This window comes from Arvicanthis niloticus, chromosome 13 (genome assembly GCF_011762505.2).
Source record: "Arvicanthis niloticus isolate mArvNil1 chromosome 13, mArvNil1.pat.X, whole genome shotgun sequence".
NCBI classification, from domain to species: Eukaryota; Metazoa; Chordata; class Mammalia; order Rodentia; family Muridae; genus Arvicanthis; species Arvicanthis niloticus.
The window spans coordinates 70445482-70560962 of NC_047670.1; the positions used below are offsets into that span (position 1 = coordinate 70445482).

At 42.3% G+C, this 115481-nt stretch overlaps 2 long non-coding RNA genes and 2 pseudogenes across 6 annotated transcripts; 3 read left to right on the forward strand and 1 right to left on the reverse strand.

Moving 5' to 3' along the window:
• Window positions 1–2624: 2624 nt before the first annotated feature.
• LOC143434150 (uncharacterized) lies at window positions 2625–66345 on the reverse strand. 5 transcript variants are annotated; one of them, XR_013103439.1, is made up of 6 exons: window positions 66204–66345; window positions 17706–17850; window positions 8554–8652; window positions 7414–7646; window positions 6034–6162; window positions 2625–3988 (listed from the first exon to the last, which is right to left on the reverse strand). It is a non-coding gene; the product is annotated as an uncharacterized LOC143434150 (long non-coding RNA). The 5 variants fall into 5 exon arrangements; XR_013103437.1 differs by lacking the exon at window positions 17706–17850 and adding an exon at window positions 37040–37165; XR_013103440.1 differs by lacking the exon at window positions 17706–17850 and adding an exon at window positions 37040–37165 and having other exon boundaries at window positions 6030–6162.
• LOC143434240 (uncharacterized) lies at window positions 57350–58170 on the forward strand. Its single transcript, XR_013103584.1, has 2 exons — window positions 57350–57433; window positions 57881–58170. It is a non-coding gene; the product is annotated as an uncharacterized LOC143434240 (long non-coding RNA).
• Window positions 66346–70740: 4395 nt separating the features above from the next.
• LOC117719299 (eukaryotic translation initiation factor 3 subunit I pseudogene) lies at window positions 70741–71951 on the forward strand (annotated as a pseudogene).
• Window positions 71952–73728: 1777 nt separating this feature from the next.
• On the forward strand, window positions 73729–92963 carry LOC143434252 (small acidic protein pseudogene; annotated as a pseudogene).
• The last annotated feature ends 22518 nt before the right edge of the window (window positions 92964–115481 follow it).

Below are 115481 nucleotides of genomic sequence, written 5' to 3' on the forward strand. Positions count from 1 at the left end.
TTACCACGTGCACCATACAGCTGAGGTCACTAAACAGCAAAACAAGCTATGTGGGATAAACAATATACTTATCAGAGTGTGCTTCAGCTGTTATAGGCTTTTGACAACCAAGTCTTTCATCAGGGTATATGATTCCAGATGGCTGCAAAGTTGATCTAGCCGCTTTCTACTAAAGTCAGCTCCCAACAGGTCCCCCTTTTTAAATTTTTTCAAAAGGGAAGGTTGGGAAAACTTACGGAAACCATGCCTGTCCTAGGTTGGAACAAAGGACCCCAGCCTCACTTTCCCGTCCTTGGATACTCAACAGCTTAGCACAGTACCATGTGCTTGCCTTTACCCCACCCCTACCCTCTCCCCACCCACACACACACACACACACACACACACACACACACACACACACACACAGAGGCAGTTCTGCAGTCCTTAGACACCTCCTCTAGGAATGCCAAGAATTTAAAGAGGGAAATGCAGCCTTCACTATTGTTTCTCCAGTTATGGGCCCAAAAGAACAGGAAAGTCAGCACGCACGTAAGATGGCTGTGTGTGTTCTGAGCTTCCCATTGTGCGGGCTTTAAATGAGGATGGAAAATGAGGGTGGTTGGGTTTGGGTTTGTTTGGGGTTTTTTTTTCCCCTACCAGTTGGAAATTAAAACGTTTATGTTGCCTTTTTCTCTCCAGCTCTAACATTCTTGGGTTCCCATAACTTTGCCAGACCAGCTACCCGGTCCTGGTGAAGAGAGCTTTTGGGGCCGCTGGGCAGGAATCTGACATTGGCCAAGGACAAGGAAATGGGCTTCAGGCAGGAATCTGACATTGGGCCATGAAAAGGAAGTAAGTTCAGGCAGGAATCTAATTTTAGGCTAAAACAGGGAAGTAATTTCAGTCAGGAATCTAAATCTTAGGCTAGAACAAAGAAGTAGGCCTGAGGCATGAATATGATTGTGGGCTAGGACAGGGAAGTAGGCTCAGATATTTTTGTCATCCTGATAAGCCCTTAGAAACAGTGAACATGAGACTTTGCTTATTGCTTGACTTATTGCCTTGCTTGTTCCTTGACTATTTGCATTTATTGTATTGCTGGTTCCTCAACCTAGAACTGACCTAAATACTTGCATGTAATTAAAATGGTATAAAAGCAGATTGGGAAAAAATAAACCTGCCTCAGCCTCAGAACTGGCTGGGCTCATGCTACAATGTTGTCTAATTGTCTTTTTTTCTTTTTAATCCTCACTCCTGCTGCTAGAGAACCTGTTGACTGACTGGGTGGCCTGGTCATCCTGGCTTCTTGTAAACAGAAGCCCAGATTGCTAAGGAAGTTTCCTATCAGACGCCCCAGAGACTGATGACTGGTTGGGAATATTGTTGTGAGTAGAGAACAAGAGATGAAAAAAAGACATAGTTAAAATAAAAATTCCCCCGGATGATTCCGACGTACATACCTCTCTCTTCCCCTCCCACCATCTTACCCTTGAACCCAGAAGCAGAAGCAAGCTGGATGTGCAAATGGTAAAAACAGGGGGGGGGGGGGGGGAATGAAAAAACAAACAAACAATAACAATTAAAAAATAAAACCAAAAGCCACTTGGAACAATCCTAAACTGCTATGTGAGTATTTAAAGGCATGACCTTTAATTAGAGAATTTTTAGGCAAGAAACCCTAAACTTAGATTTTATTTTGATTAATGCAAAATAAATATGGTGTTCTATTCATATACATGTACACATACACATATACATACATACGCTGTGCCCTGGTAAATGACTGGAAAACAGGCAGGTACCATAGGAAACACTGAGGGTGGCCTCTGAATGAAGAGGAAGAGAGAGAGAGAGAGGGAGAGAGAACAGAAAGATAGTGATGATGGAGGAGGTTTATTGTACATAAAAGTGGATATGACCAGCCGGGCAGTGGTGGCACACGCCTTTAATCCCAGCACTTGGGAGGCAGAGGCAGGCGGATTTCTGAGTTCAAGGCCAGCCTGGTCTACAGAGTGAGTTCCAGGACAGCCAGGGCTACACAGAGAAACACTGTCTCGAAAAACCAAAAAAAAAAAAAAAAAAAAAAAAAAAAGTGGATATGACCCTGAGTTGTCGATTCTGGGGATGGAGGAAGGGAGATGGGAGGGGGGAGGGGGAGAGCAGAAAACCAGGTCCAGCAGCCAAGAGGCCCAACAGTACAAAGAGAGCAGATATCCAAAACAGTTGGATTATATAGGGAACAAAGGTCCAGGCCCCTGGGCTGGAGAGTTCAAGCTAGGAGGCAGGGTATGCCAGCCAGGAGGGCCCTGTAACAGGTAGGGATTGAGGGATTGGGGAGAACCTGGTGGCAGGTCCACTTCAATATGTTAACTAGTGACCTCAACCATTTGTCCCAGGTTTGAAACCTAACAGTCTCCTAAATCTCCCAAAGCCACACAGCTTTGTACAGACACTGAAGGAACGAGAAACTCAAGAAAGGTTTTCAGCCACGAAGGGACAGGCTGGTGCTCTGAACCAGCTCAGTGGAAACCTTTATTTCCAACTCTCTGCCTCACCTAAGTTAATTGAAGGCTTTGCAGTCCCAAGGGAAGGCAAAGGGGTGGGGAGTGGGAGGGTGATGGACAGACAGACAGACAGCTGCCTTTTCTGGTTCAGAGTAGACCTCCTTTAATGACAAGATCAGCCTGCCCAGGCCTCTACAACAACCATCTGTTACAAACAGGCACCCAGGCCTTCCCACCCCTAAGAGAACACCAGCCCCAGATCAGCGGCCAGGACAGCCTTACTGAGGTAGAAGCTGACAGAGGGAGTACAAAACACAAAACCACCCTAACAATTCAGGTCTCCTCTGCATCACATGGTAAAGCTGCACAGGTTTACACTGAGACTGTTGAGAACGAATAGATGGCGCATTTATGTCATTTCTTAAGCCTTATCATGGCACAGAGGCGAGCTTGCCCGTATGATATAAAATTAACACACTTGGATGCTTTATGCTTCATCTTGTTTCACTGTGAAAACCTTCCAGGGTGTCTGGAATCGTACCTCTCCAGAGTGTGTTTAGGACTTTTTATTTTCTGTCTCATCAGGGAAGATGTTCAATATGCCACCTTCTATGGACAGACAAGGAACCTGCCTCGGAAGACGGGGGACTCGAAAGCAGGCTATCAACATTATGGACAACGCTGAGCGCTCACGGGTGGAGACCATGCTCTTCAGCACTTGAGTCAGAACTCCACGCAAAGCTGAGCAGAGCTGGGGAGAGTGTAGATCTGAACTCGGGCTCTTCTGCATTCTAGTTTATTGATCTTCCCAAGTCTTGCATTCTTCAACTGTAAAAATACGGTGAGCATGGTTGTGCCGTACGAACACTGTCTACTCAGACAGTGCGCGCTGCTCCCTTCCACACAATCCTGACGTTCTTCACAGCAGCCTTTAAAATCCCAGGAGTGACAACACCAAATAGGACTCGTGCTATTGGGACCCAATTCCCTTGAAGGATCCTTTCTTTTTTCTGATTATAGTACAGTGTCTCCGGTGCCTACGTACAGCAATTCTGGGTTTAGCTCCAAGCTTGCAGAAACACAGGCAGAAAGAGGAAGGCTAAGGGTGTGGCATCAACACTGTCTCAGGGCAGGACGGCCCTGAGAACCACAGCTTTAATCTGGCAGGAATAATTTAAGGATGGATGTCTTACTTCAGGGAAAAGGCTTGGCACATGGCCAAGAAGTTGTGATACCCCATCCAAGCACAAAGAGCAGGGGCAGCATCAGCAACTCTTTTCAAGGGCAGAAGAGGACCCATGTGATAATGGGGAACCAAGTGTAGATATAGGGACGGCTTGGTCCCTCACTGGGACTCTGGATCTTAAATAGAATCCTAGTGTTGTAACCTTTCCGGCACTCTGAATCGTTGCGTTAACTTGACCTACACATTCTTGTTTCAGAAGAGACACTGGATGCGGTCCCAAAATGGCATCATGGCTTGTGTGTATTTCCTTTTGCTGCTGTAATGAATTATTATAAACTTAGTGGGTTAGGGGCCAGGGAGGTGGCTTAGTGGTTAAGATCACTGACTGCGCTTGCAGAGGACCCAGGTAGTAATTCACAATAGTCCCTAACTCCACTTCTAGGGGATATAATGCTCTCTTCTGGCCTCTGGTAGCAGGCACACATACGTTACACATATATGCATGTAGACAAAAAGAAAGAGAAGAAAAAAACCCTCAAGAGCATAAAATTAAAAAGTAAATATTCAAAAAGAAAGGAATGTAGCAGTCAAAGCAACACAAATGAGTCCGCGGAGATGACCCACCGTGTGAAGTCGGTGTTGCACAGTCATGAGAATCTGAGTTTGGATTGGCAGAACCCACATAAGGCCAGATGAGGTGGGGCACATCTGTGATCCCAGTCGGCTATGGCAAAACTGGAAGCTCGAGTGCCAGCTAGCCTGGCTTACACCTTGGTGAAAAATGACTCTGTGTAAAATGAGGTATTCTGTGAGGATGATACCCAAGGTTCTCTTATGACCTCCATGTGCAGTGGCATATGTGTATACCCTTATATGTGTACACATACACACACACACACACACACACACACACACACACCACATGGAGGTAATAAAAACCCATAAACCTTACATAGGGCTAAGGGTCAAAAGTCCAAAATGGTCCTCACCAGGCTAAAAGGAAGGTGTCAGCCTGCTCGCAGTTTTAGCGTCCACAGGCACCCACGATCCTTGGCTTCTGGCCATATTCTCCATCTTCATAGCCAACAATACTGGATTACATCCTTTTCATGCTGCTGTATCTCTCTGGTTTCCTCTTTGCTTTTCACCTTCCACTTATAAAGACCTGTGTTTATTATTCTGAGGGAGGAGGGGCTTGTTTGGTTATAGTTTAGAGTATGTAATCCTATCGTGAAAAAGGTCCAACAGCTAGAGTAGGCCAGCCTGTGGTAGTTCGATCCTCATTAGTGGCTTCTCACAAGGCACCAATAAGTAATCAGAGATCTGCCGGGCAGTGGTACTGCACACCTTTAATCCCAGCATTTGGGAGGCAGAGGCAGGCAGATTTCTGAGTTCAAGGCCAGCCTGGTCTACAGAGTGAGTTCCAGGACAGCCTGGGCTACACAGAAAAACCCTATCTCGAAAAACAAACAAACAAACAAACAAACAAACAAACAAAAAAGTTAGCAGAGACCCTGACTAGAATAAGATATCCATCCAGGCTGACCCTTGGTGGCCTGTGTAAGCCAGTGTGTCACCATGTCTCCATAGATCTGAAGGGGTCAGCTCAGGAACAGAGAGGCTAATTAACATTCCTGGTCAGCTCAGGAACTTTGGAACACTTATCCCTCCGGAAGAGAGAGGCTAATTAACATTCCTCAGACCACTGACCTGAGGGTAGGGGAGGCCCTGAGCACATGGACACATTCCAGAGGAAGGACCGTTGGCCATCTGCAGACAAGGTAAGTCCCTACCACCTCATTCCCTAAAGACCAATCAGTTTAAAAGTCACACTGTTCTGCCAATCATATTGTGCCTAGGTGCCGTTTCTCTATGCTACCCCTGGAGACTGTATAAAGGTCCACAGAAAGAGCTGCCCGGAGGTTCATCGCCTCTCCTTTTGGATGCAGGATGACCCCAGCACACAGTAAAATTCCTCTTGCTTTTACATCAATCCCTGGCTCCATGTTGTTCACTCAGGGGGTCCCCAATAAGCTAAGGTTTGTCAGAGTCTTACAGATCCACACCTTCCAAAACAGCATGACCGGCTGGAGGTCAAGTGTTAGTCATAACCCATCTATTAAAAGAGGGGTATGGTACATCCAAATATTACAGGATCTTTGGGATTGTACTGGCAGCAGCATAAAAACCCAGCTAGCAACACCAGTTCCACAGGAGACATCTTCTCTTTGCTGTGAGACTTAGCATGGTCACAAGCTCTGGGGACTGAGACAGGAGCTTCTCAGACAGGCCATTATTCTTCTTAGCACACTTTATTTACTTATTTCTAACAAATTCAAAAATTTAAAATATTGTACCTACAAAGCTCATTATATCAGGCCGGGGTGAGATGACTCAGCAGGTCAAGAGTTCTGTCCCTGGGAGCCAGGTGGTAGAAGGAGAGCATTGACTCCACAAGTTTTCTTCTGACTTTTACGAGCACGACATATGCTAAATAAATAAATAAATAAATAAAGTAAAAAGTTCATTACATCTGATTTCTCTGAAGTTGATAAACAAAGACACAGTAATTTTTAAAAAAATCTTCAAAAGCACCCATTCTTTTTGTTGTTGTTATTGTTTTTTTAAAATTTGGAAAACTTAAAAAGAACACTAAGAAAAATATTTTTTTAAAAAAAGAAAAAATGTCTATAACCCAAGCATGCACAACTGTTACATATTGATACATTACCTTCAAGCTTTTTTCTTTGTATATTTTCCACATAATTGATACAAATGTTTATGCTGTTGAATCAGTTATTATATATCAGTATTTCCAGTTTATAAACTTGTTGATTTAAGTTGTAATGGCCGCAGACGACTAAACTGCAGCAGGTAGTAGTAATTCATTTGGCCATTACTGTCAGACATTGAACTTATTAAACACTATAAAGGACAATGGATTATAAACATCTTCTTATCATTCACAACTCTATACATCTCTAGCTATTTCTTTGGTTGAGGTGCTTGGACCGTGGACCAAAGGCAATGAGTAAATGCAAAGCCGTTGACCCACACTGTCTAATCAGGCTTCAGACAGCAGGCTGCTCCCAGCCTTCCAGCTCCACACCAGGGCTTCTTTCAACACCCGCCCCCCGCCCCCCAGCCTGTGCTAGGCATCCTCTTTCTTCTTGAAGTTAATTTCAGTTGAAACAAGCATCTCATTGTTCACATGAACATCTCTTTTGGAGCTTGTGTGCGTCTGAACATTTTTTCACGTGTCTGCTTGGCAGCTGCCTTTCTCCATGTGTGTGCTGTCCCTGCATGAAGGTCATGCCCTTTCCTCAAACCCAGCTATGGGTATACAGCTAAATACAACAGCCCATAAATTTCAACAGGTCCTTGGAAATTCTTTCCCTCTTCTTACCCAGCTTATCAGGGTCCTGACCCAGTCCTTATCAGGGTCGCCCAGGGCTACACTTGCCCAATGTTCTCTCAGAACAGGCTTTCTCTACCTGTCCCTACCTGCTCTGTGGGTTTCAAATTGTTTCTTCAGGTCAGCTCAGTTGCAGGGGCTCGACTAGCCACCCTTCCTACAAACCTCTCCAGCCTGCTGCCTCCCCCACCCCAACCCCCACCTTGCCTTCTCCCCTCCCATTCCTCCCCACCCCTCCCCCACCCTCTCACCCTCTCCCCACCCTCTCACTCCTCACCCTCCTCACCACCCTTCCCCCTCTCATCCCTCCCCCACCCCTCCCTCACCCTCCACAGATAATTTTCTTCCAGTGCTTCCCTGCTATCTTCAGTAGATCAGTTTCTTGAGAGAGAAGACTGAATCAGCCAGCTGCACCAGGTGGATAAAGGAACCCGGTGGTTTCTTCTGAGATAAACATTCCATCAGACCTAGTTCAGGCCTGTGCTTCACCTCCTCCCTGGTATCTCTGGCTTGCCCTGGCTCTGTGGTGGAAACTGGCCACTTCTTTTGACGATGTCCTCTAGGAAAAGAAAGTAAACTTTGTTGACCCTTTTATGGTAACGTTGTTGCAATTCTCTCTTTTCATCCAGTGACATTTTATGTGATATGGCTCGTTTTGTACTTAATGGGGTGCAGAGGTGACACATTCAAAATGGTATTTCTTCCTTCCTCTTCATCCTCTTGAGAGAGAAGAGACCCACACTCTTTCTGGTCTTCACTCCTTCCTTCCTTCCTTTCCCCTCCCTCCTTTCTTTCTTTCTTTCTTTCTTTCTTTCTTTCTTTCTTTCTTTCTTTCTTTCTTTTCTTCCCTCCAAAGCATCCTTTCTCTCTTATCAGTATCCAAAACAACCAGCTTGTTCTAAAACAAGCTACAAAAGAAGAGAAGCAATCTATCTTCAAGTAGCTGCCAGCCTGCATCCTGGCCCTTCCCACACCTACTGACCTGGCAATAATCCCTGGTAGGAAAATGCAGGGAGCCAGGCTGTTCGGGGCAAACAGGGATAAAGAAAATACTGAGAGAGAAATAATTGTAAGTTAATATTAAAATGTGCAGGCAGAGCATGCACATTAAAAAAAAAAAATCCCTTTATCTGAGATGCTTGAGATAGAATTGGTTTGGATTTAGCTTTTTTAAATTTAGATTTGAGGTTATTAGCATAATGTCTGATGATATATTTTAGGGATGAGACTCAAATGCATACTCAAAAGTTATTTCTTTTATGTATATCATGATCCATATTGTCTGGAGATAATTCTACACAAACATTGATTGTATTTATCATATGAAATTGTGAGTACTATAGGATTTTCAGAGAAAAAGGGTGGAGAAGGGAGAAAGGAGAGAGAGGGGGAGAGAGAGAGAGAAAGAGAGAGAGAGAGAGAGGAGATGATCTTCTACGATCATCTACACAGAGCACATTGCTGACCTGGAATGCTAGGTATCTAAGGCTTCCCCGAGGTCTCCCTGAATTTCTCTCACATCCCAGAGAATGTTCAGTTTCCTATCCCAGGACAGGATCTGGTATCTTCAAATAAAAACAAAACAAAACAGAAACAAAGAAACAACCCTCTCAGTTACAATCAAAGACAGTCTGTTCAGATCATAGTCAAGAAACATTAGACACCAACTTCTGTTTCACCTTGAGAAGCACCCTGTCTCCACCCCTGTCCTGGTTTCTAGTGTAAACTATGATAGCTTTTTTTCCAGATTATTTATCTTAATTTGTTTTTAAGTTGTTAGTAGATTCAGGGGAAGGAGCAAGGGAGGGACGATCCTCTTGGCCCTTCAGATGACGTCATGGGTGGGTGTTCACACCGGTGTGCACGTTCTCAGGGCAATATCAACATCAAACCAAAAACTTCGACCTTTTCAGAGGCTCAAAGGCCTGGGACTCTGCCCACCCTTGAGAGGTCATGACCTCAACAGAGTTCTCGTTCTAAGTAAGCATAAGCTGCTCTGTGAGATGCTGAGTGTGCCTGAGAATGTACCTGGTTACTTCCGGAATCTTCTAAAGAGTCACTTTAAAGAACAACAGAAATTTGGAGTTAAAGCATATAAGTCAGCTTTCAAAAAATAACAAACCTATTAATCCTAGAATGAAGCAAATAGCTGCAAGTGAAAAATGAACAAAAACCCAAATTGTATGTTACTATGGGAGACAGATCCAACAGGGAAAGGAATTTCTCAGACACCATCTGTGTGTTACAGAATCACAAGAGGGGACATAGTAGGACATGTTATCACTTCCAACATTAGTCCCAGGCACACACTACAAATCAGATTCCCCCTCCCCCCCCTTTTTTTTCTTGTAACTTGATGCTTTCTTGCTCTATTTAATTCTTTCCTACCTGGTGAACTTTCTGAACTTGAGACTGAGTTTGAGGAGGAGAATAAATGGTGTTATTGCTATTCCCGGACAATATGAGAAACTTTATTTTATTGTTACAAATTCTAAACAAAACATCCTAAATGCTTTTAAATTTTTAATTTCTTAAATAATTGAATTTTAAAAAGAAAAACAGGTTTATTTATTTTATTTATATGAATACACTGTAGCTGACTTCAGACACACCAGAAGAGGGCATCAGATCCCATTACAGATGGTTGTGAGTCACCATGTGGTTGCTGGGAATTGAACTCAGGACCTCTGGAAGAGCAGTCAGTGCTCTTAACCTCTGAGCCACCTCTCCAGCACAATAATTAAATTCTTTAAAATATTTTTAAATTTAAATTCTTAAATATTTCTTAAGTATTTTTATGTTTATGGTTGTTTTGCCTGCAGGTATGTCTGTGCTCCACATATGTGAAGTGTCCATAGAAGCCAGAAGAGGGGGCATCAGATTCTCTAGAACTGGAGTTACAGGTTGTATGGGTGCTGGGAACAGAACCTGCACCCTCTGAGAGAGCAAGGAGTGCTCTTAACCACGGAGCCATCTCTCCAGCCTCCAAACAAAACTTTTAAGTCTGGATGTTAACCCTGTTTGGAACTGCTTACTTCTAAGGCGTGTGACTATATTTTTAGATGCCTTTCACAACCCTGCTTACAAGTGGGAAAAAACACATCTCACTCGTATCTGACTGTTTCACATAGCTCCGTTTTCTGACATCAGACGCCCCATAAAACCTCCAGGTTTATGAGACTCCAAGCCTCTTTTAGAATAGAATTTATGTTTAAAAACAATTACTGTTTCCAGGTCCTGTTTATTTATAAGACTGATAAGAGGCTTTAACAGAAAATAAACATACTTCTACTTTATATTTGAGGCTTCCTCTCTGTGTGACTCAGAACAAAAGAAACCTAGAAGCTACTCCAAAGACAGAACGAAAAGGGCTCTTCAGAAATCCACAACGGCAGTGATACCCAAAAAGAGGAGACAAAAAGATGCACCGAGATGTTCTCTCTAAGGCAAGCCAGACAGGCTCTGGAACAAACAGATTAGCCGCCCTACCTACTGAACAAGCCAGAGCCTGCACAAGGCTCAACTCCAGATATAGGTTTGGGTGAGACAGTGATATTTTTTCAGAAGACAGTTCAGCAATGGGAAAGAGAATAGTCCAGAGGACTCAAGAGGTCTCAGAAGACAGCAGCCAGCCAGCATGTTGAGAGGGAACTTATTATTTAAAAAAAAAAAACAAAAAAAAACTTTCTGGCTTCCAGAGAACAAAGAATAACACAAGTAAACAAGCCAGAACTTAACAAACCACAGCTATAAGGAGAGAGCTGTCCTAGGAGGAAGCTGTGGGGAGCCGGAGGACCACAGGCTGACCATTCAAAGGGTGGAGGCAGCTGGAGACTCAGCTCAGGCAGGGGAAGATGGTCCTATGTTCAGTGGCTGGGGTATCTCATCAATTGAAAATAATCGGGATAGCCCTGGGTCTGAGGTCAGTGTGTGGACCAACCTCTGTGGCAGCCTACCTGCAGCTCACCCCTGTAGAGCGCATGCTGTTAGAAGTGTCCTTGACATCCACTGCCTCATCCCTCCAGCAGGGAGATTAATACTTCTCACATCTTGACAGTACAACCATAGCTCCTCTGCCTGCAACAGAGCTACGTGTGGTGATTTCCATTAGATATTCTCCAGTGCATGCACACTGGAAAGGACCCAGCTAGACCACCCACTCTGTGTGGAACAATCCTGGGAGGAAGAGAGGAGCTGCCCAGCCCACAGACTGCAAAGAGGAGGAACTTGTTACCCAAATACAGGAAGATCCCAAAGAGAGGACAGCTCAGAGTGACAACAGATGCTTGTCCAATACACTCGACACCAGGGTAAATCATAGAAGAGGCAGGAGTCAGACAGGTCACCTGACCCCCACCGTCCTCAGTGCATATGGCTGTCAGTCTCCAGTATTACAAGACCCGGAAAAATCTGTCCCAACAATAATCTTTATTTCTCCTTTTTGGCCCTGTGTGCTTCTTCATCTTCTCTCTCTACTGTATTTTACAAACGTGCTTAGTTTATCATATTTTTAAAATTATAAGTTTTTATCTCTTAGTACATTTATCTGATTAGTTTGTTTTTCATGATAGGGCAATCTGCACTTCCTTTTATTTCTTCTTCTACTTATTTTATTCCTTTTTGACTACCATTTCTTTTCCCATTTTTATTTTACTATACTTTTAGTAGGATTTTGGTGGCCTTATTTTTTTTATTAAACTCTTTTCAATCTTTTTGATCACTTTCTGTCCCCCAGCTCCTCCAAGATCCTCCCCAAATTCCTCCCCACCTAACTTTATGTTCTTTCTATCACTTTCAAAAAATAAAAATAAAGAAACACACCAAAAAATTCACAAAGACACAAAAATGAAAATCAAAACAAACAAGCAAAAAACTATAAGACAAAAAAAATTGCAAAGCACAGAGAAATGAAACTAAACGTCTGCTGGGCGGTGGTGGTGCACGCCTTTAATCCCAGCACTTGGGAGGCAGAGGCAGGCGGATTTCTGAGTTCGAGGCCAGCCTGGTCTACAGAGTGGGTTCCAGGACAGCCAAGGCTAACAGAGAAACCCTGTCTCGAAAACAAACAAACAAACAAAAACAACAACAAAAAAAAAAAAGAAAAAAAAGAAAAAAAGAAAAGAAAGAAAGAAAGAAAAGAAAAAAGAAAAGAAAGAAAGAAAGAAACTAAAAGTCCCCAGAAATATCCTTGCATTCTATTGTGATGGCCAACGACTCTGAGGTATGGGGAGGTCTGTCCTGGAGTGTGATTGATATGCCCAGGGAGATTCTATTGGAGAAAGATGATACATTAATCAGGGTTCTCCAGAGAACAGAACTGGTAATATATTGGTGTGTGTGTGTGTGTGTGTGTGTGTGTGTGTGTGTGTGTGTGTGTGTGTAGAGACTGATTCGAGTGTTACAGTCTGTGGATCAGGTAGTCCAACTACTGTAGTCTACCAATAGAAAATCTAAAATCCGGTAGTTGTTTGGTCCGCAGGCTGGCTGTCTCGCTGGTCTTCAGCATACTGACTTCAGAATGCTGAAGAACTAGAGTCTAGAGCCAGTGAAGAAATGAACCTGTCAGCCACAGCAAAGGGAAACAAGCAAGGAATAGGAGCCTTCTTCCTCCATGTTCTTTACAGAGGCTGCCGGCTCAAGGTGTGGCCCAGATTTAAGGTGGATCTTCCCGCCTCAAAAGACCAGAATTTAAGGTGGCTTTTCCCACTTCAAATGATTTAATTAAGAAAAATCCCCGTCAGGTGGACCCAGCTGCTTGTGGTTTTGATTAATTCCAGATGTAGTCAAGTTGACAAGCAAGAATAACCACCACAACTGATTTTCCCTTTGCCAGAGGTTATTGTTGTGCCTGTTTTTTTTTTTGTGCGCCCCCGAAAGACGATCAAGGAGCCGACTCTGATGTAGTCGATTCTGATGTAGTTGCACTAGGGTCTTTAAACTCTAGCTTGGGCCACTCTGCCATCTGTGATGTAGCAGAGCAGGAGGGTGAAGCCCTGAGCTCTCTGCGGTACAAGGTTTTATAGGAAATGGTAAGCAAACGGGGAGGTGTCTAGACTGGCACATATCTGATGGGGGGAAGGCTTACAGAATTTTGTTGCCCTTTAACATAATTGGCTGGCACTGGGAGCCAAACCATAAACTTCTGCTTTCCTCCTGATTGGTGGTTATTAGGAAGCAAAGTGTCAGGGGCAGGCTTGTAACCTGGAGGCGCAGGTTTGTTGGTGGTGCTAGGTGCTGGCTTGTTAATATCTTAGGTCAGGTTCGAATTCAACCCTATGTCAGGTTCTCTAAGATGGAGTCTGAACCCAAGATCTGATCTCTCAGATATCAGTTGCTAATAACTTCTTGGTTGGGGTAGGACTCCACGTCAACGTTCCCTGCTCACTGCTGGAACCAAGTACATGTTGAACCTGAGAAGGTTTTGTGCATGTTGCCGAAGTCTCTATGAGTTCATGGGTGCATCAGTCCTGCTAGAAGCCACCATTTCCTTGGAATCATCCGTGACCTCTGCCCTTGCAATCTCTCAATCTCCTCTTCTACAAACCCTGAGCATTGAAGGAAGGGTTTGATTAAGCTGCCCATTTTAGTTTTAGGACTGAGTGTTCCAAAGTCCCCCACTCTCTGCACATCATTCAATTGTGGGTTTGTCTTAGTCTATTGTCCTATTGTTATGAAGAGAAACCATGAGCAAAGAAACTCTTATGAAGGAAATACTTGATTTGGGGCTTTCTTACAGTTTTAGAGGTTTAAGCCATTGTCATCATGGATGGAAGCCTAGCAACAGGTAGCCGTGCTGCTGGAGAAGCATTGGAGAGTTCTAAATCCAGCTCCAGGAAGGGGGAGCCTCTGGGCTTGCAATGGGCTTTTTGAAACCTCAAAGCCCCTTCCTCTCCAGTGGCACACTTCCTCCAACATGGCTACACTCCTTAATCCTTTCCAGTAGTGCCCCTCCCTGGTAACCAAACATTCAAATTTATGAGCCTATGGCGACCATTCTCATACACCACAGGGTCTCTGGATTGATTCCTGTCTGCTGCAGAAAGAAGCTTCTCTGATATGAATATTGATGTATATTGTTAGGAGTCATTTAATTATTTAATTGCTTTAGCAGAAAAATAATGTTCTGTTTTCTCCAAAGGTCAAGACCTATCTAGTCTCAGGTTCTTGGATACTTTTTTGTTTTGTTTTGTTTTTTTGAGGCAGGGTTTCTCTGTATAGCCCTGGCTGTCCTGGAACTTACTCTGTAGACCAGGCTGGCCTCGAACTCAGAAATCTGCCTGCCTCTGCCTCCCAAGTGCTGGGATTAAAGCGTGTACCACCACCGCCCGGCAGTTCTTGGATACTTTAGCAGTGTCAAGTATAAGTTCCATCTCCTGGAGTGGGCCTTGAGTCCAATCAGAAAGTGGGTGGTCACTTCCATAATGTTTGACACTACTGCACCAGTATTCCTTGCAGGGAGATCATTGTGGTAGGTTTCAGGGTTTGTAGCTGGGTGATACTGATGATTACCTTTCTTCTCTGGTAGCACACAATGCATTCTAGCACCATAAAATCTAGTCAGCATGGGTGAGCTTTCTAGTTATTGATCACCTTATTAAAAAAAAAATCTTGTAGGCATCATGTTTTTGTGCACTGTGTAAATTTTGTGGATTATTCAAATGCTGGTTTCTCTGCCCTCGAATCTTGTTTCAATGTGGACACAGCATTGCAATGCTTATGTCAAGAATCTCCTATCTCAAGTTTGTGTAAACATTTATTCCCTGCCTCGTCAATAAAAGCCGATCAGCCAATGGCTGGGCAGAAGAGAGAATAAAGTTGAAATTCCACCAGCCAGGGGAGGGGGAGAGAGAGAGAAAAGGAAGAAAGATAGAGCCATGGGGAGGGTGTCTGAGAAGACATGAGTGTTCAGCTGGAGTATGGAAGGCCCTAAATGGAGCCTTCCTATTATGGGGATTTTGACTGGGAGCTAGCAATATTAGAGATTTAAAAGAGATCAATACTGTCCAGGTATCGTGGTAAAGCCTGAAATAAATTTGGTCTCTCTGTGTTGTTGGAGAACTAACCAGAATAAAGAAAAACAGCCACTCTATTAACTTACTACATACATCTATATTAAAGTTGACATTGACAAAACATCTTATTTTTGTATTATGTACTTTCTTAAATTTATCTGATAGTTTTGTTTTGAAGCTTCTTTTTGAGATTTAATTATTTAGTTTCTTTTTTTTTTCTTTTTTTCTTTTTTCTTTTTTTTTTTTGGTACTCTATAGTCCTGGCTGGCCTGGAACTTGTTTTTGTAGCCTAGGCTGGCCTGGATCTCACAGAGCTCTTCCTGCCTCTGCTCTTCAAGTACTAGGATCAAGCTGTACAGCGCCACAGTTGACTGTCTTGCTCTTCCATCTCCTCCTCTGTCACATCCCTTCTTCTTCTCATTTATTTAGCCTAGCTCCCCTGGAACACATTTTATTTATCTCTTCCACTTCTTCCCACATCTACCATAAATAAATCTTAACCTTTTAAAAATTCTTACTTTACTTTGCATTACAGGTATTGGGGAAGGGGCATACTTGGGGGATATTGGGGGAAGGGCATATGCACATGAGTGTGGGTGCCCAGTGAGGCCAGAGGCATCAGATTCCCTTGGAGCTGAAGTTACAGGTGATTTTTGAGCCATCCAATATGGCACTTGGGGACTGAACTCAGGTCCTTTGCAAAAGAAATACATGCTCTTAACTGCTGAGCTGTCTCCAGCCTAATAAATTTTAATTTTATAGGACACCCTATACTACTTTTGTAGATTTTATTTTATGCTGATTGCTTGTGTATTAGTGGGCCTTAATTGATTCAAGTGTATTCCTATGCCTTTCACAGCTTGAGGTTTTTCTGACTACAGTAGCTTGTTTGATCTCTCCGAGTAGTACCAGGGAACTGTGCTCTCAAAAGATGGCTGCTCTTCAAGGCCAGCCTGGTCTACAGAGTGAGCTCCAGGACAGCCAGGGCTACACAGAGAAACCCTGTCTCAAAAAACCAAAAAAAAAAAAAAAAAAAAAAAAAAAAAAAAAAAAAAAAAAAAAAAAAAAAAGGCTGCTCATAGGAAAATGCCCGAGTAAAGTCAGAAGGACATCCGCAGCAGCAGACACTCAAACCACAACATACAAACATAGGAAACAAGAAAGGCAAGGCAACAGAGCTGCTCCAGGTCATCGAGATACTGACTCCAAGATGCCAAAAGAGATAAACTGTTAAATGAAGACTTCAAAAGTCGTGGTAAAAACTGTCTGTGACCTCCGGGAGGACACAAGCAAGCAGATGAATCCAACTCTTTGAAGGACACAGAGGAAAAAATTTCAAGACCTGTAGGCAAAGACTTCCCAACTGAGATGGCTGTGTGCAGCAACGTTACCTTCTAAATTGAGGGAGAAAATCAGGACATCTCAGGGCAAACACAAACCAAGGCATCTCATGGCCACCAGGCCAATGTGGCAGAAAAATCTAAAACCAATACTCCAATACTATTCCCAGAGCGCCGTGAAAGACACTCTTAGTCACCAGGAAAATAGAGAAGAGTAAGCTTCATGAGGGAAAGAGATGAACAAAGGAGAGAGAGAAGAAAATCTATTATGACTGATACCACAAACCAGAAAACTTCTAATATTAATAGACAGGAAAGTAAAGAAGGCAAATATTCTGACCAGCTAGAAATTCAAAATAACAGGAATTAGTAAATGTATCTCAAAAATACCCTAAAATGTAAACGGCCTCAACTGACAACAAACAAACAAACAAACAAAAATCCAGACTGGCCGACTAGATTAAAAACCTAGATCCACTCACCTGTTCTCTCCAAGAAGAAAGTCTCACTGGCTAAGATGCCAGTAAAATGAGAGTCGAAGAATATAAAATAACTTATAAATGAACAGGAGCTCAAAACAAGTTGATGGAGCTTTTCTAACCTCCGACAAAGTAGATTAAACAAAATAGTCAGAAGAAATAAAGAAGGTGACCACGGATGAATAACGGAACAATTAGTCAGAAGATACGATTATAAACCTATACACACCAGATGCTGCGAGTCCCAATTTCATATAATAAACATTTAATGAATATAAAGAGCCAGATAAATCCTGATTTAATAATTGTAGTTTCAATACCTTCCTCTTATCTTATCTTAAGTAGATCATCCAACTAAAACTTAACAACACCAACAACAAAAAGCTTCAAATTAAACTACACCATAGATCAACCGCGCTTAACAAATACGTAAAGAATAAGCCAGCCAAAAGCAACAAAATGCACATTCTTCCAAGCAGTCCATAGAACCGTCCATAAAATATATCGTACTCTACGCCGGAAAGTGAGTCTTAACAAATACAAAAAAAAAAAAAAAAAAAAAAAAACTCAAATAATTTACTCTGTCTTATCAGATTGTACCAAAATGAGACTGTAAGTAAACACCGAGAGAAATCACACAACCATGACTGCTGGCTGTGGAAGCAGAGAGGACGTTTAAACTTCCCAAATGAAATAAAATGAAAGCACAACTTACCAGCATTTTTGGGATAGAGCTTAGGCAAGTCTAAGAGGAAAATGTACAGCAACAGTTCTTAGTGTTACCAACCAGTCTCAGAAGGCTTCAGGCAAGTTTAGGTGGGCAAGGTATTCACTGCATGCTTCATAGGATGCATCTGCTGGACAGTGACGGCAGAGGCCTGGTAGCTTCATCTCAAGGACCACCACATACCTGCATTCCCAGAGGACTGCACCTACACCCAGAGTGGACAATAGAGGCTCGGTTCATTTGCTGTCCTACTGAGAATGAGCCTGGTTTGACCCAGTGATTTTTCGGCTTTAAGAAGCTGGAAAGCTGGTAGCCCAATGAAAACTCCATAAAAAAAAAATTCATTTATGCATGCATTCTTCACTTTTAAGATACAGGTTGAAGAACTAACCCTCAGTGAATTTTTGAAAACAGGCAAAGAAAGAACCAAGAAAAATTTTTGAAGGAAACCAAAAGCAAGCAGAGACTTTGAAGAAACTGAGAAGAAAGTCTGTTACAACACAGAGCGACTAGCTGCCTTGGGGTAACCCCTTGACAGGGTGACCTGGTCCTGAATGACATGTCACATCCACATCATATTTCCCTCTTTTCCCAGCATTCTGTGGGGCCTCTAACAATATCTTAGTTCTCTGAGGAGACTCTGATATTTCTAAACATTATTTTTGCTTTTGCTTATAAATGGTCTCAGCCTGTGTGGCTGGTACTGCTGGTCACGTGACTACTTCCCTCTATTATGGCTTTGCTCTATTCAGTCTTGGACTTAAGCAGGAAGAGGAGGGGGTGAGTAGGACAGTGTCCTGTGACAGGACCTGAGGAGAGATATGGCCATGTGAGGAGCTTGTGGTGCTTGTGTTCCAATACCCAACAGCTGAGGTACCTTGTGTCTGTAGGTGTGTTTTATGTGCTGGTACCGGTGCTTCATCTGTATTCTTATGTGAGTCTTTCTAACATAGTTAATGGAAGTAAATCACAAAAAAAAAGAAAGAAAGGAAGGAAGACAAAACGGGAATAAGAAAGTCAGAGTGTTGTCAAACAAATAACCTAATGGTACACCTAAAAATCTCAGACAAACAAGAACAAACCAACCCCAAAGCAGAGGGGGAAAAAAGTAAAACAGAATATTATAACAACCAGGGCAGTTATTAATGAAATGGAGATTAAAGCATCAATACATATAATCAAGCAAAGAGTTGGTTCTTTGAAAAAAAAATTAATCAAAATTGTGAGGCTCCTATCCAGATTAACCCAAAGAATCAAAAAGAAATTCTAATTAACAATGGACTGTACCCTCAAAACTATATGTGAACTCACATTATTCTAAAGAACCATAATCAGAAAAATAGTGTAGTGCTGGCACAAAACCAGTCATGTATACCAATAGAACAGAATAGAAGTCCCAGGAACAAATCCACAGCTAAAGCTGCCTGTTCCAAGGTGTCAGAATGACATGGGAGAAAAGACAGTATCTTCAACCCATGGTGCTGAGGAGACTGAATTTTCACATGCGACAGAATGAAGATAAATACATATTTCTCACCTTCTATAAAAATAATTTCTATTTGTAAATGCCTGTTCTTACATACCTGCCCAAAACATGAATGAAGGTCAGGAAGCCTTCGATGACTTAAGGCAATCAAGAAGATAGGACATTCTGATGATTCTGATTTAGTGATAATAAAGATCTGACAGCCAATAGCTGAGGCAGGAAATAATGTCAAATATGTCCAAAGACCTAAATGTGGGTCCTGAAGCTTTGAAACTTCTAGAGGAAAAGAGGTAAAAACACTTCTAGATATAGGCAGAGAAATAGACTTTCTGAAAAGACTCCAATAGCTCAGGAAATAATTCCAAGGATTGACAGAATAAATAAAATGTGGAAAGCTTCTGCACAGCAAAAGGAATAATAACCAGAGTAAAGAGAACCCTTCAGAATGGGGGGGGGTGGTTTGAATAAAAATGGCCCCCATAGGCTCATAGCAAATGAGACTATTAGGGGGTGTGTCCTTGTTGGAGTAGGTGTGGCCTAGGTGGAGTAGGTGTGGCCTAGGTGGAGTAGGTGTGGCCTTGTTGTAGTAGTTTTGGTCTAGGTGGAGTAGGTGTGGCCTTGTTGGAGTAAGTGTGTCCTTGTTGGAGTGGATTTGGCCTAGGAGGAGGAAGTATGTGACTTGGGGCTGACTTTGACATCTCAGATACTCATTCCAGGCCCGGTGTCTCCTTTTCTTCCTGCTGTCTGCAGATTCAGATGTAGAACTCACAGCTACCTCTCAGCACCATGTCTTCTTGCATGCTGCAATGTTTCCTTCCATGATGATAATAGACAAAACCTCTGAACTGTAAGCCAGCCCCAATAAAATGCTATCCTTTATAAGAATTGCCATGGTCGTGGTGTCTCTTCACAGCAATAGAAACCTCAACTTAGACAATGGGGAAAGGATTTTTGCCAACTACACACCAGACAAGGGATGGATATCTAGAATATTAATGGCAAAGTGTCTAGAATTTAATATCTAGGATAAAGAGCTGCAGAATATCAAATATCAAGAGCCACCAATCAATATGTTGTTGAACAAACTTAATAGGCCTCAAGAAGAAATATAGATAAAGCAGAGAATATTTGAAAAACAGTTCAGCATCCTTAGCTATCAGGGAAATGCAAATTAAAATCCTATTGAGATTCTATCTCTCCCCAGTCAGAATGGCTGTCATCATGAAAATAAACTGCTGGAGAATGAGGGAATTGTGGGTAAAGAGGAAACTGTATTCACTGCTGACAGAAATATAAACTTATGGTATAGCCACTATGAAAATCAATATGAAGTTTTCTCAAAAAAAAAAAAAACCAACAAAATACACAAAGTATACACTGAAGTGTACAATTTCTGGGCTACCCCTGAAAGACTCTAATTCAGATACTTGTGTAACCTTGTTTGTTAATGCTTAATTCACAATAACTAGGATACCAGCCTAGGAACCAGGAAGTAGGTACCAGCCTAGATATCTATGGACAGATGACTAGATAACACTTTGTGGCACATATATACACATATATACAATGGAATTTCGTTCAGCTGCATAGAAAATGAAATTGTAGCATTGTCAGGGAGATAAATGGGTCAGGGAATAATTATGTTGAAAGAGATAAGCCAGCAGCAGAGAGACAAACACTGAATGTTTTCTCTTATTTTTAATTTCTCTCTGCATTTGAATTCACGCATATAGGAAAGTTAGACTGGGGTCCATGAGAAAGGAGAACAAGCTACTAAGAGGGGGCAGAGAGAAGGCAATAGCACGCATGTGCCGTGAAATCAGAGGGGGCACTATGTAGGGGGAGGAAGAGGACCAACAGCAGGGAACAGGACAGAAATGAGCAAGAGGGCAGCGGAGATTTTAGAACAATGTATAATGATGTGTATGAATGAGATGCCACCGTGAAGCCCATCCCTTTGCATTGTAATGTAAAAGTTAATATTCAAATAAAGTAAGTTTTGTCATAAAGGGAAAAAGAAAATAAAAATGAATAGTGCTGTTCCTAGACACTCTAAAAATGGATAAAAACTATAAACTGAGGCTGATGACGAATCCCTTCAGCTGTGTACAAATTGCTTTTCTTTTAATGGAGCAATGTGAAACATTGCCTCTAAAGTCCTTTCATGTCTCGAGGTCAAGAGCTGTATCTGTGATCTCACAATCAATGACTAAGTAGAGCTGGCACGTGCACGCACACGTATTTTATACCCATCAGAATTACCTGATGGCTCACTTTAAATGTTAGACATCCTAACTGATCCTGTCTCTGGAAAGCAGTGTGATTGGTCACAGGCAGGCCATAGAGCTGAGTTTACAAGCGGCCCTTCATCATGACATAACATCTTGAGTAAAAGGCACTAGCTCCATTATTAATGGCGATTGTTAAAGTGCCCTCTGAGAGAAGCAAGCTGCTGGCCAGGTCCACAGAAGTAGGAACACTTGCTCTCCAACTTGTCAATCACCGAATATGGTGCCTACTGCCCTGCAAAATGCATAATGAGGAGAACAAAGAGATTTCATTGTCAGGTTTACAGGAATAAGCCAAGGCAGATGAGCTCATGATGTGCCAAGGCATGCCTCTCTTCAGAACCACACCTGTGCTCCCCAATCTCCTGGCAGGAATAATTCCCTAAGCATGAAAATGATAGATTGATTAATTACACACATCCCTACACACACACACACACACACACACACACACACACACACACACACACACACCGGAGGCCTCTAAATAATGAGGGAAATTCTTCTTTGAGGTCAGGAGGGGAAAGATCATTCTGCTGCCCCCAACTCCAGTGAATTTCAGGTGCTGGCAGAGTGACAACGGCTAGAATCATCTTCCACTTTGATACTTAATTCACTAAACCACTACACAAATATTTATCAAGAGTGATGACATTTGTGATTCTGATAGTCTGTGCAATGTTTCTCCCTTATAACATAAAACTATATACCTTCTGCAAATACATCTCCCATGAAGACAAGGAACACATTTTCTTAGTCTTGCCTAAGGACATGAGGTCTATTGTCCTTCTTTCTACCTCCCCTTCTTTTGTTTGGTTGGGGATAACCACGTAACTTGATTATGGCTTCATTACTTTCAACTAAAATTCTTAGGTCTTTCTTTCTTCATATAAAGTTACATTCAACTGACTCTCCACTGTAATGTACAGTTGAATGTAATTTAATGTGCATCCATGTTTTGCCTGCATGTATGGCTGTACCGTGTGTGCACTGTGTCCACAGGGGCCATGAGAGCATCAGATCCCTGGGGGAGGAGTTGCAGGTGGTTGTTAGCTACTCTGTGTAGGCTGAGAATTGAACCTAGGTCCTCTGTAAGAGTAGCTACTGCTCTAAAGCATGGAGTCAACTCTCTAGCTGCTACAGCTGATTTTTAAGTATGAGTAATGTTTACTTTGCATTTACTTGAACTTGTTCAATGTTTTTTTTTTCAATCCACTGTCACAAGTAATCATGATCGTTCGAAATCTCATCTTACCACACAATACATTGATGTCTGTGATAGCATCTGAAAAACAAAATGAGCAGAAGTGTGTGTGTGTGTGTGTATGTGTATGTGTGTATGAGTGTGTGAGAGTATGTGTATGTATGTGAGTATATGAATGTATGTGTTTGAATGTGTGTGTGTGTATGTGTATGAGTGTGTGTGTGTGTATGAGTGTGTGTGTGTGTATGAGTGTGTGTGTGTATGTGTATGAGTGTGTGTTGATATGTGTGTGTATATGTGTGAGTGTGCATGTATGGGTGTATATGTGAGTATGTGTGATTGTGTGTGAGTGTGTTTGAGTGTGTGTATGTGTGTGTGTGATTGTGTGTGAGGGTGTGTGAGTGTATGTGTGTGTTGGTGTGTGTGTGAGTGTGTTTGAGTGTGTGTATGTGTGTGTGAGTGTGTGATTGTGTGTGAGTGTGTATGTATGTGTGTGAGTGTATGTGTGTGTTGGTGTGTGTGTGAGATGAAGAGTGTGTGTGTGTGTGTGTGTGTGTGTGTGAACGTGGAAGATAGAGGACATTTTACAGAGTTGTCTCTCTCCTTTCTATCTTACGTAGTTTCTGGAAACTGAACTCAGGTTGGCGTGCTTGAGCCACAAGCCCTTCACCGGCTAAGTCATCTCACCCACCTGGAGCTGTCAGTGGCAGCAGCTAAATGTACCCAAGCTTTCCACTGCTAATAATCAGTAATGAGCAGATCCTGAGAGTCTGACCATTATTCCACTGTGAACCCATCAATGATTTTTATCTTCTAGGCCTTCTTAAAACCTTGTCTTTAATAATACTCAGAACCCTTGTCAGATGCTTTGCTACGGTCATGTTGCTTCCCCCAAGCTGCCAGTTCAGTAAGTTATAACTAAACAGGATATATATCGTAAGCTAGACATAGTAAGCCTCTGCTGGGTGCCAGTGTTCACACCTTAGACTAACAAGGAACTGATTTTTAAATTCACTATGGCTTCTTGCAAAAGAGCAGTATAAACTAGGGTTTCGTTCTTAGAACCCATGTTCTTGGCTATTTTCAGCTATATATTCTTTATAAATATTAGGACAACATTTTTTTAAACTTCTCTTTCAAAGTTCCTGAAGTTGGGGGTGGAGTATTATTGGCAGACAGGGGAGTGAAGTGCAGCTTTCACCCTTGACTTCCCTGAAAGCAGGGGTCATTTGGTTTACTTGTGCATTTATTTATTTTGACATGGGTCTCATTATGTAGCCCAGACTGGCCCCGACCTTCCTCAGGAACCCCCACTACTCCTTTTTCTCCCAGTGTTGGAATTGCTCCCTCATCTTTGAACAACCAGGAACCTGACTCTGCCAATTCCTACTAGAAAAAAAGAAAAAGTTACGTTCCTTTTAATAAGAGCAAAGAAGCTCACCTACAAGACTCAAAGAAGATAATAAAACCCAACTTCAAAACCACAAAAGAAGTGGAGAGTTGTAAGTAGCAGCCACCGCTGGACCACTAATTAGGATTTTCACCTTTGCAAATATGTGGGAAGGATCCATGATTTACAAATGCCTTACATTTGATTCTTGTCCTCTCTCTCTTCTGTCCCTGGGTCCAGTTCTTCTCGGAATCTGTTGCCTGGCTTATGTTAATGATTTTGTAAACTCACCAGCCATTTTGTCTTCAAATATTATTTTTGGGCCATAGTTCTAGCTAGAGTTTTGTCAAGCTGGCACAAGACAGAGTCACTGGAAGAAAGGGGGACTCAACTGAGAAATGTCCCCACCAGATTGGCCTGTGGTGCGTTTTCTCAGTTAATTATTAATATAGGAGGGCCCAGACCATTGTGGGTGGGCTGTCCCTGGGTTGGTAGGTGTCCTGGCTGGTTTAAGAAAGCTGAACAACTTATGAGGATCAAGACATTAAACAACATCCTTCCATGGCCTCTGCATCAGCTCCTGCTTCCAGATTCCTGCCTTGAGTCCCTACCCTGATTTTCTTAGGTGATGGACCACAAGTTGTAAGATAAAATAAATCCTATAACCCCTTTCTTCCCTAAGGGGTTTTGTTTGTTTGTTTGTTTTTGTTTTGTTTGGGGGGTGGTTGGTCATGGTGTCTCATCACAGCAACAGAACCCTCGCTAAGACGTGATCTCTACTAGCTCACTACAAATGATACATATACGTCATGTACATATACGTCATGTACATATACGTCATGTACATATACGTCATGTACATATACATCATGTACATATACGTCATGTACATATACGTCATGTACATATACGTCATGTACATATACGTCATGTACATATACGTCATGTACATATACGTCATGTACATATACGTCATGTACATATACGTCATGTACATATACGTCATGTACATATACATCATGTACATATACGTCATGTACATATACGTCATGTACATATACATCATGTACATATACATCATATACATATACATCATGTACATATACATCATGTACATATACGTCATGTACATATACATCATGTACATATACGTCATGTACATATACATCATGTACATATACGTCATGTACATATACATCATGTACATATACGTCATGTACATATACGTCATGTACATATACGTCATGTACATATACATCATGTACATATACATATACGCTTTTCTAACTATAGTCGATGTGTATTAGCTCTTATTTTTCTCAAAGATAATTCTAGATGTTCTCTTCAGACCCATCTTTCAATCCTGTCTTTATCTGTATCTACACTGTAATACACTTATTGAAAACTTAGTTTTTAATTTTTTTTTATTGTACCGTATCATATAGTTCTTAATAGCCTGCATAAATTCTCCACCTTGTTATCCTGACACAGCATAAGCGTGTGGAGTTTAAAGTCTGTAGCTGGTAACTCCAGTGTCTGGATCCACTGTGGATCTTTTTTCTGTCATGTTTAATAAAGGGTTTTTGTTTAAGGGTTTAACCCTTTTGTGTACTGGTTACTTTTTATTTTGTGCTACACACTGTGTTCACTAATACTTGGAGAACTACTTTGTGTCAAGGACATTCCATTTCCAACTAATAGGATTAATTGGGGAGCTGGAGGCACTGGTGAATTGATACTCTTTAATCTAGCATCAGGAACTGAGTTGATTTCTCTTAAACTGAATTCTCTTAACAGTTTCTGTGTACTTGGAGTTTACTGTTAAATTTTAAATATGTACTTTCAAAAGGTAACCTAGATTCAGGCAGCTTTATCAGAAATGTGTCACAAATTTGGGGGGAGGGATGGGAGTAAATGTCCATTTGCCCCAGAAAGAGCACCAACAACAGACTAAAGGACCAATTCCTCCCAAATCTAGTTTGGTGAACCACTGCATGTCTTATTTCCAGGAGCATGGATGTTGGGTCACTTACAGGAGCATGGGTAACTAAAACACAGCTGCATCATGGGAAAGGCCACCCCATCAAGGAAGCTCCACCCACCTTTTGTTCATTTGTATACACTAGCAACTTCTAAGACCAGGCATAGCAGAGAGGTAGAGGAAGTGGTACACAGACTTCTAGATGAATCCTCAGAATCTCTCTCCTCCCAACCTTCTTTTCACTGGGAAGTGGTACCACCCATTGTCACTGCACTCTTCCTTTTATAAGAGGAAGCTTCTCTGATGATGGTTGAACTGATTTATGAGTTTAGCAGAATGTCATTAAAAGTCATTTTATTGCTATATTTTTTATAACTGTTTTATTTGGTTTTACCCTAGGTCTCTGTCTTAGTTAAGGTTTTACTGCTGTCAACAGACACCATGACCAAGGCATCTCTTATAAGGACAACATTTAATTGGGGTTGGTTTACAGGTTCAGAGGTTCAGTCCATCATCATCAAGGTGGGAGCATGGCAGCATCCAGGCAGGCATGGTGCAGAGGAAGCTGAGAGTTCTACATCTTCATCTGACGGCTGCTAGGAGAAGCCTGGTTCCCCATGGTTAGGAGGAGAGTCTTAAAAGCCCATGCCCAGAGTGACACATTTCCTCCAAGGCCATACCTACACCAACAAGGCTACACCTACTCCAACAAGGTCACACCCACTCCAACAAGGTCACACCCACTCCAACAAAGCCACACCCACCCCAACAAGGCCACACCTCCATATAGTGCCACTCTCTAAACCAAGCCTATTCAAACCACCATAATCTCTGAGCTATCTACTCTCAGGTGCTTGGTCACTGAAGCAGTGTCAGTATAGGTTCCATCTAGTGTAGTGGACCTTAAGTCAAATCAGAGGTTGGTTGGTTACTCCCACAAAATTTGTGCCACCACTGTCCTAGCATATCTTGCAGGCAGAACACCTTTTTATGGATCAAAGGTATGTGTGGATTGGTGTTACTGTTTCTCCTTTGACAGCATGCAGAATACCTCCCTGTCCCAACGGTGCTAGGATGTAGGGGTGGACTCTACATAGGTACCAGCTCAACTTCTCTGTCTTCAATGTGTTGTGTAGGTGTTGTCTTCAGCAATGGGTCTGTCACAGTTAGAGTTTCTTTTGCTGTGAAGAGACAGCAATAGAAACCGTGACCATGGCAACTCTTACAAAAAAAAGCATTTCATTGAATTGGTTTACAGTTCAGAGGTTTAGTCCATTGTCATCATGCCGGGAAGCATGGCATCATGTAGGTAGACATGTTACTGGGGAGGTTGCTGAGAGCTGTACATCCAGATGGTCAGACAGAATGAAGACTGAGCCACTGAGCGATCTGAGACCTCAGAGCCCAGTGACACACTTACTCTAAAAAGGCCACACCTACTAATAGTGCCACTCCCTATGGGCCTACAGGAGATATTTTTATTCAAACCACCACAGGGGCCTTGCTGCCAGTTTGTGAAGAGCAACCTATAGTCTTGGCAACAGCCTGGTAAAAATCAAGCGTTGATCTGAGCTGGCTTAATCCTAAGTTTAGTGTGGAGTGTTCACCTCACGAGTACCTTAAGCCACAAGGTTTAGGGAACACTAGTGGAAGGCCTCACAATCAGTTTCTTAAGGCCGTAATCCCAGATATCAATTCAAGTGAATTAATGAATAATAACGAATTAATTAATTAATTTGGAAATGGTAAAGGTCTTCATTTTGAGACTTTCTCGCATTTCAGGAGATTTCATCATTCATTATGCTGACTGGAATTTTATCACTGTTCTAAGTGGCTCTCTGTATGAGATCACTCTGTCCCTCTGGATTCCACATCAGGGTAATGACTGTGTTGTTTTCAGTTTCCAGTTGTTCGTAGGTAGTCATTTTCTAAATGTTTCTGAAGAACTTGGCTCTCTAATGGAAATGTAAACAACCTGGCTTCATTTTGATACTGCACTAGTATCGAGTATAAATGATACCTGACAAACGTGAATTACCATCACTCAGAAAAACAATATTATGTTAGAAATTCCAGATAATCTTCTCAGGGCAGCTATCGACTCCAAACATTATACAAACTCATCTTTAAGAAGGTTCTGATAATAATTAGCTTCCTAGCAACATGGGACTTTTTAGAGCAAGCATCTGTTATAAAGGCTGAAATAAAGGAGAAATTGTCACGAAAGTCTCTCATTAAGATGTGTCATTCACTTGGTAAGACGCTTTAAGACAGCAATACCCTCTCACATACAGTTATGAATATTTATTGTCATTTCATTTTGAGATTGGTTCCAATCTATTGACTTCTTCCTGTGGAGTCTTGCAATCAATGTAATTAGCTTCCAGTAGATTTCAAACGTAAATGTGGCTTAGTGGCCATGTGGAAGGTAGTAACAGCACAGAATCCTAAGTTGACTGCCTTGGCCCAAACCGTTGCTATGTTATTCAATGTAAATAAACTCTCTTTAAACTCAATTTTATCATCTGTAAAATGGGGGGAAATAGTTGTAGCTATCTTGTATAATATTAAAAGGATTAAAGTAGATCAGCCATATAAACAAACTTGCTTGGGCTGTCCTCCTTAAATGATACCTGCATGCAGTATATCTGAAAGTATAAATTAGATACATAACTCATGGACAGAGCAGTGAAATAACAGCAAATAATGACAGGTAAATATTCAGCCATCACTCTTCCAAAATGATCCAACGTTATGGACCATCTAGCGAGTCCATTTTCTCATCTCTGCAACCTCAGTCAAGGAGGAAGCTCGGGAGGAAGAGATGTTCATAGACAGATCCAACAGGAAACAAGACAGGTATAAAAGAACTGTCAGGTTCTATAGCAAATTTGATGTGTGGAGATAGACCAGCCTCACAGAATCAACAAAAAATATGATCTTTAGAAATGTTCACACAGCCTACATCAACAGCTAACGGAGACACTCCTGCTAAAACATGGCGCACTGAAACAAGGGAGGGCAGGAAGATGGCTAGTTGTAGTCCTGTAGCAGCTGTTTGGCAAGACCTTACTTCAAATGACAACAACAAAAAGGAAGAAAAGAAGAGGAGAGAAAAAAAAGAAGACAGACATAAGAAAGAAAGAAAGAAAGAAAGAAAGAAAGAAAGGAAGGAAGAAAGAAAAAAGAAAGAAAGAAGGAAAGAAAGAAAGGAAGGAAGGAAGAAAGAAAGAAAAAAGAAAGAAGGAAGGAAAGAAAGAAAGAAAGAAAGAAAGAAAGAAAGAAAGGAAGGAAGAAAGAAAGAAAGAGGAAAGGGGAAGAAAAGGAAAGGAAAGGAAAGGAAAGGAAAGGAAAGAATAATTCTCTCAAAGGTCACCATTGCTTTTGCACTGAAACTTCTGAGCAACAGAGGAAGAAGTGAATGAAGCAAACAATCAGCCAAAGAGTGAATCTGCTTACACACCACAGAGCACACTGTTAGACGACATTAGAGCACACTGGAAGACCCAGCAAGAACAAGTGTTGGTGAGATCGTGGATACACTACCATCTAAACATCAGGCCTCCACATCTTCCTCTCCTAATGAGCTATTATTTACTTACTAATCAGTTAGCCTCTCCTATCTAGTGGCTCGTATCTTCACTTCTCCAATCATCCACACAATTTATGATCACCGAATAAGGCTCTTTATAACTTATAATACCAAAATACCAATAAGAAACCATCGGGGGCAACAGCAGCAAGGACGATAAGCTATTCTCTTCTTGAGAGTTAGAACCCACTTTGTTCTGAACACTGGAAGAAAATTTGAGCTGTAGTATGTATTTATTAAACTGATTACTTCTGAGTGTCCATGGTGACACAGTTGATGCTAGGATTAATCAAAATGACTTGATGGCTCCTGCCCACATAGATAGAGTTTGCTATCTGGTGGGGAAAAAGAAAAATATAAGGAAAGTCATATGAGGATTTGTGAAGTGTTAAGTTGTAATAAGGTTTGTGAAGGGGTAATGTAGGTATCATGTTTTTGTGCCTTGTGTAAATTTAATCCTTGGATTATGAAAATGCTGGTTTCTCTGCCCTCATATCTTATTTCAATCTGGGCACAGCATTGTAATGCTTATGTCAAGAATCCCCTGTCTCAAGTGTGTGTAAACAATGCTTACTGTTTATTATTTGCCTTGTCAATAAGGGCTGATCATCCAATGGCTGGGCAGAGGAGAGAACAGAGCTAAACTCCCACCAGCCAGGGGAGAAGAGAGAGAAGAGTAAGGCAGATTCAACCATGAGGGTGAGGAGGCATCATGGGAAAACACATCTAAAGCCCAGAGAGCCAGACCAATACTAAAATGCAAGTCTCTCAGGGATTTTGGCTGGGAGATAGACAGAGTTGTTTAGAGGGTTAGAATAGAATTATAATGCCTAGTTATTGTACTTTAAGTTGAAAATAAATCTCGGACTCTCTGTGTCATTATTGAGTAACAAGATAGGATAAAGGAAACAGCTGGTGTACTCTTTTACTACATACATTTATATTAAAATCACCACTACAGGGTAACATAAAACCAGAAATCTGCTGGGGTGAAGAGCTGAGGAAGAGAGAACATGGAATTTGGAGAATGAATGTTGCTTCAGACCTGAGGGGCTAAGAGGAAGGTGCTCAAACACAGGGGCGGGCAGCAGCATCCCAGGACACAGCAACAAGCTGGAAACTAAAGGCCCCTGAGCTGGGAGAAGACGGTGAGGGAAGAGGCATAACAGTCCACAGAACAGATCCTCAAATGCTGCTGTTGATAATAGCGGGCTAAATACAAGAAAAAGCTTAAATTGTCTAACCCAGTGTCTTAGTTGAGGTTTCTATTGCTGTGAAGAGACACCGTGACCACAGCAACTTTTACAAAGAAAAACACTTAATCGGGGCTGACTTACAGTTCAGAGGTTTAATCTGTTATCATCATCATCCAGAAAGCATAGTGGTACACAGGCAGACACGGTGCTGGCGGAGTAGCTGAAAGTTCTACATCTGGATCTGTTAACCAAGTGTTCAAACGCCTGAGCCTATGGGTGTGTGTGTGTGTGTGTGTGTGTGCATTTCTCATTCAAACCATCATACCATTCATCAAAACACTGCTTCTCCACCAACCCCTTTCAAAGTACAGCTGTATCATTGTAGGGGATGGTTCCGATGCTAAGGTCCTGTTCCCCAGTTGGTTCTTGATTCATCAATAAAGATACTAGCAACCAATGACTGAGGACAGGCGGGGCACTTAGAGTTGCAAGGGAGGATGCAAAGAATCAGGAGATCTGGGGAAGAAGAAGGAGGTAGTAGCTGCAGGAGATAAAGCCAACGAGCTATGTGAGTTTTCGGTTCACTCTATCCAATTATGCCTCAGGTAGCAGGGGAGGGTTACCAGTGCCCAGTCATTGAGTTAGCAAAGGCGTTTTAAGATTAACTGGGGGGTGCGTGCATGCGTGTGTGTGTGTGTGTGTGTGTGTGTGTGTGTGTGTGTGTGTGTGTGTGTTTGTGTGCGTGCGTGTCTTCCATCTGTAGATCCTAGGGAACCTGGACAGGGGCTGTTGGTACAGTCCTCTGGAAGCTTAAAGCAGGGAAACATTATGTATCATATCAACTCACAAATATAAACATTATGTATCATATCTACTCACAAACTTGCAGGTTTTTTTTTTTTGTTTTTTTTGTTTTTTTTGTTTTTTTTTTTTTTTTTTAAGCATTGAGGTGGTCTATTCTGAAATCAATAGGCTTACCGCCTTTAACTTTCCCACCTGGTCCTCCATATTGTTTCCCATCTCCATTCTATAACCCCCACTCTCTAAGTCAGATTTAACATCGTACAAAGAAAGAGTCAAAGACAGAAGCAGAGGGCACAGAGTGGCCTCCCTCCAAGTTTCTCTCTCTAAATTGTGAAAGTCAGGTACTGCTGGAGCACAGAACCATTACGGCCTTGGGTGTAGGTTTAAAGCAAATTCCACCCTTTATTAGAAGTGAGGCTCAGGCAAGTTACAGAAGCTCATTAAACCTTAATTTCCTCATTAGCAAAATGAAAATAATATTATCATAGATGAGGAAATGAATGAGAAGCGCTTACATAGCATCTTTTATACAGGGAGCATCTAATGTTATTGTTATTACCAGCGTCATGTGAACACATTGTCTACGACAAAACTGACAGAAACAGTCAGTTTCGACTGCATGTGTCATATGGTAACCACTCCTAAAGAGTCCTCCTCCACACTGCTGGCAAGCTAGGGAAATGCATTTATTCATATATTCAACAGATACCTATTGAACAAATACCAAGTTTTTATTTGTATTTGACAGGAGTGTAGTTGACAAACATCTGTATAAACACACTATAGAATACCTTGTTAGAGCTAAAAAGCACTAGATGTGTATTTATATAAAAGACATTCCAGATATGGGGAACTTGGTGGCAGAAAAAGTTTCTGAACACTTTATCCAGAGTGGGTCATTCCTATGGAACTATAAATACACCCATGGGAGTATAATACCCTTAGTCTAGATTAGTGGTTCTCAACCCTCCTAATGCTGCAACCCTTTAATACAGTTCCTCATGTTGTGGATCCTCAACCATAGTTACTTTTGATGCTACTACATGCCTCTACTGTTGCTCCTGTTATGAATCATAATGTAAATATCGGATGCATCCCACAGGATAGGAACCAGTGGTATAGATTCACACATGTTTTATTATCTATTACTTTGTAGAGGAAGCTTTCCTGGGCTGAACAGGAAAGGAAATAAGGACAAAGAAGTAGGGAGATTTTTAAAGGACTATAATACTTACTTACTATTTCAAATGTTGACCTGGAAAAGGAACTCATAAATAGTCACATACTTACAAACTTAAGCTACAGGGGCTGAGGTGTAGCTCAGTGACTGTGTGCTGAGTTCTCCTGTAGATGAGCTGGGTTTGGTTTCTAGTACCTGCATCAGGCAGCTCATAACTTCCTGTAACTCTAGTTCCAGGGATCCAACACCCTCTCGCCTCTGCAGGCACTTCCATGCAGGTGGTACACATAAATTCACACATACACATATATATATTAATTAATTAATTAAAATTGTAGACAATTAGTACTCTGCTTCCTGCCAGGTTTTCTGGGAATCCAATTGTAAGGTATTTCTTACTTCAGGGAGAGACTCGATTATCAACTTTTTTGTTATTGTTTTTTTTGTTTTTCTTATTTATCTATTTATTTACATTTCAAATGTTATCTCCTTTCCCACTTTCCCCTCTGCAAACCCCCAATCCCATCCCTCCTCCCCCTTGCTTCTATGAGGGTGCTCCTGTCAAGCCTTCACAGGACCAAGGGCCTCTCCACCCATTGATGCCCTACAAGGCCATCCTCTGTTTCATATGAATCTGAAGCCATAAGTCCCTCCATGTGTACTCTTTGGTTGGTAGTTTAGTCTCTGGGAGCTCTGTGGGTTCTGGTTGGTTGATATTGTTGTTCTTCCTATGGGATTGCAAACCCCTTCAGATCCTTCAGTCCTTCCCCTAGATTATCAACTTAAAAAAAAAAAAAGTCTAAAACATATGCAGATTGACCTAGACACCAACCTTGTTTTTCTCTTCTTCAGTGTCATGGAAAGGAAGACAGAGACCCATCTGCATAATTCTCACTGGCCGTTCTTAGAACTGTGTGCATACAGAGAGCCTGCCTCAGCCTGGCACTGTGGTCAGGTGTTCTGCAGTTCACCTGTGTCTCTCTCCCCTTCTCTTTGAGACATATTTTCCCTCCTTTAACTACCTTGAATCACAATCATACCAGATCAGACTGGAGGAAGTAACAGAAGTGACTGGTGTGACAGTTTTCTCTTCCATCTTCCATCAGGGGAATGCTGAAGATCTGAGGTCTGATTAATGCTCTTCCTCAAACTGCTTTGAGCTTCTGGCTAATAGGCTATCTGTGAGGTATGGGTGAAGCAGATGCGAGAGAGAAAAGCACAACCGCTCTCTGGACAAGAGAAACTTTCAAACTGCTGCATCCTTGTGCAGAGCATGTACCCTAGTGAGCAGTACATGCAAGATGTATGTGCAACATGTGACTATATTTATAAGACTATTTTATACTAAATTATGCCACACGGCATAGTGTGATCAGTACATACCTACACTGTTTACATATGTGCACACTTTTAAAATGGTTTTACACAAAATATACATTTTAAACATCTATTGAATATACACATGCATATACTTATGACCACACTGTGGTGGTTTGAATGAGAATGGCTCCATAGGCTCATAGATTTGAACGTTTGGTTCTCAGTTCGTGGAACTGTTTGGGAAGGATTGGGAGGTGTGGCCTTGTTTGGGAAGGTGTGTCACTGTGGGTGGACTTTGAGGTTTCAAAAGCCCATGCCAAGCCGAGTTTCCTGCTCCCCTGCCTTCTCTCTCCTGCTTGTGGATCAGATGAGAGCTCCAAGCTACTCCAAACCATTCCTGCCTGCTGCCATGCTCTCTGTCAAGACGGACATGGGTTAGTCCTCTGAACTATAAGCAAGCCCTCAGTCAAATGCTTTCTTTATAAATTGTCTTATAGTCATGCTATCTCTTCACAGCAACAGAACAGTAACTAAGACAAGTACATTTTAAAAATGTATCTCTTAGCCGGACAGTGGTGGCGCACACCTTTAATCCCAGCACTTGGGAGGCAGAGGCAGGCGGATTTCTGAATTCGAGGCCAGCCTGGTCTACAGAGTGAGTTCCAGGACAGCCAGGGCTACGCAGAGAAACCCTCTCAAATAAATAAATAAATAAATAAATAAATAAATAAATAAATAAATAAATAAAAATTTATCTCTTGTTCATACTTCAAATACATATTATAAAGAGAATCTATTTCTAACTAGTCCCTAATGACTGTCAGCAGAGCCTACAGGTATAGACTATATAACGTGTAATTATACAGCAATGAGATTTTTTGTGTGGACTTACTAATATTGGCAATATTAAAATCAAGGCCAGGTATGGGGAGATGCAAATGAAAGGTTCTGGTTGTAAATCTGAGAAGGCCTCTTTCTCAGGGGGAGGGGGGACCTCAATGTACCACTTGTCTCTCCCAACTTGCAGCCTGATTAAAAATGTGATTTTCTTCTCATCCTCATCACCACTGCCAGGAGTTACTCAGTACAAAATGCCAGGGATGTTTCACATGCTTTCCCTATATTAGCCCATCTAACAAAGTGTCCTAACTCCAAAAACAAAATCATTAGTTGTATGATAAGTGCAAGATGTTGTTCATAAGCAGGTAAAACTGAGTCTAAAGGCCATAACTAAAGTGTTTTTCAGAGTGTAAACTAAAAGCCCCCATGTGGCACGGCCTCTGTGGAACTCTCTGTAGTAAGATGATTGTCCCATGGCTGGCTACTCTACCATCATCGTTCTGTGTCCATTGTCTTCTCCTGTGGAGACCACTGGCAGGCAGCACCTTCAAATCCATCGCTGAAATCCAATATGGCTGGCAGCTTTCAAAAGGACAGGAAGGGCACGTGCTTTCCTCTCCTATCTGACTGTCCTTATTTTGAAATTTGAAGTGGATAATGGAGCTGATGGTAATCTAAACTGAACTTCAACAAGGTAATACACTTAACATTTAAACTCATACAGAGGCCGGGAAGGGGGTTTACACAAGGCATTAGTATCTGACGGCAGGTGATTTACTACTGGGCACTGAAATGTGTTGGGAGCAGAAGATGGATAGTAATATTATATCGTGGTGTATATCCTGTTCACATCAGGCCTTCATAATCAAAGCCAAACAGCAATCTACAGAACCTGTCTTAAATCTGCCACCTCAGATCCTGATTGTAAAATAAAACGACCCAAGTGCACGCTGTCTCTATTTGGCCTTCCCCTGAGAGAGTGCTGCGCAAAGAACTTCCCACTTTTTATTTATTTACATTCAGTCAGCAGAAACATAAATTAAATTTAAAAACCTCAGTGTTCTGTGGACAGAATAAAGCATACCTGATATGCTGCTAAGTAGATATTTTTTTAAAAAAAAAAACATTACAGGCTACAGGCTGTGCTGTACCTACCCCGTGTGCCTCCACTACCTGTAACAAAATAGGCTGATGAAAACAATACTCTAAGATAAATTCTGCAAACCAGCAATTTTACATGCTTCCGTCCTGCTGAGAATAAATAGTTTTTAGTGGGTCTTTTTATTTGACACATCCCTGCCAACTGCTTTCATTTTAAATAATTTCTTCAGAACATCATCGAAACAGTCGACAGAGACATGTTAATACTGCCTACAAAAGTCACTGATCAATTCTAAGCAAACCTTTCTGTCATTGCTGGCAGGCTATTAAGAGCATTAAAGGCCAAACTTCCCCACAAAAGAGATGCCTTTGTGTATTACAGAATGCAGAGGGCAAGGAGAGTTTGAGGTTTAGGGGGCATCTTCCTTTCCTCTAAAAGCCTATGTGTATGCAGACTCTGGCACAGTGAAGGTCAGGGGATCCTTGGAGAGGAAAAGAGAGCTCAACACTTTATTTGTATGTTGATTCTGCCTTGGGTGTTTTGTTTTGTTTTGTTTTGTTTTGTTTTTCGAGACAGGTTTTCTCTGTGTAGCCCTGGCTGTCCTGGAACTCATTCTGTAGACCGAGCTAGCCTCGAATTCAGAAATCCACCTGCCTCTGCCTCCCAAGTCCTGGGATTAAAGTTGTGTGCCACCACTGCCCGGCAAAGAATTATTTATTTATTTTATGTATATGAACACACTGTAGCTGTCTTTAGACCCACCAGAAGAGGGCATCAGACTCCATTATGGATGGTTGTTGAGCCACCATGTGGTTGCTGGGAATTGAACTCAGGACCTCTGGAAGAGCAGTCAGTGCTCCTAACCACTGAGCCATCTCTCCAGTCCCCTGGCCTGGGTTTTGAGGCTCTTTTTTTGTACTTTGTTGACTCCTGACACAACTACCTCCTACAGGACTCATCTCAATGAACTATGATTATTTGTTTCATACACCTATATATAGTTATGGTTACCATATAATCTGTCTGCTTGTCTTTCTAGCAGGGCTGTAAACTCCTTCAGAAGACAACTTGTCTTATTCTTCTTGCTTCCCAGAAGTGAGACCGGCTCTTAGGACCAAGGAACAGCTCTGCAAATACCTGGTGGATCAATGTGATATTGTAAACAATAACGTATCACCTATAAGGATACGGGAGGCATGGGGGGTGGGAGGGGACAATTCAGTCATGTATGATTGATGCTGGAGAGATGAGCATTGGTATAGGCAGATTCAACAGAGGGAGATTTGTAGCATCAGATGGGGAGTGGCCTCCTACTCTCTCAGAGCCTTTATTTCCCCCTGTAAACTCATTCATTGACTTGTTTAGCAATATCTATTGCTAAACTTGTTTAGCAAATACCTATTGAGGGCCAATTGTATACTAGGTAGTCATTACCTATTCCATAGGTAATGAATATGTATCACCTAATGATGGCAGGAAACACAGGATCACTGTAATTTGCAATGATTTCATTACATATGCCAACATGGAGTCAGAGCTGAGCTGTAAATTTAACCTCAAGCTAAGCCATGGGATCCGTAAAGCTTTCTGTTTTCATTAATCTCACCATTAACAAAGTGTACTCAATTTCCTCTAGGCTCAAGAATTTCCTTTAGGATCCACTTGATAACTCAACCATCTCAGCTTACTAGTGTAACCTTGCCAGTAATGTGCTAAGTTCTGAATCGACTGAAACCTCTGGGCAAGGCTCTTTCTCTGGACTTGATTCTGTCCTGAAGGTCTTGTTGTCCTTCAATAAAAAGTACTTACTTCACATGTGGTAAGGGGGCAATGGGAACACAACCAGGTTACTTTTACACATTCGGTCTAAAAATATCATAGTGAAATGCTTATTTACATAGACCATGGAACCAACACTGTGTCTGTTCAACCGGGGACAGAGAACATCCCAGTGAATATTTCTAAAAATATAAAACTATCCTGACCACTAAAACGAAGGTAAGTAGGCAGGTGTCCCTTAAAATAATGTAATGTAAGTCCCTTAAGTCCTTCCTCTAGCCCCTCCCACTCGTTATGTAATTCACTCAGGAGATAACACATTAGTTTGTTCTATGCATACCACCAGTGGAACAACATCATTCTTTCAGTGAAGTTTCTGAGCGTAATGTCACAACTGAGGGTCCTTCAACACCTACCCTAAAAGGTGATGTGTAATTGAGTAGTTGTCAACCGAAGTAGTTAGTGATCTTAAGACTTGTTCAGTAAGAGCTGCTTTAAAATAAATCAATCCTGACTTCCTTTATGCAAATAAAATCTACCCTATTTAAAACCTGTTTTTTAACATCCCTACCCTCCAACCTGGAATGTAAGTATTGCCGTCATTTCCGGAATATATCATGATATTTTCTGCCATCGCTTAACCCAGATGATACACTCCATAAATCTTCATAAATCAATTCCTCCTTCCATTAATCATTCCCATTATTTTCCCCTGGATTCCTTCCAAGACTGTCAGCATCACTTGTTTATTTGGGTGCTGAAACTGGAATACAGTTGTCTCCGGGTGATTTCAGACACACTCATATATGAGGGACCACAACCCCCTTCCCCTAGACGCTTATGCTCCTCCATGATCAATGCCAACCTCATTTTTTTGCACATTCACATTCATCCAAAACTCCCTACCATCTACACACACACACACACACACACACACACACACACACCTCTCTTTTCTAGAGATCATATGTGGTGTAATTTTGCCAGATATTTGTTTGTGTCTTCCAGAGAGCAATTTCGTGTTTTTCCATCCCAGATTTCTGATTTGTTTTTGGTCTTTGTGAACCACACTGCTGTTCATATCCTGGCCATTTATCAAAGCTTGTAACACCTCCGGATTCGGTCTTCCCCGCAACTGTCATGAGCATTTGCTCATTCTCTCTTTCAGAAGATTAATAAATTCATAAAGCGTGAACCACAGAGCCTGCTACGAGGCAGGCTGTCAGAACAGCACAGAGTGTCGCCTGCTATGAAGCAGGCTGTCAGAGCAGCACACTGTGTCCCTTGCTTACCTCTTGCAGGCACGGTTTAGCTTCCTTCAGTGTGGGGGGCTGTGGTATTACCAAGGCTACTTGGAAATGATGCATTTGGCATTACACCGAATGCCAAATGAAATGTTTTGCTCAAGACTTAATGGAATGCAAATGTCCTACCATTGCTGTTATAGGTTCCTCTCTACTTCATAGATAAGCCTCAGCAGAATGTGACCCTGCTTCATGGGGCATTGTGGGTTGTAAGTTTCATTTTATATTTTATGTTAGTGGAGAGTTTAGCATCCCTTCCTCAGAAGACATTATCCTTGATGTGATACATTTGAAGATGTGAAACAAGTCACAAGATAAGGTATATAATGTAATTATGCATAAATAGTCCAAACTCATTCTGCAGTAGACACAGCAACACAATCTAGAAGTACCTTGGAGACAAGCCTCTGGAAATGTTTATGAAGCATCTGGATTAGGTTAATCGGAGGTGGGAAGACCCACCTTAATTTTGGGCAGCACCATTTGATGGGCTGGGGTCCTGGACTGAATAGAAAGGAGAATTTATGTTGTGTCCCAGCATTCGTTGCTCTCTGCCTTCTGATTGCAAGTACAATGTGACCTGCTGCCCCAAGCTCCCCCACCAGGGTGAACTGTGCTCTTAAACAGTAATAGAAAATAACTCTCCTTTAAGTTTCCTCTTGTTGCAGCAAGAAGAGAAGTAACAGAGTGTCAACTGTCTTGAGTGAGAATGTCCTCCAACTGGCACATCTCCAAAGCTGCCTGATGGGTAACTTTGTAGCTATCCTTGCTCCAGTCCTTCTGATTCGACTCCCAGAGGTTATTGATGGCCGTTCCCCCATTTGTTTGATGTAAGCAATTCAGTAAAGAAAGAAAGCTTTGAAACAGACCATCAGCCATCATCCCCTCACCCATCAGACCAAGTCCCCATCACGTAGAGACCCTATGCACACTGCATCACCTCACTTGTGGTGCCTCATCCCAGGCATCCTGGGAGGATGCACCTGGATCAAGTGTTGTTAAGTTTATAGCTAGTTAAAATAATGAAGAACAGGTGGCAGAATTGGTACATATGTAAAAATATTAGTATAATGTTTTAAAAATAGAACATAGCCTTTTCTCTTCAATCTTAAGAAGAAATGTGTGCTTATATGAACAAAATTTTATCTTTCCTTAAACAAGAATAATGAAAACAACAAAATTCATAATATTTAAACACTCTGTATCTATTTTGTTATTTTTTTTTAAATATATATTGAGTGTGCATTGCCTGAGCATGTGTGTGTGCGTGCATATGTGCATGGGTGTGTGAATGTTGGTACATAATATGCGTGTGGAGGTCAGAGAACAACTTTGAGGCGTGTGTTGTCCTTTCCCCCTTTGCTGAGGTAAGGTCTCTGTTGCTTCCATTTCTACACTCTATGCTCCAGATTGGACAGCCCATGAGATTAGGGATAATTCTCCAAGTCTCAGCTTGTCTTCTGTGGGGCACTGCAGATGTTGGCCACCATATCCAGCCATTAATATAGGCTCTGAGATCCTCGGGCTTCTGAGGCTAGCCTTTTATCATAGTCACAACCCCATAGCTGCTGGTCTATGTTCTCCTAAGCCTTCTCGTGTTTGTGCTTTTTGCTTCCTGTCTGCCACTGAAGTGTTCTTAACTTCTTGACAGGTTTGCACATTATTTTAGTTATTCCTAGGATGTATGCCAACATGGTAATACAGGGTGATCATACCCGTTAGGAACACAGGGAAGGACCAAGACTAATGAAAAGGACAGATCTGAGCTGGTGAAGCAGATATTGTTAGAAAGTCTCTCCGTGTACATGTACATGCACCTATGGGGCTAAACTCAGAGGGAAGCCCAGACTCAGAGCCCTGCACTGCTTTGCAAACTGTTTCCAACCTGCTTTTGGCTGATCTGAAAGCCCAACGTATTCAAGTGAAACAAAGAGGTGCTTGACCCAGGTGAGAATTCTGACAGGTGTCAACAAGGACTCCAGAAAATAGAAAACTTCTAGAAACTGTAAGATGACATCACTGATCTCACACTCATGGCCCTGTGCATCAGAGGATTCTGCAGTGCTCCTGTTACAGCACTGAAGCATTACAGCACTGTCTTGTTGGGGCTTATGCTCGCTCCATAATGATAACCTCTCCACTGTGTCTCTGACGTTTCCTGGTCAAATGGGAAGCATCTAAAAGTATGCCTATAATAGCTAAATTAATTTTCAATTAATTATAATTTTACAATTGCTTTGGCAAAAGCCAAGCAATCATATCTGTGAATGATAACTACTTCTTATGTTCTCTCTGGTATAAATACTCACTGTCCATTCACTGCTGGGGATGAAGTCAACATGCTAGGCGAGCCACACCCCATCAGGCTACCGTTCTCTGTCTCTGTCTCTCTCTATCTCTCTGTGTCTTTATCTCTCTGTCTCTCTGTCTCTGTCTCTCTCTGCGTCTATCTGATTGCCCCCCACCTCTGAGATAGGATTTCCTTAAGTTACCCAGGCTAGCATTGAACTCCCTTTGTAACCTAGGTAAGCTTTAAATTTATAGCTTTCTTGTCTCAAGCCCCTGGGTCAAGGTGCACCATCAGATCCAACCAACGCTGACTCCCCTGAGCAAATAAATTTCTTCGTAAAAGAGAGAAATTTTGATCAACTTGCTTTGGTTATAGCTTGGTTACCTGAGTATATAAAGCAAGAGTTTATATTCCTGGATTCTTAGAGTAAAAGGAACCTCAGAGATCATAGTCGTTTAACCCATTCATTCTTTAAAGTGTTGGCTATATGCTGTAACACTGTCTCAAAGGTTAGATCGCATTTCCCCCACAAACTGAAGAAAAGCATACGCTACAGAAGTAAAGCTTCCAAAATAGGGACCTGGTGCCCAGTATTCTCTCATCAGATAGACTCTGTCACTGCTTCTTTTCCTAAAGACATCCTGTAAACACCCATACACATGAGTTTTCTAAAATATTAGCAACAGGAAGGTCGCTTGGTAGCAACACCTTTTATACTTACAAAAATATATCTCAAGGCAATAAATCTGCAAGCAGTGAAAGTTTTAATATGTAGTTAACACTAGAATTCAGCTCTCTCCTAATAAAACTAAAGGCTACTACCAATGAATCATTTATAAATCAATATATATCAGGAGATTCACCTTAGGCTACACACAGGCTTTTTTCAATTTGAGGAATGAAGCAACCTCCAGAAAAGTGTGTCAAAAAAGCATTTCCTATAAGGCTATCCTGAATGCATAATCCTTCTATACTTTTAAGGTGACATGTGAGAAGCCTCACATTGTCCCAGGGCTCAGAAGATGGAGGCAGAAGGACAACCGTCAGCCTGGGACAAGTAAAAGAGGAAGCATGGGAGGAAGAGACCATCACATTTGTACCCTCAGTATTCTAATTATTAAAAGCTATCATCTATTAAAGATTATTAAAGAACCAAGGATGGGATACACTGAATATGGAGTGTTTAAAAAAAAAAAAAACCTGCAGGTCTCAAGTGAAAAATGGCTTCAAGATCAATTTAATCAATTACAGTACATTTTTAAAAAATGAATTAAAACAGAAAATGTCAGAATGCATTCCATTTAGTAAAGGCAAAAAATAGTTTCATAAATTTCAATGCGTGTATGCATGCGTGTATTCGTGGGGTTGCGCAATGCACCTCTTGGATCGTGGACACCGAATTAAAAGTTACTCATCTAATCTAGCCTTTGTTTTCTAATGAGGTAGAACCCTGAGTAAGTGTTCTCAAAATGGGAGAGATGCTACCGTAAGAACACATTTCTCCCAAAGATTTGTCTTCACTTCGGCTCATTACGGGAAGTGCGATGTCACATTCTCTTTTTGTCTCGATTACGGGAAGATAGGTTGAACTCCAAACTTACTCTTTTTTTTTTTCAACATGGCTTTGCCTTGCTACTGACTGAAACCCGGTAGAAATCCATCTTAGTCATTAGGCATCCTTATTATTTCAATTATAAGAGCGCAGCCACAGCAGGGAAGCTTGGCAGCAGCTGGAAATAGCTCCTGCTTCCAGCTCTTTCCTTTCCACCTCAGAATGAGTGAAGTGGGAGCCTGCTGACCCAGCCCCCATCCCTAAGGCAAGTCCAGAGAACCGGTGTTGTACCCCACCATTTAAAGAGGACTGTGTCTCTCTTTGCCGCGGCTCTCCCTCTATCTGTGAATCTGGGCACAGAAATAAAAGTTCGGGGAGGAAAGGCACAGGAGAACGCCCAGGGAATAAATGCAGGGGAGCGGGGTGAGGGGCGGGCTGCAGGAAGTCAGAATTAAACCTAGTGAGTCCTCCAAGGACTCCCACTCTTTGGGACTCCGTTTCTTAATTGAGGAACTGTCCTGGCAATTTAGCGTTAGGTGTGAACTGCTACACTTGATGGCACTTACTGTCCCTCAGCCGATGAGCATGTGAGGTGAGCAGCCGATTTTGTCCTTAAAACAACACTAACAAGAGAACATGTTTCCTTATTTTACAGACGACTATTCAGACATGGTCAAAGAAAGGTTAAATTCGGCCCAGTGTCTTACAGGTAGAAAGTTGTCCTTAATATCATTCAATACTGCTTGGTTAGGGAAAAAAAAAATTGTTGGATCTTTTATCTGGTAAAGTCACCTGCTGCCAAGCCTTGACCAGTGGGGCAGAAGAGAGAGCTGACTACTAACGTGGTCTTCTGACCTTTTTACACCATAAGCAAAATAGAAATTTAAAAAGTCTAATCATTTATCCCATTCCCATTCCATCTTACCAAAGATATTTCCTACTAACTAGATCATATACACTAAGTAACAGCGCATTGAATAGTCACTCAGAGTCTGTGATAAGCAAACGTGAGCTATATCCACACTGATACAACCTATCCCCAAAGTGGCACTTAATGTTAGCATAGCCTACGGATGATATTAAGTGTCATTTCTGTTAGGCATCTCATAGTTACTCCTAATAGACTCGGTGACTGGAGAGCATCATCAGGCTTCTCAAACAGATGCGAAAGTGGTTAGAGGTAAGTAGCCATGCGCCACCATTATAGGATGCTCACAAGCTGCAGCGTCAAAGACACCACGGACACCTTTACAAGTCAGGCAACACCCACTGGCCTACAGAGGTTCCAGGAGTATTTCTGATCTTTCAGTTGTTCTCAGGAAGACAGGAATCCTCGGAGAGAAATGGGAGGGTGGCAGAGCGAACCTTTGACCTGTGTCAAAGAGGCGCTTGACTCAAATTCATTGGCTTTCTCGAAAATATGCACAGAAAAAAAGATGCAATACCACGTCACAATAACAAGTGGCTAAAATTTAAAAGATTGACAATAACATACACAGCTAAAGGTGTAGAAAGATTGTGTGGTGCCCAACATTAACCTGTAAGCCCCGTCAGCCCAAGGACCAGGTAACTTCCTAGAATGCTGGGAGTTGTAGTTCTTGCAAAATAACAAAGCCTCATGGGAAAGTACGGTGACCTATAGGTTTATCATTATAAATCCCTGCCACGCATGCCTCAGGGCCATTCCAGCTGGGAAATTCCAGGGAATGGTTCTGACCAAAGTTCATGTTTTGGTCAGTATCTAATATTTGTTAAAGCTTGCTTTAAATTTGGCGCAAAATGGTGGAACTTGTCTTTCTCCGGGGAATCTCAGGACTAACAACTGGATTCTGGGTACATTTTTGCAGGAGAGGAAAACTAAAGCAGACCCTCTGAAAAACAGCTAGCAGTCACTCAAAGAGCTAAACCCCTTTTACTCCTAGATGCATATAAAGAAAGCTAACAAGCATATCCATGCAAATACGTAAATAAATGTTTGTTTACAGCAACATCAGTCATGGCCTCAAACTAGAGATAACCCAAGTACCCTTTGATAGTTAATAAGCAGACAGAGGTACCCATCAGCCATAAAATGCTGCAACAATGATACGTACTGTGAGATGGCCTGAAAACAGGAGAAAAACCCTGATTTAGATGTCAAAAGAGGACAAATCTGTAGAGGTAGAAGCAGTGAAGAGTTTTTAGGGATGTTGGTGAAAGGAAGAGGGAAAAGAAACCTGGTAACATTCTGAAATCAGCGGAAATAATTCGCACAACTCTGATTTCCACTAAAAGCCACTGACCTGTACATTTCAAATGTGTAAATTTTACCAACCATGGTGACAGAAATCTGTCCCTTAGGGTTAGGTGTTAGTTCTTTTAAGAAGTCCGACCGCAGCTCAGAACAGACCAATCCAGACCACACGATTCCAAGGGGGAGGAGGTTTATTCAGGAGATAGGGACAAAGGTGGGAGAAGAAGGTGGAAGGATAAGAGAGAAGAGAAGTAGAGGCCAGCCATGACCACGTGAAAAGAGAAGAAGGGGGGAGGGGACAGAGAGGCAAGAGGGTAAGAGAGAGAGTAAGAGATGAAGAGATTAAGAGTAAGAAAGTAAGAGTAAGAGAGTGAGGAGGGGGCAAGCAGCCCCTTTTATAGTGGATCAGGCCTACCTGGCGGTTGCCAGGTAACTGTGGGGAGGAGCATACCTGGCTGTTGCCAGGTAACTGTGGAGGTGGAGTTTAGACAGAATACTGACATTAGGGTTCTAGCACTTGAAGCCTAAGGTGGGAAGATCTGGAGTTGGAGACTGTCCTGAGCTAACAAAAGAGACCTTGTCTCAAAAAAGAAGAAGAAGAAGAAGAAGAAGAAGAAGAAGAAGAAGAAGAAGAAGAAGAAGAAGAAGAAGAAGAAGAAGAAGAGAGAAGAGAGAAGAGAGAAGAGAGAAGAGAGAAGAAAGAAGAGGGAGAGGGGGAGGGGAGGGGGAGGGGGAGGGGGGGAGGGGGAGGGGGGGAGGGGGAGGGGAGGGGGGGAGGGGAGGGGAGGGGGAGGGGGAGGGGGAGGGGGAGAGGGGAGGGGGAGGGGGAGGGGGGAGGGGGAGGGTGGGGGGAGGGAGAAAGAAGAAGAAGAAGAAGAAGAAGAAGAAGAAGAAGAAGAAGAAGAAGAAGAGAGAAGAGAGAAGAGAGAAGAGAGAAGAGAGAAGAGAGAAGAAGAAGAAGGAAGAAGGAAGAAGGAAGAAGGAAGAAGAAGAAGAAGAAGAAGAAGAAGAAGAAGAAGAAGAAGAAGAAGAAGAAGAAGAAGAAGAAGAAGAAAGAAAGATAGATAGGAAAGAAAGAAAGAGAGAAAGAAAGAAAGAAAAAACCAACAAGTAAAACAAACAAAAAAAAAAACCCACAAAAACAAAAAACAAAACAACAACAACAAAACTGTGGAGGAGGGGCACAGACTATCCAGTATATGAATTAAGTCCCACTAAAGCACTGTCTTCCCAGTTTCCCTGGCACTCTTCTTCCCATTAACCTTTCTTTGATTCTTTGAGTTAACAAAGTACTTAATAAATAATCCACTGAGGATAATATTAGCTGGCTTTGGGGAGATGTATAAAAAAAAAACAACGAAAATCATTTAAACAATAATAAAACCTTCTTTCTAGTTTAACAAGATGTCCGACTTACAGACATAAGACTTTAACTCCATTTCTTAAATTCATTTGGTCCTACCCTCATTAGCATTTTCTAGCTGAAGCAGTTGCTGGGACAGAAATGTTGGGGCTATCAAATGGGGGTGATATTGGGGGTAGTGGAGTGTCTCTGGTACATCAAACAATTGAAAGCCAAGTCATAACTTTCAACCACGGAATAGAAATCTATCTGGGGCCAACAAGATGGCTCAGGCAGTAAAGATGCCTGCCCCTCAACTAGATAACCTAAATTCAGTCCTCAGAATCCACGTGATGGAAAGAGAGACTCCTGGAAGTTGTCCTTTGGCCTCCACATGGTGTACCATAGCATGCACCTACCTCCTTAAAAGTAAATAAGTGTGTTTTAAAATATAATTAATAAGAAAAATCTAAAAGATCTGTTCCACTTTCAAGACCTCTTCTGATCAAGTATCCATAGCTGGCACTGTTAAACCACACAATGGCAGGCTGTGGTCAAGCTCCTGGATCAGACCCTCTCAACAACTCTAGAGGCAGGGGTGGACATCCCCTGAGGTACATGAGATGCCTGGAAAAGAAAGGGCTTATTCTAATTGACTATAGGCTACATTGTATAAACTATAGTCATACAGACTGTTTAGTCTGGGTACTGTTACATTTCTACACAGTAGAGATAATTTATTTATTTGAGAGGGGACTATTTGTCAGTTTAACATAACTGAAAGGAACTCCCCTAAGAAGCAATGTGTACTGTCTCCTGTTGCTGGTATTTCAAGATTGGTTGTATTTGAATGAGTTGACATTTGAGAGTAAGGAACTGATGTCCTTACTGATGCCCTAGCACATCCTCTAAGCAGCTCCCACACACACACACACACATTGTACCATACTAACAGCCAGCCCTGCATGCTGCAAATGTCCCACAAGATCCATGTGACTAAGGTGTCCTTTCTAGGAGGAAGATTTCACTTCTGCCCCCCGCCCATGAAATGTGAAAAAAACAAAACAAGTGCTGCAATTTTTGATAGAAAATTCTATACTATAGTACCAGAAAGACTGAATCTGTCACTGCTCTAAGGCCATTGATGTTTGGAGAGTTACACAGGGACACCTCAGAATACGTTAGTGTTGGGAGCCGACTCCCAGCAGAAAGTGGTTATCATCTTTGCAGCCATCTTGAGCCATATACCCTGACAAGAGACTTGTTTTCAACAGCCTACAACAGCTGAGCACACTCTGATAAACATCTTGTTTTGCTCACATATCTTGTTTTGTTGTTTAGTGCCCCCAGCTGCAAGGCGCATGTGATATCCATGCCTGTAAGGTGCCTGCGGTATCCATACCTACAAGGCACGTGGCAAAGAGTATAAGTACCCCGATTTCCTTTTAATAAAGGGGAGGAGAGTTGAGACTTGATCAGAACCTCTGTCTTGTCTCCATTCTTCGAGTCTCTTCCCTTCCATCCCCACTCTCTCTCTTGCTAGACCCTGACCCATGGACCAGAGCAGCAGCTTGGGCCAGGACACCTTAGAAACCAGAACTGCTTGGAAGTATCTGCCTTCAGATAGTTTAGAAACTGGAAAGTTTGGGAATAGATGTCACTATGGAAAACACACACACACACACACACATACACACACACACACCGCACACTTTTCAAGCCAAGTATGAAGCAACTGGCATTTCTTCTTAATTCCTGCATGAAGGGAAATTTAAGAGATTTATTTTCAAAGCACAGCGCTGATCCACTGTGTGCAGCACACAGGTAAGCAATATTTTCTCCATTTACCAAAAATGTGCTGATGGGTGGAGTCAACAATCAGTGTGAGCCTTAACCCTAAACTCTTGATATGTAGTCAAATTCATGTCTGTACCATTGTAGGCATGCAAGGTAAAGAGGCACTGGGCCACGATTGTACCAGTGTGTCTTGCAAGCAGTCTCCAAGCTCACTCTGGTAGATGAAAGCATTTGTAGCTGTATTTGTATTTACCTTTCTCCCTTGGTAGCATGCAGAAAACCTCCCAGTACCAGAAATACTAGCCTGTATAGGCGGAGGCTCCAGGTAGGCCCCAGCTCAACTTCTCCATGTGCAATGAGTTATGTAGGTGTTGTCTTCAGCAATAAGCCCTTACCACAAGTTTTTGGAGCGTCTCAGATAGCATCGCCTATAGCCTAGGGTGTTTGGGTTTTTTTTCAGGGGTCCCCTTTAGCCAACAAATCAATTAGATGTAACCCAGTCCCACTACTGGAAGCTTCATTTGATGGTGAGAGATGTCCAGCTGGGCCTCTGTCTCCCTCATCTTTGTCAATTTCATTTAGATTGCTTGCACATATGTATATAATATAGGAAACTTCTACTGTATTAGGTTTCTATATGACCCCTCAAATGGCCCTTGACAGCTGTCCCTCCCCATTGTCCCTCTCTTATCTTCCTCTTCCCTCCCTATTCAACCATTACGTTCCAGTCCCCTCCCCCATCTATCCATAACTACAATGACCCTCTTAGATATCACCCTCTTAAGAGGTGATTTCTATTTTCAGATCAAAACATTGATAGAAGGTTTGAGGTTACCTCACTTGTCCCAAACTCGATGGGATGCTCTCTGGGCTGCACACGGCTCTCTCTCCCCTTTTTTTTTTTTTTTTTTTTTTTTTTTGGTACAACATTTATATGTTCATGTGCCCAGGACAAAGAATGAGCTCAAAACATATGGCTACATGGCTGGGTTGGGAGAAGGGCTGGAACAGAGAAACACTTGAGTAGAATCTCGCCGGTAACTGAACTTCTTTACCCTGGCTTTGGGGATGGGGCGAGCTAGCTAATGTAAACTGCTTTAGAGCGCTTATGAGAGTCTGAGGGTGGAGGGAAGGGTTTGCTGACTGACCTAGAGCTTACGTTTTCCAACCGTGTATTAGAAACCTCAATTGCTGTTGCGACCTGGTAAGATTTCTACTGCTATTCTTTTTGCGAAGTTTCATTTGCTGTGTGCAGGACGCATTATAGATTGTGTGTGCCTTGTGCTGCTCCTCCTGATCCCCATCAATGGCAAAGACTGACAGCATTTCTCAGATAAAGCTTCAGCGGCCTCAGAGGGTGGACTATCTCCTCTAGGCTCACAAAGGCTCTCGTCATTGAGAGGGGAAAGTATGTAATTCAATGTCTTTGTGTTGAGAACCGAACTAGCCCCACATTCGGGTGCCGAAAAATGTTGAGAGCTGCACTAGCCCCACGTTCGAGCAGCCAAAAATGTTGAGGTCCGCACTAGTCCCACGTTTGGCGGCCACTGTATCCCGGTCCAAGCTGCTGCTCTGGTCCGCAGGTCGGGGTTCAGCAAGAGAGAGAGAGTGAGGGCGGTTCGCGAGGAATGGAGACCAGACAGAGTGTGTTTCAATCCCGTTTATTCTTCAGTCTCTCTTCCTCTAAGTGTCTTAAGTCCTAAGTTCCTAGTCCCTAGTTCCTAGTCCCTAGTGCCTCCAAGTTCCAAGTTACTTCTTCCAAGTTCTCTTCCAAGTGCCTGCTACCTAATGCCTAATTCCTACTCCAAGTTGTACTCCAAGTTGTACTCTCTGAAGTGTCTGATTCTCTGTTCTGTTCTGTCTCTGCCTTTTACATGTCTCACTTCTAAGCCATGCCTCTAAGTCACACCTATAATCATGCCCTTAGGTCTTGTCTCTGAATCTGATCTCTACACTTCTAAGTCACTCTCTTAAGTTACACACCTTTAATCTCACACACCTTTAATCTCACACACCCAAGGTATCTAAACTAAGATTATCAGAGTATGCTCAGCTGTTATAGGCTATTGTAATCCAAGTCTCATGTCAGGGTATATGGCTCAAGATGGCTGCAAAGCTGATAGCCACTTTCTGCTAAAAGTCGGCCCCCAACATCTTTGTGCTAGGCCGCTCCATTTTTTGGGGACATGTGCTCCTAATAAATCTCCCTTCGGGGGCAGGTACAAACAGAGTTCTTGGTAGAAATAACATACTTAGAAATGCTGAAATGTATTTATTAAAACTCGGACCTCAGGATTGACTTAACAGATGGGGCAGACTGGTGACTTCAAATTCACGGCACTCACATAAAACCCAGCAGTGGTCACACGGACAAAGGTCACACAGGCAGGTCTCAAGAGCTCACTGGCCAGCCAGCCCTAGCTGATAACCAAGAGCTTACAATTTAGTAAGAGATCCAGTCTCAAGTCTTAGGTAAAGATGGATATAGGAAGGTATCACGTGTCCTCCTTCAGCCTCTGCAAGGGTACACATGCTCCAGCCCCAAGTGCAAACAGCATATACACAATGCAGAGAAAAATAAAGAGAAAGGTTGGTGGTGGGGCAGCAGGGAGGAAGGAGGGACTCAAATCTCAATTGTAATGAATGAGTGCAGGGTCTCCTCTGTACTCTTACGGTTATTATGGGAAGTATTCGAGGTATCACACTTTCAACTATGTGCTCTCAGAATACCCAGTGTTGCAAACATTTTATCATAAAAATACATTTGACTTCATTTGTAACCATGCTTTGCCTGACCTGAAATTGAAAGACAGTCTAAGAGACACCTAGTATTAGCATTTTTTAAAATAGCAGTGAATCTTAGTAAAAGCCAGTGTTTGTATCATCAGCAGACCCCTTAAAATGACAGGATGGGTGTTATGTTATGGTTATCATCACTGTTCCATGAAACTATTCCAGATCCATCCAAGACTGAGCATAGCCAAATTCCAGGTGCTACCTGGAGTGGTGTCCAACTTTGCCTACAGTCACTGAGATCAAATGCCAATAGACGATGAAAGAGCCCGACCATATGTTCTGTAGATCATTAGCCAGGGCCCAGAGGATAGGGTAGCATCCAGAAGACAAATAAGACCCTGGCAAAACTCTGAAACCAGTGTTCCTTGAGAGGCAAATGCTGCCTACCAGCTTGCCTGGTGAGAGAGTCCTTAGCAGATGGCTGGTTTACCAGGCCTCTTATTTCATTCTTGCACCTAGCCTACAACAGAGAGAATTCTCAATTTCTAAACCAGATGTGTGTACATGGAGAACACACAAAGAAATAGCTAGCAGCTTCCTCATTAGTGGGGGCTGTTATAGGGGTAAGGACAGGAGCGTCTCTTTGCAGCCAGTGTAATTTTTATCCCATGTGAGAGCACCGAAACTTTCTAACTTCTCTAAGGGGGAAAAACAAAACAAAACAAAAAAAAAAAAAAAAAAACAAAAAAAAAAACTTCATTTTCTTTCTGTAAAAAATTCTACCTGTACGTTTTCTTCCCTAGTCACAACAAGCAAGGACGGAGAGCTATGACAGTCCCCGCAGCGTGGGGCTTTCTCCTTATGGAAGTGATCTGCCCCAGGGAACATTCGTGTGCCTTTCTTCGAAGGAGGAAGGCAAATAATAGAGTTAATTAGCTCAGCGCTTTTCTTGAAACGCTTCTGAAAGCACATGACAGATCTCCATATTCAAACTACCGCCCACACTTGGCTTCTACACTGTTTTCTCAAAAGGGGAAATGTACTGATTTATAAACAGAGCTGCGTATAAATACAGGCAGTTATTTTTACTTTGTTTTCTATGCTAGATACGGCTTTTGCCTATATATAAATGAGGGAGGAAACAGCCTTTACAAGGAAAAATTTGTAATTCATTGCTGACAAATCCTGCTAATCATATGGAATAAATGAGTGTACTGTCAACAGTGACGAGGGCTTCCGCTGCCCCATGCATGCATAATTGCCTTCTTTTAATGGATCTTAACACAGACTGCTTGAATGGCTAATTCTTCATACTGTAGCCTTCCTTGTAAGAATGTCTTAAGGTTGGTTCGAATCTAGCCTCTTATCCCTTCAGTCGTAATGCTGTATATAGCCTTTCAGACACAAGGTATCATTTGTGCTTTCTGGTGTCTGTTTGCACTCTAAAACCCTAATTACTTAAAACCTTAAAAAAATTATGTGTATGATAAGAATTATGAAGACTGTAGTCTTCATAGTGCACACTCTTTTTCTGTATTTGGCATATAAAATGTCAACTTGAAGCTGTAAAGGCTTCTCAAAGAGAGGCAAGCCTCTAGTGACAACCACTGGGCTCACAGCTGAGAAGTTCTGGGTGCTTCAACCTTCCTGCAGCACAGAGCCCTTGTCTGTTAGTCATAGTAAAGACACCTATGGGAATTGCTGTAGTATAAAATGATTTAATATACATCTATCACTTAGAATAATATATAATGCTCAATAAATACCACCTATTACAATCATCAAAACACTGACAAGCCAGTGTTTGAATTAAGTTCAAGCTTTAAAATAAAAAAAAAAAAAATCAAAAAATTCAAGTTTCTTTTCAGCCATTAATGTATTCTATAAGCAGCCACTCCAGCACTGGCAAGAAACAGAAAAGGAAAGGAGGAGGAAAGAGGGAGCACTCACAAGAGCAGGAAGGGGGTACCGTCACACTGGCTCAGTCAGGGAGGACCACCCACAGAAGCACCAGCCACTCCTCCCAGGCAAAGGAGTTAAGCAAATGACTGTCTTTATGGTAATGAGCAAAGCAAATCATTTCCTTCCTCTACCCATGCAGAAGAGTTGCTAAAATTCTTTCCTGGGGAACGTTAGCAATGTCTACCCCTTCTCCTTACGTACCAGTGGCAAACTGAGGCATGATTCTGCCAAAGTTCTCTCTGGGGAGCCCATGAGTTTTCTGAGCTTCCTTAGAAAGCATAGGTGAGGGACCTGAAAACCGAGCCAATTAAAATCTTTTAAAAACAATGAAATGTCTAAGCAAATTTCTTCACAGTTAAAGGCTGTAATGAATAAATGTGTCCTTTCTTCTGCTTATTTACTTAAAAAAAAAAAAAAAGCCATGTTTGCAGCTACATACATTTTTAAAAGGAAAAAAAAAAAGATACAAAAATTCTTTTTAAAGAATCCTAGTTTTAAGCCGGGCGGTGGTGGCGCACACCTTTAATCCCAGCACTTGGGAGGCAGAGGCAGGCGGATTTCTGAGTTCGAGGCCAGCCTGGTCTACAGAGTGAGTTCCAGGACAGCCAAGTCTACACAGAGAAACCCTGTCTCGAAAAACAAACAAACAAACAAACAAACAACCCAAAAAGAATCCTAGTTTTAAAAGAGTGACCTGTGGGATCTGGGATCCGAAGATGACCTGTGATGAAGCCCAGCTATGCCTGCTGCCCTCTGATGCGATTTAAGAAACCACAGAGCTATCTTGTGCTCAGGGGCTGGGAGCTTCAACAGCTTCCACTCGCTCCGAAGACCCCTCAGAAAAGGCAGTGTACTTGCTGGTGCCTCTCCCCTCCCCATCTTCTGCCCCAATCACCAAATGGTGTGGAGAGGCGTGCTTATAAGCATCTCCTGTCAATAAAAAAGCCAATGGCCAATGAGCTGAGGCAGGAAGTAGGAGGTGGGACAATGGTAGGAAGATAGAGGATTCTGGGTAATAGTGAGCGATTAAAAGGGAGACTCCTCTGGGGAATTCAGAGGGAGATGGAGGTAAACCTGGAAGTAGTTGAACGCAGGATAGAATAAGGGGGGGGGGGGGGTGAGGGGAGGGAGGGCAGCTGAGAGAGAGGGGGGGAGAGAGAGAGATGCGAAGGAAGAAGGTCCGGACTGAGGAGAAGTAACTAACCAAGTAGTAGACATAAAATAAAAGTGGTTAAATAAATTATAAGCCTGTCAGGGAATGAGCCAAAGCTTATGGCCTGGGCATTTATTAATAAATATTAGTCTCAGAGTCTTCATTCTGGGAGCAGGACTGGGAAGGAAAAAAATGGATTTATTTTATTACAAAGTGCTTCCTGCAAAGGTGTCGGGGAAACAACCCAGGCAGCTGGCAGGCATAAAATACCGCTGTCCTCCAAGGGTTGGTGTCATTGAGAAGGTCCTTCAAATGCTAACACAGGAGTGAGGACTAAGCTGCAGGAAGAGGTGAGCCTAGCCGACTGAGTGATGAGCTCGGGCTGAGGTGAGTGCATGGAGGGATCATGCTAGAAAAGCCTAGAATTAAACAGATGGCACTGTCTGTCTATTCGGAGAGTGTTGGGTGCCAGTGAGAGATGTCCTCTGCGGGCTCATGTTTCCACACTTGATTCCCAGTTGGTGGCAATGTTTGGGGAAGTTATGTAATTCTTAAGAGGTGGAGCCTTGCTGAGGAAAGTATATCGCTAAGGGCAGGCTTTGGGGTTATATAGTCTGGCCACATTTCCTCTTCTGTCTCATCTTTGTCTCCCTCCCTCCCTCCCTCCCTCCTTGTCCCTCTGTTTCCTCCTCCCCCTCTGTCTCTTTACCTCCTGACTGCCAGCTGGCCTCTCATTCCTGTTGCCATGCCTTTTCTGCCAGGATGGACCACATCTGATCTGAACTATAAGCCAAAATAAACGTTTTCTCCCTGTATTGGCTAATTTTGGTTGTCAATTCCATGTGTAATTAACTAAAGCCCAATATATACATACATACACACATATATACATATATGTATATATATATGATTATATAATCTCAAATATATATATATAGTTATAGTTATCTATTTACACACCAGAAGGGCATTAGATTCTATTATAGACAGTTGTGAGCCACCATGTGGTTGCTGAGAATTGAACTCAGGACCTCTGGAAGAGCAGTCAGTGCTCTTAAGCACTGAGCCATCTCTCTAGCCCATGAGGGATTTTCTTAATCAGATTATTTGAAGCAGGAAGGCCCACCCTGAATCTGGGCCACATTTCTGGTGGCAGCCCACATAAAGGACACAGGAGAAGGAATCTTTGCTCTTTGCCTGCTTGCCCTCGCTCTCCCGGGCAAGCTCATCTACCTTGTTGCTGCTGGTATTAAATCCAGCTTCTTTAGGTTCTCAACACAGACTGAAGACCAGCAGCTCTCCAGACCCTCCAGGACTCCAGTACCAGACCAGAACTGCAGAGACCTCCAGCCTCCTGGAATAAAGGGCTACCAGGTTATCAGCTCTTCCATCAAGAGAGTCATTGTTGGCCTTCCATGACAGCAGCCTGGAAGCCAGTCTAATAAATCCCATATCCCATACACACAGACACACACACACACTTGTAGCACGTAAGGAGAGCACCGGAGCAGTGGGAAAGTAGTGTCACAAACAAAGCAAGGGCAGGTTTTATTTGTGAGCTCCTGTGTGTTTCTGTTCATGTAGGAGCAGACACTGAACATGGGACATCAGCATCATAGTTCAATAAGGAAATATCACCGATACATTCCTGGGGAGGGTATGCTTAACTCAAGGTCGCGGAACACGTGTTCTAAGGGTTAGAACGATGGACAGAGACACTTCTGTATATATTCATCGTGTTTCCCCAAAGACATGTTAGCTGAAACCAAATGAAAAGCACTTGAGAGCATGCTCGTATGGCATGGGATCCTCCAGAGGAGGAGAAGCAACAGATATATACTAAATACAGATGGCTTACATAATCCAGTCCTAAAGAGTGGTTCTCAGCCTTTCTAATGCTGAGACTCTTTATGCAGCTCCTCATGCTGTGCTGACTCCCAACCATAAGATTATTTTTGGTGCTACTTTATAATTTTGCTCCAGTTACGCATTGTAATATAAATACCCGTGTTTCCGATGGCCTTAGTTGACCCCTGTGAAAGGGTCATTGTGTGAGAACCACTGGTCTAAGCCATCCAATAATCTCTAGATAATCTAGAGAGGCCGAGAACCCAGTAGGTAGAAGGGAAAAGGAAGGAAGACAAATATCCATTAATTAGTGGGTTTGGAGGCTGAGGTGCAAAGATTGGGAAGTCTTGTCTGTTGAGCCTCCGGTGGGAGTCCCTGTGGCTGTGTCATACATCAAGCTGCAGATTGCATCATGACAGGAGAACATAGAGAGATCACACGGGAGGAAAGCCAGAGGCTGGGGGAGGGGCTCACTCTGACGTATTAGCTCAGTCTTGTGCGAGCCCGTAGGGGTACCACAAGAACTGCACTGTTCTCTTCGTGTCCACGAGTAACCCCTTAATGACCACACTACCTGCAACTAGATCCCAGTTCAGTTTTTTGTTTGTTTTGTTGTTGTTTGCCTTGTTGTTTGTCAGGGAAGGGGTTGTGAGTAGCGCCTTACCAGTAAGCTAATGTATAGCTCTATAGAGCCCAGGCTTGCCCGCTAATCTTTCTGCCTCTTCCTTCTGAATTACAAGTGTGCACAGCCAACCACAGCGATAGTAGGGACCAAACATCCATCAAAGAACCCTTGGAGGACTTAGCAGTCCCATCCACATCATAACTGGAGTGTGTTAGAATGTGTTGCATAGTACAGGAGCCCAGGAAAAAAAACAGTGTTTTACTGATTGATGTTGGTTTGTTCAGGTTAATAGACTATGAGACTTAAAAGCTAAGAGGCTAAGAAAGGACTAGAAAGAAAACAGCTTTTACAGTGGAAACAAACTGAAGTTTAGAAAGCAGAGAATTATGTGAGTGGAAGACTTCCTCTCCCCCCCCCCCACCCGACTTTATCTGCCTCATCCAGCAGCTGGGGACAGTGCTGGACAGTCTCTTCTGGCCCGATTGCATCTGATGCAGACTCTGCTCTCCCTGGGCTTCCTGGTTTGGCAGCTTCCAGTCAGCCCCGTGGGTTTAATTAGCACTTGGATGCACACAATTCCCAAAGTGGCATCTCCAGAGGTGACCTCTCTCTCCAGTCACATTCCTCATACCTAATTCCCTGTTAGCACCCTGCCCTGCTACATCAAAAATAGAACCCATAAGCTTCTCCTCAGTCCCATCTCTGTTCCCGTTCATGGTAACAGCACCACTCCCAAGCTGTGTAATTCTGGGTCAGATCTCCCTTGTCTCTTTTCATTGAGTAGGTTAGTCAAACCTGATTCTGCCTTAAGTGTGTCTTTCTTCTCTTCAGCCCCGCCCCCTCCCCATTCTATCTAGGCTACAACAGTAGCCTTTTAGTTTTTCACTTGAATCATGTTATGGTTTGTCCGTTCGACGTCCCCCTTTGGTCCGGGTGTTTGAACACCTGGTCCCCAGCTGGCAGCTGGTTTGGAAGGTTTTGGAACCTTTAGAAGGCGGAGCCTCACGGGAGGAAGTGGTCCCTGGGGTGGCAGACCTTCAGGGCTGTAGTCTGGCCCTGGTTCCAGCCAGTGTTTTTCTCTCTGCTTCCTAACTGCTGGGATCGTGTAAGCAGTAGCCAGTGTACTGTCTCACACAGTGAACAACAACAACAAACCCTTCATTCTCTACGTTGTTTCTGTCATGTGTTCTGGGAGAGATGAGAAAAATGACTGATACTGCTTCCTTTCCAGGAAAAACCAGAACTCACTCTACACCGTCAGAAATGTCCTGGAAGCAAATTCACGCATTCACTCAACAGTGATCTGGGGCACTGTGACCTGGGGCACATGAATCAGGAATGAATGAGACAAGACCCTTACTCTGCAGTGAGTACTGACAGACAGTGAGAACTCACCCAAGTATACAGCCCTGAGAGCTGCTGAAGCAGGAAGATGATAGTTTGTGAGACCAGCCTAGGCTGTGTAGCAAGATCCCGTCTCAGAAATAAAATATATAAATAAATGCATATCTTGAAAGAAAAGTCAACTTTGGTGATTGCTTTGACAGGGTGGTACTTTCAACTTTGGATTCAGTAGTAAAAAGGACTTTTTTTTTTTTTTTTAAAGAAATGATAATAAGCTGAGAGTTGAGTAAGCTAAGACTTGCTTCTTATAGTTAAAAAAAAATGAGAAGAGTTCAGAAAGTGGGAGAGAAAAATAGGCAGGAGAGGCAGCCTTGAAGGAGTCTGGAGAGATCAGTCTGAGTCCTAGGCAAGTGGCTAACTGGGCAGTGTTTACTTGGAGCCTGAGGACCAGAGTTCAGATCCCACCCATTAGCGGCATAGAAGCCTGGTGTAACCACACTCATCTATAACCCTGGGACTTGGGGAGTAGACACAGGTGGATCCCATAGGCTTTCTGGCCAACCAGTGGAGGTAAACAGTAAGTTGCCGGTTTAATGAGCGATCCTACTCTCAAAAGGGAATGCTGTGTTGTCGAAATGGCGCAGGAGATAAAATGCGTGCTGCACACGAATATGAGTACTAGAATTTGAGTCTCAAAGAAGCTATGTAAAGCCAGATGAAGTAGTGTACAGCTAGAATCTTAGCACTCCTGGGGGGGAGATGGGAAGTGGACACAAGTGAGCCCTTGGAAGCTCACAGGCCAGCTAGCATGACATATGTTGTAGTGCACGAGAGACACTGTCTCAAGGGGGAAAGTGAAGACTGACGCCTGCATTTGTGGCATGACCCTCTACATGTGTGTCCTAGCATGTCCATTCTGCATTCACACGTATATTCTCACACACAAGAACATGTATATGCACATACATCATACATACCAACACATCTTAAGAGAGTAATACACCTAACACTACTGACTACCAAAGGTACATGTACAGGCAAGTGCACACACACACACACACACACACACACACATAAAAAGAAGTGATCAGATGGGATCCAGTTTTGTTTCTTAAAAGATTTATATGTAAACAATAAGGAGAAAGGCTTATAAGAGGCTGAGATTATAAATTGAATCTCAGGAGCCCCTGAAGTTGTTCAAGCAAGAGATGATGGTGGTATAGACTAGAGAGACACCAGTAAAAATGTAGAGAAGTGATTTGGAATCTACAAATGAGAGGTTTGCTATGAGGGAGGACGGAGATTATGGATGCAACCATGTAATGAATGCCTATTAACCAAGGTGGTAAGTACTAAGTAAGGTTGTGAGCTTGCCTGGCAATGTGGGAAGCATGTCAAGTTTGAAGTGCCTACTAGAATTTTATGGTTGGATGACATCTTGAACAGGTTTGGTTGTTTTTTTTTTTTTTTTTTTTTTTAAACTTTTAAATTTCCAAATTCTTTCTTTGAAAGTTCCCAAATGTACCCAAAAGAAGAACTGTAATAGGATCCTACATGCTCACCACCGAGCTTCAGTAATTCTTAGTATTTGGCAATCATGTTTTGTAGGGGGAGGTTCTGATGCAAAGGTCCTTTTCCCCAATTGGCTCTTGATCTGTCAGTAAAGAAAGCCATGGGCCAATTGCTGGGCGGAAGGGACAGGCATCCCTGGAGGCAGAAGGATGCAAGAAAGGAGGACAGAGTTCTCCAGGCTTTGGAGAAAGGAGAACTGGGAAACCATGTGAGATTTCAAAATGGAGTGGCCACACAGGCTGCTCCTATAGGCCGTCAGGGGAGTTTCCGTACTGAAGTTTAGGGCAGGTGGGAGAGACTGAGATAAGAAACTGCTAAGGGCACCATTTTCCAGGCAGGAGATAGGAGCACCAGCAATTGTGCCTTGAAGGCACGTCAAAAAGGAGCAACTGTGTGAGTATGTGTCTTTAATCCTGGGATCCAAGGGAAGCTGGGAGGGGCCTGGTAGTTCAGTCACTTCCAGAAGCAAAGGTGGTATCATAAAACTACAGGCAACAATGTTTTCTCTCTGTTCTCACATATACAGCTGTACCAACCTGCCACTTCATCCCACCCTGCTGGCAACTTCTTAATATTGTAACATTTTATTTATAAGTTGTTAGAGATTCGTTCTAATGTTTTATCTTAATTAGGTTCCCAAAATCATATGGAAATCTGCATGTCCAGATGCTGAGGGTCCTTGTAGAGGGTCACGCCACAAATGCAAATGTCAGTCTTCACTTTTCCCCTTGTTTGAGAAGGTTTCTTTTGCACTACTACATATGTCATGTTAGCTGGACAGTGAGCTTCCAAGGGTTCACTTGTGTCCACTCCCCATCTCCCCACAGGAGTGCTAAGATTCTAGCTGTATGCTACCTGCAATTGGTTTTTGATTGACCAATAAAGAGCCAGTAGCCAATGACTGGGCAGGGAGAAAGAGGCAGAACTTTTAGGATTCCCCGGGCAAGAAATGCAGGGCAGAAGAGGGATTCTGCCATGAGAGGGGTGCAGGACAGATAATGCCATGACGGTCCAGCAGAGAGATCAGAATTAAGAGCCCTCTGACAGGTAAGAACTCGGGAAAGTGGGCCCAAGGGCCACTCCCCTGATTAGATCTGGGGTAGCAGAGATGAAATACAGATTTTAAAAGGTGTTAACTAAGGAATACCAGAGGGGAGCATGTGCTAGCCTTGGGGAGGTTTGGAAATGCCTAACCATTGAACTAGTCAAGGCATATCAAAATTAAACTGACATGTGTGTCTTTCATTCTCAAATCCAGACAACTATAGAATTGTGATCACCCGCTGGGAGGGAGCTCAAGGCAGATAAACTATTCACCACTGCAATAAGTATCTTGTATCTAATAAAGTTTCCCTTGTGTTATATAGTCATAAAAACATTATTAAACATGGTAAGAATACCAGTTTCTCCACAGCATTCACTAGTCCTGATTTTGACCTTTCCAACTGTTAAAATAGCGTAAATAAACCCTTTTGTGCACTGCAAAAATGATTTTGATAAGGGTGCCAAGACTACTCAATAGAGAAAAGACCATCTTCCACTCCTGCTACCAGCAGACTGTGAGCCCTAGGGCATCCCAGGTAGTAACTCCTACCCATGCTGTAAATCTACTCCTATTGCCTGTTGCCTGAGGACCGCATGTTCTGAGCACCTCCCACAGAAAGCACCATCCATCTAACTGCAGCCTGCCATTAACAATGGTTAATATACAGATCCACAAATGGCCAGTAAGAGACTTTAGAGTGTTCAGCCCTGACAGGATGTTCCTATTACACCTCTCCCCTCAAGGCTCAAAGGCCTTTGAAGAAGAGAGGCATGGAAAATTTTGAGAGCCGGAGGTGATGGATGACTTTAAGAAAACAGTATGTTCTTGACACCGCAGCAGTACAGTTGCAATTAGATCTATTGTAATGGCGTGCACAAGACCAAGGCCAACAAAACCCCAGCACCAGGGCATGCGAGGTAGAAATGTAGTCCCTCCCTTAGTTTAGGAGCTATTGGCCTTTAATTGCTCTGGGAAAGGCAGAGGCAGTTTCCTTAATGGTGTGAACTCTATTACACTGACCACACTCCATAATAGATTCTACAGCCAGAGTAGCTGGCCAACACACACTGACTTGACAGGTTTAAGAAATAGGAAACATGAAGTTGGGTGAGTGGGGAGATGGAGCTCAATCCAGGAGTAGTTGGAGGAGGGCAATGCACATGATCAGAACACATTGTGATAGTCTCAAATAGCAAAATATTTTTAAAAAATTGGTACTGTTTCTAGTGTGCTCGCTAGTTTTTATGTCAACATAACACAGCCTGGAGTTATTTAAGTAAAGAAACTCAATCAAGATATTGCCCCTACCGCATTGGCTGGTAGGCAAGCCTATGGGGCATATTTTTAATTGACTGATGTATGTGGTCCAAACCCTATTATAGACGATGCCATCCGTGAGCCCAAGGATCCCGATGGTATGAGAAAGCAGACTGAGCAAGCCATGGAGGGCAATCCATAGGCAGCACTCCTCCATGGCCCGAGTCTCAGTTCCTGTCTCCAAGCTCCTTCCCTGCACGACTTTCTACCCTGACTTGGTTCAGTTCTGTACTGTTACCTGGAAGTGTAACATGAAATAAACCCTTTCTCCTGGTGTTGCTTTTGGTCGTGCTCTTTTATCACAGCAATAAAAACCCTCACTAGGACACAAACTAAGGGAGTGAAAAACTTGTATAAGGAAAACTTTAAGATACTGGGGGAAAAAAAGAAAAAAAGGAAACAGAAGATAATTCCTGAAGATGAAAACCCCTTCCATATCCACTCATATGTCGGCAAGATTAATATTGTGAAAACGCCCACCCAACCAAAGGCAATTTCAGTGACAGCACGGCCCTCATCAAATTTCCAATGCATTTCCTTATATGAATTTGAATAATAATCTTAAATTTTATATGGGAACACAAAAGGCCCAGGATAGGTAAAACAATCTTGAATAATAAAAACATTGCCAAAGGTATCACCATAGCAGATTTCAAGTTATTCTACAGATCTATAGTAATAAAAACAGCAGGATATTGTCATAAATCTATAAACATTTATCAATAGAAATAGAATTGAGTGTGTAAATAGAAACCCACACCCCAGGCCGGGCGGTGGTGGTGCACGCCTTTAATCCCAGCACTTGGGAGGCAGAGGCAGGCGGATTTCTGAGTTTGAGGCCAGCCTGGTCTACAAAGTGAGTTCCAGGACAGCCAGGACTACACAGAAAAACCCTGTCTCGAAAAAACCAAAAAAAAAAAAAAAAAAAAAACCACACCCCTGCCATCTGATTTATGACAGGGACTAAAACTATTCCATTGGAGAAAAGATAGACTCATCAGCAACTGGTGTTGGTCAAACTGGAAGCTGCTTTCCCGAGGTGTTGGTCAGTGGGTATAAAATAGATGCCCCCCAAACACCATACCCCCTCCTTCCAAGGCTCAGGATCATCACATAAGGGGAGATTGGAAAAGTTGTAAGAGCCAGTGGCAGCTGATGGCTATAGCAAAACAGGGTGTTCTAGACACAGCAGGGCAGTTGTACATGTGAACCTATAGCAGTTGTGATGGCAATAGTAAGACCTACACATGATCAAGCCAGACAAAATCCAAACATAGAGAAGGAAAGTGGCCATGAGGTTGTACCGCTAGCTGAGGAAGTATTGGTGACTGATAGCTGCTGGGAGAGGGAGTTGACTTTCTTCAACGATCTAGGCTCTGACAGGCTCCCATGATCCGGTAGATGGACTTCCATTCAGGCATATACTAATGTTGCTAAGTGGGTTCAGAGGGAATCGTGGGGAATGGAGGGGTGAAGAAGTACTGGACGGTGGGAATGAGGTGGACTATATGAAAATGTATGGATGCATGAAATTCTTAAGTGGTTCTTTTAAATGGTGCAAGAAAACTAGATATCCACAGGTTAAAAAATTTGAAGTTGGGATCTCTTTTTAATATAATTTTATTTTTGATGAAAAAGTTATTTCTATACAATATATTCTGATCACAATCTCTCCTCCCTCTATCTCCTCTTCGATCACTCCCACCTCCCACCCTTCCAACTCACACTTCCTCTCTCTCTCTCTCTCTTTCTTTCTCTCTCTCTCTCTCTAGAAAAGAAAGAGTCAAACACTAAAGACAAAACTAATAGGCAAAAACAAAATAACTGAGAAAGAGAATAAACACACGAGTGGAACACACACAGACACGCGCACACACAGAGTGAGAGAGTGAGAAAGAGAGAGAGAGAGACCATAAAAATTAAAAAGCAGAAACTATGATATGGAAAAAAAAAAAAAAAAAAAACCCAGTTAGGTATTTAAAAACAACAACAGCAACAAAGAAATAAGAGACAAAAGATCTCCTTTTATGTTGACCATCTAGTGCTGGCCATGGGGCCTGTTCTTAAGTGTGGCTTGTATACTCAGTGGGACTCCCTTGGAGAAACTAATTTTTCCTCTGTGAGCAACTGTTAACTAGAAATAACTTCTTAGTTGGGGCTGGGAGTCTGCTTCCCCATCTCAGCACTGGGAGCCCGTGTGGTTGGACCTGTGCATGCTGCAAACTGGAAGACACAGTTTCCTTCATATCATCCATCTCCTCTGCCTCTTACCATCTTTCCAACTCTTCTTCTACATTGTTCCCTGAACCCTGAGGGGAGGGGTTTGATGAAGATACCCCATTGAGGACTGAGTCTTCCAAGGTCTCTCACTCTCTGCACACTGTCCAGTTGTGAGTCTCTGTATCAGTTCCCATCTCTTGATGATGGCTGAGTAAGACACTGAACTTACGTATTGAGAATGTTATTAGCAGTCATCTTCATTTAGCAGAACAATAGTATTTGGTTGTCCCCTAGGTCCATGGCCTAATTAGTCTCAGGTTCCTGGCCACCTGAGCTGTGTCAGGCATGGGTTTTATCTCCTGGAATGAACCTGAGATCCAATCAGAGAGTGGTTGGTTACTCTCGAAAAGTTTGTGCCACTATTGCACCAGCATAGCATGGAGGCAGATCACCACTGTAGATAGCATGGAGGCAGATCACCACTGTGGATAGCGGGGCTCGTAGCTGGGTTGCTGCTTACCTTTCTCCTCTGGTAGCATGTTGAGTACCATCCAGTACCACAAACACTAGTCACCAGGGGTAACGGCCCTAGTTAGACACCAGCTTAACTTCTTCATGGCCAATGAGATACATAAGATTTGACTTCAGTAATAGAGCCTTGCCATCAGCTTGTGGGCAGTAACCAATAACCTCAGCAAAAGCCTGGATTGTTTGGAGGTTTCCAGGGGACCCATTTGGCCAACAATTCAATTAGTTGCAACCAACCCATTCTTGACACTGGAGGTTTTACTTAGTGGCAGAGATTTCTAGTAGGGGCTTGTCTCTCCTGTTATTCTGTGACTCCATTTAGATTTCTTTCATATGTATTTTAATGTGGCTGATATGTGGTTATTCATATAGATACATACCCATCAAGGCTTAAAAGCTAACTTCCATGTATAAAAGAATACATATCGTATTTATCTTTTTGGGTCTGCATTACTTCACTCAGGATGATTTTTTTTTTCTAGTTCCACCCACTTCCCTGAGTTAGGTCAGGTGTGGCCACTGGGGAATCTCAGGAAGAGAGTCTGAAGTTGAAGTCTTGTCTATCACCATTACCTAAAACTATTAAAATATATCAAGTATTAAACTTAATAACTATATGTAGGGATAATGCTTATATGCACTGTATGAAGATGTGTCTCTGTCCTTCCTTCCTACCTAAGGCACCTTCTGATTGGTCAAAGTAACAAGTCTATGGCCTTCTGGAGAGGGTAGAATAGAAAGTGGGACATCTGGCAGAGAGAGAAACTCTGGGAAGGGGTCAGGCAAGAGAGGATTTGCCACCTAGATGTGAAGGAAGTCAGACATAGGAAACTGAGGAGAGGTAGCCAGCCAAGTGGCAGAAATTAGATTAGTATAAATGGGATAGCTGAGTTACAAGCTAGTGGGAACAAGCCTAGCATATGGCCTAGGCATTCGTAAAGAAATATAACAAGACTCCAAGTCACTGTTCTGGAACTGGGGTGTGCATAGAAAGACCAAACGGTTACAGCTACACTGTAAAATGTTAGAGTGACAACCTAAAATAGACCAATTGGACTTCAGAATAATTTTTAATTTTATGGATAAAATTATTAACAGAGTTGCCAATTACATATTTGATAAGGGCTTAATGTCCATACCATATAACAAACTTCTAAACCCAACAAATGAAAGCAAACTTGATTTTGAAATGGGAAAAGGACTTGAATAGACATTTTCCAAAAGAAAATATGCAAAAGACTAATAAGCGAATTAACATGTGATCAATATCACTAATCAAAACTACAATAAGATACCACTCCCATTAGGGTAACAGTTATCAAAGCAGAAGAGGGAAAATTGATGAGATTAAGGAGAAATGGAAATATTTGCACATGGCTAAAAAAAACTTCAATCAGGATTGACACTGGAAATCAGGATGACAAATTCTTCAAAAGTCAAACGCAGAACTGCTCTGTGACGAAGCACCCTCTCCTCCCCGGATGTGTCCAAATGAATCGAAAACAGAGTTGGATGGGTATCTGCTTACCTGTATTTACGGAAGTGAAAATGGAGAAGTCACGTGCCCATGAACAAATTGATGAGTAACTCAAATGCAGTATAGTGCTACAACAGGACATCATACAAGCTTTAATAACAAAGGAAAGTGGCCCTAGATGATGTGCGTGAACACAGAAAGTGCTATGCAACGGGAAGCCAGCCAATTGTAAGAGAGAAGGAAGTGTGGGCGTGTGGGAAGATCTCAGGAAGAAAAGCAGTGCTTCTCAGGGGCTGGCGACTTGCCGTCCAGAGGGTACAGAACCTCAATCTGAGAAGCGTTACTACTAATTTAAAAACGGCAATTTTTTTCTCTAACCCGCTAGCTCCCAAGTAATTGAGAGAGAGACTATTAGATTTATTTCACATTCTTTAAGACATAATAACTGAGAAGATATTAATCTATTCCAATCCTCTAGGCTAATCTGACGACTTCCCAGCCAACACTCTGAGTGAGATACTTGCATTTTAGTATTATCTGGCTCTCTCTGTTCTATGTGTTCTCATGGTGTCTCCTGGACCCTCACCTTGTGGTCATGACTGAATCTTCTCTTCGCTCTCGCTATCTATCCCCCTCCCCCTCCCCCTCCCCCTCCCCCTCCCCTCCCCCTCCCCCTCCCCCTCCCCCTCCCCCCCCTCCTCCTTCCCCTCCTCCTTCTCTTCCTCCTCCCATCCTCCTTCTCCTCCTCCTCCCCCCCCTCCTCCCCAACTCCCGGCTGTGATCAGAAATCCAGCTCTATTCTATCCTCTGCTCAGTCATTGGCTGATCAGCCTTTTATTGACCAATCAGAGGATAGTTGGGGAGCAATGTTTACACAACACTGAGACAGGGGATCTTAGAATGAGCATTCCATGCCATGTCTGGACTACAACCAGATGTGGGGGACAGAGATCAGCCTTTGACTAATACACGGATAAACTTTACACAGTGCACAATAACATTATACCAGCAGGCAAGATAAAAGAATCGTTCTGAGCTGGATCATTGTGATGGTTGCACAACAATGTATTTGATACCACTGAAGTGACCATACCACTAAGAGTGAATAGAACGGTAATTCTAATGGGATATTTTATACTACACCTCTGTATATGTTAATGATGAAAATCTGCTTGCATCATAAATGTCATTATAATTGGTTTGCTAGAGTGGGGATCCAAACAAACCCTACACATTGTACTTCACTAATTGGTCTCTTAAGTCTACTAATTGATAATTCCCATTACCCAAGGTTTTTTTTTTTTTTTTTCTCCAGCCTTTAATCATTAAAGAAACGAAGTTGCTGGTTAATTCACCTCATTTAGATTGGCCAGTTGCCTTCTGGAAGTGTCTTTCAGTGTGTTCTATTTTTTTGTGTTCTGGCAGCTATAGATGTAAAGTTTCTTTGTGTGTGTGTGTGTGTGTGTGTGTGTGTGTGTGTGTGTGTATGTGTGTGTGTATGTGTGTGTGTATGTGTGTCTGTGTGTGTGTATGTGTGTGTATGTGTGTCTGTGTGTGTCTGTGTGTCTGTGTGTGTGTGTTGGGGTTTGGTTTCCACAAATCCCAGGGTATCCCCAGGTAGCCCTGGATAGTCTGTAACTCAAGGAGCTCTGCCTGCCTCTGCCTCCCAGCTCTAAGATTAAAGACTTGCAAATAGTTTTATTTGGATGCTTGGGGGTGGGGGGGGGGCAGTATTTGGAAATGATTCTGGGCACTTGCTATCACATCACTTCAGAAAGCATTAACATCTGGTTGCCACCCCTTCTAGTTAAGATTACTGGGTGTGGCTGCCTGCGCCTTCTTGGAATGGTCTCCATCCACCTTCACCCAGGGACTCCAGCAGCTACTAGAGAGCCACAACTCCATTATGGCTGCAGCTTTGGTTTGTTTTTGTTTGTTTCTAATTCTAGTGTTCTTAGCACCCTCAGCTAAAAATTCTGTACAGATCAACCTTTCCACCAAACGCAGCGTGGCAAGTTGCCTCATGAAATCAGGGACAATAGTCTTTGTCCTTTTTCTCATTAGCTTTCAAACACTGAAATGGTAACTAACAGTTTCCAAGGGTTGCCAATGAATTTTTGTTTCTCTATGAGAATTAGCTTTTAATATATTTTATCTTTTTAGAATTCTGTGCTCGTGGAGCAATGGCTGAGCAGTTAAAAGCACTGGCTGGCTACTCTTGCAGAAGACCTGGGTTCAATCCACAGCACCCACATGGTGGTTTATAACCATCCATACCTCCAGTTCCAGAGGATCCTTCACCTCTTCTGACCTTCACGGGTACCAGACACACAGGTAGTGCAGATGCACACATTCGCATAGAATAAAAATAAATAAATCTTCTTTAGAATCTTGTATGTGTGTGTGACGTGTATGTGTATGACACATGTATTATACATGTTCTTCTGTGTATGTATCACGGGGAGAATGAAGGATAACCTCAGATACTGGTTTTTACCTTCTACCTTATTTCAAGCAGGGTCTCTTGTGTTTCTACTATGTACACCAGGATAGCTGTCCCAAAAGCGTCTACGGATTCTTCTGTCTCTGCCTCCCATGTCCCATGTTGGAATTACAGGTGTGTAACTGTTCATGCCTGGCTTTACATGGGTTCTGAGAGTTTCCACTCAAATCTGCACAACTGCACAGCAAGTGATTTCCCCAGAGAGCCATCTTCTCTGCCCTGCATTTGATTTTTTTAATTCATTATAGTCATTACCCTTTTGAATGTTCAAATAGTCTCATCATGGCCAGTGGGAAACCCCTCAAGTTGGCTTCTAAACCATCTTCAGAAACACCCGCTGTTTTAGCAGTCCTCTGTGCTCTCCAAGGGATCTTAGAGGCTGAGAACTAACTGAAGATATTAATTGCTGCTATGACATAATATTGTCTAAGCCCTTTCAATGCCCAGAGTTAGAAAGTGAGTTTCGCTGGCTTTCCGCTATTGTTTTGTTCTTAGGAACAAAACTATCATGAGTTCATATACTTCCAGACTACAAGATTTTTATTTTACTGTACTAATTTTCTACATGTATCTCTTTATCCTGAAAAAAAAAAAATCTTGGTGCTAAATGACAGCACAGAATCCCTCATTCCATTCATCAGTTACCATGGCTCTGAAGTAGCGATACCCTTATAAACATTACCAACACCCCTACTAAATACAACATGATTTCCAGGGGCTTTTTTGTCCTTAGGGTATATTGTACCATGAATATCTGAACTTGCATGTGCCTTAAAGTCACATGAAGCATTCCTCTGTGTGACTGAGACACAATTCCACAAACTGGAAATATGAGTTGTTCTTAAAAAAAAAAAAATGCTTATTTTCACTTCTTAAAAACCTCTTTGCAGCCAGGCAGTGGTGGTTAATGCCTTTAATCCCAGCACTTGGGAGGCAGAGGCAGGCGGATTTCTGAGTTCGAGGCCAGCCTGGTCTACAGAGTGAGTTCCAGGACAGCCAGGGCTACACAGAGAAACCCTGTCTCAACCCTCCCCCCCCCCCCAAAAAAAAAAAACCTCTTCGCTTCTTGTTTCCTTCATACTTACCCGATTTTACTTTAGTGTCAGGTTAAAGTGTTTACCGCATGGATCCAAAATTCCACTACGTACAGAAATACAGCGAAGCCCAGGTAAAGAAGCGCAGACACCATTTCCATCCCTGTAGCCCTGTTACCCTCCTCTCTACCCTGCCCCCCACACACAGCCATCCATTGCTTATGAATATAAACAAATGAACCACGTATCTGTGTTCTCAGGTAAAGAATGGCGTATGATAGGCGTTCTCTGCTCTTGAACTTTTCTCCGTTGTGTGACTATGTAAGAGTTTGTTTTAAGCCAGCCCTTGGCATTGGGCGTGGGCTGTTTACTAGTCTGCTGTCGCACACAAATTGAATTGTCTTGTTTATGTGCCGTTCCGAATTTCCCACCGGTTACTCTATAAGAAAGACGTCTTGCCATGAAATTAAGGGGTCAAAATGTAAATGCTTGTGGAACTCTGATAATGGACGAGTCCCCTCCTCTGGGCTTTTACCTCATCAACAATACATGAGTATGCCAATTTCCCTCCAGCCTTGCCAGTCCCATTGTTGAGCCCCTGGAGTTCTGCCAGGCTGCCAGGGCAGAGATGGTGTTTTAATGTAGTTTCAGTTTCCCCTCTTGTGAGGAGCTGATTGGAGCATCTTATCACATCTGGAAGGTCCATTTGCATTTCTTTTCTGGTGAACCGTGTGTGGATTTCCTGCTTAGTTTTACAAGATGTTCTTTGCCTTCTGAATGTATAGAAATCCATTAGCTGTTAGATAACCTTTGGTTGATATGAGGGGTTACAGCTATTTCCCCAGACAGCACTAGTTAGTGCCTTGCTTAGATTTTTAGGTTATTGCTTAATGGATTACTTTTCTCACAGAACTTTAGAAACATAGCTAAAATAATTAAGTATCCCTAAGTTTGGGGAAATTTCACAAGCTTTTATGAAAGGAAAGTCACCCTGTTTCCCTCTAGCATTTGGACTAGCCAAGTGGTGCGGCGTGTACAGGATGATGTCATTTCTATCTTTTCCATATGGATGTCCATTTTCCCAATATCGTCCATGAAAAGTCTGTATTTCTCCACAGGTTTCAGAAGCAGCCTTCCTGGAGTCTAAAGACCCATGTGCAAATAGCTTAGGGTTATTTCTGGATTTTCTATTTGGTTCCACTGGTTGTCAGCTTATTCACTTGCCAATACAATTGTCTTCTAATTATAGAGACTTTGTAAATGCTTTAACATCTGGCTCTGCGTCACTGCCAGGATGAATCCCATACGGCTGCAGGCCCGTGAGTGGTCCATCGTGCAAATCAAGCACAAGCGCCAAGTAGATCTCCTCTTCTCCCTGACCTCAGCCCCTAGTGTCAGTGTGTGGTACTCTGTGAATGGCAAGAGGCTAGGCACCTACATGGACCATACTGGAGCTGTGTGGTGTGTGGTGTGTGGATGTTGACTGGGACACTACACATGTCCTTACTGGCTCAGTTGACAATAGCTGTTGTCTCTGGGATTGTGAAACAGGATAGCAGCTGGTTCTACTCAACACCAACTCAGCTGTCCAGACCTGTGGCACTGACTTACAGGGCAACAGCATCATGTTCTCCACAGACACACAGATGGGATACCAGTGTTTTGTGAGCTTCTTTGATCTATGGGCTCCAAGCCAGATCAACAGCAATGAGTCCTACATGAAGATAGCCAGCAAGGATTCCAAGACCACGTGCTGTTTGGGGACCCCTGGGGATGCACGTCATTGTAGGCTGTGAGATTGAAAAGAGCTCAGCCAGCATAGTGGCAAGTCTGGAGAGGTCTTAGTTAATCTTAAGGAACACCACAGCAGGTCAGTGTCATCCAGTCGTCTAGAGACATGACCATGTTTGTCACCACATCCAAGGACAGTACAGCCAAGCAATTTGACTCCACGAGTCTTGAATATCAGAAGACTTTCCAAACACAATGTCCCATCAACTCAGTTACACTCTCTCCCAACTATGACCATGTGGTGCCGCCAGGGGGTCAAGAAGCCAGAGATATAACCACAGCCTCCACCAGGATTGACAAGTTGAGGCCAGGCTCTCCCCTTTGGCATTTGAAGAAGAGTTATCCACATTGTTGCCTTGCATTCTGATGGCAAGAGCTACAGGCACCGTGGCGAAGCCAGTGACATATGCATCCACTACTCCAAGATGCATCTACACACACACCAGGGAGGCTGCTCACAGAAGGTTTTAGACTCTGAAAAATAAATTAGTTTGCTTTTTTTTTTTTTTTTTTTTTAAAGTGCTTTAACATCTGGCTTAAACCGGAGTTTGTACTCATTAGTTTTTTTTTTAAGTTTTTTTTTAAAGCCATTTATATTTAGTTGTTCAAAATGAAAGACATAATCAATTTTTTAAACTTCAAAGAAGAAAACCAATGTGTATATTTTTATGGTAATAAATTTTTCTTATTCAAATTCAGTCTGTCTTTCTATCTCCATTACTATTTCGACATACTTGAGGGACACTGTACCCATAGATTTTAATCAGTAATTATTAGATGTCTGCTCAGGTATTCTGTGTCAATTTAAAAACAAATTTGTATAGTTTCTTGGTTATTTTTTACATATGAAATTTATTGCTTTCCATATGCTAATTTAATAAGTATATCCACTTTATTTATTTTTTAGTGTGTGGTGTGTGTGGGGTACACATATGTAGAGCACATGTGGAGCTCAGAGGACAACTTTTAGAAACTGGTTCTTTCACTGTGGGTTCTAGAGGGTGAACACGTGTCAACAGAGTTTTGTGACATGCATTTTTTCCCTACTGAACCCTCTCATCAGCTTCCCCTCTACACTAATTTTAAACTCTGCTACTTTAACAACTTAAGTGTCTAAGCAGTGTTTTCAGAGATTTGAAAACATTACTCAGGCTCACTATCACGTGACCTATAAATCCAGGTGACTTTTCCCTTTGCTTTGTATGTTGTGTAGGCATATAGACGGGCACCTGTGCTCATGGATGGATGTCAGAGGACACCAGCAGGTCCCATGCTCTTATTTCTTTCCATCTTAGTTTTTGGAGAAGATCTCTCTCGGCACCTGGAACCCATTGCATCAATTAGGCTGACTGGCCAGAAAGCCCCTGGGATCCACTTGCTTCTTTCCCATGTCCTGGTGCTGGGATTACACATGTACCACCATGCCTCACTTACGTGGGTACAGAGAATCTGAACTCAGGTTCTCATGCTTATTCAGAAGTACGTGCTGCGGAGGATGACTCCAATGCTGCCGCTTCTCAGACTCATGCTCCTTCCTCTAGTGATACTGGATGACAGACAGTTTTAAACAGGTTTTAGACAATAGGAGTGATTCTGGCCACCCTTGTCTTATGACTGTCTTAGGAATGAATTTCATCACTAAGTAAGATGCTGGCTTTGGGGCTGAAGTGTGTGTGTGTGTGTGTGTGTATTTAAAAAGGATCAAGAAATTATATATGTATACACACACACACACACACACACACACACACACGATTTCTTGATCCTTTTAAAATTTCCCATAAATGTGTCAATGTCTCTTCACTGAGATGTCAAGTATAAGTCATCCAGAATGGCTACTTTTCAAGTTCCAGTACACACAAGGATCACAAGAGGTAATCATTAAATATAAATGCTGATTCAGCAGATACAGGACAGGACCCAAGATTCTGTATTGTTACAAATCCCCTCGGGGTAAGCTGGATACTAAAAGTGAACCACACTCTACACAGCAATGATCTAAAGGAAATCATTTTCTAGCATTGATTTTCAAAAATAAATTTTAACTCAAAACAGAAGACGTGGTCATGACAATTCCTAGTTTGTAATTTTAAGAGCCACATACGTTTGCTTAACTCTCTAAAAAAAAAAAAACCTCAGTCCTGCAGACTGAAGCAGAGGTGTTCACATAAGCCACTAGGAGTGAGATACAGAAAGGTATCTGTCACATTTGAAAGCCCTTTAGATGGCCGGGGGTGGGTCTGAGAAGATGGGGTTGAAACATGCAGTCCTGCAGCCCGTTAGGAAATCTGTTGTGGCAGGAGCTGCAGATCCCAGGTGGTACAAGGAAGACTCCAAAACAGGAAATGCCTGCAAGAGAAGGAGCAGTCAACTAGTCATAGCAACCGCCTCTCAGGCGCAAAGGTCCTGCACAACGGAAGCCCTCAGCAGGGATTCACCAAGTTCAAAGCCTAGGTACAGTATAGATACTACTTACCTGGCACCAGAGAACAAGCCACTGTTGGCTTTGCATTCAGGACTTCTTAAGGGAAAACCTGTTAAGCCTTAATAACAGCTAGCCACAAGCCAATAGAAAACCAGACTCAGGGAGTAGACAAAGTAGATTAGAAAAATCCATACATAAATCCAGAAAACTATAAACACCTAATCTTTCATTAATATTCAAACAAATACCAGAGGAAAGACATCATCTTCAACAAATAGTGCTGGGGAAAGCTGAATATTCATAGGTAAAATAACGAAAATAGATACGTATCTCTCACCAGGCACAAAAAGATAGTTCAAAATAGGCCCAAGTCCTTTACATGGGACATGAAGCTTTGACGCTTTTAGAAGAACATACTGGAAGAGATAAGCCTAGGTAGGAACATTCTGTAAAAATTCCAACAACACAAGGAATACTCCCATGAACTGAAAAATGGGAATACATGAATTTTTAAACGTTCTACAGGCCACTCTGCCCAGGGAAGCAGGTAGGTTAACTTCTCCAATTCCAACCCCCAGTCTCATTTTCAACTCTGCAGAAAACCCCCCTGCAGCCTCCCTTCCTCCACTGCCCTCTCCAGAGGACCACAGAGATCTTGGACTGTTGCGGCCTGAGCTACCCCACATTTGGGGGCCAAAATGTTGCGGACCAGCTCTGTCAATGTTGGAACCTGCACTGCCAAAAGTCTTGGGGACTAACTTGTTAGCCCGCACTACCCCAAGCTGCTCCAGTCTGAGGGTTGGGGTTCAGCAAGAGAGAGAGTAAGGATGGATGTGAAGAATGGAGAGCAGACAGAATGTGATTCAATCCCATTTATTCTTCGGTCTCTCTTCCTAGTCCAAGTCCTAACTCCTGAGTTCCTAGTCCCTAGTTCCTAGTCCCTAGTGCCTCCAAGTTCCAAGTTACTTCTTCCAAGTGCTAAGTGCCTAATGTCTAATTCCAAGTTCTTCCTCCAAGTGCCAAGTGCCTAATACCTAATAAGTCTTCTTCCTCAATGCCTAATTCCTACTCCAAGCTGTACTCTAAGTTGTACTCTCTAACCTAATTCCTAGTTCCAAGTTGTACTCCAAGTTGTACTCCCCAGTGCCTAATAATCTGTTGCTTTCTTCTGTCTGCCTCTCGCCTTTTATATGTCTCACTTCTAAGCCATGCCTCTAAGTCACGCCTTTAAGTCATGCCCTTAGTCATGCCTTGTCTCTAAATCTGATCTCTAAGTCACATCCTTAAGCCTCAGCCGGGAGGTGGTGGCGCACGCCTTTAATCCCAGCACTTGGGAGGCAGAGGCAGGCAGATTTCTGAGTTCGAGGCCAGCCTGGTCTACAGAGTGAGTTCCAGGACAGCCAGGGCTACACAGAGAAACCCTGTCTCAAAAAGCAAAAAAAAAAAAAAAGAAAAGAAAAGAAAAAAAAAAAGCCTCAGCTCTAAATCACACTTTTAAGTCTCACACACCCAAGGGAAGATCCTGGGTATCTAAAGCAAGATGTTATCAGAGTGTGCTCAGCTGTTGTAGGCTATTGTAAACAAGTCTCTTATCAGGGTAGATGGCCCAAGATGGCTGCAGGGATGATATCCGCCTACTGTCAGCTCCCCACATTGGACCACACAGATCTTTCTCTTCTAACCTTTCTCCCAGACTCAGTGCTTTATCTCAGCCCCAAGCTCTAGCAGGCAGTCTCTGGGAACCCACAGGCCACTCTGACCAGGAAGTAGACTAACTGCAGATCTTCACCTATTCTTCTATTTTTCCCAGTCCAATGCCCCAGTCTCATCCCCAGCTCTGTAGCAGAGCCCTGCTATGGCTTCTTCTTACTGTCTGCCCCCATTCACAGGGGACAAAGCAAATCCTAATGAAATACCCTACTTTCCTCTCTCCTATGAACCCTGCAACCCCTCCACCCATCCCCACTCTTGAGTGTCGGATGACAGAAACACAATGTACCTGGAACCCCAAAGGGTCACACTTCTTAGGACCCCAGAATGATTTACCACTAGGCAACACAGAGCCACCCATCTCTCAAAAAAAAAACAGAAATGGAATAGAAGCCAAGGAACAAAACATGTACCCAACAAAGACAAGACCAGATATAACTTAGGGTAAAATGTTAGAAAAAGATATTCCAAGCAAAGGGGCCCAAAAGCAAGCTGATGTAGCCATTTTAATGTCTAACAAAATAGACTTCAAACCAAAACTGATAAGGAGAGATAAAGAAGGACAGTACATACTCACCAAAAATTCACCAAGAAGACATTTTAATTCTTGTCATCTATACTCAAACACAAGGGCACCAAAGTCTGTGAAAGAAACACTATTATAGCTTAAATCACAGACTGACCCTCAGACACCAATAGTGGGAGACTTTAATACCTGACTCTTGTCGATAGACAGGACATCCAGACAAAAACTAAACAGCGGTGCTGGAGCTAACTGATCCTATAGATCAGGTAATCTAACATATTTACAGAACACTTCTCCTAAATACCTTCTTCTTAGCACCTCATGGTACTTTCTCCAAAACTGACTACATACTTGGACACAAGGCAAGTCCCAACAGATACAAGATCTATTGAAATAGTCCCCGCACCTATCAGACCACCAGAAATGGGAGCTGGATATCAACAACCACAGAAACAACAGAAAGCTTACAAACTCAGGGAAACTGAACAACTCTCTACCGATGAAAAATGGTTGAAGGCAGAAATTAAGAAACAAAGTAAGAGCTTGTATAATGAAATGAAAACAAATGCACAGGATACCCACACTCTCGGGGAGACAAGGAAAAAGTTTCTAAGAGACAAGCTCTTACACGAAGTGCCTACATGAAAAACAACCCAGAAAACAAAATGACTGAAGAGAGACCCCATACTAGCAACCTAACAGCTCTGGGAAAAAGAAAAGAAGAAAGCACACTTGAAAAGAGTAGATGGGCAAGAAATAATCAAACTCAGGGCTGAAATCAATAAACCATCCTAAATAGTGTCGATGATGATAGTGGTGGTGGTGGTGATGGTGATGATGGTAATGATGATAAACCTGTGGGAAGATTCACTATTCCCCCACTTCAAGCTGTACCACAAAGCTTTAGTAATAAAAACAGCATGGTATTGGCTCAACCATCATCAAAGAACCTTCCTCCAGCAACAGATGGGAACAAATACAGAACCTCACTGCCAGACACTACAGGAGTGAGCGACCTGGGAACATTCAGCTCTTAGCAGGATGTCTTCATCAAATCCCTCCCCTTATGGCTCAGGTAATCCCTCAGAAGAGGAGGCAGAAAGAGTGTAAGAAGCAGAGGGGTTGGAGGACACCAGGAAAACAAGGCTATCTAAATCAACATGGGCAAGGTCATATGCACAGAGACTGAAGCAGCATGCACAGGACCTGCATGGGTCTGCACAGGTTTGCAACAGACCCTTTGCATGCATATATATATATATATATATATATATATATATATATATTTTTTTTTTTTTTCCAGTTTAATGTTTTTATGGGATTCCTGAGTGTGGAGCCAGTGGGTCTCTGATTCTTATGTCTTTTCTTGGTTTCCTGTCCAACTTCAATGTTGTGTGTGTGTGTGTTTGTGTGTGTTATACCATATAATATACATCAATATACATTATGTTTTATTATCATTCTTTAGAAAACCTGTTTGTTTTCTAATGAGAGACAGAGAAAGGGATGGGATGGGGAGGAGGGGAGGAACTGGAAGGAGTAGACAGAGGGGGAAATCAGGATATATTATGTGTGGAAAAAAATCTACTTTCAATAAAAGGAAAAGAAAGTTAGAACAGTGTGACCATGATGACTAGAACAATCAATTTGGTTCATAGAATCTGAAGTATAAGATTATTTTAAAAATAGTTTTCAATAATGTTGTCTTACACTAATATAACAAAATGTACCCTAGGTATTACTTTATGTCTGATTAAGGAAGCTCAAATTGGCCCAATAAAGGTTTTTATCTTGCTCCACCCAAGGTACTTGAAAGTCCTGTAAGAATTGTTAATATCTAAAGTGTTTTAAATATTTCTTTTTCAAGTATGCATTGTTTCTGAAGGAAGTGTTTTTAAAATGGAAAAAAAACTGCTTGGAATTTTTTTTATCAATAATGGAATTCAAATTTAATAAATCACATTATATATACATAAATTATATATAATATATACAAATATATATTGTATATATACATATTATATGCACACACACACAACCTTCTGCACACCAACGGTGATGATCATCCAAGTGAGAAGCCAGCCTAAGGAATGGGCGGAAAAGTCTTTGATGACTATTCATGTAATTAATATCTAGAATATATATTTCAAAAACTGGCAAAAACTGAATACTAGAAAAAAGCTAAATAATCTGATTGACAAATGGGCTAATACATTGAAGAGAGAGTTCTCAGAAGAACTCCAAATGATTGTGAGACTGTAAACTGGTGGAGGCATTATGGACACACACACACACACACACACACACACACACACAGAGATACATAAACTAAAAGTCCATCTACCACCTGAGCTAACTACACCACTCCTGGGTATAACAGGTTCTGGGTATAACACACTCACAGGACTCTAAGCCAGCACACCACAGAGACACTTGTCCATCCATGCTTACTGCTGCAGTGTTCACGACAGCTAGGACATAGAAGCAGCTTTGACGTCTATCATTGCATGGATGGATAAAAGAAATGCGGTACGTGTGGTGTGTGTACAATAGAATTTTTTTTGACAAGAAATCAAAATAAAATTGTGACATTTTCAGGGAAATGGATGGAACTGGGGTTTATTATGCGAAGCAAAGTGAGGTGGGGATGGAACTAAGGATTAGTAATAAGGTGGCCTGAGGAACAAGTGCACGTTTTCTGTCTTATGCAGACTGAATGAAGGGGCGTGTGCATTGTGAGAATTGAGAACTATGGGAGAGGAGGGGGAGGTCTAGGGAGGGTGAGGGAGTAACGAGAGGGTATAGAATATATATGTCATGAAAACAGGCAGAACGGGGACCACTGGTGGGACAAGGATGAGCACATGGAAGATGGAGGGATAGGAGCAAATAAGAACAGAACACAGTAATGCACATATAAATATGGCACCAGGAAACACATTTCTCTGTGACTTAAGCAGGAGAAAAAAAGCTCTAATTTCAAAAAAAAAAAAAAAAAATCAATGAATCAAAGCCAAAATAAGCCACTACTCAACCATCCACTCTGTAAACTAAGGATTCACTGTCAGGTGCTGGGAACAAAAGGAACAAAAGAGACCCCCAGTCTACACTTACAAGGCTTAAAACGGCTAACACAGCGGTCCTCAACCTTCCTAGTACTGTGACCCTTTAATGCAGCGCCTCATGTGGTGGTGAGCATGCCATCATGGTCATTTTCATTTCTATTTCATAGCTGTAATTCTGCTACTGTTACTAAGCATAACATAAATACCTGTGTTTTCCAATGGTCTTGGGCGACCCCTGTGAAAGGGCTGTTTGAGCCCCAGGCTGAGAATTACTCACACCTAGTGGGCAATGTAGTATATGTACAGGTGCATATGTGACAATGTATATAGACATTCTTATACTTTCCCTGGACATCTGATTCCATCCATGTGTCTAGAAGAACTCAATTCCTGGTGTTCCATTCTAATTAAAAGTCCCCCCCTCAGTATTTACATGCCAGTGAAGTAATCAAATCCTAACTAAAGACCTAATGATACATACAGGTGTATTATTAATAATACATTGGCCAGATGGCAAAAATAAAATTTGATCTATAAAAATATTTTTAGAAGAGTTAAAAAGAGTTGGCGGTTAGGATACCTCCTAAGATAGTCGTACTACATCTGTGATACGTTCTAACTTACAGGACAAAGCTTCAGAGTCTCTTAAGTTATATAAATCAAGATCCAAGTTTAGGGTTTTGAAGTTAGCACCCTTCCTCATACTAATCATAAACAATTCCCATTTGCATGTTTAGTGATGTTGTGAAAAGGAAGTTTCAGAGTTGAGAGAGCAATTCTGTGAAAAAAAAATATTATTCACGCATAATTTTATCTCCGTGGTGTGAATGCGTGTGATATTGCCCTATATTTGCAAAGTCTAAATCCCAAGTTATAGTGCTGTTTAGAAAGTTTAAAAAAAAAAAACCATTTGTTAGATTTTCCTGTTTATATAAAAACACATGTTTTTACCTAAAGACATCATTTTAATGCAGATTCCCCTGCCCCCACATCTTTTCCAAATCCCATGTTTCATCCCACACCCTGGGCTTCAGTTCTAACAGCAATGGAAGGTCTCGTTCCTGCCAGGCAGACTTGCTGAGAAACTGAGAGAGGACCATGATGGATCTAAGTACAGTCTAGCATTTTCACGTCTTGCTCAGATAACCTTTCCCCGCTGGCTACCGCATCCTACATAACTTTAGCGCATCATTGTGGCTCCTCGCTGTAAGAGGCTACCTCAACTAGATGCTGAGCAGAGGTTCTCAACATTGTTGTTTAAACCTATGGCACACGGTGCAGATAGGAAGCCGGCTGTCAGAACGCGCACTTACATCTTCCTGAGGAGATGTATTGAGCCAGCAGCTTAGACAGCCCCAGGTTTGGCACCTGAAAGTTTAGTTTTCAAACCAAGGTCGACTCCACAGAGCTTAGGTCTCTAGGCTTTCCTATGGCCGCTCCTTTGCCTGGAGGCCCAGGACTTCATGGTAGAGGTAGTGAGAGAATGGCCATAGCACAAGCCTCTCTACTCTCTCAGCTCTGTGCTCAGGAAGCCAACCAGAGTACAGGTCTGAAGACCGGTTCGTGTATCCATGCTACCAAAACATGGAGTAGAGCAGACCAGGCTAGAGAGATGACACAGCAGCACTTGGTCTTACAAGACTGGAGTTGAAATCCCAGCACCCACATCCAGGCATCAGGACTGCTTGTAAATCTAGTTCCAGGGTATCTAATGTCCTGCAGTAGCTTACAGGTACCTGCATGCACCTATCCATACACATACACATAATTTAAAATAAAATAAACCTTCTTTTTAAAAGAGCATTTACATCAAGGCCCTTCACAATAGTCACACACATATCAACGTGCGTGTTAATTCAACATTCATTCTATCAGATCACTTCTGAAAGAGAGGAAGAAGATAACATGGGTAGGGAGACAGCCAAACGAAGAAGATAAAACCTGGTATAAACTGACAAGGATCCGATCGAGAAAGACAAGCAAGGAAATGAAGCACAGGGCAGTCTGCAAGCATTCACATCTACGAAGAACAGCTTTGGAACGCAGAGCGCTGGAGCTACGCCTCGGAATGAAGTCCTCCAAATGTGCGGCCGAAGCCTGGCCTTCGCTGTGCTGGGAGCTGGCAGCCTGGATGCACAGGTGTTCAGGCATCCATCCCAGTCAAAAAGACACCGAGTGACGCCTTATCCTATTCAGGGGCTATGATCACTGAGACATCCACCACAATCACGAGCCACTTGAGAGAGAAAACAGGACTCCTAAGATTTACAGGCACCAAAGAGAAGGCTAAAACCGTGACAGTGAATAACCCATCCTGTCGGATGTGTAGCACACGGACATGTCTGTTTTACATTCCCAACATTTGGTACTGTCTACATTCTTGAGGCATATATGACGTGAAAATATACATATTTTCATAATTGTCTACCTCTAGGAACAGACCAGTTTCCATTTCTCACTGACCAGTGCTCTGGGGAGAACTTGTCAGAAAATAACTTTGCACAATAAGGTCCTGTGCCCAGAACCTCAGGGAAGGCTTTCGAACATGAATTTATTCAACAAATACCTTTGGGATGCAAGCATAACACTATAATAGCTGGTATAGACATGATGAATCGGGTGCAGGAGGGAAGGCAGACTCACCGGGATGTAGGGTGAGAATAAGTTTTTGCTCAGAAAATCTGGGTAAATCCCTCTGTTGACAAATATGAAGAGTAATGGTGATCCTTATACTGTGAGGTTTAACTAAGCAACTGTGTGAATGTATCTAGGATTGTCACATGACAGGCACCCACATAGGTTAGTCTCATCATTTACCAGCCTTGGGTTAGCCAATTAACCCTGGGAGCTTTAGTTTTCCTATCTCAAAAAAGGAAATATTCTCTACAATATACAAAGAATCAGGGCTTGTAAATGTATCAAGATACTACAAGCTGTTCAAACATTAGTCTATTGATAATGATATTGGCTTCTCAATATATAATCCTCACTCGATTTAAGGGAGATCTCTAGGTAAGTGGAGAGCAATCCTGTGCTTCACAATGGAAGCCAGGGCTGAAATATTCCCTGGACTCCGGCAGGGAGTACTGTCTACTCTTTGACACAAAATGGAATACCCAACAAAGAATCAAAGGCCCATCTCAGCCAGAGTGGCACTGTTTGCACAATGTCTTGTTGGCATGTACACAGGGTGATGGTACTGCCGTTGGTGGCAACACCATCATGTAACCCATGACAACAGCCAGCAGCTGCATCCTCCACAGCATCAGCCAATGGTAGGATTAGCTGTGGCTCACCTTGCTAGGGATATGCTCACAGTAGGCTCCCTAACCTTCCCCTGGATCCTTTTTACACATAAGATGTATAGATGCTGTCTCCATTTTCACACAGTATCTTTAGACCCATGACTGATTCTCATACCATCACATCAAAGGTCCAGTTACTAGGTCCAGTGTATTTAAGTAAGTTTCCAGTGACCAAATGATTTATACATATTTGGTTATTAAATATGTGGACTAAAACCCCAAAAGAGTCAGATCTTTTGAAGATCAAATAGAAAAAAAAATTAGTCAAGGCCCCAAATAAATCTTCTTGCTGAATAATTATGTAATTAGAGTCTCACATTTTCTATATAGCCTACATTAAATAGATGCAAAAACTTGTCACATTAGATTTAGGTTAGATTTCTGTTTTGTTCTTTCTGTTGAACTCCCATGCGTGTGCACACACACACACACACACACACACACACACACACACACACACACACAAAGCTATGTCCTAGTTTGCTTTCTGTTGCTGTGATAAACATCATAAAGAAAAGCAGGAAGGGAGGAAAAGACTTATTTTACCTTACTCTCCCTGGTAACAATCCATCTGTTGCAAGGGCAGGAACTCAAACAGGGGCAGAAGCATAGAGAAAATCTGCTTACTGCCTGGCTCGTTGTTCAGCCACAACTTCCACAGCACAGGTCCACCTGCTTAGGGATAGTAATGCCCATGGTGGGCTTATCCTCCAATTAGCAATCAAGAAGATGCTCCACAGATATGTTGCACAGGCCAATCTGACTGAGGTAATTCTTCAGTTAAGGGTCTCTCTTCCTAGGTGACACAACTTGTGTCAAGTTGTTAAAAATTAAATAGCAGGTGGGGCTGGAGAGATGGCTCTATGGTTAAGAGCCCTTCTAAAGGACACAGGTTCAATTCCTACCACCCACATGGCAGCTCACAACTGTCTGTAACTCCAGTTCCAAGGGATGTGACACCTTCACACCAATACACGTAAAATAAAATTAAATAAGTTATTTTTAAAAAAACTAAATAGCACAGATGCCATAAGGAAAAAAGCTAAAAATAATTTCATCTGTAAATTATTTTATTCATGTTTTTAGTTACATAAAAATGATGGATTTCAGTCTAAGACCATATGTGTAAGCACATCAATAATTCTGCTCTCATAATATATGCCTGCTGCCACCATCCCCAGTTCTTCCTGATCTTTCTCATTGGTCTCTGTCCCCCAAATAGCCTTCTTCTGATTTTATATTAACACACACACACACACACACACACACACACTTAAATCCAGGTTCCTCATAAGAAGCATGCAATGTTTTATCTTTTTTTTTTTTTTTGCAGTGTTTTACCTTTTAACCTACAATTATAAAGTGATTTTAATGTTTCTAAAATAATAAATCTCAGTTTTCAATTTTTCTTCCCATTATTGGCTGATAAGGAGAATTTTACATTTTAATTTAAATTCCCCCCAGTGTAGAAAACTAAGTACTAAGAAATAAAAGTACTCCTTTGCTAGAGAGGGCTAAGCTATGGATACCACAAGGTTAGAATCTGGGGTCTTTTTCTCAAAGACCAAAATTTGCCTTTAAGGGGTGCTATGTTGTCCCCATTGGAGACACACTTTAGAGTTACGGACTTGGACAACAGAAGAGTCTTTGGGCCAAGAGCCCCATGGCGATTAGTAACGCTGCTATTCACACTGTAAATAAATATGTATGAAGAAGTTTGTCAGCGTTAATGATGTCCTAGTCACGCCGGTAGCTCAGACTCTGCCTCTAATTAAGGTCCTTGTAGTAGACTCACTTGAAGGAAACAACGTGGTTGTCTTTGTTAAACTGGAGTGGAATGTAGATTACTAAAGCATTCTACTACAGACATGGAACACGGTGTTCTGTAGGCTGGAAAGAGGGTAGGGTTAAGGTTGTGTCATCATATCAACCCACTGTGGCCCGCAGAGTACAAGCTGGGACCTCTCGGTTTCCTAAGCACACACACTCCCCAGCGTCCTTAGCCTAGTTCATTGGCTCTGTCTATACACACAACCCTCCTTGCCTCTGTTCCTGGTCCACATCTCTTTTCTCACCTCTGAATCCATTTATCCAACCGCCAGTCAATGCGGCTACTCGGATTTCCTCTGCTGAGTGTTTACACAGTATATCGCATGCTCAATTTGTTCTTTTACTTTCGCCTTACACAGCCTATCTCGTCAGTGGCAATGAACCATCTGCCAGGCAATAATTCTGAACATTTCTCTAATTCCTTACATCAGCTTCGAGATGCCACCAACTTTAGCCATTGGAATGTGCTACAAACCGTGATCCCACATGATCACTCAAGTAGACAAATCGCTCTCTCTCAGCATAATTAAAATGCAAGTTGCACCCAAATCACAACTTTTCTGCATTCAGTATCTACAGCAGTGGTTCTCAACCTTCCTAACGCCACGACTCTTCAATACCGTTCATGAGTGGTGACCCACCCACCATAAATTATTTTCGTTGCTACTTCATAACTGCAATTTTGCTGTTACTAACCATAATGTGTCTGGTATTCCCATGGTCTTAGGCCTGTGAGAGGATCATCTGACCCCCAGATTGAGAAGCACTGATGAATAAATATCCTTTTCCTTAGAATCATGCTTCAGTTTGATTTTCCCACGGTGACACCCATTATCTCTAAGCATCACCCTTCTAATAAAAATGTAATTCTTTTTCCATCAAGTTCAGGGGATATTCTGAATAGACTTGACTTAGCCTTTCAGAGCCAGCCAATCTGAAGGCACACTTATTTTTATCTATCTACCAGGTAAGTTTTACGGGTGTTCTCTGTTCCTTTGCTCCCACTAAAGTGACTTATATACCCCTATAGAAATCACCAGTCAACATTGTGATTAAATGCTTGCATATTTGACTGTAGCCTGTAATCCTTCCTTGAGAATGAATGTACCTTGATTCATTCTAGAATAAGTGAATGACATATAGGTCAACAGTAAATAGCTGGCCAGTAGGTCCAGCAAATAAGTAAGCCCTTTTATTCTCATCCTCCATGTAAGACCTGAGGTTTAACAAAATGTACTTTGGGAGTATAATTACATGAATTCTAAAACTTGCCTAAAAAGAAATGTCATTAGCTTTTTAATGAAGCATGGAAACTTTAGTGAGAGGAAAATTCTGTTCCTAAGATGATTCTCAACTGAACAACATCCTAAAAGTAAAATTAGCTTTGTTTTTTAACTCATGTTCTATAGGTGTTCCAGGTTTGTGTGTGTGTGTGTCTGGTGTGTGTATGTACCTTTTTAAAGTATATGTATACTTTTAAATTATTATATATTTACATAAAATATATATAATTTATAAAACATATAATATAAAAAATATGTAAACTTTTTAAAGGTATATTTATCTTATATTATTATACTATATTATATATTATGATGTATATTGATATGATACATAGCATATGTAATCAATAACACATATTATTCATATATATAATATGTATCTTAAAAATGATAGTATTCTTGGTAAAATCAGCTTTACTAAAAATTATACACAGCTGATTTTCAAGCCTGAAGCTCACAGATAGCATAATGCTAACTGCAGCATTTTATGAAGTTCAGGGACACTGCATTCTGGCCAGAACACAGTATCTGCAGTCTCATAGGGTAGAGCTATAGAAAAAGGGCCACAGGTACCTGTAACATCAACATGTATCCCTCTTAGGTCATTTGAGTAGGTACAAAGGCCTGCCATAATGTTTAAGAATCATTTTTGAAACTTTACTGATGAATCTCAAGCACAATCATAATATAATTAGTCAAAGGAAAAGAAAAGCAAACATTGGAAAGCAAGACAAGGCCCTCAGTGAATCGAAGACATAGGATGTGCCATTCATTTCTGTGCCCTCTTAGAGCTTATGCATACATCTGGCCTCAAATGGAGCACGGCCAATACCTATCAACTGACAGGGGACACAGAAACACCAGTAAATTGATGTCTTCATCAAGTGCTTAGCCTAGTACTGATTGCATCCTACCCCATAGTTTATTCAAAGCAGTCACATAGAGAATACGCTGAAGGTCGCAACTAATCGTAACAACCCTAATACTTCTTACCTTCTGTTGAACAGTGCAGTTATACTCTGTACTGAGATGGCCAAGTCTGAAGACAACAGACACACAGAGTTAACTTCAGTCTGCCCGGCCCAGGCACAGAATTTAACCAGGAAATTAATTGATGCTTCACATGAATACCTAGGAATTGGTACGTCAATAATTTTAGAGAAAAGATGATTTCTAATTTCTGAAAACTCGAAGGGACATCACTTAGCATCAGCTAACAGAATCGCATTTATAACTTCAGTAAAAGCAAACAGCGAAGGATAAAAGCCCTTACTGGGACTCAGGATGTAGCTCCGTGAGGAAGTATATGTTTGCATGGCACAGCCCTCTGTGCAACGTTTGGCATGGAAAGGAAAATAAATATCCCACAGCAACGACAAATGTTTGCCTTTTGAGAGAGGGCCTTACTCTGTAGCTATGACTGGGCTGAAACTCGATCTCTATAGCAGGCTGGCCTTGAACTCACAGAGGTCTTCCTCCAAGGCACTGGGATTATAGGCAAGCACAACCATGCTGCATAAGAACCAACTTGTATTGAGAGTCACGTGTCCAACACTGAGAAGGGTGGAAGGCTCTTCCGAGGCCCCATTTACCGTAAGATGCTTTCTTTGAATGGCTACACTGCGTAGATGCTGATGTTGATATTGAGTTACAACTCAGCATGGCACCTACAAGTGTGAGGGACACTAACCGTGGCGTGTAAGCTTAGAATAAGACACTGGAAGAATGAATAGAATTATTTCACTTACAAGATCCATGCCTTGTATGACATTGTCCCAGCATCTTCTTTAGTCACTGGATACCTAAGCTACATTCAGGTCCTTTTGTGTTTATTAGACCCTTTTTTCATATAGTTATAAATAGATAGTATGACTTTCTGAAGTTTACAAAGGAAAAACAATCTCAAACTTAATTTCTGTCCTAATACCTTCTCAACACAGATAATGTCCAACACCTGATATATGGGGCTTTCCCCCCCCCCCCCCCATCTATACACTAAGCAAGTAAGAAAATTTGCAACCACCACCCAGTATCACCAATACAGCTCATTCTGACACCACCTCCCTGGCAGCAGGATCAGGTATCACAGGGTTAATACACACACAGCCCTAGACAGCCCCACCCTCCTTTGCTTGCTGGTCATAAGACACAGGTTGTTTGACCTGCTACAGATAGGGGCTTCCATAACTCCCTCTGCAGATCCTATTAACTTGTTCAAGAGGCTCACAGAACTTGGGGACGTTCTCATGCCTACTTGTTTATTATAAATGCTAATTGCAAGTGTAGATAATGAGGTGCCTAGGGTAAGAAGTGTACTGCAGGCATTGGAGCTTCCAGGTCCTCTCCAGATGTGCCACGTTCAGGGAGCCTACAATGTTCCGTTATCAAGAGGTCCTAGGAAGCCTATCCTTCTGGTTCATATGGGGCTACAGCTTGCCTTAGGGAAAAGGTTAGGAGCCCTGGGCAACACCTCCCGCCCAGATACGGCTGTCTGTCCATGTGCACTATCACACCAAAGGTTTTAAGTTTATAAAGCGATAAGAGTCTCTCTTCTAAGCTTCCTTTCTATGTCACATTATGTCAGTGGCTAGAGTACTTTTTGTCTGTTGAGGAGACATCTTGCCAAAGTCGAAGAACATCTAACAGTCGTTAGGAGAAAGGTACAGCTTAAAAGAGTTTTTAATCATCAGTCCTCGAATATGTCAGACAAGACCTACTCCTCAAAGCACACAGGGTTATTTTAAGGTCTTAAATTTCCAGAAAGTAAAATGTAGATGCCCCGTGTGTCATCTGCTCCCGGCTCCTAAAAACTCACCAATCCAGAGCACAGACCGAGCTGAATGCAGAAAGGTTGCAGAAATAATTGCTTTTTGTCTGCTTTTAAAAAGTCACGTACTTAGAATAAAGGGACTAAAGCTAGCCTTATCTATGGTAATAGCATTCTGATCTGAATAGGAAAAATCACCCATAGCTCAGGCATTTGAATGTTTGGTCCCCAGTTGGAGGTCATGTGGGAAGTTATAGAACCTTTTGTGTGTGTGGTAATGATGGCAGTGATGTCTTACTAGAAACAGCATATCATTAGAAGCAGGTTTTGAGACTTTATCACAGTGGTTCTCAAACTTTGGGTCACAACCCCTTGTTGGGGGCGGGGTTTGTCAAAGAACACTTTCACCAGGGTCACCTAAAACCATTGGAAAACTCAGATATCTATATTATGATTCATAGCAGTAATGAAATTATAGTTATGAAGTAGCAACAAAATAACTGTATGGTTGGGGGGGGGGGGGTCACCCTACCATGAGGAACTGTATTAAAGGGTCGCAGCATTAGTAAAGCTGAGAGCTACCACTTGATAGCCTCACCTCTCTCAGAGTTGACTCTCTCATCTTTGCATGTGAGAAACTGTGATCACCCAGCTTCCTGCTCCATGCACCTGCAGCCATGCCTTCTTTGTGATTATAGATTCTGAAATCCTAACTTGCCTCAGGCCTGGTATTTTGTCACAGCAACAAAAAGTAACCAATACAGCTAGTTTAGGGGGATGGATAAACTGTCTCATGTTGAGCCCATGTTCTTAGAGTGCTAATCGATCCAATAATAGGTTGGATCCAATAAATATAGGAAGAAATATTCTGTATAGAAAAATAATATATGATTTTAAAGATGGTCCCAGAAAGTGTTTTCCCACACCCTCAACCTCAACAATTTTAAATTAGGAAGATTCCATTGGCCGTATCTCTAGTCATGGCACTGAGGTTGCCAATAGCAGTTCAACCCACTGGAAACTATATAGAGTAGATGAAGGCTGAATAAACATATAGTGCCATTTGTCAGACAATGCACCCTTTGACAGGGAGCGGGTACATGGTAAAAGAACCGTGTGCACCTTGCCAAGAAACCAATCAAAACCTAAGAAACTCCTGACAAAGAGATCAGAGAGCTTGCCCTGAGTCTGACAAGAGAGATACTTCCTGTCTGCTCCTATCTTCAATGGAAAGGTTTCCTATGATAGCTAAAGGTAGGATTTGAGAACATGGTAAAAAGAATCATGTGAAATCTAGGTCTCTGTTATAAGCAGACAACACAAAGCAGAAGAGCCCTCATCGTTAGCAACAGCAATAGGCCACGTTCCTTTCTAGAAGAGTCTTCTATTGTGGAGCTCATACTGCTTGTAACTACTGAGTCATGCAAAAGCAATCTATTGAGTCTAAAAGAGATCCAAGCAGGTGGGCTGATTCTGGTGGCTTCCAAGGACTCACTGGTCAAGACCTTGTTCTTCACTGGCCCCGATCCTACATTCCAAGTTATCTTACTTCTGCTCAGCTTCATACCTGGAATAACAGGCTAGCTCTGGCTAGGGGAAATGACCAGATGTCAAAATAAAAAAACAAGTGCATGCACTGTCCAGACAAATGAGTGCCCATTTAGGAAAGAAATACAATTAAATTAATAGCTCCTGCTTAACATAAAGTCAATCTCAATACCAGGAAACTTTTGGGTGGGTGGGTGGGGGACCTTGATGTAGAAAGTAACAGCATAAAGAAAATAAAACCCATGACCATGTCTGTGGCTACAGACCAGGGAGTCTTTAACTATGTTTCAAGACTCAGAAGCCCCCAGCAAAAAGGCATATTTGCTCTAGAGTTCCAGGATGGTGGAATACAGCTGCCTAGAACTCACCTCCTTTCCTACAAGACAAAACCAAAGTAGCAGGTGGGCCACCACATTTCATGGAGAGTGACCCATAGAGAACACTGGGAGTCAGAGGCAGAGAACGAAACCTTGTAAGATTTAGAGACCCTATGAAATTATCACAGGAAGAGAAATAAATCAATCCAGCTCTTCTGACAGCCAGCAGTCAGGAAGTACCTCTTGGACAATGGTAAGAATGAGAGTTCCCACAAATTCTGTCAGTATCTCAGGTCAGTATCTGTCAGTATCAAATGCTACAATCTCAGGTACAGGAAAATGTTGAAGTAATTAATTAAAATGGCTGCTGGTCAAGCCGACTATCTAAGCTGTGGCAGCTCTGCCTAGCTCAGCCACCATGTTCCGCAGCTGGAGGCCACGTGCGCACCACAGCTAGAAATGGCCAGCCAGAAACACCAGCCCTGCCACCCACAAGACACCAGGGTGGGAGATGGCTCTGCCAATCTTCCAAGCTATCTCTGCAAGGTTGGCCAGTGCCCAGACCATCCCGCCATCCACGTAGGCCAGGTAAGAAATGAGACTCTAATGCTTAAATATTAATCAAAGGCTTTATATATTTGGTAATGCTCAAAAACAATATGCCCATACAATTAGGGGTGTTTCCCAATTAGCTAACCTAAATATAAGTTGTTAACCAGGACTGCCCTCCATACCTGCGTGGCTCTTTATCCTCCTACATCTCTCCTCTAGCTCCTCCTCTTCCTCTCCTTACTCCTCCCACCTTAGCTCCTCCTACAGGAAAACCGTCCAGGAAATGATTGCCTTTGGTCAATGGTAATGACCATTGGAATATGCATAGGAGTGCTGCTTTGGAAGTATATCATACATCTTCTCCCTTCAGACCCTCGAGTGCTACAGCCAGACGCCATCTTGAGAAAGAGTATTGCTTGCCTTTAGATGGCTCTATGAGTCACAAAGCCTGTACACCCCACCGCTGATAACCCATAGAGTCCACTGCGTTGTCCTGGGAGGATGTGCCTCAGATTCCATCCTGGCCAGTAGACCTACTTTAGCTTTACCCACTGGCTACACAGGATGGAAAATGTGACGTAGGAAGTGGAAGATGTCACCAAAGAATCAGGACTGCAGGGAACTTGCTGTCTGAGATTGAGAGCATAGCCGCTGTAGGTGGACTCCTACTAGAACTAGGCCTGAAGGCAGGCTCCCATGTGGAGCTTACCATCTCTTTCTGCTGCTCCGTGCTCTAGGCTCTGTTATTGATAGATTAGAGACAACACTATGACTCTTTCTGTAAACTTATTCACAATGAAATGCCCGTGTGGAGAGACAGCATATTATCTTTTAAAAAGTATTTGTTTCCTTACATGAGACCTATATCCTGCATACCTGACAATGGACCAGACATTTTCATTCATTTATTTTCATTTTTTTGTGGGAGGAGACAGTGAAATGGCTAGTCTTTATTAGAGAGAGATTTTCATTAACATTTACTGAAAAGTTAACACAGGGGCATAGCGGGCCATTTTATGGGGTACCAGCTTGTAATGGGTTCCACAGTTTGGGCATCTCTGACTCTCGCCTTTGTGCAGCCAAAACTAGATGACAGTACAGTTGTCCTCTTCACAGGTGCAGCCCTCTATTTTCTTGTTGCTGTTGGATGGAACTAAATTAGGGTCTTCCTTGGTGCACAGAACGGACCGGACCCATACAATATGCTACCTCGACAGAGAGCCTTGGGCACCAAGGAAAAGAAAACATAGTTAAAAATAAAGAACTCAAAAAGGTAAATAAAAACATAGTCAAAAGCCATAGCAATGATATAGATAAAAAATATGAACTTCAAGTATAGTTTTTATTAAAAATATCTTGGAAATAACCATTCAGATTGAAAAAGAAAAATGAAGATAGAATTCAGAAATGTTGGTGCACCATCAATAACAACACATCCATATTTTTGTAATACTTGAAGGTGAGAAGAAACAAGTTAAACACATAGACATCACATTGATTTAAAAAATCAGGACATTTTCTTAATTTACAAATCCAGAAGGTTTACTTATAGAATTACAAATAAACATCCCAAATTTATAGCCAAACTGTCAACAATCTTGGATCTAGCCATTGGAAGGCAATGGATTTAGGTAATGAAGAGAGAAAACAGAAGTTCTTGAGACTTAATGAAAGAAAGAAAGAATATCCAGGTCATCTTGTTACAGGAGATCACAAATCAATATCTCTCTTCAAAACAGGGGAAGAAGACTAGAAAAATTAATGAAGAATTGGAGTCTTGGTACCAGCAGAGCCTGGGCAGTAAATTATCAGGACTGATACCAGCAGCATTGTGGACTTGGCTTCCGTGAGGTAAGGTCATGTGACAAGGCTAAAGATGATGATGACGCCAACTCACGTGATGCCGTGAGTCTAGATGACTGGGACAGTAATTCTGACTCTGAGAATGTGGAGTCTTCAGAGGAATCCCATGCTACTGAGTATCCTGATGATGCAGAACACCAGAAGAGCAAAAGAAGATGCGAAGATCAATAAGATGATGTTTGTCAAAGTCCAGCAGCCCATGGCTATCAAAAACTTAATGTCTAAATTAAAGAAAGCCTTCTCTAAAATACACAGTGGAGGATGGCTTATAGAACACAGACTTTTTTATTAGATATTTTAAAGGCCTTTTAAAATAACTGCAAAGACTTCAAATGCTGTGGTTTACATTTCCCCGGGTATTACTGTGACCATCCTTGTAGAGTCCGCTGTATAAAATGAGAAACAAATACTGTACAGAGCTTCCGTGTGTATTAGCATCTCTGGCCCTCTTGACAGCTTTTTGCCCCTGCAATTGCATTATGGGGGACACGTACTCTGTCTGTGGCAGGTCTCTCATCTTCATCTTTTAGTTTGTTCCTACTTTTTTCCTTATATAATTCGTTTGATGCTGTTATGTGTTCGTGGAAATGGTCCCTTGATCACACTTTGATAAAGTAGACCAGTCTGTCACGGAGATTGCTGCCACCAGTCACACTGCAGACCACTGCCGACAGAGGCCAAGCTTATTATTTAGCCTCAGTGCCTGGACCAGAGCGGCATGAGAGCTTGCACAGGGTGACGGTGGGCAGGGGTGAAGCTGTCACATTCGAAGGTTGCGAATCCAAAATGTCTTTATATAATAGGATTTTGTTATATGGTAACGTTTTGATAAAATCTGGCTAGTTTTTACAGAAGAAAGTATTTCTCTGTTCATTTAGTCCTGTGTATTTAGAAACACATACAACTGGAATTTTTTTTAAGGTCTATATGACCAAAGTTCATTTTTTTCCCTCCTGAGGTCTAAATAAAGAGAAAGCAGTTTCCCATTAAAACAAACAAACCAACCCACCAAAACAAACAAACAAAGGACCACAAACCATCTGGCCCATTCATCCCTCTACATCAAAGCATATACAACCCCTGGTGCTAGGAAAGCCAGTAGGGACCTACTCCCTCAGGAAGAAGCTTTCTGTCTTCCATCTTTTATTTAGTAAAATCCTCACTAACTTACTCATTCCTCTCTGTCCTTGTATGTAGTCCCGGGGAGACAAAACCTGAGAAATCCACAATAGTATTCAACAAGACAGAGGCAAGAAGATTGCAAGCGCTCAAGGCCAGCCAGGTCTACACAGTGAGCTAATTGCAGGTCAGCCAGGCCAGCCTGGTCTACACAGTGAGCTAGCTGCAGGTCAGCCAGGCCAGCCTGGTCTACACAGTGAGCTGTAGGCCAGTCAGGCGACACAGTGAGCAAAGCGAAACAAAACAAAAGCTTCCTTGATACCAATGAAACTTGAAACACAATGACCAAAACCTCGAGGGCAAACCTCAAGGGACACAGCACGGAATTCTCAGAGAAAAGCTTTATGGTATATAGCATAGAATTCTAAGAGAACAAACAGCTTGTGGTGATAGATGCCTACATAAAAGGAAGCAGAAAGATTTCAAATAAGCAATTAAGTGACACACCTCAGCCACTGAGAGGAACAAGAACAACCCAAATCCCAAATTACAGAATACAAGAAATTCCAAAGACATAGAAACGAATGAAATGCAGACTGAATAGTCAGTGCAAAAGATCAATAAACGGTTGGTTCTTCTAAAAGGTAAATAAAATCTACAAATGTTTAACTAGATAAAGAGAGAAAAGTTAAAAATAAACCAAATAGTAAATTAAATGAAATCAGCAAGAATGGAGACATTGAGATGAATACCTCAGAAAGGACATTGGAAGTGTTTTTGAACTCTTCTAACAAATTGGAAAACCTAAAAGGAGGTGAATTCTATACCCATGTGATCTCCTAAAACTGAGTTGTGAAGGAAAAAAAATCTGAACAGATCAATAACAACCAATGAGATCAAGTCAGTAATAAAAAGTTTTTCAACAAAGAGAACCCAGCAGTAGACGGAGTCGTTGAATTTTACCAAATGTTTGAAAAACAATCAAAACCTGGTCCCTAAAACTGAAAGAGAGGGAACCTTCCAAAGCATTTTTCATGAGACCAACACACACAGGAGTGGGAGGTGACAGACAGACAGACAGACAGACAGACAGACAGACAGACAGAGAGAGAATTATAAACCAAGATCCCTGATGAACTGAAATGTAAAAATTCTCATTAAAACACTAGCAAATCAAACTCAATGGTGCATTCCAAGATCATTTATCATGATCAATTTAGTTCATCACGGAGATGCAAAGATGGTTCAATATACACAAATCAATGAGTATACATATCACATCAACAGAACGAAGGATATAAATCAAATGGTTGAAGTGGAAACATAAGGGTTCTTTGGAAGTCAGTTGTTAGATGGTGTTTCAACATCCTGAAGGTTAAGTGTGAGAATTCACACCGATGTCATAGTGAAGAAGGTTACCTGAAGCTCTTGGTGTAACACTAGAGTAAGCTGTGCACTCGGCTGAGTGCTTTTACTCAATAGACTATTAGAATTCTTAGAGTAATTAGAAGGGAAGGAGTCAAATCATGTTCCTAAGTTATGTTAAACAACACCAATTTTATTACAAGGTTAAAAAAATAGTTAAGAATTAAAAACATCCTGTCTAGAAAAACCAAAAAAAAAAAAAAAAGAATTAAAAACTTTTCCAGAACATAAATACAAGTAAGAATATAAAGAATAGTTAAATTTAAGCATACTTAAACACACACTGTGAACAGAATAAAAAAATCAAATAACACACAAAACAGTATACCTCATAACACAGACAAGACTTGCTAAATTGCTGGACATGGTATACACATGATATACAAAGGTGTGATTAAATCCAGGGCTTTGCGTGCGTGACGCAAACACTCAGCCACTGGCCCGAGTTGTCAGCCCTCACATGTGATGTTTTTGAAAATGGTTTTGACAATAGTAAAATAATTGAATATTATAAAATTATACAGCAAAATGAACATGGTGGTTTTAATTATAAAAATGAAAAAAAATTTAAAAAATCTATGGATCTTTCAAGAAAAAAAAAAGTACAAACAAAAACTGAACACAAAGGCCTTAAAATATTTTAAGCTCTCTCTGACAGATGAAAACTTATTTTCTACATCCTATTCGCAAGTACTTGTCAGTTTGGTAGTACAATGTTTGGAGTTTTGTGAGGGAAAAAGGAGACATTGCTGACATTGCTGGACACAGGACACAGAGGATCCGAGTTGGCTCTGACTTGTAATTCAACATTAATTCCTCCTTAGGAATTAGTGTTCACGGTTCTAGAAGGTACCATGCGAGCATTCCAAGGGAGGAAAGCAAACAATAGTCCTACCCAGCTGTGACGACTATAAACCACGTCAATGACCAGCAAAGCATGCCATCACTAAGGGTACAATAATGACACGAATATTTTGGCACTCACCAACAGCACCTTAACTGGATTAAATCCCATTCAACAAGAAGGAAACTATGCCTGGTGCTAGAAACCTAGCCAGCTCCCCAGGGTTAAGCGAGTTGGAGGAGAATCTAAAACTGTCATTTTATTAAACCAGCATAATTAATAGCTGCATTATAAATATTTGTCCTTACAACCACAGATAAATGTAGCACTCATCCCTCATTAAAGAAACCTCTTTGCAATGGAGATTATGAAGGAAAAACACAATCAATCAAACTACAGAGAGCAAGTGTTCGTGTGGTGGCCAGTTCCAAGTAATCCTCCTACAGCACAACCCCTGGACCTAAGGCTCAGAGAACGTAGAGGAAGAGGGAGTCGGAACAGTCATTATATGGACCAGAAGAACGGTGAGTTTGCTGCGAGATTTTGTCTCCTAGAAATGTTAGGGAAGCAACAACCGAAACGGTTCGATAACATGGCTGCGCATGCGTGAACTGAACAAAGACGACAGCAACAGACGTGAGTATGGAAGGGGGAAAGCTCATGGGGCTCTGACCCTAGACAAAGAACTTGGGGCAATAAAGGACTGCCATGAGTGGAGGCGACAGTCTTCCTGGGGAAGAAGAGCCTTAAAGGGCTCAGTTGGTTATCCAATGCCAAGTGGTCAGCCCCGAAAACATGCATACAAGCAACACTACATAGACTGTGCAGTGTGTGTGTGTGTGTGTGTGTGCGTGTGCACGCGCGCACGCACACACAAGAGAGAGAGAGAGAGAGAGAGAGAGAGAGAGAGAGAGAGAGAGAGAGAGAGAGAGAGAGAACAATTAAAAGGAAAAGAGGTAATGAATCCAAGGGTGAGCAAGATAGAGAGGTGAGTTATATAGGAGGGGTTGGAAGAAAGAAAGGAAAAGAGAAAAATGATGTAATTGTGTTTCAACTTCAAAAAAAAAAAAAAGAAAATTAAAAAGAACAGGCATAAACTATGCTAAGTTTGTTAATCTTCCCATCCCACAGAGACACTGAGTTCCCTGTTACGTATTCTAGACACGCTAAAATCCCTGCCAACGTACAGCATGGGCGTGGGACTTATTTGGATTTTTTTAAATGGCTCTTTTCAGAAGGTTTGGAGATTAGATTTAATCCCCACTCCTTCCCTGCTAAGAGTCGGTTCCACTAAGATTTTTATACTTATTTACTCTTGGCATTTATTGTTTGTGTGGAATGTGCTGTATCTCACAAGGTCTAGGTGCATATATTTGTCTTTGTCTCTTGGGAGTTAACACATAAAGATGTTCCCAGAGATGAACTTGAGGGAGGAAGCCAAGCCTCTGTGCCTTCCATTTGAATTTCTATATTCTAGAGGGATGTGGGTATAGGATCCAATGGAACTTCCAGAGCTTGGCGTAATGCTTTCTTAGAGATTTTTGTCTATGTATTTGGACAGTAATTAAATTAGATCAAAATTTTCCATGTTTACCAAATTTATCATAAGGTATAACACATCTGATGCTAAACATACTTGTCTGAAAGTCAGGCTCATCTAGATAATCTATATTTTACCTGGCAAATGAAGGAAGGGGAAGAGACACCAGAGGAGAAGCCAGTGTGGTTATTCCCATACAAATAAGAGGAAACATATCCATCTTCTCTACATTTTGGAGAATTTCCCCTAGATTTGCTATTGTAAGCATTTGCCATTGACTTAATATTACATAAACTTTTTTTTTTTTAAAGCAAGCATGTATTTTTAAGCTAGGTTTTTCTCACCACAGTGTTCTAGAAATGGATTGTTCAAGAACCATTGCGCCATAGTGAACACACCGAAGAAACTAGAAGATGTCTGCTCATCCCTGGGGGAGGGGAGCACCTAAATTCAGAGACATGTTGCCAAGGTGCAAAATTGTAATAAAGACATAAGAAATCTCACTTTCCCTCCCAATAAAGACAATCAGCTAACATACATGTACAGGTGTCTCAATTAGTGGGTGATTTGGGGTAAAATATGCCACGCCAATAGTATTGTCAAGCACCTATATATGAGGTCTGATTACTGTCATGAAAACATGTCTTTTTAGTAGTTGTATAAAAAAGCAGGATTCCTCTGTCTCTGAGCTCTTTGGCAGGTGGTCTATGGTGTGCATAGTGTAGTTTAACATGAGTCCAACAGCTATTAATGTTTTTCTTCTCATCTGCCTTAGTAGAAAGGTTTCCTAGGTTGGTAACAGAATCTGAAAATAGATCCTATTTCCCAATCCTGCTTAAAACACTAAATTCAAATTTTTAGATTGAGTTTTAAAGCAGTAATAGGAGACATTGGTTGAAATTGGTTGTTTACACCAATACTCTTCTGTCTCCTGTTTATCCTGATCTTCATCATTTGAAAAAATGAACAGGATTTAGAAATAGTTTATCAATGGACAGCTGATCAAATCAAAAGGCTCTTGATTCTGTTTTTTTCTCAACTCATGTAAGGGTCTCTTTAGCATAAATAACATCTAACTTGATCTGGAAGGGGAAAAAAAGAAAGAGACATGATGCAGGGAACCCAGAGGAACTTTAATAAATTAGAAACAGGCTCCTCAAAGAGGCTCGAGAGGATGAAGCAAGAATAGAAGAAGAAAGGGCTGCTATTGAAAATGATCAGTCCGAGGACATGAAAAGGCCTTGGGATATAGCTGTCAAAGGGGAAAGGCAACAGAAAAGCTAGGTGACAGAGTTAACAGACAGCACACAAGAGTGTTCCTGGAAACGCACTGATCAAGTGTTAGATTTAACCATGGAATGAGGAAGGGTCTGTGGGGGTAAAGAATACAAACACAGGAGAAAATGTCCCAGGAACAAAGTCGCCGAATACTAATGAGAACAATAATGACTGCTACACCCAAACCCTTCTTGAAGCATTTCTAGATTTTTTTTTTTTTTTAGAATAAAGAGGAAACACTAAAATATCCTGAAAAATAAAAGTCTAAAACAAAGTAAATCCAAAAAGGAAACAAAATCAAGCAGGTCAATATCAACATGTGTACTGTTACAAACACACTCAAAAAGAAATTATCTTGAGGGCTGGAGAGATGGCTCAGCAGTTAAGAGCACTGACTGCTCTTCCAGAGGTCCTGAGTTTAATTCCCAGCAACCACATGGTGGCTCACAACCATCTGTAGTGAGATCTGATGCCCCCTTCTGGTATATCTGAAGACAGCTACAGTGTACTCATATACATTAAATAAATAATTCTTTTTTTTTTTTTTTTGATTCTTGTCTTTGTTATTTTCATACAGAGTGACAAGGCCAATATATATTACCAGTTCATATTTTTTCCATATACAGATTCTTCTGGGTCCATTCATGTATATGTGAAAATACATGCATGTGTGTATGAAAACCATAGGGCCACCTCAGCTGTTATTTCTCCAGCAGCATGTCTTCCTTGTTTTTCTTTTTTTTTATATTTTATTTACATTTAAGATGCCATCCCCTTTCCACATTTCCCCTCCCTAGAACACCCCTGCCCCATGCCCCCCTCTTTCCTTTTTGCTTTTATACGATTTTTTTAAAAATGTTAATCAAAGGATTTATAAGTTTGGTAATGCTCAATCAGAAGCGTAACCCAATACCCAACCTAGATATAAAAACTATCTTTGACTCGTGGAGACATGTGAACATCTGCATCCATGCCCCCTCTCTCTTTCTCTCTCTCATCACCTAGCTTCTCCTCTTCTTCATCTTCTCTCCTTGTTCCATCTCTTCCTCTCAGTACTCCTTCCCACTTAGCTCCTCCTACATATCACTCTTCCTGTTAAAGTAGAACTTTTCTCTCAAAATACAATTAGAGCATACTTATTCCTAATTGTACCAGTGAGGTACAAGATAGTCCTAATACCCAGTCCATCATTCTGTTGACTAACCAGAACCTCTGTCATCTCTTCTAACTAAAACACTTACTTTTGATCCTGGCTTTTTGGCTTTAGAATGAATGTCAGCTGAAAACCATCTACTCAGATCTTCTCTCTCAAAGTAAATAGCCAGGATTGGTTATGAGACTATAGGTCTTCAACCCCATCAGAAATCCAGAATGACTGAGTTAACTGAAGTTATGGGAAGCACTAAGCATAGCTTCTAAAACTTAGCCAATTTATAGAGACCACTGAACACCTGAAAAGCCCCTATACTACCGAACGTTGGAGCATCAAATCTTCAGCCTTCTGGCCCAGAATCATCTGACAGACCTTAGTGATGCAGATATTAAGGGCTGATTACCCTGTCTAGGCAGATATAATCAGTCGACTATTCTGCATGTGTGTCCTTTTCTGGACAGTAATTTGTCTGTAGATGGAGAGAGGCAATTCTTGCCTAGTGGCTGTCACCGCACAACTGGAGTATCTCCAAGGATGCTCAATTTCTTCTTAGAATTCACGACAGGAAGCTGCCAGGAGCAGACAGGTCTCTAATCAAAATGAACATTAATATATAAATATTTGTAGCATCAGTTCTATGGACTTCTGATGTTTTGAAAACCAACTATCCATGTAAGGTAACCTGGACTGTTGTCTGTTCACTCCTCTCAGCTATTTCTAAATAAAATATGGAAAACTCAATACCAAAACTCAAAACCATGAATTTGCTATAGTCCCTTAACTCATAGGTTAACTGTCCCAAATCAGTTAAAAAAAAGTTAAAAAAGGGCTGGGTCTAGGCATTGTATTCCTAAATGTGTTATACAGGCACAATGCCCATGAGAGTATCAATATTCATCTCATTTTTATATTAATAAGAGGCTCATACCAATGAAAACCTTAAATTTGAAATCAAAGTAAATTTTGTACCATTTAAGAAATTATAACTTCATCTTGATAATAATTATACAGATTTCTACCAATAGGTTATGGCTATGCAATAAGTCCTAGCTAATCCCCCCTGTTCCAACAAAACCACTACTTTTCCCTAGAAAAACAGACCATTATTAACCACATTAGTCCCCAAGCTCAGGGAATAGGTGCGCTGACTCTTCTTTAACTTCTTCAAGCTGATTAAGGGCATTGAGATTTTAGAAGGGGGGTGGGGGGAAGAGTAAGTTGATAAGCCTCTGATGCTGTGTCTTCACTGAATCCAGATGGAATTCCAGGACATCAGAGGTTTGGGCAGGTCTGCTCAGTATGCTTGATGAGTAGATACACCAAGGCTGTGTATTCTGCAACATACAATTCTCAGAACAAGTTTTAGTATCAAGAAAAAAAAATTTCCCACCCCAGGGGGCTGACATTTTTTTTTAAAAATGTTGGTTCTGACAACTTTTTTTTTTCGCTTGTTAAAATTGGTTGTAGTATTTACGTTTCAGATTTTATCCCCTTACCCTACTTCCTCCCACCACCCAGAAACCTCCTGTCCCATCCCCCTCCTCATGCTTCTATGAAGCAGTGACCGCACCTACCCCCCTCACTATCCCCTCCCCGCCCTCACATTCCCCCCACCCCCACTGTGTGTTCATTTTTTTTTTTTTATGGGACCAAGAAACTCCTCTCCCACCTATGTCCAACAAGGCCATCCTCACCTACATATACCTCTGGAGTCTTGGGTCCCTCCCTATGTGTTCCCAGGCTGGTGGTTTAGACCCTGGGGGGCTCTGGTTGTTTGGTATTGTTGCTTTCCACCTGGGGTCACTAACCCTTTCTGCTCCTTCAGTCCTCTCACTAAGTTCTCCATTGGGCAACCCCTGCTCATATCAGTGGTTAACTGTGAGCCTTGTCCTCTGAGTGTGTTAGTCTTTGGCAGACCTCTAAGGAGACAGCTATATCATGTTCCTCACATTATGCACTTCCAGCCATCCACAACAGTGTTTAGCTTAGGTGGCTGTACATGGGGTGAATACCCAGGTGGAATGGTCTCCTGATGGCCCCTCCTTCAGTTTCTGTTCCATGTTTTGTTTCCCTATTTGCTCCCTTGAGTATTTTTGGTTTTCCTTCTAAGTAGAACTGAGGCATCCCCTCTTGGTCTTCCTTCTTCATGAGCTTCATGTGGTCTGTGGGTTGAGTCTTCACTAATCCAAGCTTTTGGGCTAACATCCGTGGAGATATGTTTGTGTAACTATCTTCTTTTGGGGTTTTTGGAAGATTACTTTCTTGCTTTTTCTAGGTTGTAGTTTCCCTCCTTGTGTTGGAGTTTTCCACCAATTATTCTTTGAAGTGCTGGATTTGTGTTGAGATACTGTGTAAATTTGGATTTGTCATGGAATATTTTGGGTTCTCCATCAATAATGATTGACAGTTTTGCTGGGTATAGTAGTCTGGGCTGGCATTTGTGTTCTCTTAGGGTCTGTATGATATCGGTCCAGGATCTTCTGGCTTTTATGGTCTCTGGTGAGAAGTCTGGTGTAATTCTTATAGGTCTGCCTTTATATGTTACTTTGCCTTTTTCCCTTACTGCTTTTAGTATTTTTTCTTTGTTATGTACATTTGATGTTTTGACTATTATATGGCAGGGAGTATTTCTTTTCTGGTCTAAACTATTTGGAGTTCTGTAGGCTTCTTGTATATTTATGGACATCTCTTTCTTTAGATTAGGGAAGTTTTCCTCTATAATTTTGTTGAGGATATTTACTGGTCCTTTTAGTTGGGTGTCTTCCCCCTCATCTATACCTATTATCCTTAGGTTTGGCCTTCTCATTGTGTCTTGGATTTCTTGTATATTTTGGGTTAGTAGCTTTTTGTATTTTGCATTTTCTTTGACAGTTGTGTCAATGTTTTCCATGGTATCTTCTGCACATGAGATTCTCTCTTCCATCTCTTGTATTCTGTTGGTGATACTTGTGTCTATGACTCCTGATCTTTTTTTTAGGTTTTCTGTCTCCAGGGTATTGTCCCTTTGTGATTTCTTTATTGTTTCTACTTCCATTTTTAGATCCTGCATGGTTCTGTTTAATTCCTTTTCCCGTTTGGTTGCATTTTCTTGCAATTCCTTAAGGGATTTTTGTGTTTCTTCTTTAAGGGTTTCTATCTGTCTACCAGTGATCTCCTTAAGTTCTTTGAGAGTGTTATATTTATGTCTTTCTTAAATCCCTCTATCATCATCATGAGAAGTGGTTTTAATTCTGATTCCTGCTTTTCTGGTGTGATGGGGTGTTCAGGGCTTGCTCTGATGGGGGAGCTGGGTTCTGATGATGCCATGTAACTTTGGTTTCTGTTGCTTACATTCTTGCTCTTGCCTTTTGCCATCTGGTTAACTCTAGTGCTGCCTGTACTTGCTGTCTCTGACTGAAGCCTGTCTTTCCAGTTATCTAGCTTGTGTCTGATCTCCTAGGGGTCCAGATGTCTCTGTGATCTTTTCCAGCTGCACTGATTACAGTGGTACCTTTAGGATGCCTCAGGATATGGTGCCTCCAAGGTAGTAGTCCAGCTAGGTGTCTGCTGTTCTGGGTGCAGTGTCTCCTCTAGAATATCTCAGGATATGTTGTCTGATGCTCTGAGTTCAGTTGTTCCTCTGTGACTCTGGGTTGAGTGGACCTTCCAGTATGTCTCAGGTGGAATCCGGGGTCCACACAACAGCAGACCTGGCAGAGGTCTGATCCAGGCCTCAGATCTGAGAACTAGTTCCTAAGACACTGTACAACTTAGAGCGCCTGGGATCCCTGCTTCCTCTGGGTTCTTGGAAGTTGGGGACAGAGCTGCCACCCAAGATCTGCTCAGAGCTCTGGCCCAGACCAGAAGGAACCAGTGTTCCGGGCCGGGAGTGACTTCCCGGGTCCTTGTGGGTCCCAGTTACTCCCTGTTTAGGGCGGGCCCTGCTGTCTGCTTACCTAGGATACTGCCTGAGTTAGAGCACCTGGGATCCCTGCTTCTCTGGGTTCTTGGAGGTTGGGGGCAGAGCTGCCACCCAAGATCTGCTCAGTGCTCTGGCCCAGACAGGAAGGCTAAATAATTCTTTAAAAAAAAAAAAAAAAAGAAATTATCTTGAATCTAGATCCCATGCTCAGATGATCTATTCCATGGTGGGAGGAATAATAACACTTTCCATTTTATAGTGGCAGAGAAGGTTTATTAAACTCTCGTCAATGCAGGTATAGCTCTGAGCTCTTTATACTTATTAAGTTACTACTAACTTTGTCCCCAGAACACGACAAAGAACTTGGTACTATTGTCATGGTCTTGGTTTCCCAGATGAAAAAACAGTCACAGAGAAGTTAGGAAATCTGTCAGACTCTTGTACTCGTGAAAGCCAGACTTGGGCTTAGAACGGGAAGTTTAGTAGAAAGTGGTTAGTGTATTAGATCACCACTCTACAGGGCAATTAGTCACAGAGTTTATGTCTCATAATCTTCTTGGAAAAAAGAAAGGCTGAACATGTGACCCTGTGGTTAAGAACAATTGCTGCTCATCTAAAGGACCTACATTCAGTTCCCAGTACAAGGGACCTGCCACCCTCTTCCGGTTTCTGCAGGCAACTGCATGCATATGGTGCACATACAAACATGCAGACACACACATGCGTGTCAAAAGAAACTAATTGTTAGAAAAAGTGACCCAAGAATGTACTCCAGTGAAACACTACAAAAAGAAAAAAGGCACAGAACTCGGCCACTAACCAGGCAAGACATTTCATGATGACAGGATGTGAGGAAATTAAGGAATTGAAAGATATGTGTGCTCCTGGCAGAACGTCCTCTGAGAGGAATGATGGTTCTATTTCTCGTCACTATTCTCACTTTCTAGTGCAGGCTGGCTTGGAAATTCCATCCCTCTGCTTTGGTCTCCTGAGTGCTGGGCTCCGGGCATGTCTCCCGCACCAGAGCCTAAAGGAGAGATCCTACTGGAAACTGAGGTTTTTCATGGTAAAATGGTAACTGAGGTGGAAAGTTGAGGGTTCTTTGGAAAGTCAGTTGGATGGTGTTTGGCTGGGGTAAACACGTGAAGGACTGTTTTCCTGAAGTGGACACAGGTGAAAGGCTAAGGCAGACTCGTGAAGGAATGTTTCACTGAAGCAGACACGGGAGAGAGGATGTTCTGCTAAAGCAAACACGTGAAAGGACACGTGATGAAGGATGCTTTGCTAACAACACACATGTAATAGTCCGCCTCACATTGTGTAGTTGGGCTGCATTTGCTGGGAAATCATAGAAAAAAACACACCAAAAAACTTGTGGTGGTGTGCTGCAGTTTGTGGCCCCTTCCAAGGACTCTGGCTGATTGGATGCATGTGTTGAGGCAAGAGTCATGCGGAGACAAGACACATGGAGGACACATGATGTTTGGAGAGTAGAAATAGGACTCCACAGAGTGACAGAGACAGAGCTTGGCCTGCTGGTACAGCTAGCTGTGCAACGCTTGTGGGTCTCGAATCTGCGCTGATCTTAGCATCCCTGAGAGAGGCGAAGCTGAGAACCTCTGATGTTCCTCTTTGTCCCTCCTGCTGACTTGAGCTGAGCTTGAGGTCTGGCTGTCTCTGCTAGGTAGTGCCACCACTGCTGCTAACCCGACTCTACCAAATTGGACTGCTGGTGCATCCATGAAGTGTTTGCAAGTGAATTGAGCTGCCGCTGCCTGCTAATCTGTGAACTGAACTGCCGATTTCCAGACAACATAGACTGGAGTTGCTCCAAAGAACCTTTCTGAACAGGTCCACTCCCCCATCCCACCCCTGCCCCGTATCCTTTCTTTCCCACTAACTCTGGTGGGTGGTGGGCTATAAGGGAGGTTAAAGCGTTTAAGAACCATCATTAAAAATAGGATTTGAAAAAATTCAAGTTTCGGTTCTCAACCTTCCCAATGCTGCAACCCTTTAATATAGTTCTTCATGTTGTGGTGACCTCCATCTATAAGATTATCTCCTTACTACCTCATAACTTTAATCTTGCTACTGTTATGAATAGTAATGTAAGTATCTATATTTTCCAAAGGTCTTCAATGACCCCTGTGGAAGGGTCTTTTGACCCCCTCAAAGGGTTGGAACCTACATCTTGAGAACCACTATCTTTGTAGGTGATAAGCTTCAGAAGAGCAAAGATCATGTTGTTTGCTCATCACTAGATGATACAGGATTGTCATTAAGTATGCTCAACAAGTATTTATTGGATGAGTGGATGGATGGATGGATGGATGGATGGATGGATGGATGGACAGATGGGTAGGTGGATGGATGGATGAGTGGATGGATGGCTAGATGGATGGATGGATGGATGGATGGATGGATGGATGGATGGATAGATGGGCAGGTGTATGGATGGATGGATAAATAGATGAGTGGATGGGTGGGTGGGTGGATGGATGGATGGATGGATGAATGAATGGATAGATGGGCATACAAATAGGTTTGCAAACATATCTGTGGACATATGAACACACCATTCCTTATGCTATTTGTGTTATTCATCTTTGTAACCTGGCACTTCCAACTCAGATTTACAGATTTACTGGCTATATGTCCTAGGCACTGAGGCTGTGAAAATGAGTACAGCCCTGTTGTTGCAAAACTCTAATTCTAGGAAGGGAAATGCATAGACTAAACAGCAATGTGAGGCGTCTATGTTGGTTTACAAATGCTGACTCCACTATGGAAATGTTCAACTGCTTGCAGAGTTAAAGAAGCCTCAGAAGTAGGCTCCACTGGAATTACGTTCCAACTTATGCCCAGACATTTTCTGAATGAAAGACAAAAGAAACACTTTCCAGCCATGATGTGTAAAGATAAGGAGGGGTTTATCTGAGGAATCAGGAGTCATCCAACATGGCTGTAAAACAGTGCTAAGAGCAACACCAAGAGCCTCAGCTTTGCTTTCTTTAAAGTAAGTAAATAAAAGCAGCCCATTTCCCATGGGACGTAGAGAGTAGTGGAGAAAGGATTCCTGAATAATTGCTAGGTTTCTAATCCGAGCACCAAGATGAACCTGTTGGGTAACCTTTTGTACACTGTGTGAGGCTGTCTCTGTATATTCAATCATTGATTGACAAACTGGCATAGAGCTAGGTACTAGCCAGATCTCCGTATTGCTATTTCCATGGCCCATCACTGGCCTCTGTATTGTGTAAACATTCATCCTTCCTTACTTGCCTGTTGAATGTAATAAAGATATGACAGCCAATGGCTGAGCAGGAAGTGGAAGGTGTAGGATTCTGGGAGAAGAACTGAGACACAGGAGATTCACCAGCTGACTGGGGTGGACTGGTGGACCAGAGCAGAGCAGAGAGGTGGACATAGACATGTGACAGGACATAGGTCAGGATTGGGGGGGGGGGGGGGGGGGGTTTAAGATGAGCTAGCTGAGAGAGTGCCCAAGCTAAGGCCTACGATTTAAAATGATAATAAACCTGTGTCATTATATCGCTGGTGGGTCAATAGAAGTCCCACCATATTTGGTACCATTAACAACAACAACAGAGAGAGAGAGAGAGAGAGAGAGAGAGAGAGAGACAGGAGGAGAATGTTGAAGGATTGAAATGTTTCTGATTTCCTAACCTGGAAGGATACAGTTATTGAAAGGGTAAGTCTTTAGCTCCCATCAGGAGTCAAAGTGAAAATGAGACTTGGTGCCAGTGGCTCGTGGGCACTGCTGATGTTCAGGAGCAGACAGAAGGATGAAAAGAATTGAGGTGTGTGTGTAACCCCGTGGGCTCCATCCTGCTCGCTCCAATATCAAAGTATGATTTGTGATGATGGGTTTTTCCCTCTGACTCGATCATTTACACACTGTAGTTAAAGAATTCCATAATTTAATTTTGGTTACATGAGTGCAGTGCTGGCACAGTTGCTGTTTACAAGATCTCAAGGCTAATACTGCACTCTTTTTAAAGGTTTTAATTATTTATATAATTAAAACTTAAGCTACATGCTGTGCAAGATATAACCAGTTTATATCTTTGGTTATCATTTTTGGTTATCATTTTTAGAAATCACTTCAACAAAGATAAATCTTAGAGCAGGTTCCTCCCTCCCTGCCTCCCTCCTCCCTGCTTTCCTGACTCCCCCCTGCCTCCCTGCCTCCCTGCCTCCCTCCTCCCTGCCTCCCTCCTCCCTGCCTCCCTCTTCCCTGCCTCCCTCTTCCCTGCCTCCATCCTCCCTGCCTCCATCCTCCCTGCCTTCCTCCTCCCTGACTCCCTCCTTCCTGCCTGCCTCCTCCCTGCCTCCCTCCTCCCTGCCTGCCTCCTCCCTGCCTCCCTCCTCCCTGCCTGCCTCCTCCCTGCCTCCCTCCTCCCTGCCTGCCTCCTCCCTGCCTCCCTCCTCCCTGCCTGCCTCCTCCCTGCCTCCCTCCTCCCTGCCTGCCTCCTCCCTGCCTCACTCCTCCCTGCCTGCCTCCTCCCTGCCTCACTCCTCCCTGCTTGCCTCCCTGCCTCCCTCCTCCCTTCCTGCCTCTTCCTTCCCTCCCTCCTCTCTGCCTTCCTCCTTGCCTGCCTCCCTGTCTTTCTGCCTTCCTCCCTGCCTCCCTGCCTCCCTCCTCCCTGCCTCCCTGCCTCCCTCCTCCCCACCTGCTTGCACTGTTACTGTTTATTTTTTAACCACTCAAACATTATTAGAACTGTGGCCTGCCTTTGAGAGAGAAAAAGTCACCTGGCAAATTACCATTTCAAAGTTCTTAAAGAGCTACTGGAACAAAAACCCACAGAACAGAGCAAATTAATGGTTATTAGCATATTCATAAACTGAAACATAAGGTCAAACTCTTTATTTTCATTCTGAAAAGGCACCTTCCTATGTGATCGGTCATGCATTTTGTTCTACAGCCAATTGTGTGGTTTGAGTAAATTCTCAGAGGAATCTACAATTTAAATAAATATACCCAAAAAGAAGAGAAAATTTTGCAGTTAAAATTAAGATTTTGCTTGCTAAATTAAGACACATCTCTGCAGACAGCCTCAGAATGATCTGCTGTCCTTTCCAGGCACAGTCTCATGAGTAAAATCTCTTCCCATTCACTGAGATTTGTAATAAAAATTGTGACAGCATCACTCTGAAGCAATTTCCCTGCTAATGTAATGGCATTAAGATATTCAAATTATTATTGTCTTTTGTGCTAGGAGTTTTCAAAGAAGCATGCCAACAGAGAGAACTTCCTTAGCCTGCTATTCATTGAGCAACGCTAAACACTGTAATGTCAGTTTGGAGGGAAATTGCATGAGGAACTTCAAGACACATTAAAAAAAAAAAAAAAAAAACTCTCGTGGACATTGAAAACCAATGTGACAGGCAGGAACAAAAGTCTCAGAAGTCAAGTGTGATAGTTAATTTCAATTGTCAATTTGATTGGATTAAAACAAATCTAGAAAAAAATTGAAATTTAAAAATTAAAAAAGAAATAATTACCATTTTTTACGGTATCCAATATGAAAATAAGTATTCCAGCCTCCGAGCTAGAATGATCGATCATTTTGAAAGACATCATGCCTAAACAGTAAGTTGATGGGAGCCAGCATGTTGCCAATAGAACTGTCGGAGAAAAGACACTTCACCCCCTTCATCCTGGATCAAACCATTGTTTCCTTTTTCATTGCTGGAGACTGAACCCAGAACCTTTCACATTCTACGAAGCCCTACTCCACCATTGAGGTACATCCTCGACACCATGTCTACAGACTGTAACATGTTCATAGAATAGGGAATGTTGGGAGAGCTGAAGTCTGCTGGGGCAGCAGCCAGCTTCTGCATAGAGGCAGTGTTAGGAGGAGAGAATATTTTAGAAGAATAATACTGACCAAGCTGGGGAGAAAGAACAGAGTATTTATTTCTGGTGTGAATTTCTACATGATGCCCACAGTACTCAGAATTAGATGTCAATTTTGAAATCTTAGGAATTACGTTACAGTCATCTCCACGAGGCAGGCTGGGAACTTGGTCTTTCTACCAGCCTAGTGTGCTTTAAAACGGGAACTCACCTAGTTCAGGTTGCCCTCAAACTCACCATACAGTCGAAAATGACCATGAACCTGATTCTGCCTCCACCTTCCAAGTGCTGGGATTTTAGGAAAGTACTACAACATCTTGGTTGTTGTTGTTGTTGTTTTTTTCTGTTGCTGTGGCAAGAATAAAAAAAAAAAAAAAAACCTCTGCCGAGCGTGACTTAAAGAAGAGTCTATTTTGGTGCACAGTTTGGTAGTACAGACCATCTTGGTGAGAGTGGGGAGGGGGAGAAGGGATGAGAAGAGCAGAGGAAGTGGGGTAGGTGGGAGAGCAGAGGGGGAGTAAGGGTGGGGTAGGAGAGAGGGGAGAGGAGGTAGAAGGGGGATAGAAGACATGGGGAGGGGGGAGGTTGGGGTGGGAGAAGCAGGAAGGTGGGAGAGTAGGGGTGAGGTGGGATGGAGGAGGCAGGAGCTTGAAGCAACTGGTTTCAGTGTGTCTATAGCATAAGATGGGTAACAATGAATGCTTGACCTCAGCTAGCTTCCTCAAAACAAACAAACAAAAAATCTAGATCAAGATGTCAATGAACTAAATTGATTAAATAATTGAAGCAAAAACATGTAGGTTGTTAATAAGACCCATTCTGGGGGTGTGTTCATGAGGGCTTTTCCGGAGAGGTTTGCCTAATGGGTAGGGGAATGCCTGCCCTGGATACGGGTGGTAACTTGTCTCGGGCTGGGGTTATGGGGGGAATAGAACGGGATAAAGGAAAGACAAGGATGAACGTCAGCACGCCTCGTGACTGCAAGCGCCGTGTCACAGGTTGCCTCACGTTTCTGCCTTCAGACCTTTCCTGCTACGACAGACAGTACCCTCAAACCCTGAGCCAAAGTAAACCCTTTCTTTCTTTAGCTGCTGCTTGCCAGGCGATTGATCATAAGAATAAGAAAGGTAACACAAAGGAGGCACCTCCCAAGCTGGCCTGGTACAGGAGCCAAGAGGTGACGGCTTAAATGAGCCGGTCATCTCTGTCTGATCGGAGGGATAGGGGAAATGAAGTGGAGTTTTTTTGTTTTTTGGTTTTTGTTTTGTTTTGTTTTGTTTTTGAAATTTGTTCTGCTTCTTAGATCCGTGAGTACCTCAGAAAGAGCAGTAGGGACTGTGTGGAAGTAGTTGTCCTGTCTTGAGCAGTCCGGTCCCAAAAGAAATCGTTCTGCTTTCTTAAACTCATTCTTCCTCAACTGTCCTTTTATGCTGTACTTCCTCCAGTAAGAGAAAATTTGCCCGTACAAAAGTTGTCAAGGTGCAGTTATGATGGGGTTGTCTCTAGGATGCACTCCCCAGCCACATCAGAGTTCTGTTTGCATTCTTCATATATGTGCTTCCCGATGTCTGCTTCTCTTGCCACAGCATCGTCCAAAAGCTTCTCATTACTAACACTCAATGCTACAGTCAGGGGCAACTTGGGGTCCCTTCTCTGACTTCCCCTACTCTAGATCAACTGAACTTCTGCACATAAGGTCCCTCCTATCCCTAGCTGGGAAATAAAATAGACGTGAGTTTGCTACTGTGATTTGTAGATGCTTGGCCCAGGGAGTGGCATTATTAGAAGGTGTGGCCCTGTTGGTGTAGGTGTGTCACTGTGGGTGTGGTCTTTAAAAGCCTCATCCTAGCTCCCTGGAAGTCAGTTTTCTGCTAGCAGCCATCAGATGAAGATGTAGAACTCTCAGCTCTGCCTGCACCATGCCTGCCTGGATGCTGCCTTGATAATAATAGAGTGAACCTCTGAACCTGTAAACCAACCCCAATTAAATGTTGTCCTTATAAGAGTTGCCTTGGTCATGGTGTCTGTTCACAGCAGTAAACTCCTGAGACAGCTACGATCACCATCATCACACACACACACACACACACACACACACACACACACACGCACACGCACACACCTTTCTTTAGCACTCCCCACTTGTGGTGATTTGAATGTGAAGTATTCCGTTGAGTTTGAACACTGCCTCCAGTTGATGGAGTTGGGGAAGGTTTGAACCTTTAAGTGGTGAAGCTTGTCTGGAAGAAGAAGGATCCTGGGTGCCAGGCTTCTGTGTTATATCCTGGCTCTTGCTCCAGCTGGACTCCCTTCCTGCCTCCTGTTGCCCTGACACATGAAGAAGATGTACAAGCTCCCCCACCCTGGAGCTACCTACCACCATACTTTTCTTCCCATGGTCCCCTCAAACCATGAGCCAAATAAACCCTTCCTTAAACTGCTTCTTCAGGGACTTTGGTTACAGCAACAAGAAAAGGAAGGACTATAGGAAGCATATGCTAAAAAGCGAGTTTGTGACTGACATGAGCCCTACCATGTGGTTCACAGAACTAGTGTGTAAGAAGAATTTGGAGAAGGGAAGAACTGTGGGCTAAAGAAATCCTAGAACGGTAGAAAGAGAACCTAACAGACTTGTGCAGTGAGCACAGTTTTTTTTTTTTTTAGATGCCTTTTAGACCTACAAAAATAGCATAGTAAGGATCCCCACCCCACCCTGCCCAAGGCTGCCCCTGATAACCAGAACTCAGTGACATCACTCACTCAAGATAACCAGACACAATCCCAGAACCCCATGATGCCCACTGCACAGTGTATAAGCAGAGACCAAGAACAGTGCTCTGCTCTGCACATCTGGAGAGACTCCACCTGGAGATCTCCCCCAGGATCCTGACCCTAAAATCAGAGACTGCTTTTAGTGACTGGACCTGACCTTCAGTCAGATGCACAGCACAGGTGAGCAGCCTTGGGGAGACAGGCTCAGGACTGTAATTAGGAATTACAGAGAGTGGGAACCTTGTGTGATGACCCTTGGCACAATAAAATATGACTTTTGTTATACTAACCATGCACATATACCTTCTTGTTTATGACAGCCATTCTGGTGGAAGTATAGAAGACAAGAGTGACCAAAAAAAAAAAAAAGTGAACAATAAAGTTGTGCTCATGGGACCTCAGGGGTGAGCGAGCACTGTCACCAGGAATGGGACCACAGCCATTTATGTAGTGTTCTAGCAGGGAGTCTGTAGGGCACTCTGCTCATGCACTGACAATCTATGTTATGACAAATTATAATGAACCAAGTTGTCCCGTGGAGTAATTTAAAGATAGCATAACATTCAGGTTTGTTGTTGCTCAATGTGTTTAGTGAGCATTGCAATAAAAATCCAACACAGGGAGATGCAGAAGAAGTTCAATTTGGGAAGAGAGGGAGGAAGGAAGGGAGGGAAGGAGGGAGAGAAAGAGAGAAAGGGGGGAGGAAGGAAGGAAAGGTGAATGCCGCTAAAATTTCAAATGAATGGGCTGGGTTTGACTGTAATCGTTAAAAGAGGTTTTTAATCACTGAAGATGTATCATTAAAGAGATGTATCAATAAAAAGAAACCAGGTACCTTACACTGGGAGGCGAGATTTTACCTATGAAAGGCTCAGTTTGAAAAAACATAAATTCGTTTGAAAGGCTAGCCTGAACCTGGGATGCTGCCTCAGGGGTTCCCTGGTGGAAGCCACCACCCATGCAAATGTCTTCCAGCAATAGGACACAAGGGTATACTCAGGCCACTGCGGTTATGATGCAGGAAGCTGGGACACATAGACCTCAGACTATAGGGACTTGTCAAGTAGACGGGATACATTACGACATTATGAAGTGGTCAAGAGGCTATGGAGGCTGGGGGAGGTGTATTGTGGTCTGAATGTGGAATGTCCCCTATAGGAGTGTGTGTTTGAACATTTGGTCTCTAGCTGCTAATCCACACTGACTGGGGAAGTTGTGGAAAGTGTGTGTCGGTGGGGGGTGTGCTTAAGTTCTAACTCAAGTAGCTCTTAGCTTCCTATTTTGCTGTGACACGGCCAGCCACAAGCTCCCATACCAAACTCTGAGCCTCAGTGGCCATGCCTTTTCTGTTGTTAAGCTATGAACTAAAACCATCTTCCTCTATGGTACATCTTGTTAAATGTTTGATTATACTGATAAAAATAATGACCACATGCCTTTGCCCTCCTGCCTACTGTGTGTATCTTCACAGAGCCAGGACATAGTTGCTTGATGAATGCATACTTGTAACCCTTCTTAGAACTGGGTCCTCAGAGTTCGTGATCCTGACACAGACAATGAGGTGAGTGACAGAAAGGCCTGCAATCCCCGAGCCCATTCCAGAACATCAAACATCGCAGAGCCCCAGGGAGAGGTGTCCATTGTGAAAACCCTGGGTGGTAAAGGAGGTGACATTACTGTGAGCATAGCAGTTCATGACCTTTCCTGGACTGTGGTTCAGAAGGAAGCCTCTGGGTCCTCATACACATATGTATAATATATTTAAAATATTAAATATAATAGTATAATAAAAATATTACATGCAGTATTAATATAGTATTATATTATCTATATTATAGATACTATTATATTCATATATTATAAATTATATAAAAATATAGAAAACTTATATAAAATAAAGTTTGTTTTTTTTCTTTTTTCTTCCAAAAGATGTTTAAGGTTAAATGAAAACCCTCATTTTGCAATATAATATGAGGGCTACATATTATATTTTTTGTTTTATTTTGTTTTTAAATGTACACTCCAGGGCCACTTTTCTTATTATACTAAATGGTATTTCTATATGAAAATCACCCTGCTTATACACGGTACATTTACTTCTGGGGGATGGTAGGGCCTACACAGTCATAACTTAAATGACACAGAAATAGATAAACATAACCCACAGCCTCTAGCAGATCAAATGTCCTCTAGAACACGGATCAGGAAAAAACTGTGGATCTCACCCCATTTGGTGACTGGCTCACGCCAAGGGAGTAAGCTAGCATCTCTGAGCTTGCACTGGCCTATCTTGCCTCACCCCTGTGACCAGCTAGTAAAACACCGTGTGTGAAAACATTTGGTAAACTCTGAGGTGCCACACAAACAAACTACTGTCATTTTGAGGTTCACTGACACACATCTCCCCGCTCCCCACCCCAACAACCTCTTTGTTCTTAAGCATTTGTTTGGTCTTAAATTAATTCAAGATAGGATGATCCTGAATGGCCTTACTCAGGGAAGCTATTTTTTTAGACTCTGCCCCTGCCCAGCTTCTTAGAAACTCCAGATTCTGTTTGACTCGGAGGTCTAATTGTGGCCTACAATGACCTTGTCACATAAGAGCTGTGGGAGTGAGGGCTGTAATCCATGAAAGCAGCATGCAGTATTGAGGGTTGGGGACGAGGAGGCAGGGATTTCACTTCTGTTTTAGAGAACTAAACCATGCCCTGAGAGCCACGGATGGGACTTCCGGTCTTCTCGTCTTACAGTGTAGACCTCAGCGCTGACTGCATCTCACTTCGGCACAGAGCTGAATGTACTTATGACCTCAGCTAGAAAACATTCTCTCTGGGCACAAAGCTAACAAGTATCCAGGGCTGATGACTAATGGACCAGGGACTCTACACTGG